Source organism: Pelobates fuscus, chromosome 13 (assembly GCF_036172605.1).
Source record: "Pelobates fuscus isolate aPelFus1 chromosome 13, aPelFus1.pri, whole genome shotgun sequence".
Lineage (NCBI taxonomy): Eukaryota > Metazoa > Chordata > Amphibia > Anura > Pelobatidae > Pelobates > Pelobates fuscus.
Window position 1 is genome coordinate 32,892,503 of NC_086329.1, and position 144,179 is coordinate 33,036,681.

Consider the following 144,179-nt stretch of genomic DNA (forward strand, 5'->3'; position numbering starts at 1 on the left):
TTACTCCCCCCATCCCTCTTCTTCTTACTCCCCCCATCCCTCTTCTTCTTACTCCCCCCATCCCTCTTCTTCTTACTCCCCCCATCCCTCTTCTTCTTACTCCCCCATCCCTCTTCTTCTTACTCCCCCATCCCTCTTCTTCTTACTCCCCCCATCCCTCTTCTTCTTACTCCCCATCCCTCTTCTTCTTACTCCCCATCCCTCTTCTTCTTACTCCCCCACCCCTCTTCACTCCCCCTCCACTTGTCTCCTTCTTACTCCCCCTCCACTTTTCTTCTTTCCCCCCCCTTCCCTTGTTTTCTTCTTACGCCCCCATCTTCCCTCTTCAACTTACCCCACCTCCCCTCGTTCTTCTTACCCCCTCCCCTCCCCCAGTTCTCCTCCTAACCTCACCTCCCGTTACTCCCCCCACCCCTCTTCTTCTTACTCCCCCTCCTCTTCTTCTTACTCCCCCCTCCTCTTGTCGTCTTCTTACTCCCCCTCCACTTGTCTTCTTCTTCTTAACTCCCCCCTCCCCTCTTCTTCTTACTCCTCCTCCACTTGTCTTCTTCTTACCCCCCACCTGCCCTCTTCTTCTTACCCCCTCCCCTCGTTCTTCTTACCCCCTCCCCTCGTTCTTCTTACCCCCTCCCCTCGTTCTTCTTACCCCCTCCCCTCGTTCTTCTTACCAACTCCCCCCTCCCCTCTTCTTCTTACTCCCCCCTCCACTTGTCTTCTTCTTCTTACTCCCCCTCCTCCACTTGTCTTCTTCTTACTCCCCCCTCCCCTTGTTTTCTTCTTACCCCCCCACCTGCCCTCTTCTTCTTACCCCCTCCCCTCGTTCTTCTTACCCCCTCCCCAGTTCTCCCCCTCCCCTGTTACTCCCCCCCCTTTCTTCTTACTCCTACCTCCCCCCTTTCATCTTACTCCCCCTCCCCCACTCCCCCTCCCCCACTCCCCCCTCCCCTTGTTTTCTTCTTACTCCCCAATCTTCCCTCTTCTTCTTACCCCCCTACCCTCCCCCAGTTCTTCTTACCCCCCTCCCCCAGTTCTCCTCCTAACCTCACCTCCCCTGTAGCGTGGCCGAGCTCCTCTCCGGTCCGCGGTACAGGACTTTCTGTTTCCTGTACCCGGCCGGACTGACAGGAAGTGCACACTGAGTGTGCACTTCCTGTCAGTCCGGCCGGGTCGCGGACCGAAGAGGAGCTCGGCCACGCTACAGGGAAGGGGAGGTGAGGCAGTGGCCTGAGCGCTCTCTATAGAGCGCTCAGGCGGCTGCAGCATTTAAAGGGCCGGCGATGGGGGGTGCAGGGCGCCCCCTTCTATATGGTGCCCTAGGCGGCTGCCTAGTTCGCCTTATAGGAAGCGCCGGCCCTGGTTAAAGGAGTCTCTGTTACACCAGTAAAAACAGCAATTATACAATAAATAGTTGCTTGAGGCCTGGATGATCACGAATTGCATGTTCCAACCACTGAGGACCCACAGAATGCGACAGCCCCAGAATAGTGTATATTATGAGTGATTGGAGAGATGCAGCCACTTTGGGCCCAAAAATACTCTCCGAGGATTGGCAAATGCATGTAACACCGAGTGGGAAGAAGTGGGTTACTGCTGTTTGTCTTGATCACTGAGGAGTTATTCTGCACACAAATAAATCTGTATTTTCATTTTTATTTGAATATAATTTTGAAGATCTGTACGCAGTTTTGTTAAGGCAAATTTTTCACGAAAAAACATATGCACTTAAAAAAAAAAAAAAAAAAAAAAAAAAAAGTAGTAGTGATTTTCAACCTTTGGTTTCCCTTTGCATTTAATTTTCTGATGTGACAGCTGAGGGCAATGCTAGCCTATAATTTAATCTAAGTCTAGATGTTCGGCACTCCAGATGTTGTGGACTGTATTACCCATAATGTTTTTACAGCCAGAATTCTGGCAAAGCATCAGGGGAGATGTAGTCCATTAGATCTGGAGTGCCAAATGTTACCTACTGCATGGTTAATCAGGAAGGAAGAAACGTAGTCGTGGAATCTCCTTAGAATATGATTGGCTGGTATCCACAATAGTTTATTGATTAGCCTACTGTGTTTGTATGGATTTGGAGGGGTGAAATGGTAATTTTTATAGCAAAAGCCCTACTTAAAGGGACACTATAGTCACCAAAACACCTTTAGCTTAATGAAGCAGTTTTGGTGTATAGAACATGCCTCTGCCGCCTCACTGCTCAATTCTCTGCCATTTAGGAGTTAAATAACTTTATGAACCATAGTCACACCTCCCTGCATGTGACTTGCACAGCCTTCCATAAACACTTCCTGCAAGTTCTGTTTAATTTAGATTTTCTTATCCCCTGTATGTTACTAGCTTGTTTGACCCTGCAAGAGCCTCCTTTATGTGATTAAAGTTCAATTTACAGAGCAAGAGATAAAATTGTTTAACCCCTTAAGGACCAAACTTCTGGAATAAAAGGGAATCATGATATGTCACGTGTCCTTAAGGGGTTAAGGTAAATTACATCTCCCCTCCAGCCTGTTACTATGTGTAGAGTGGCCGAGCGCAGCCCAGAGCTTTCCGCCCATGGAGTCCAGCCTCCTACCCTAGTGTCTGCCGCAGGCTGTGTGGAGGGGCGGGGATATGTGATGAGGCTGGGCTGCAAGACAGGACTCCACAGAGCCAGGTAGCATGCACGCCAGGGACCAGATTTTATTAAAGACCCGGAGGCTCCTATTATGCTGCACTCTTTCTTTATTTCCCTCAGCAGCAAAGAAACATTATTGGAAAAAAACATTAGAAACAGGTCTGCCTTTCAACAGGCAATGTCCGCCTAGCAACATGATCATCCAATCAGCGACATCCTTTCCCTATAGCTGGCTGAGTGTTGATGACCATTTCCTCTTTCTTTGCTGCTTTCCCTCAGATAAGTACAACTCTCTCAGCTTCTGGCTGTGGAAATTCTGTATTTGTTTAATGATTGCATACTAATTGTGTATATTGAATACTTCTCATATTGATCGATAGTATACATGAATTTTTTTTTTATTTATACATATTTGTTCATGTTCCTTTAATTGTTGTGCCTTAATTGAAGTGTGCTGTGATAGGCACATATTACTTTAACTTGGCAGTCTTTTTTCTGTCCTTTCGCTATTCACACAGTTTTTCTTGGATATTTGTTACTCCCTAGGACTCATCAAATCCTAGGGAGGCTTTTTCTGTGAAACCGCGGATCCCGGCATTGTCTTGGTCAGCCGCGCATGAGCATCCCGTCAGGGACGCCTCCGGCGGACATCTTGCGGCTCGGCTGCTGTGTCCGCTCTCGGAATTTCGTTAACCGAGCGCGGTAAACAGCCGCAACCGCCGAGCTCTAGCTGAGCACATATTCTTCAGCCGCCTCGCGGCTAACGTTAAGCAATATAATCCTCAATTCAGCCGGAATTTTCACCGGCGGCCATTTTAAACGGCGCTTTCGCGCCCTTTTTCTCTGTGACACGCCCACTCCGTCCCCTGAATCGGAGTTGGTGTCCAGAGTTGTGGCGGACGGTTCCCCTTTCTACCTGCTCCCAAAATGTTCATTATTAATCTCAGTGAGTACTATTCACCTGCTTTGCTAGATATATCTGTTCTAAGGTCCTTTGCTGGGTTACTTAACCTTGCCAATACCACTTCTAATAAAACTGCCTATATCAATTTGCCTGTTCTTTGTTAGCAATATGCAGTCCTCTAATGACTTGCCTGGTCCCTCAGGGACACAAGCTAATCCTCACACTGTTTTGGGTATTCCCCCTGTAACTCCTGGGGATGAGGTGGATTTCCCAGCATCAGAGGAAATCCAAGCCATCATGGATACTACTGTTTCCAATTCTGTATCCAAAGCCTTGGCATCTGCCATGGACATTATGTCCTCTTCTATCTCCAAATCTTTTACCCAAGCATTACTACAGGCCCAACTCATGGTCCCTCCGTCTGCTACGTCAGTCGCGATACCATCAGTTTCTCAACCCCCACGCCTCGGCCGCAAAGCCTTAGCAAAAGTTAAGCACTCCTCCAAACTAATAATGGACAGCATAACACCTGTCATGGATGGCGCGAATATTGAACCACCGCGCAAAAGAGCCTCTAGCCGGGCAAAAACCTGATACTACTGAGTCAGAGCTCAGTTCAGATGAGGAGAGTGCACCCACCCTAGACTCAGATCAGTCTAATGACTTATCCGACTTAGATTCGGAGTACGATATGGATAAGGGGCGTAATCCCTCCAATAAAATGACTACCACTGGCATGCCCAGTTCTGATATAAACAAAGAGGGTAAAATACTTGACCCACAGGGTGAACCGTTATTCGAACCCGACGACTTACGGCACCCCCGCTCTGCGGAATGGTCACCGGCTGAGCATGTGGCGCAATACGTAACAAACTAAGGGCCGAATGCCCACGTCCCACCGTGCCAGACAGAGTCTGTAAGACACCCCAGGTGGACCCTAAAATCATACAATTCCTAAGTAAAACCAATTGGAAACCTAAGAAAGGTCTAGACTTCTCCCTCTATAATTGTCAAGATAAAGTTTTGGATATTTTAGGTCCTGCAACCAAAATTTTTGAAGCCATGGAGGAATCCTTGGCGCACGACGAAGCCTTAGATCGCCTCACTATTAGAGGTTGGATTCAAAGAGAGATATGCCTTATAGGCAATGCCAATACGGCCCTGGCTACTGAGCGCAGGAAATCTATCTTAATTAAAATAGAACCCAAACTGGTAAATATGGCCATTACTGAGCCAGGAGCCCAAGCAAAAGGGTATCTTTTTGGAGAATCTTTTGTAAAAGACCTGGGCTCTTATGTCCAGACATTCACAGCCTTGGACAAGGCACAAACAAATCTAAAAAGGGTGTTCCACCCAAAGGTTTTTGGTGGGGCCGGCAGAGCAAGGGGCCGTCTGTCCGGCAGACTCAGTAGAGGTTCGCGCCCGAACCGAGGCTCCTATATGGGGAGAACCCCCTTCCCCGACCAGAGGTCCGCTCCAACCTTCTTCCCCCAACGAGGTAGACCTTGGTTGTCGAGAGGTGCACGAGGCGCTCCTTCTGGAAGACGTCCTTATGGTAAGCTACCTTTCTCAATTTTCTTCACATGTAATGATAGGGGGCAGACTCACACATTTTTCCCATGTATGGGCCCTAATTACATCAGATGTTTGGATTCTCAGGGCAGTCCAAGGATATCTCATAGATTTTGTATCCCTGCCCACTCAGCTCTCCCCACCCAGGGAGATTGCTTTTTCCCAAATAGACACGACCCTCGTCTCCGAGGAAGTTCAAGACTTGGCACTCAAGGGTGCTATTCAAGAAATCCCAATGTATATCCCGGGGTTTGTGAGCAACTTATTTATTGTCCCCAAAAAAGGGGGCGGATCCCGCCCGGTTATCAACCTCAAACATTTAAACACCTACGTAGCCTACCATCACTTCAAGATGGAAGGCATCCATTGCCTACGGGATTTGCTCCAACCAGCGGACTGGATGGTCAAACTTGACTTAAGAGACGCTTACCTCACAGTACCCATTGCGCAGGCGCACCAAAACTTCCTGCAATTCATATGGCAGGGAAGAAAATGGCGGTTCCGCTGCCTTCCCTTCGGTCTCTCTTCCGCACCTTGGTGTTTCACCAAGCTCATGAAGCCCGTTATCGCACTCCTACGCAGTTGGGGGATTCGTCTAATCATATACTTAGACGACATCCTGCTGCTATCCCAGTCAATACCATTACTCCATACTCACCTCGGTTGGACCACAACCTTGCTACAGAATTTGGGCTTCATTATAAATTGGGAAAAGTCCATCCTAGTCCCCACTCAACAAATAGAGTTCCTAGGACTCTTGGTGGACTCAAACGCAAACATTGCATTTACCAACCTCCAAGATGAGAAATATCAAGAAAGAGATAAGACGTGTGCTTACCTTTCCGCAAATATCGCTCAAACACCTGGCCAGAGTGATTGGGCTTCGAGCGGCCTCCATACAGGCCATATTTCCGGGCCCCCTTCATTACAGAGCCCTACAACGCTTACAAGCGTCACACCTCAGGGGTGGCGCCTCATACGAGGATACTCTGACTCTAGACGCAGAAGCGAAAAAAGAACTCCAATAGTGGCTCCTACACATGGAGGCGTGGAATGGCAGAGCCATCTTCGGCTCAGCCCCAGATATAGTAATCGAGTCGGACGCGAGTTCTTACGGTTGGGGCGCACGCTGCGGAGATACCTCCACAGGCGGACGTTGGTCAGAAGCGGAATCTAGGCTCCACATAAATTTCTTGGAACTCCTAGCAGGATCCTTTGCGATTCGCAGCCTCTCCCCAGCACTGTCCCAGTGTTCAATCCTACTGAGAACATATCGGCTGTCCGTTATATCAACCACCTCGGTGGCACAAGATCCAAAGTTCTAGCGAATTTGGCTTGAGATTTTTTGCAGTTTTGTCTGCAACACAACATGACTGTCAAGGCGGAATATTTGCCGGGGTCATGCAACACTACGGCAGATTGGTACTCCCGCCACCTGCGGGACTCCAGCGACTGGCACCTCGATCCCCAAATCTTCCAACGCATTTGGGATCTGTGGGGTCCTCTGGCAATAGACTTATTTGCCTCTCGCTTGAACTCCCAACTTCCGATCTTCTTCAGTTAGAGGCCAAACCCCACGGCAGCGGCTACGAATGCATTCTCACAAGACTGGTCAACAACCAGGAACTATGCATTCCCTCCATTTGCCCTTATCCCTCGTTGCCTCCTCCACCTACAGCGCCACTTGGGCGGCATGGTTATAATAACCCCCCTATGGCCATCACAACCTTGGTTTCCTCCTCTGCTGGAGGTGGCCATAGACCATCCACGACTCCTCCCGGATGCCCAATCTCTCCTCCGGGACCCCGAGGGGAACCCCCACCCCCTGATACTTCAAGGTCTCCTCCGCCTCATGGCATGGCTGATTTCCGGGGACCCTGGTCAATCGAGGGAGTTTCGCAATCGACTCTACAAGTTCTCGAGGGCGCATGGGCACCCGGCACGAGACAGTCTTACAAGTCTGCTTGGCGCACATGGGATGGTTGGTGCGTGGCACGGGGTGTGGATCCCCTATCAACTCCTGTGACAACTGTCCTGCAATTCTTGACCTCCCTGTATGATAACGGGAAAGCATACAGAACGGTAAACCTCTACCGATCAGCTATCTCAGCCGGCCATACCGGCATTGACGGGGTTCCAATAGGACGACACCCCTTAGTATGTCGCCTCCTAAGAGGCATCCACTTCGCAAGGCCACCATTACCTCGCTATTCCTCCCTATGGGACGTCTCCCTGGTACTAACGTTCCTGACTAGGTGGCCAGACAACGAGTCTCTATCCTTAAAACAAATCTCAGCTAAACTAGTTATGCTGTTGTGTCTAGTCTCATGCAAAAGTGTGTCAGACGTTCGAGCTCTCGATGTCAATGCCCGATCCTTCACCCCAGAAGGAGTCGTCTTTGACATCTCACAGAGGACGAAATCGTCCTCCAGATCGGTCCTGTATCCAGCGTTTCCCGCGACACCGATCCTCTGCCCAGTAGCATGTCTTAGGGCGTACGAAGCTCGTACTGCATCCCTCTGGATTGGGTCGAACCCCCAACTCTTCATCTCCTTCCATAAACCGCATGCTCCGGTATCCTCTCCTACCTTGGCCCGCTGGGTCAAATGGATCATGTCCTTGGCAGGTATTGATCCCTCCATATTCTCGCCTCATTCAGTTCGCGGTGCCATGGCCTCCAAAGCCTCAATGGCGGGTTGTCGCCTGGAAGATATACCGAAGGCGGCTGATTGGTCCGCAGAATCTACTTTCCGTAATTTCTATTTCAAACCAATCCAGCATTTCGCAGAAGCCGTGATATCACAGCTTTAAAATAGCATAATAGGAGCCTCCGGGTCTTTAATAAAATTCAAGGATTTTACAATTATCATGACGGAAAGTCATGATTTTATTAAAGACACGGAGGCGAGTATTATCCCACCCACCCACCCTCGGACGGCTCAGTGGTGGGTCGAGGTAAGTTTTCAAAGACAAAGACCTCTCCAAGGTAAGTTCAGTTTGACGGTAGTGATGGTATCACATATCTACATCGCTCTAGAGCAATATATAATGATGGGACTTTATTACCACTGTTGTCCTCAGATTGGTAGTTGCCTCTTACTACTGTTATGAAAGTTTATCACTGTTTACTCAGACATTTAGACCTATATATATGCGGACAACCCATAACTTTCAAGAAATTACCATATTTCTCTTGTTTCTTTAGCGTGACCTGGCTAAAAGACCTCTTGGAATCACATGCTTTGTTACGAATCGTTTGGTTTACTCTGGTTTCCTGTTCCGAGTTTGAGTTTCTTCGGGAGTCGCAAGAAAGAAAGAGGAAATGGTCATCAACACTCAGCCAGCTATAGGGAAAGGATGTCGCTGATTGGATGATCATGTTGCTAGGCGGACATTGCCTGTTGGAAGGCAGACCTGTTTCTAATGTTTTTTTTCAATAATGTTTCTTTGCTGCTGAGGGAAATAAAGAAAGAGTGCAGCATAATACTCGCCTCCGTGTCTTTAATAAAAAAAATGACTTTCCGTCATGATAATTGTAAAATCCTTGAATTATAGATGTGAGTATGTAATTGTGAATGTCTTTGTATGCATGTATGTCTCCCTATGAATGTATGTCTCTGCCTGTGTTTGTATGACAGTGACAGTGTGTGGCTTTTATGACTGTGTGCCTGTGGCTTGGGAGGAAAGACACACAAAGGGATCTGGAGGGGAGACACACAAAATGGACTGAGGGGAACAAGAGCCATACAGAGGGACTGTGGTGGAGGAGACAAAGAGAGGGGCTGGAATAAGAAAGAGACCGAGAAAGGGGCTGGAGGGGGGAAGTAAGATACAATCCCATTTGTATGTAAAAAAAAAAACACACTAAAGGCAGAATAAAATACACTAGAGCAAAAAAGGTTACGAAATTCAAAGGGGGGGTTACAAGACAAACAGGTGAAGATGCATCTTCTAAAAATCCTTGAACTGGCCCTGGTAAAACCGGAGAGGCATGATATATACACTGAAACTGCTTCATTAAGCCAAAGTTGTTTAGGTGACTATAGTGTTCCTTTAATTTCTGCCTGCTGTTTCACTACTGCAGTACAGTACCAGCTATTTTACAGCTGCACTATCACCGTCTGGGGACTTTGCTAAATTCTCAAAGACAGCTGATTGCGACATCTGCGCTGGGGTCCGGCAGGTAAAGGTGAGATTTACTTACTTGAACTTATTAAGGACATGGCCATCTTGATGCGGTGGATCCTCTTCAGACGTCACTGCTGTAGTCTCCAACGTGCGAGAGTGACAGCTGTTGGGATTGACACTTAGACAAAGCCCTGAACCTACGAAAGTCAGGTCTAGGAGAAATACTAAGACCAAACAGTCCCTTACTTTGTCTCTGTATATCTCCTAACTTGATTGGAATTTCTGTAATTCTATTTTTATATTTCTATTTTTTGTTACAATGCTGCCACCCATCCCCTGTGTTCCCTATTAAGGGTTAATAAGTATATAGGGTTGTATATATATATATATATAAAAAAAAAAAATGCCACTGTCTCAGAGATATCTTTGCCAGAAGCTCAAGGAAGCAAGGTGAAGGGTCAGTTTTAGGACCAGCTTAGGGGGGTCTGCCTTGACTTTGGCAGGTAGGCATTCCCTCCAATGGCCATTGGAGAAATTAAATTACCTCCATTTGTCTAAATATACATAGGGATCAAGGAGAGAGCGCAGGTAACTTTTTTTTTTGTTTGGATTCTATTTTTATGATTTTGTTTTTGGCAGGGGGGTAACAGGGCCACTTTATAGTGCGGACAATATGCCGTCAAAACAAAAATGTTATTCTAATGACCCTCCATTGCAGCCCATGTGCAGAGCCATGCTGAAGTGCTCTTGGATGGGGAAAATGACTTGTTTGTTTTGCGCAGCACAAGCAAATTGTGTCACATTCTTGAGTTGTAGTTGCTGGTGACTTGTCTCTGGTGTCTTTAATAGAGCGATACCAGACGACAAAAGTGGGACAGGGCTGGTAAAAGTTGTTGTGCATGTGGGTGGTGGTGTATTTACTTCAAGGCTAACAGGGCATTTGCCTTATGCAGCGCTTTCTGGGGGGTGGGAGGGGATGTTTTACACCCCAGAAAGATGCCATGGGGGCCCAAGAGCTGGCGGACCAGCCACCTAAGGGTTCCCCAAAATGGGCAGCAAGTAAGTGCTGATCTCTGTGCTCTTGTTGCTCTGTTCACTCGCGCACCCTGCTGTGACTTTGGGAGCCGGAATGATGTCCTATTCCGGTTCCCAGAATTACAGCATGGTGTGCGAGGGAGCAGAGCAAAAAGATTATAGCTCCCTCACCGCCTCTGTTGCACGCACGCCCAGCTGCCCGATTGGACCCCAGGGAAAGAATCCACTCCAGCTTTCCCAAAGGAAAACTAAAAGTTAAAAAAAAAAAAAAATTTTTTTTTAAAAGATGCGTATGTCTGTGAGTGTCGGTGAATGTGCGTGTCAAGTCAGTGAGGAGGGGTGTGTGTGTGTGTGTGTGAGAGTGGTTGTGTCAGTGGGTCTGTCATTGAATTCCCATGGAAAGAATCCACTACAGCTCTCCTAAAGATAGGGAGGCTGGGTTGACAAATTAAAATAAAAAATTATTTATGAGTGTATGAGAAAATGTGTGTGAGTGTATGTGCATCTGAGTGTGTGTGTGCGCGCGCCAATGACTGTATCGGTCAGTGCATGTATCAGTGAGGAAGTGTCAGTCAAAGTGCGTGTTGGTCTTAAACAGGAAGGGGTTGTTATGCCTAGGGTAGCACACTGCATGTGTTTGGAGGTTGCCTGTGGCGTTTTGTGTGATTGGAGTTTGTGATGTACTATGAGATTGGGGGTGTTTGCCATGTGTGGACAGGGACAGGGACAGTAGTGTGTGTGTGTGGCTAGGGGATGCATTTGCTGTGTCATGTATATGTAAGGAGGTAGGGGCTCTAATAAATTATTTAATTTAATGATATAAAAACATTTTTGTATTCCTTGCTCTCTGTCACATTATGCTACGGAAGGGAGACATACCAATACCTGCTCCAATGTGGTGGGTATTAGTCTACACCTCAACCACGGGCAGACTATGACTATCATTACCTATTGCCATTCAGTTTAACAACAAGGCTGCCTTGTTCCCTACCTTGGCATTAGATATCATTGTTGTGAAACTAAACTCCCTACCATGAAGGGATAGAGCTGCTTCTTTGTGCCAATGCTATCAGCCTTGGCCCAAAGCCACTACAGCCAGTGTGCCTGGATGGCCATTCCAGGGTTATTGGTAAGAGACTGTTTTGGCTTTCACGGTTTAGATAAGATTTTTTTTTTTTTGTTTCCCAATTTCTGTAGCTTTTTACATTTCAGCAGATAGAACCTTTCATAAGTAGTGGACATTAAAAGAGCACACCAAGAACCAAAATCACTGTTGTCAAATATGGAAGAAATAGCCAATTATACTCATATTGTGTCCCATTGCAATGTCCTTTGCACTTTTGAAATTATTTAGTGAACTAAGAATTGAAGAGAATAAAAAAAAAATGAACAGCAAAATTGAGATTAAAAAGATTTAGCCATCGGTACAACTGGACTATTTTTTTTTCTTTCCAATTATGCCATCTAGAATTCAATTTGGTAGGTTAGCAAATGACACCATAATTCAGGAAATCTGGAAATCCCCATTTGTCTATATTGGTCAAAATAGTACAATTACCTTTCCCTTTGAAGTACCAGTTTATTGAATAATCCTATTTGCTTTTAGGACCTGATCGTAATCTCTTAAAAGAAAGGCTTAAAATACTGCTTTGCAATTCTTCCGGCCATTTTATTAATCCTTGGATTACTTAACATGGGCATCCACGTACACCAGACTTCCATATAATTTATATTATGGAATGATTGCTGCAATAGTCTGGGCAATTAGCAAAGGCAGGGACCAATTTACAATCCCAGGTGACTTTCAGTTATAAAGACAACAGGTGCCCCTAATCTATACATCATAAAAAAGGTGACTAGTTTAAGATTTTATAGGCTTTACTGATAACTCGTTATCGGAACCATGATTGTGAAATTAAAGAGCAGTTAAATATTTATAGATGAGGCCCAGATTTTCTATTTCTTTGATTTCAGTGCATATTAAGAATTTTAATAATTGTGCAAAGTAAACATATTACAAAAAAGTTATCCACTAGACTATATAAAAGCACCAATAAAATCGACTTCAAATTATAATAAAAACTATCTAGAATACTCTGTCATTATAGCCCCTACCCTGCTGTTCCACCCCAACATGTAAAAATAAAACAAACAGATAATTTACCTTAGTTTCCAAGGACAAGTTCTCCCTCAGCGTATATCAATCCCCCTCGCATGGAGGACAGACACACGGGGAGAATTGTGCTGTGCGTGCTGGTGTCAGATGCATTTTTGTTTTTGCACAGAATTAACATTAATAACTAGTAAACTCAAACTCTGGGCTGGGTAATGACTAGTTAAAGCTCCAGCAGTAAAGAGAATTAATCCCCATATGTGCAGTATTTCAAAGTAAAAAAAATCTGAACAAGACTCCAAGCACCATGACCACTTTAAATCAACATGACCACACTGTGCCGGTCTTGCCGTGGCTGGCATTGCCTCCAAGGCAGAGATAATCAATCTTGATGATCTCACCCAAGCCAATGCTTTGGAGGCTATTGCACATGTGCTGATCAGCATTTCCACATAGAAATGCATCTCTATGGATAACATACAGCGTCTCAATGCAGAGCGTGGAATCACCTCTATTGGCCGTTTGAGTGACTGTCACTAGAAGGGTTACTATAGTAATTCACACACGGAGGATACTGCACTCACCTTTAGGAATCCAGGTGCTTATCTGGTTGGCAAAACCCAGTTTAGTAGATAAAATAAATTAGGTCCAGGTACTCAGGATTGCTGCAGGAAGGCAGGTTTATTGGAACAAAAAGTGCAACGTTTCAGTCTACACAGAGGCCTTTATAATTTGGAAATCTGTTGCAAAGCTCTTGGAAAAGAAATGAGACCAACGTATTTATTTTAAAAGAACGTCACAAACAGTACAGTATTCCTAAGTTTCACTTCTGATACTCACAAAATTAGAGATTTACAATGAATATAAATTTACATCAAACTTTTAAAATCATCCTACACAGATATTAGGCATCATGACTCCATCCTTACAGAAAATAAAGGCCACTGTTTAGGCCAAAACGTTGCACTTTTTGTTCCAATAAACCTGCCTTCCTGCAGCAATCCTGAGTGCATGAACCCAATTTATTTTAGATGTGTTACTAGGCATCAATGTAAACACTGAAAGGCAGTGTTTAAATTGAAAAACCTGCAGGGACAGGATATAGACACCAGAACCATTACATTAAGCTGCAGTGGTTGTGCTAACTATAGTGTCCCTTTAAGAATTGTATTTTTGTATTTTAAAATCAATAGATGTTTAAATAAGCGCTGGACCTGAATGGCCGCAATCTTACAGAGCTCCTGACAATCAACGATAAATCACTACTAATCGGCAGCCCCAAAGTGCCATCGATGGGTACACTCACTCACACAGGCACACATTTAGGTAGAGCCGCATACTGATGCCTTTCCTGTTCCCACAAACGGGCAAGAAAACCCAGAGGAGAACCGGGGCCTACCTCGAGGCGCAGACCGCACAAGAACTGATTGCACGGGCGACAGGAATCCCATACGACACCCGCTTGCTGTACGGTCCCACTACACCAGACACCCACAACATGGGGAGAAGGTCCCAGAAACCTACCTCTGGCACCGGCAGGGACACCCAAGACATCGGGGCCTTGTTACAGCGCCCGACGAGGCCCAAGATGGCGACCTCGCCGGACCGCGAGCGGAACCCCCCAGACACAGAGGGACTCCCCGCAGAAATACCGGAGCCCTCCAGGGCGCAGACGACCGCGGAAACACCAGCGGGCAGAGACAAACAAAGCCCGGCCACTAAACAGGACATTACCGACCTGCTGCAAGAAATGAGGCAACTACATGCCGCAGACTTTAACCTGCTCCAGACTGAAATACAGTCGGTGACTGCGCGTACGCAGGCCTCAGAGGAAAATCTACAAGACCTGCAGCTAAAGGTACAGGGGCTCACGGAACAAATCAACCAACTCCAAACCTCCCAGACCGCCCTCAATACAAGAGTGGATGTGTCAGAGGACCGCAATAGAAGAGTTAACATCAAACTCAGGGGGATCCCCGACAATATAGATTCCACTGAGCTACCCCACACTACCTTCGACGCCTCACAGCCACGATCCTGCCACACTCCTAAGTGAAAAAACTGGTACTGGATGGCTTTCGTATCCGAAAGCCTAGATTAGCACCCCCTAACACCTCACAAGATGTCATCATACAATGCCACTCTGCAACAGACAAAATCAGGCTTCTTACTGCTATCCGGGGTAAAACCCCACTCTTCTTTGAATCCTCCAACCTCACCTTTTACCAAGATGTGACACGGAACACCTTATTATGGCGCAAGTCCTTAGGCCACATCACTAGCCAACTGCGCGCAGCTAACATAGCCTATAGATGGACTTTGCCAAGGTCTCTCATGGTAATTAAAGACGGCACCACAACCAGCCTCACCTCGCTACAGAATGCTGAACTATTCCTGCAGAACCTAGGGAACCTATTGCCACACAACCCAGGCAACAGACAACCCCTGCCGCGACACATACTTGGGACCCGGGGAGAACAGCACTTTTCGTTCCCAGGGGTGCGGAGAGGCCGGGAGCCCCGACATGAACTGTCTACCGATCCAAGCATCTAACACTTTCTCCTGTTTTGCTTGCTCTACCGTTATGATTACTATGATTATTATAATTTAGTTAAAATTTTTATAATTTTATTGTTACACCTTAATTGCTGTTAAAAGCACACCAAGGACTCTAAAACAACTCACACTAGGCATATCGCAGCTAGACACAAGGACCCCGCACAGGGGCACCTCCAGGCTCTAGCGCAGGCTCACACTACACGAGGAACTACAACCACATTCTTCTCTCCGCCCCCCCCCTTGGGTTAGGGGGCACCAACATAAGGGACCAACCTAGGCAGGACACCTGCACTAAAATGTAAACCACTACTGGCAAGCACATCACTGTGCACCCATAGGGAAAGGGACCTGCAAACCTCACACTGACTATCACATTCCCTCAGAAGACAACCCAAGATGTCCCTCTACAGCTCACCAAACATACGGACGAAAATAGTTATACGAAGGCGCATTAGAGCAATCTTTCTTCTCATGTGACATGCTCAACAAACTAAATTTTAAGGGGGTCTTAAAGTCCATCTCCTCAAACTTACCTTTCTCTTCCTCTTTCAGAATCTGTTCTTTTCTGATCTAATTCTCTTGAAACCATAAGACAAAAGTAGGGCCAAGACTTTGTCAAGATGGTTAAGCGCAAGAAGAAAGCATAAGACAAAGGGTGGAACTTAATGCAAGCTCCAACCATTGTCAATCTGAGGAACAATACATACGAAAAAGAAGCCCAATGTTTTATAGTCACAGGGTGCCCCACTTTGTCTAATAATTGTATCTCAAAAATCCCTCGGATTCACAAATCGACTCAAATGTATTAATTGCATAAGCAGATGAAAAATAAAAAAATAAAATAAACAGTACTGGATGGTGCAAACTCTCGGGCTAAACAAACATGCAAGTTAAGAGCGGAAAGTAAATGGAGAAGGTCGTGGTACCCTGGGAGATTTTTGTAGATTTCTTTAAAGAATGCTAAATCCTCTAAACCCCATTGGATAAGTATTCAATGGGATTGCCAAGGTTCAGAAATAAATCACATGCCAAAATCTGTGCACCTATATACACTTAATACACACTAGCTTCTTAAAAATGCCTACTTCATAATAATTCCACCAGGGGAGACTGAGATTGTTCCCACAAAGCATGTCTGCTCACTTTAACATGCCAGTTGAATGCTAGCATTCAAAACCTGTATGGAATCTTTTGATACGGTCATTTTCTTCTCTGTATATTCCCTGAGCAAACACGGTCTTATTATTAGTTTGCATTGTCCATCAGGCACAAAACTTTACTTATATGGATACATTTACAGGTCCATGTTAACGTTTCCAAGAAAGAATTCTCAGGGCGAGCTTAAGAAATTGCACATAATCAATGAAGTTTACACAACAGTGATGTATTTTCTAAACTGGGAGTCACGTGGCAGCCCAAGTCATTCATTTTACACGTCAGTAAATTATATTATATTCACGCCTTTGATTGTGTATGGTAAAGGTATTAAGAATAGAAATAGGACAGTTCCATTTTGATGAGAAACACTATGTGTACAGCAATTTTTGACTTTCAGGTCTCTGCACTTTGAATCTTCACCAATATCTTCTGAACATAAAAAGTGCCTGTGAGATAATGGCAGTGTTGGAAATAAATTACTATAAACCACCTATCATTTATTTCTACAAAACACAGAACTGAGAGTTTGCATACTGCGATTCAATACAAAAAACAAAACAGTGGATGACTACTCCCATACCACTTTGCAAACTATCTTTTGATTGCAGTTGTCCCATTTTCTACCCCAGATGTGAATGCGAAAAGGGTTACTTCCCTCCTGTTACTGTTACCGCAATACACATATGTATGATGTAAGCAAGTTACCTCTTGGGTGAATGCTGTGCATTACCTTATTCACAAAATGGTGAAAGACATTTACAGCCATATAGACAAAAACAGAAAAATTGATAACCTGCGCCTAAAACCTGTAAGTCTTTAGGTGGAATCAAAAACAGGGTCTTGTTTGATGACGAATCTCTCAAAAAGAAAAAAAAAGGATTTCACCTAACGATTTAAAGGTTTTAGGCACGGGTTATCAATTTTTCTGTTTTTGTCTATTTTGTGTTGTCACAAGGTTGGGGATAACTTGTGTGATAATCTGCAGCCTTAACCCATTCCTTAAGTACATAGCGAGCACCTACACCTCGTATTCATTTACAGCCATATATACACCTTATAGCCAGGTTTTAGAAGGCTTTAAGCAAGTTAAAAATGGGCACTATTATCACTATTTTGGGATTTCTTTTTTCTTATACTGTATTGATTTAAATCAAGATACACGAGCATACTAGGTATTTATTTTATTTCTTCTTGTTTACACGCTTTTTTTTGTTTCACAAAATGGTAAATGTAGCTGTCCATCAACTGATATATGTGGTATGGCTGGTTTTAGCTTATTTAGCAGGTCTATTCATCATACCTGATCAGTGGAACTATTGCTGAGGCCTGAACTACATATTCTACTATCAACAGCTGGATAGAGGTTTATGGGACATACTCTGATATCACAGAACAGAAAGAGAGGCTCTTGCCATATGCCGATGTATTTGTTGTAGAAATCTTAAATATTTGTTTTCCATTTTAACTTTGCACAATGTAATAAAATAATGTAAGGCCACTCTCAGTCGGAACTGTCCCCTTTAACTATTTAGAACTTAGATTGGAACATATCTTGTACAAGCGCCATTTTCCATTAAACCTTTTAGGCAGGAGAAAAAGTCAATGTCCTAAAAAGAGGAAGAATCAGGCACTGTATAACTTCCATCATAGAACGGTTTGATAGTCATGTACATTACAATCAATTGAATTATGTAACGCTATGTTACAAATAACTTTATATTACACAAATTCCTTCTAAGGTAGCAAAGGGTCATTGTATAGCTTTGTGGCACATGAAGGAGCTTTATAAATATGGAGTAGCTTATTGATCACCAGTACAAAATTAATTCATACAAGGGGAAATACAGAAGCATAGAGATTTCAAAGTATTTGAAATGTTTTACAAGTAAAACCATGAGTATAGCATACCCCTTTAGTATGGCCTAGAGATTTGTCAAGCACACGGCTGACCGTTCCATGAATAAAGCTAGAATGTTCTTGATTAAGCCCATAAAAATACACCATGTATAGGTTTTCCAACTTGCTAACATGACACTGAAATTAGTGTTTTATTGTATTCTCTATAGAGGATGTGTGGAAAAAACAAAAATTGTAACTACAAAAAGGATAAAGAAAAAAACAACAGTTTACCAAATGTATTATTGTTAGTTTAAGCAATGTGTAAGTAATAAAAAGTGATGCTTATGTATTTGCCTTCTGCGGACTATAAGTTGTACACAGGACCATTTTGTACAAAGTGTGAAGTCTAATTTTTTATTACTTATTACCATAAAACAAAGTACAATGTATGTACAATATTAAAATGAAGCCATACTGAAGCCACACTAAAAGACACTCTTCGTAGTACGGTCGACATTCCTCAGATACAGGTAAAAGTCTGAAAAACACGTGAAAGTGTCAAGACACAAACTTTATTAAGAAAAACAATCACCAAAACTCCTAAGTTTCTGTTTTGTCTCCATATAATAAAGTTATATTAGTTTGGAATAGCCTACACACACATTTTATTTGGGAATATTAATAGACAAATATGGTTACTCAATTTTGAATATGGAATTGGACTTTGTAAATGTGCCATGGTTTACAATCAAAAGAACATTTTTCAACAGGAAAAATGTATTACAGAAAAGAAAAGTCCACGGCAGTTCCCTTATTTGGTGAATGTTTATCTTTCATAAAGTACAGAAATAAAATTTAGACAATAGAAGTTTTTTTTTTTGTCTGCTGCGCATTACACAGTCAACCAAACATTAATACACAAGTCTGTGTTGGGTAAAAAGGGCGAGCGATGTTTTTCTCCAGCAAAACGTTGCCCAAAACAAGAAGGAACACCACAAATCAAAAAGAAAAAGGTAAAAACTAATTCAGGGACAAAAACAGCAAAAGATGGAGGTTCAAACAATGGTATACCACATATACATAAAAAGTACACATGCCCATTGGAGACATGGTGTCACTCATTTTTTTAAATTGGTAAAGTGTTAATTCTAAAGGGATTTCCCTACTGCTAAAGTCTACTTTACTGCTTTGTGATTACTAAAAAACAAAACAAAAAAAACAAAACAAAGAAATATATATATATATACTGGCCACCCTGAGGGAAAAAAACAAATTATATATAAACGCAAAAATACAAAACCCCCAAAACAAAATAAACAGCACTAATGTTCAGCCAAATTTTGTTACTCACAAAACACGACTGAATATGCACGAAATCTTGATGAAAATAGAGCAGCATCTGAAATTGAACAGCAACATTGACATATTTACATATTACCTGTGAGGTCTGCTTACGTGTGCCTCTATAATAGAAATATAGAAAATATGGGCGCATTCAATGGATCACACAGCCGCCTTCACATGAGACCATTTTTGCCCATATTCAATATTCAACCAATATATAAAATATTCAAATAAGCAGTCCCTCTAAAAATATACACCTTTATAAGATGCCCGCAGCTGACACAGAAAGTCTGTATGTAAAGCACGCGTGCTTTTACCAGCTATGAAACCAGAAGTATTCCCTAAACAAAAGGCAAAGCTTCAAAGCTCAGGAAATCGCCAGCAGTGAAACAGTATTTTATTTCAAGAATACATTTTTGAACACTTTTGTTTTCCTTTGAGTTGTAGTTTGAGTTACCCAAAGGCAACAGACTGTTTAGTGCACTTTTTTTTTTTTTTTAGAAGGTACTGTAATACTTTGATAGTTACGACTGACGAAAATATGGCTTTCAATACACGGAAATTACTCAACTTTATATGAGCTGATCCAAAGCAAACCAATATACAGAACTCTGAACAGAAAACTATTTGGGATGGTCAGAAAACTTACTCAATAAAATCTGTACAGCACATGCAAGTAAAGCCTAGTTTGATTCCCCTAATTGCAAATTACCAGACACTCAGTTGTGAGACAAAAAAAAGGTTAGTACTTTAATACCTGGTTCTCTTTAAAGCACCAATTAATTTTTGCTTTTGCATGTCTGTCATTAATGATGGAAGTCACAGCACTGATACTATGCATTGGTAGACCTCTTGAAGTAGATGCTTAATTGGTGCTTGTGGTTTCACCAGCCTTAACCCAAATGTCCTGCATACAGAGACAGGTATTTTACCATTGTTTGAACGACTAATCTTGAGCTGTACACTGTGTTAAGTTATTGCCTACAGAACTGGGTCGAAGAAAGCGTTGATGCATCTAATAGATTGGTATGGCACAAAAAAGTTAATGGTTTCGTTTTCTACTGTGTAACTGCTTCAGGAAAAAAAAATTAAAAAAAAAATATCCACAAAATAAGATTTGTCATAGTCTAATGCCCATCATGTGTTATTAATTCATCAGCTCTGCAATGAGATTCCAAGGCTTTCATGGTATAGATGTCCTGAGGCAATTCGGACTTGCGTCGCACAAGAGGTCGTTCCTTCTTTAGATCTTTAAGAGCCTGAAACATGAAGGGAAAAATTAGAAATACAGCTGGAGATTCTCAGGACGTTAACAATAAGCATTTAATGAAACAAAACCCCTTAAAGGGACACTAAATTCACCAGAACAACTACAACTTATTGTGTTTCAGAGTTTTCATGATCTCAGCCAAATAGACAGATCAGAGCCAGACTAGAATAAAAGTAAGATTTTGCTATATTTATGGGTGGCAAGGGGGCGAGATGGTGGTTTTAACGCTATAGGGCAGGGGTAGGCAACCTTCGGCAATTCAGATGTTGTGGACTACATCCCCCACAATGCTCTTACACCAATAATGCTGGCAAAGCATCATGGGAGGTATAGTCCAAAACATCTGCAGTGCCAAAGGTTGCCTATGTCTGCTATAGGGTCAGGAATACATGTTTGTGTTCCTGACCCTTTAGTGTTCATTTAACTGCTTCAGTAAAAAATCCTGATATTTTTGATGTATGTATTATTTACTTAGAATAACTTTGTTCAAAATATGGATGTCCAACCTTGGTGTTAGTGTTGCAGAATGGTCTGGCAGGGAAATATTGGAAAGTTTAAGCTACATCAAAAACATGTCTGGAGTCCCTTGCTTTAGAAGTCACTTGTATTTTAATATGTGTACACATACAGCTACATTTATATTGGGTCTGGCTAGTAAACAGTACAAAGGAATAAAATAATTACTATATCACTTGAAGATCTGTAGGCACATTGGTCACGGTCTGCGTGGAATGGTACAATTACTACAAACTTCCAACATGCACACACAATATTCTAGCAGCTAGATTTTTTTAAAATGTATAGCTTGACATTTTTATCATACCTTATGTATACTATGGTTTTGTGAATTCGCTATACCATTACTCAACTTTTTAAAAATCTACAGATTTCAAAAGTTACAGGTGCACCGCCACTTTTCACGCAAAACGTAAAGCATTCAAAATCAAGTACTGAAAATGTTACTGATAGCTATTAAAAGTAGGATGGAATATAATATACAAACACCACACAAACAATCTGCAATTTTGGTGTTTTCTGTTCACTCATTAGCTTAACGTTTGTCTATGCAGTGAGGATTTTGCTACAAAGACTGAATGATTATGCATTTACCAGCTAGCGCCTGGCACCTTTTCCATGCATCATTTTGCCTCATTTTTCCCTATTACAGCACTAAGACTGTCTGAAGAAGCGATGGAAGCCAAGAATGTGCAGGAAGAGCGGAAATGTTGCAAGATAATGGCTTTCACACATACATTAGTAGCTTTAAATTATATTCATTACAGGTTTAATTAACAATTCATTTATTTATGCTTTTTATTTTTTTAATCCCTATAACTATGGTGTGAGAACAATACTATTCTATCTGCAAACACATATGGAGGTTGTAGATCTCTGATAATACACCATATTTCTATGTCTGACATGACAATTCTTATAAAGAGCACCCTCGCATTGTAACAGTCTGCAGGGATTCATAGGATGTTTAATTTCCCATAACAGCTAATTGTTATTTTTATTATATACATTTTAAGACTGAAAACATTTTGTTGTAAAAACTTCAGTGTAATTTATCTAGATTCAACATAGGTATACAGTATCACATTGATTTGTGCAGTTTATTCACACAATAAATAGTATTTATTTACACTATGAAATTACAGCTGTGGTAGTGATTATGTAATAAACAAATATCGAAAGGTATTGTGGCAAACAATTATTTTGTTAACCTCATAACATACCAATTTCATCTTAAAAGGAAATTATTTAACTAAACTTCATATGTTGTCTATTTTGTGGGACCTTCCGCTGTCATGCCATATAAAGCTATAAACTTATAGGTTAGGTTTTCCCAACCCGAAACTAGGTCAAAAGGACACATCGGCAAGGGCATACCCCTCAGCAGGGGGGAAACTATTGCATATCAAGATTGTTAATTAAGTAAATTGATTACTCAATTGATTTAAAAATATATGGACTTTTGCTTGGGTGACAGTCAAACTCTAAAATACAACTGGCATGTTTCTAGGATTTAAAAAATAAAAAAAAAAATACAACCTTTGTAATTAAATGCCTACTCCAAACACAGTAACAACCTAAGCTATTTACATAGGTTTTAATGTAAGGAAGTCACATTTCAAACACACATACTATAAAGCCTACATCGCTCATTAAGATAAGTCACATGAGGAAGGTATTAGTAAGACAATAGTAGTCATAGACCAGGAAACACTGGGAAGGCTAGATTGGCTGGCAAGTTCTCAGGTAATCACTTAGTCTGGGTGTCAGAGTGCATTCTAGGGTTGTGCAACATTTTTTTTGCATATTTTAATGCATAATTATATGCAACAAAAACACTCTTGAAGGTCAAATCCAGTCGAGTATATCATTAAAAGACAGCAAGTGTGTAGTGTAAAAAACACAACATTTTTTTTAGACATGGCACATATTTATCCCTGCAAAACTGGGTACATAAAATTAACAAATATAGCTTTTCAAGGATCTTATGACTTAACATGTGATTAAGAGGAGTCTAAAGACAGCAGTGCCCTGTCTTTTTTTTTTTTTTTTTTAACGGAGAAACGGATAAGTACACTTCTAAATATACAAGTAACACATGCTATTTATTCTGCGTCACATAAAATATGGATACCTGAGATGCCTCCTCTTTCACTGTCTTTTTCAGCATCTGTACATCTTCTAGTAAAGGCCCATCTGTTTCCATTGCAACAGGACTGCTCAGAGCAGAGGAGTCATTATGTATAGGGTACTAAAATACAAAGTATTAAACAGTCATCCATAATACATGAAAAACAGATAACCTAAACCTGATTTGTTGTTTACACAACAGGGGCAGAAACTTACTAATTCTTTGTGGCTGATAACTATATTTGTTATAGCTTTATAAAAGCAATGGATGGATCAGATTAGTAAGGGCTAATGTGATTTTTGTCAACATGTAGACTGACCACATCTTTATCTCAAAGCTGCCTTGTAATTTCAACAAGCGTTTTAGCCCTCTCAGTACACAAGAGGTTAACATAAGAAAACAGAATCAGAGGTTGCACGCCTGCCCTGTAAGCCATCATAAGCATTATACGTGTGATCATGCACATTATATCATGCTTGTTGGTATCACAAGGGCTGAATTACAGTAAGGAGCCTGTCTTGTCAATGGAAGCGGTTTAATTGGATTGTTTTTCTTCTTCAATTTTTATATAGATGGGGGCCCATAAATCTAAACACTCGAGTTAACATTATTACGGTTGTTCCTTTAATGACAAGCTGCCACATTATCTGCAGCGCTGGTTCATTTTATTAACACGTGTTAAAAGTTGTGTATCGTTTTGAGGTGCCTGGACAGACTCATTAGCTATTTTTTGACACTTTAAAAGATAGCAGTGCTACTGATTAAATTCAGCACTTCATAGAACCAGCATGTGATAAACTGCAAACGGAAATCCACGGAGACATGATATATAAATCAAATCCTGTTAACTATAAATTCAAGAAATCAGCTTGCCAAGTTGTTCCTTAGAAACAGGAAAAAAAAATAAAAAAAAATAGTCTTATTCATGACGTGTAGCATCAGCACCAAACACACAAAAAAAAAAATTTAAGTGTGGTGCTGATGCTACACGTCATGAATAAGACTATTTTTTTATTGTATTTTTTGTGTTAGCCATCAATGGTGCAAAAATCTCTTGTATAGTAGGCGAACTGATGCAAGACTTCTCCTTATACAAAATGCAGCAGAATGGGTTTTCAATAAAATGCCCTTACTTTTATAATGTGTGCGGCAGAAAACACCACGATCGCATAAGCTCACTGATAACAAAACTGGTTGTCTGGGCTAAATATTCTTAAGGTTTGGCGATGAGCCAAAACAAGTAACACCGTAAACAAAATCTAAATCCACAACTATTTTGGTTATAGAATGTCAATATATATGCCACCCCTCTTTCTCATAGAGCTGAATGGATTTATTCAGTTTTAGAATCCAGCTGGCATGACAGCAATTATTGTACTGCACGTGTATGAACAGCCAATAACTTGATACTGTGTAGAAGATTATTATTATTATTTTGCAATAGACACCAACATGGCAACTCATGGGTAGGCTGCACCAGCAAAGGCTGGAATGGCTATGGTAGTGCCCTGCTTTTGTAAAACCACTTAAAAACTGTTAAAGTGCTCACTCAGGCTACTGGCACTCAAAAGGTAAATGATTTAATATGGTCTACATCAATATTTCTTGTTGTTTTGGTGTTGGATATTCACATGTACGTACCTGGGGGTTAGATTTGGCTAAGTTTTCAATTTTAACCCATGCTTCTTCCCTTTCTTTCAGCTTTAGCTTTTCCCTGAAAATGGACAAAAAAAAACCCCAAAACATTTCAAAAACAAATACACAACCATATCAAGGTACAAGACATGTATCTGTTCCCTAAATACAAAAAAAAAAGAAAGAAAACAGTGTGCAACAGGAAAATGTAAATTTTTACATTTTAAAATGATTTACAGAAAACCCCATTAAATAAGTGTCACAATACAGACGCTGTGCAGTGGAAAGTTAGATTACGGTGTCTTTGGAGACATTTTATCTTTTGTCTATGTTTATGTAATGATACCATACAATAGAGATCAATTCTTGCAATATTCCACACTCTACAATGAAGAGAGAAAAACATCCCATCAATAACTGCTTACGTAAAAGACTAATCAATTATGACAGATCACACACAGAACCTTCACAATATAAATGCATTTGCCTGGCAAGCAACTGAGACAAATTTAATGCATCAAATGTTGTGAGCAACGTAGAATAATGTTAGCCTTTACTTGAGGGAGAAATTAAAAAAAAAAAAAAATTAAAGTAGTTATTCGTTCCACATTTATCTGGTTATACCAGGGAATAAGAAATTAAATGTTAAGATCAAATGTTCGACTAAGAAAAGAGCACAATTAATGAACATATGCTTGCCTGATCTGGTGCTTTCACAGCAGCAAGTAAAAATCCTTCTATTTTGCTAAAACAAACTGACCTAAAAAGGTCTGACCAGAAAAAGTCCAGCCATTGTTAATATAATGAGAACGGTTTGCAAGACATTTATGTAACCTGGACGCCAAGGAGAGTGGACTGGAATGCACATGCGTGAACAATGACGACTACAATACAAACCATTGTCTGGAAATCTATTCATAACTAGGAATATACGTAAGGCAAGAGGTCACGGATGTAGACTGGCAGAAAGGTGACAGTCTAAGGCAAAGTTATTGTTTTTTTTACAGCAAGAACAATAAAGAATTTTCTGCCTGAAAAGGTGGTTTTATCAGAGTCTGCACGGAAGTTTAAACAGCAACTGGATGAATACTAACAATTACACATTATGTCAAGAAGAACTTTTTTCCAGTTTTTAGCAAAACTGGGTTTATTGCCTTCTTTTGGATCAACAGCAAAAACGGATGACCTTGATGGGCCTGTGTAACTGTGAAACTCAATGAATGGATTGATTCAGGTCTTCACTGTGACATTTTGCTCAGTGCAAAGTCGGGTATTTACAGAAATCCAGTCACTTGAATGAAATTATCGGAGTTTTAGGAAATGCATTTGCAAAAGGTGTCCTGGCTAATGGCCTAAAACAGTACAGTGCAGAACAAGTTATTTTTTGTTTGCTCCCTAGGATTTTAAATGCATATCAAAAACACATTACTAATGTGAGAATCAAAAGTGCATTTCAAATGCAAAACGGGAGAAATCCTCTGCTAAGCTTCCAGTTTGGTACTGGAAAAGAAGAAATTCAGCCTTGATGCTCTTGCAGTAATCCTGCAAAGCAGCAGTTCAAGGCAGCCATATTAATCCTTCAGGAATGAGTTAGACCAGGGATGACAGTTACCGGGTGAGTGATAAGGTAGGTGCATGGCTTTCAGAGTGCATTAAGAAGACCATTATTCTGTTCTTGGAGAGGTTCTGGGGTGCATGACTCCCTAGCACTGTATGCTTTCAAGGAATCAGACCAACTACAAGCTTTAAATAGCAGATAAATCTAATATTACCAAAATCACTGTTGACTCTCATGATCAACAGATTTATAGGATTGACACCCACAAATGTACAACTTGCTACTACAGCGGTCATGGTTATAATAGTCACAATCAGACTGCTGGGAAGTTTAAATGATGATCATACTTAACCCCTTCAGGACGGAGTCAATAGTGCACGTTCTGATCAAAACAAAACGTAAACAAAAACTGGAATTTGCGCTATGTGTCTGTTCACCCGTAGTTCCCCTCTTTCAAATTATATGCACCCACACTTATTATATATCATTTTGTTCAGGAGAAACAGGACTTTAATCTATCATTAACTATTCATATATGGAACATCATTTATTATGAATAAAAGTAAAAAAAATGTGAGAAAATAAGATTTTTTTTTACATTTGCATTTCCGTCTGACATTTTAACTGTGAATGTCATAATACTGTTAGGTTTTACTGCAAAAAAAATGCACATATTTGTAATCAGCGATGTCTCACGAGTACAACAGTACCCCCCATTAACAGGTTTTATGTTGTTTTGGAAAGTTACAGGGTCAAATATAGAACATTACATTTTCAAATTGAAATTTGCCAGATTGGTAATGTTACCTTTGAGACGGTGTGGTAGCCCAGGAATGAGAATTACCCCCATAATGGCATACCATTTGAAAAAGTAGACAAGCCAAGGTATTGAAAGTGGGGTATGTTTAGTCTTTTTTAGTAGCCACTTAGTCACAAACACTGGCCAAAGTTAGCGTTCATATTTGTTTTTGTGTGAAAAAAGCAAAAAACGAATATTTGGCCAGTGTTTGTGACTAAGTGGCTACTAAGAAAGACTGGACATACCCCACTTGCAATACCTCGGGTTGTCTACTTTTGCAAATGGTATGCCATCATGGGGGTAATTCTCATTCCTGGGCTACCATACGCTCTCAAAGGCAACATAACCAATCTGGCAAATTTCAATGTGAAAAAAATTAAATGCAAGCCTTATATGTGACTCTCTAACGTTCCAAAACACCATAAAACCTGTACATGGGGGGTACTGTTATTCTCGGGAGACTTCACTAAACACAAATATTAGTGTTTTAAAACAGTAAAACATATTACAACAATAATATAGACCATAAAAGTGCAGTTCGCTTGTAAAAAATGCAAAAAACGTCACTTTTACTTAAAATATCATCGTTGTAATACAATTTACCAGTTTGAAACATGAATATTTGAGTTCAGCGAAGTCTCCCGGGTAAAACAGTACCCCCTATGTACAGGTTTTATGGTGTCTTGGAGAGTTACAGGGTCAAATATAGTGCTTGCAAATTAAATTCTCTGCACTTTCTCCCTGTGTTGTCATGCATGTCAATCAAATTTTAATTAATCAAATCACATAATTACGTTAAAAGATTATTTAAATATACATGTAGAATTTTAATATATATGCATTTATAGGTATTTAAATTCTACGTGTATACTGATGTAATCTTTTATGTAATTATATGTATTTATCTATATATATATATTTGCGGTTATTTGCATTTTATATATAGATAGATATATATAGAATGTCATTCTAAGTGTATTTTGTTACCGATATATATATATTAATAACAAAATACAGTTAGAATGAAATTACATATGCATATATAATTTATATTAAATTTTGTTTCAATATTTTATTTATTTATTTTATTATTTAATTTATTTATTATTTTAATTATACGTATTTATATATAATATATATATGTAGATCTATTATATATATAATATATATACATATTATATATATGTAATGTCATTCTAAGTGTATTTTAATATTAATATATATACTTATATTAATATTAAAATACACTTTGTATGACGTTACATATATATAATATGTATATATATTATATATATAATATATATACATATTATATATATATAAAAATGCATTTATTTTATTTTTACACATGTCTAATTATTTTTTTTAATTCTTCCCACCAGCAGGGGGACTGTCTGATATTTCAAACAGTCCCCCTGCTGGCATATCCACAGCCAGCTATAGGGGGCCATGTGATCGCTCTTTGAGAGCGATCACATGGCCCCCGGGGGCCTCATTTGCCGTGGGAGGGCTGCCTGGGCTGTGAGGCAGTCCTCCCGAAGCGGATCGCGGCGGAGGTAAGTATAACTTACCTCCTGGGGCTGCAAGCCGTTACGGCGTGCTATGCCGTCATAACGGCGTTAAAGCCCACTTAACCCGTGACGGCATAGCACGCCGTAACGGCGTTAAGGGGTTAAAGGAACACTATAGGGTCAGGAATACACCCGTGTGTTCTTGACCCTATAATGGTAAAAACAATATTTGGGTCTCTGGCCCCCTCTCGAGCTTCTTAAGCTGGGGAGATCTTAAACAGAGGAACATGACTCCCTTTCATGAAACTACCATGACAGGGAGTCAAAAAACAAGCTACCATGAAAGAAGGAAGGGAAAATATATAGAAAAAAAAAAAAAATCTATGACTATCGAGCACCTTAAAGCTTCTGCAGCTGACATTTGAGAAGTCAATGTGTGAGTGGATATCAGGCTCCTGGATTCAGAGCCCTTAATGGAGTGACTTGATAGCACTGGACACCATACATAAACTGGCATATATATTATTGAACAGGGACATCTTTGAAGAAACACAAACCAGGAAAGGGACATAGGTTTGCTCCATTATAAAGCCATCCTACAAATTCAGGTCTCCCTGCACTCCTTGCAAAACTCCTAATTTCTGGAAGAAAAAGATTATAGGTGGATAAAAAAAATAAATAAATAACCAAACAAGAAAAGCAGAACCCCCCACGCAAAAAACAAAAAAAAAAGCAACAACACTTTTTTGTATCAGTTGGATTAGAACAGCAGGACCCCCTGCATTAAACACAGGGAGGAAGCCATAAATGCTGCCTCAATAAAATGGAGGCGGAGCCAACATCTGGAAGGAGAAAAATTGGCAGCCTCATGCTGTGAAAGCAAAAGAAATCCCAGCTAGCCGTTGCTAAACAACCCTAATTGCCAGGTGCTGAATAATCAAAACTGTACCATTCCAAGCACACTGGTAGACTGCCAGCTCTGGGAGCAGAGAGCAAAACAGACCTTAAAGGCAGAAAGCCACTACTGAAGGCCTAAAGGCAGGAGAAATCATTACGGTTCTCTAAACTGGAAATGAGGCCGGAACGCACAGTGCATTTTGTCTCTCTGACAAGTTGCTACTTCACCCGAAATAGGAATCATAATCCAAATATGCTGAAAAACAAAGGATGACCTAATAGCGCTTAAACCTCTGATGAAAGGAAAATAATTTATACTTAAATGTAAATACATTTCCTAAATTAAAGAGGTAAATCACTCTCGGGGAGAGGGGGGTGCCCCAAACCTTCCAATCCAACTACATTTGGGTCATGATGGGAGCTACAAATGCAATGATTCTGTGTATGGATATACTGGATCTGGTAAAGAGATTTCCCTTCGCTAGTTTAATGAACCACATTGAAACCATCAGCCTCCTTCAACTGTATTCATAAACGAAGCAGGGGACAGTTGTGCAACTAACTTGCAACTAACTACGAGCTGAAACCTAGCTCTCTGCTAGGACACAAAATCAGAAACTTGTCAAGGAAAGGTTTTATTTCGGTTCTCTCTCTCTACGTGAGAAGAAATAAATATTCCAGGAGTTAGGGGTAACGTGCTGCCACTTTATCAGGACAAACTTCTGTAATTCAAGCTGTTTTTTTTTTTTTTTTTTTTTTTAAAACACTAGGTAATAATTTCAGGGTAACTGGGTTAAGAAAGTTTCCAACAGTAACCCACATTACTGCACTGTCATTCTGAAAGCAGATGCTTTTTGGTCTTGGTTGCTTGTGCCCGAAACATCAGCAAGTGCTAGATTATTAACTCAAGTCAGAAACGTTTGTCTACTCATTTTTATTAAAGGAATACTATAGTGCAGAAATCTCTGTTTACTTCCTTTGTTCCGTAGAGATTAAAGATTTAAAACTTACCTTTTCTTCCACGGCGATCTCGCCGCGTCTGGTTCTGCCACCATAGCAGAGATAATCAATCTTCATAATCTGAGCCAATCTAATGCTTTCCCTTAGGAAAGCATTGGGAGGCGCTTGTGCATGTGTGGCAAAACCCTGAATCAATGCATTTCTATGGGGAATTTTGAGCACCTCCATGCAGGACGTGAAGACGCTGAATGCAAGTGCTGCACACTCTGCAGCACTGGACTAGAAAGCATCTGTGTGAAAAGTCACTAGTGGCCATCTGTGTGAAAGTCACTTGAGGTGTTACTAGGCAGCAATGCAAACCCTGTCCTTTTCTCTGAAAATGCAGTGTTTAGAGGGCTGATACTGCAGGGACATGCTTTAGACACCAAAACCTCTACATTAAGCTGTAGTGGTTCTGGTGACTATAACGTCCCTTTAAGACAAATACATATTTAAGTTGGGTGAGTGGGTGATATAACAAATAAATAAAAATAAACTACTACAAAGATATGAAGGTAAGTAGCAGAGGTGTCCAATCCAACAAAATCTCTCACTGCAGGACAATTTACATCATTATTTTCTACTTTTAAAACAATCTTACTTCTGCTTTTCTGCTTTAAACTGTTGAGTGCAGTCATCAAATAGTTTTTGGTTCATTTCCATAAAGAGCTTTAGAGCATTGTATATCAATCCATGTATAGTCCTAGAGTAGAAAGAAAAACATGCATTAATACTCACCCAGGCATGTAAAACTTAAAGAGGATAATTATACCCTGATGAACTAGATGAAATCGATCAAGGGTCTCACTTACGGTCAGCTACTTTAGAGGACAGAGATGTTCATTATTATCATACATATACAATTTTACTGTACAATAGGAGAACAGTATGTATAAATTCAAACAGACAAGTATGACTTACAAAAACAAGAGACGGTAAGTGTAAAAATATCAAGACAAAATAAAATGCACCTATACAGTGAAACAAACTTGGAAGAGGTTGCATTTTTTTTCTAAAGTAACGAAACAATGTGTAAATCAAAGACATTTTCTGAAAAATCAAACTATATGCAAGGTCATAACTGGCAAATATTTAAGGGAATCAAAACCAGCAGTAGTAATTTCATGAGAGAAAAAACAGGTCATCTGTAGGACATGGCTTGCACTAGTTTTTCAATTTAGAGGTAAGAAGGAAAATTATGTATGCATTGCTTAGGTCTACACTCTATAATCAACTTTAAAAAAATATTGTTTGCATGCACATGTACTGAAGTGACTTTCTATATATATTTAGTAACACTAACATTTATTATTTTTATTTTATATTTTTGCAGTGAATATGATTTGTACATACAAGCCTGAGGTATCCCAAAGGCAATCCTCATGCACGATATCATGCAATATAATTGGGGTATTAACGTTATTGTGCACCATTTTTTATTATAACAAGATTAACATGGGATGACTAGTACACAGACATGTTGGTTGTGCTTGTGCAGTTATGAGATCAGCGTGTGGGAGTCGACATGACTGACTAAAGGTGAAGCAAAGCAATATTGGTAGCATGCTGGAAGCCATAGGTAACTCAATGGCTTATGTCCCCTAATGGGCTTTAAGCAGATTGCGTATATAGGCTTAGTGGGTTAAAACGCAGACAATAGGATCTTAGCTATTATTATGGGGAGCAGACAAAGTCATGGGGGGTATGTTTACAATCATCCTATACCAGCTGCTGGTATATCAGAGTCCACGGATCAACAGGAACACTTCGGACCCTGGGTCCCCGGTGAGAGTTGGCATATCTGCTGAGAAACCGGGAGTAGGGCTTTCCACTGCATCTCCTGCTTGTAGATAGGCTTGACTTTAGATTTTATTCTGGCAGGATTCAGGCTCAGCTCTTGTGGGGTGCAGCGCTGGACTATGTGGGTCAGCTGCTTGGGTGTCGATGTGCGTCTGCTTGCGTGTTGCCATCAGTTTGAGACCCTTGCATTTTTCGCCTTGGGTAAATGGCGTGCACTTTGGTTGGAGGCTGGGCTGGTTTTGCCGCTGGGTGAGCCATGGTACCAGCAGGTTGGCCATACTGTGTGTCGCTTTTAGGGGGCCCCTTCACCAGCCGTTGTCAGACTCCTGGACGAGTGTTGACTTTAATTGCGGAGGTTCGTTGTTGAATCTTCAGACAGAAGCGCTGGAAGATGTCCTCAAGCCTCTTCAGAGAGTCTGTAGTGGAGATATACAGTCTCCTCTGCATGTTGCTCTTGCCATGTGTTTGCAAAGGATTGGCACCTGCCATTTTGGACCGATGGGTCCAAGGCAGTGCAAACTGGATAGTAGGGAGAGTGTGGGTAACGGGATAACCCCCCGCCGGTCTATGGGGGTGGAGGGGAGGGGGGAGTGTGAGAGGTAGGAATGCCACAAGACCAGATCCCGGCACGAAACACAAGGGTACCGGCCCCCTCAGCCCCATGCCAGGAAGGCCACAGCAAGGATCCCGGGTTTTTCTTGTGAGAGACGCTCGTGTGAGGTGTCGGTCGGCGTGCCCAGGTTCCCCTGACCTTTGGTACATGTTTAGGTTAGTCTGCCAGGTTGCAAGTCTGGCTCGCTTGGAGGTCAGGCTCCGCCCCCCACACTAACATTTTAAAATAAAATTCCATTCCAACTTCACTTCCAATCATTTCATGTGAATCTCAATCAGATTCTTAATAAATAGGGAGCATGTTACAGCTGTAGTACAAAAGGGGCTGCACATCAATGTGCGGCATTAGATATCACAATCCAAACCAAACCCAACCTGTCCTCTATTATGAATAAAATGTAGAGTAGGCTAAATTGAGAGGCCTCTGGCGTGCTTCTTTATGCTGACTGAAACAAGGTTCACGTGCTGTGCTATCGCGGCAGACAAATTTATTTTAACATTTATGCCAGTTCTATTCTAGGGACACTATAGTCACCTGAACAACATTAGCTTAATGAAGCAGTTTTGGTGTATAGAACATTCCCCCTTCAGCCCCACTGCTCAATCCTCTGCCATTTAGGAGTTAAATCCCTTTGTTTATGAACCCTAGTCACACCTCCCTGCATGTGACTTGCACAGCCTTCCATAAACACTTCCTGTAAAGAGAGCCCTATTTAGGCTTTCTTTATTGCAAGTTCTGTTTAATTAAGATTTTCTTATTCCCTGCTATGTTAATAGCTTGCTAGACCCTACAAGAGCCTCCTGTATGTGATTAAAGTTCAATTTAGAGATTGAGATACAATTATTTAAGGTAAATTACATCTGTTTGAAAGTGAAACCATTTTTTTTTCATGCAGGCTCTGTCAACCATAGCCAGGGGAGGTGTGGCTAGGGCTGCATAAACAGAAACAAAGTGATTTAACTCCTAAATGACAGTGAATTGAGCAGTGGAATTGCAGGGGAATGATCTATACACTAAAACTGCTTTATTTAGCTAAAGTAATTTAGGTGACTGTAGTGTTCCTTTAAAGATTTGTCAAATCTACACAGGACTGAAACACAAGCAATCATAAAAAGACACTCTTCAGAGTTACTTACTTGTTCCAATGCGTCTTTGAATTCCGGTACAATGATGGAAACATAATAGGCAAGATTTTAGCTGCATTGTCACTGATTAAACTCATGATATACTCATTATTCCAATAATATAGTGCTCGTTCCGCCACCTGAATAAACAATGACAATATTAATTTCTTATGTGTTTTAGAGACACATCTTTAACTTATTCAATCATCTTTGTAGAAAGCAGAAATTAGATTGGAATGTCCCTAATCTTATCATTAATTGCTTATATATCTGTACTATTATACAAATACATTACACACAATTGTTACACAGAAAGGTACCTGAAAATGTGGGCTTGATACACATTTGGCTAGCTGTCTGAAAAGGGGCTCCATTATTTTCACAAACTCAGAAGGCTCTATGACATCTAAAATCTCTTCTAGCTCATTTAAAAACATGACTTCCTTTGGACTATGTGTTTTCGGCCAGTATTTCAGCAACGCCATGACCACCTGCAAAAATGTCAATTGAAATCTTTATGTAAAGCAGAACTTAATCTTCTTGGTGCAATGAGTATGAGCATTATTTTGTGCAAAAATTGGCCAGTCAAAACAAACAATTTTACATAATGAAAACAATTCCAATTATATTACAATTAAGTTATAAATGCATAATTACTAACACCATTTGCAGTGCGTAGTAAGTATAATTAATAAAAAAAAAAAGAAAGAAAAAAAGAGACTTGTTTGTATTATTAGATATGTCCTCTCACTTAAGTCTGCATTAAATTTAAAAGAATACATTCATAATTTTCTATAAGTGGTGTATTAAGAATATAAAACTTACTGGTTCAGTTAAGGTGCTGTCCTTCTCTAAAAACTGTACTACACAGTACGCCAACTAAAAGGAAAGCAGAAAATACAATTACTGAAATCTCAAACTATTGCATTACGTCTAATTAGAATGCAGCAAAAACTTTGGAGTCTTTCGGAATTTTGATGAAAAGGCTTATGAAACCATCTGTTGTCTTCATTTTAAGACAACGTATTGAGACGGCTTAAGCATAGTCTAGGGTAGAAATAGGACAAAGAGGCATGTCTATGTAAAATAACGAAATGCAGAGACCAAAACGGGGAACTGCTAGTTTAGAGCAGTGGTTGTCAAGTGCAAATTTCAACCGTCAGCAGATGTGGGCCATCTTCCCGAGCTACAGTAGGAGAGTGTGAAGCATGCCACACATGGACAAATACTTTTTTGTTGCTTCAACATTTATTCTAACAATTGGGTTTTGGTATTTTTTATAGCTAAAGCTTCTTACTTGCTATAACAGTCACATACATAATTTTAGCCAATGTCATGAAATCATGCTGTACCTGCGGATGGTAGACACTGAGTGATTTCACTTTGTGTAGCGGTAACAACACCTTCAGTAAGAAAATTTTGTGCTCTTCTTTTAATGGTAACGCAAAACCATTTATTATACTGAAATGAGAGAATGCAGGCCATTTACATCCAAACATCCCGCATACGATATATATAATTACTATAACAGCACACATTTCTAAGGACAGATACATTCATCAAAATATACATTTGATTCATGACCCAAATCTGACCTGGTTATTTTTACAAAACACTTTGCTTTGTAGGATGTAAATCCCTAGAGATCCAAATAAGATATCATGCCATTGAGAATGAATGAATGGACACATTTGTTTATACTGTGTCCATGTGTAAACACACTGTAAATTGCCCTCTCTAAAACCGTTTTTTTCAGTGCGTCTAGGTTAAACGCGTCTAAGTTAAACACTGCTAAGAACTCAAAGTACTAAGTTAAGCAATTCATGACTTAGCTGATGTCAGAAAAATATTTTTAGATTGGCTGCTCCTTTAAAAATAGATCATTTTGCAGAACAATATGTGCTGAATAAATCGTTATTGCTGAAAAAGAACCAAAAAATATTCTGACAGACATAAAGGCTGCACATAAACGACCATAAACCCCATTAGCATGTACTGTATAGCCATGGGAAGAAAACAAAACAAAACAATGGAGCATATATATTAATTACTGATGCACACATTTCTCATCTATGCAGTTTTTAAGAGTCTCTAGTAAGTAGCAGCGGAAAGAGGCAAGATACATTATTTCAACCTTAACAGCCATATAAATACTATACAGGAACAGTTAAAGGGACACTATAGTCACCTGAACAACTTCAGCGTAATGAGGTTGTTCAGGTGAGAACTATAGCTCCCTGCAGCCTCTCATGTAAACACTGTATTTTCTGAGAAAATAGAGTGTTTACATTGAAAGCTAGGAACACCTCTAGTTGCAGTCACTCAGAGTGAACCAGAGAGACTTCCGAGTTGATGGAGGCATAATATGCCTCAATCCACTCAGATCTGCTGTCAGCAGAGCACAGGGCAGCAATGTGCACAGCATGCTGTGATTCAGTATCTCCTCCCTCTGCAAGCAGACACTGAACTTTCCTCATTGATTCAATTCATCTCTATGAGGAGATGCTGATTGGCCAGGGCTGTGTCTGAATCATGCTGGCTCTGCCCCTGATCTGCCTCCTTGTCAGTCTCAGCCAATCCTATGGGGAAGCACTGTGATTCGATCAGGCTACCACATGTCAGCAGACTGCTTGTTTTTCTGAGTCTAACAGCATGCAGATTTACAGCTTCAGGCTTGACTACAGTAAGATTTTTACCATATTTAAGGAGGCATGATGGGCCCAAGGGGGCTAGATGGTGGTGTTAACACTATAGGGTCAGGAATACATGTTAGTGTTCCTTTAATTTTATGAAGGGCTGTGAGTGCTACATTGGTTTCATAGCTATGCTACCTGGAGATAGAGCTTCCTTTCAGTTGGTCTGTGATGACAATCTAGGCACATTCGATTTCCATAAACATTTCTAAGACTCTCCACTTGCATATTTCTATAAAGGCATATCACTGAACTATAGCGAACAGCCACATGAGAACGTGCATTGCAATTCCTATCTCGTGTTCCAAGCAAAGTTACCGTGCCAAGAACGCCCTAATGCCATCCCATGGTAAGTAGCAAAACTGTTTAATGAGGTTTGACAACATACCACATGGCATCCACAGCCCCTGATTCTAGTCTTCTCCTTTAGGCAAACATGGTTAGCGCTTTGAAGCAAAGAAGGGCCATGAAGGAGAAAGCTCACTGGCTGAGAGCATCAGCAAAAAAAAGTACCAATAAGTGCTATTATATGAATATAAATTTCCAAATTGCATTAACAGGACAGGATTACAAATGAAAGGGCAACAAATAATGCATTGGGCCAACAAATGTATAGATACAATTAGATTTTTGGGGGAAATGTTATAAATTGGCAAAACTCCCAAAGCAGAATATGGTCCTAACAAGGCTTATAAAGTGCATGCCAGAAAGAGGGCAGAAAAACAAAAAAAAAAACATACCTTCCAAGAATTTCCAATAGCTCTGCTATGCCATTGTGATGCTCTGTTTCATAAATAAACCTGAAATTAGACAAATGTATTACATATTCTAAGGCTTGATAATGAAAATATACAAAACACATAGAATAAAAACAAACACTTTATAGGAGTTATGTTTAGGAGAACATGTTAAGGTGAGTGCAGCATTTTTGTTTTATTCATATTAATGCCCCAAAACGTTTGAAACCCTCCCAGTTACAGGTGTCTTGTGGCAGGCGTCTTGTGGCAGGCGTCTTGAATTAGCAAAAATGCTTCATTTATGAAAGCATGTAATCCTAGAAGTCTCAGATTCAATGAACACTCCAAGCTGTAGTAGTGATGGTACCAGGAGTACCCTTGTATCGTTCCAGTATAATCTGTCAAACCATTTTAGACCATTTCAGTGACTTACCTGGGTGGCCTAGGCATCTGCCCTGCATTCAGTCTTCTCCATCAGGAGATGATAGAAGGCTGGCTTTATTAAAGACACGATAAGAACCCAGAACCAGAGAAACTGCAATGTTTACATTGCAGTAGGGATTGACCGATTATCGGTTTTACCGATATTATGGCCCGATATTCGGTATTTTGGGCAATATCGGTATCAGTCAATAGCTCCTCCCGCTCCCATTTTTAAATCTCGCAGCTGCAGGGCGTTGCCACGGGTTACCATGGCAACTCTCCGCGCGGCACTAAGGGCCGCTAGATTTACACAGGGAGATGAACGAGCTGCTTGCTGCCGGGCCCCCACTACTTAACAAGCCACCGGACCAACAGAGAATACTATAAAGCATATAAATATTACAAATAAAATTGGTAACAAGTGCGGAGGCGACATATTTTCTGAAAATTCAAAGAGATAAGAGCAGCATAGTTTCAGTGAGATTCCAGGCAGGGTATAAATTTGCTAGCATTCTCAGCAAATCTTGCTTTGTGCTTTGTTTTGTATTTTGTCAAATGAGTACTACATTTAAATGGACACAAATTACATGCCTTCAGAAACACACACACACACCACCACACACTACACAAACACACACTACACAAACACACACTACACAAACACACACTACACAAACACACACTACACAAACACACACTCTGCATCCACTATACACACACACACACACACTACACAAACACACACTCTGCATCCACTATACACACACACACTACACAAACACACACTCTGCATCCACTATACACACACACACACACTACACAAACACACACTCTGCATCCACTATACACACACTACACAAACACACACTCTGCATCCACTATACACACTACACAAACACACACTCTGCATCCACTATACACACTACACAAACACACACTCTGCATCCACTATACACACTACACAAACACACACTCTGCATCCACTATACACACTACACAAACACACACTCTGCATCCACTATACACACTACACAAACACACACTCTGCATCCACTATACACACTACACAAACACACACTCTGCATCCACTATACACACTACACAAACACACACTCTGCATCCACTATACACACTACACAAACACACACTCTGCATCCACTATACACACTACACAAACACACACTCTGCATCCACTATACACACTACACAAACACACTCTGCATCCACTATACACACTACACAAACACACACTGCATCCACTATACACACACGACACAAACACACACTGCATCCACTATACAGACTACACACACACTGCATCCACTATACACACTACACAAACACACACTGCATCCACTATACAGACTACACACACACTGCATCCACTATACACACTACACAAACACACACTGCATCCACTATACAGACTACACAAACACACACTGCATCCACTATACACTACACAAACACACACTGCATCCACTATACAGACTACACAAACACACACTGCATCCACTATACACTACACAAACACACACTGCATCCACTATACACTACACAAACACACACTGCATCCACTATACACTACACAAACACACACTGCATCCACTATACACACTACACAAACACACACAGCTCCCCTGTCTAAACACACTGCATTCACTACATGTGGCATGTATATTTTGTGCATTTACCTTAATAAATTTATTTTAAAAAAAAAATTTTTTTAAAGAGAGCTGAAGCACACCGAAGAACAGAGGTTCACCATCTTTCTGTCAACACATTTGCATAAGAAAATTTCCAAGGCACACCTACAAATTTGTTTTTTTAACTTTATCAGCAATTTATAAATGTCACATTTACCTAAAACCTTACTACAGAGATATTGACGCTTCTAGACAAATTGATGTATTGATTTTAATAAATTGCCTTATAAGAATCCCACTTTTATTGATGACCCTTATAAAACACAGATTTTAAGGACTGTATTAATTATTACAGCTTTGAAGTCATTGTATTCATGGCAAATTCTGGAAAGGCTTGAGATAAACATCAAAGCACACTGGTTGAAGCACACTGGTTGAAGACTACTGCCAGATAGCTCACCTTCAAACACAACCTCTAACCTCAGGCCACTCCTTCTGTTTTGAACTCTCACTCTGCAGCTTCCTATCCTACATTCAACATTTTCCTACCAGTACTATAAGACGTACCATCAACCTGTTAAATCATAGAAACCAATCTAATACCATAATACCCTTCCCACCACCCCCAAAACAAAAAATCCTTTAAAGGAAAACAAACATGTATTCCTAACGTTATGTCCTGCCACCCATTTACACTAAACTACTCACATCAGAACATACAATAAAATAAATCTCCCTCATGTATGTAATATTAACACGGACCAAAGTAAGTTAACCTGCAAAAACAAAACACTTTGCATACGTCTTTCTAAGTCCTTCCCCTCACAAACTATAAATAACGGAGCAGTATAGAAGATAAGCCCCTCAATTATTTGTGACCGTGGACAAACATGACAATTCTCTTTAATAGAACTTGGAAATAAATAGATAAAAACTGAAGGTGGGGAATAACAAACCTATAAAATATATTATTGATTTGTTTCCTGATGTACGCTCGAAGCCCTAAGAACTTTCCGTAGATTCTGTGAAGAGTTGTTTTCAGAAAATCTCTTTCACGTGGGTCTTCACTGTCAAAGAGCTCCAACAACTAGACAAAAAGGCAGAAAAAGACATTCTTCAGCACATAAATTACAAAAAGCGTACAAATTGCAAAATAGTTTAATAAAGTGGGTGTATTTACCTGCAAGACAAATTTCTGATCAATATATTTTTTTGCTACATTGGGTTGGAAATCAGGAGACTCGAGGAACCGCAAGAAAAATTCATAAACAAGCTGCAAAGAAATAAAAGAACAGTTACATCTATAATTCATGACCAAATTAAGATGAAACTAAATACTTGGTTAGAAGGAAACTAAATAAAGAGAGAAAGCAAAATAACCATTTTGTTCATTTTAAATGAAGACTTAACTATTAGATAATATAGCTAACAAAATCAGGGTTTCATGCCATTCCTAAAATCCTAGCAGAACTGAACCATCCGCCCCATTTACTTAATGGTTTTACAAAGCCCCGTGAACACGTATGCTACCACAGGCTCACAGTGACACTAAGGAGGTGGCAGGCGCCCCTGCCACTTCCATTAGCTCAGTGGAGCTAGTGGAAGGAGGAAGTGAACCTCCAAGGCCAGGGTTGCACTTAATAGGCACTTTTTTAAAAGTCCTATTAAAATGGATACTGCTGAACTATAAAGCATTTTGGCATTATGGGTATGTCGTGGTCCTTTAACCCTTCGATAAACAATAAAATATAAAAATGTTGTAGTAAAAATAATAATAAAAAGCTACCAGCTTAGACAGGAGCTTTTATCGAAAAAGCTGCAGAGAGCTAGCAGAAATGGTCAACAACTTGTTTGTATATCTAGAACTCCCTGTAGGTAGCTGCAAACCAAGGTAAGCATGTTTTTATTTTAAATTAGGCTCCTGTAAATAGTGTACAAGTGCATAAGTATATACCTGCAGGTGCGGCCATGCTGCCTCCAATGTAGGTTCGTCCTCCTCAGGATCAAACTCTGCTCCTGTCGGATTTGATGATGGCGGTAAGGTTCGAAACATATTGACAGCAAACTAGAAAGGAAGAGAAGATTTTTAAAAATAAACAAAACGTTGCAAGTCTGTTTCTTATATACTTCGTCAATTTCAAGGGTGCTATTTCTTTTTCTAAATAACATTTATACTGTGATGGCATATTCTCCAGCATTTTACTATTATACAGCAGGTAAATAACAGCAAGAAACTGACAAGCAAAATTATGCTAAAGAATACAAGAGGGAGATATGGGAGTTGTTCAACAATCTATGATCTCACAACTTAAGTCCTTTCATTGTACGTCACCTCAGATTGTTTCTTTAGTAAACACTTACTTGCACAATAGCAACAATCACTTGCTGCGGCTGACCCCGCCTCCATGACAGAGATCGTCAATCTTGAGGACCTCAGCAAATTCAATGATTTCCCATCACGTGTGAAAAAACACAGCGCTGCTCCAATCAGCATCTCCTCACTGAATCAATGCAACTTTACGGGGAGCGTTCAGCACCTCTATGCAGGATGTAGGTACTGTGCAGCACTGAGATGTGAAGCACCTCTAATGGCCGACTGAGTGACTGCCACTTGAGGTGTTATGAGGCAGTATTGTAAACAACACCTCTTCATTGAAAAGGCAGCATTTACATTGAAGAGCCTGCAGGGACATGCTATCGACACCAGACACACTACATTAAAGGGACTCTATAGTACCAGGAAAACAAAGCAGTTTTCCTGGCACTATGGAATCCTACACTGCCACTCCTACACAAGCATTATTTAATGTTTTCCAATGGAGGAAAATCTGATGTTGGAGGTTCTCATTCAGAGCGTAAAGAACCATTTCAAACCAGGAAGCCCTCTAGTTTCTCAATAACTGCAATAATTACTATTGCAGTGTTAAGGGACATGGGACATTGCACCCCGACCACTTCAATGAGCTTAAGTGGTCTGGGTGCCTACAGAGTCCCTTTAAGCTGCAAATGTTTTAGTGATTATAGTGTTCCTTTAATCATGAACAGATAACTCCACTTTAAAAAAAAATCAAAAAAAAAATCACTAGTTAAACATTCTGTACAATCAACCAAAAAACTGGCATACTACGGCCTATTTAGTTTAAAAGAATACATCTTGGGTTATAACTAGTTAGTGGCTTCAGACACACGGTGTTCAAATAAAAATAAATAAATCATAATTCTCTATGGCACCAAAAGCTTAGCACCTTTGCAAACCACTTGGGTAATGCAAAAGCTTGGATAAAAATAGGCAGAGATTGCTGGGCTTATCAATCCACATATATGAATGGCTTTAACCCCTTAAGGACACATGACATGTGTGACATGTCATGATTCCCTTTTATTCCAGAAGTTTGGTCTTTAAGGGGTTAAATGTACAATGCAAAAACTATTTCTTTATTATATGAACTGCTGCAGAGGGCTTGTATTTTTTTTTTTTTTTACCTGTGAGGTACCCTGATTTTTGTCAAAACTTGATTTTGAGAAAATCGTGAGAAGGCACCTCAACATTCAGTGCACCATAACCATTACAGAGGCCGATAGTCCTTACAGAGGTTATAGTGTTCGTTTAAAAAAAAATATCTATATGAATTTTTAATGTAAAACAGCAAGATGAAAAATGCCCCTCTGAAAAATCAGAGAACAGGATAAATAATATAAAAATGTTGGGTACATGGTTTTGTGTACGTAAAGTAAAAGGTATAAAGGGGAAAAATTTGAAAATTTTAAAACACCAATAAGACTTAGGACAGTCATTTAAAACTTACCATGTGAACCACTTCGGGATAAATTGGTTCTGTGATCACATTGCGATTGTGTGTTATGTACTCTACCATCTCACTGAGAGCAGCTCGTTTTACTTCCTTCCATTTGAGGTCACTTAGGGGATCAGAAACAAAGTCGAAAAGTACGCAACACTGGCGTAACTTCTGCACAAACAGCTTTTCTTGTTCTGCCAGCGGCACATCTGGAAATAAAATAAAGAATATCCAATATAAAATTTACAAATAAATAGTTTAAGACCATAGATAGGCTGCTTTAAAGTGAACATTTATGGTTAGCTGGCTTCTGCTTTAATAATTCTAAATCAAATCTGGCTCTCTTTTTTTTTTTTTAAATGTTCATTATCATTCAGATGTTCTAAACGTTTAGTATACAATTTCAGTAGAGAGAGAGCCATTACTGTCCCGAGTACACCAGCTTCTCTCATAATTGATTTTTCCATTTACAAATCAGGAAGAAAAAAAAAATCCTACTGCAACTCACAAATATCGCATAGTGCCTGATCCATAATATAGGCAGACATCGTGTAGGTGACATTAGGCTGGCTACTGCCCAGCATAGCTAAATGTCATTGCACAAAACCATCCTATGTTCTCAAGATATAATCATATTGCAGAATGTTAAACCCTTCACATACTACGTTGCAACCAAAAGCAAACTTTTGAGCAACCGTCTACAGTCTAGCAAATCTCATGGCCTCCTCAATCACAAGATCTACATCACTAAAATTTGCAAAGAAAAGTGGACATTCATACTACACCTAATAGCACGACAGTACTACAAGATGCACTGAAGATATTGTTAAATTCAGGTCCTATGTTTTTGGCATTAAAGCAATGTTATAACAGAACTTGTCCTTAAGGCACGTAGGCCTCTATTTACCAAGCTTTCTGAATGATCCAATAATGCTAGAAAAACTTTTCAAATTGTTTATCTACAGATGTCACCATTAAAGTCTCTGGAAATTTTTGTATATGAAATCATTTAAAAATGTTTCTAACAATATTGAATCACATGGAAAGTTTATTAAATGGAGGCAACTGCATTGCCAAGAAACTGTTCAATTAATAATATTTTGTACAAAAGGCACACAACAACTAGTGCTTGCCTAGAGAAGTAAAATTAATTATAGCTTGTGATTTTGAGCGGTATTAAAAGGAAAATGCTTTTTTTTTATCATTCCTCTAAATAAAAAAAATATTGGTGAGGTTTATCTAGGCAAAACAAGTGCTATACTGGGGGCAAAGCACTAAATAAGGAGCAATTACCATGAAAGCAAATAGAATGTCTCAACGTTATGAATTAAAAAAAAAACATGGTTTGACTTCATCAATCTCCTCCTAAATAGATTCGTAGCCTGCGAGTGCATCATTGCATCACTTTTGTCTCTTTTGTCACAAGCTAGATATATCTGACTAATCCATGTAACTGAAAAGCTAGAGTTGAACGTGCACTCTGGGACCATTTCACCCTTGAAATAGTCACGCACTTGGATCACTGGCAGGCCAAGTGATTCACTGAAAAGAGGTATTAACTGATATGTAGTTTAAAAAATAAAAAATAAAGACACCCCACACTATTAAGATACATCACGTGTAGTGATGTCGCGAACATAAAATTTTCCGTTCGCGAACGACGAACGCGAACTTCCGCAAATGCTCGCGAACGGGCGAACCACCATAGACTTCAATGGGCAGGCGAATTTTAAAACCCACAAGGACTCTTTCTGGCCACAATAGTGATGGAAAAGTTGTTTCAAGGGGACTAACACCTGGACTGTGGCATGCCGGAGGGGGATCTATGGCAAAACTCCCATGGAAAATTACATAGTTGATGCAGAGTCTGGTTTTAATCCATAAAGGGCATAAATCACCTAACATTCCTAAATTGTTTGGAATAACGTGCTTTAAAACATCAGGTATGATGTTGTATCGATCAGGTAGTGTAAGGGTTACGCCCGCTTCACAATGACAGACCAAACTCCCCGTTTAACGCACCGCAAACAACCGCAAACAGTCCATTTGCACAACCGCAAACTCCCCATTTGCACAAGGTTGGATACCAAGCTAGCCATGTCCCGTTCCTTGTCCTCACTGATGTCATTGAGGTCTTTTCCTCCATCCAGCCACGTACAACACCAAGGGTCCCCGAAAGGTGACAACAAGCCCCCTGTATTTTTTTTTTTTTAAATGTACACTACTGTTACACCAGATATGAGTTGCACTGGTGTGACACTGTGCCCTGGCAGGCTCTGAAACGCACACGTGTGAAGGAAACGGAATGCTATTATTTCACAGTCAAATTTCTAGTTTTTTGTTTTTTTAATGCACACTACTGTTACACCAGATATGAGTTGCACTGGTGTGACACTGTGCCCTGGCAGGCCCTGAAACGCACACGTGTGAAGGAAAAGTTTTTGTTTGTTTTTTTAAATGCAAGCTATTGTGACACCAGATATGAGTGGTGGCACTGGGCAAGTGGGCACAGTATACGCTGTGAGCCTGACACACACACTGGCAGGCAGGCAACTGCAATTAGATTACACAGAAAAAAAACAACAACAAGCAGACTGATGTTCTAGCCCTAAAATGGGCTTTTTGGGGTGCTGTCCTTACAGCAGAGATCAGATGAGTCCTTCAGGACTGTAGTGGACACTGAATACACTAGCCTAGCTATCGATTTCCCTATTAAATCAGCAGCAGCTACACTGTCCCTCCTCTCACCAAGAATGCAGCTTCCGGGGGCGGGGCCTAGCTGTCATGGAGGAAAGACGCACTTCGTGTGAGCTCCGTCAATATCTCACTTTAAGCAGCTATCAACAAGCGAATTTCACCCCAGAAGGGGATGACCCAGCAATTTTGCTCCTACCTGACCGACCCAACATGCTTAATAGCGGTCAGCAACTCGAGAGAGTCTTGCTTACCTACGCGTGGCAAGTGTGGCCTGGTGCTCACCGGGCGGGAGAGGCGGCCGATCTCCCGATCCTGGGATGCCCAGGAGTAACTACTTTCCAGCAGGAGCTCCGTTACCCCCCCCTCGGACCGGTGGGGGTTATCCCGGTCCACCCCTGAGAGGCTGTCTGGAGCTAATGGACGCACAGAACACAGCCGCCCAGGCTGACGTACTCATCTGCGACTCTCCCAATATGGCGGCAGCCGTGTGTCCTCCTGGTACCAGCAAAGCATGGCAGGATATGGAGTCTAAGCTGGACAGACTCTTTAATCAATTTTGGAAGCAAATAACAAGCAGGAAGCCCCAACAAGCTCCACCACAGCCCAAACAAGCTCCACCACAGCTAAGCGAAGCAGTCCCCATTAAAATCCACCAACGCAAAAGGCTTCGATGACGGGACGGAGGCACAAACAGAAATGCAGAGCCTGCCCCACGTCAAGCACTCGCCTCCACCTTAAGCCACCACAATCCCGCACCGGACGTGAAGCACCACCGGGACAGACCCGGCCACCCGACAAAACAAGCTTCCACCACCTCAAGCTGCGAACCCGGCACTCTGCCAGAGACTTGCCTTTGTTGTTCCAGGTATCAGGGACTCCCAGGGTCTGCACCTGGCGCCCAGAAGGGATCGGATTAGCACAAGCAGTAAACAGCAGCCTGCCAAGCATGTCCCACTATAGCCGATCCTCCACACCATGCCTTTGATCACATGAACTGCTCTCTGCACATTAACTAATCGTAAAGTAGCAAGCGTTTAAACATGTCATTATTTCACCTCCTAAAGAGTTTATTGTCGTAGTTCCTTACATGCCTTTACCTTAACCGTTCATGTATTATGTTATTCACTAGTCTCATCTCATGAAGCGACTCACACTTGATTTATAACTAGTGGTGGAGCTGCGGATATAAATACACAGTTGATAACGTGCAAGCTACACCCTAAACTTTCATAAATCATAAAGTGACAGTTAAAAACAAATGAATACAAAAAATATATATTCAAATTATATTATATATAAATTATATATTTTTATATTTATCCTGCTTATCATTACCTTTTCTGAGGTATTTTATGAGATCTTTTGCCGAGTAGATTGCACCAATCTTAGTGTTTTGTCACTTTCACTTATCCACACAAGTCACTTTTTTTATTTCACTCCTAGTTTATCTTTTCGGCAATCGCCTCATTGATACACTTTCAACATACTGGAAATCCTCCGTTTGAATATATATTTTTTGTATTCATTTGTTTTTAACTGTCACTTTATGATCTCGTATAAGAGATCTCTTAACTCTTCATAAACATACTTCTTTATGCACGGGCTTCCCTGTTTGTATATTTCCTAAACACAGAGTTTACACTCCATTGCCTAGTAACCACGCTGCATGTTTCACGGAGTTTACACTCCATCTCTTAGCAACCATGACGCACGTACGGACGAACGTCCCAGGAGTCACGTGAGGTGGTGGAACACTTCCGGGTTCGGGTAGCTGCACACACGAGATTGGTGAGTTGCTAATCTTTATTTTGTATTTAAACTTTGCCATTCCACATACTGTTTGATCTTGAAAAAGACCCTAAGAGGTCGAAACGTCGATTTGATGCGTTACACTTTGATGTAAACCTTTTGTCACATTAAAAACACAGAAAAAGAAGTCCTTCTGAGTGCTCCGATTAATCTTTGATTATATATTTTGGACGTGGGTAGCACCAAAGGCAAGAACAAGTTATAGCTACTTAAGGGTGAGTGATTGATTATTTATATATATATATATATATATATATATATATATATATATATATATATATATATATATATATATATATATATATATATATATATATATATATATATATATATATATATATATATATATATATATATATATATCTCTCAAGAGGACCCCCAGGTATCTTTCGATATCGGATCCCCCTCTGTCAGCCTGCGCCATAGTAAAGGCCCCAAACTGACAGGAGAACTATGAGAGTGCAGCTCATTGTCCTAAAAATGCCACAGTAGAGTTTCCACAAGGAGATTTCCCCTCCCGAGCTAGGCACAGAACTGTCCCTATGTCATGCTTTACAGAGACCTCTGCACTGGGCGAGCTAGGAAATCCCTCTGCTGAGGTCAGTACTGGCATCAGCAGAGGGAACTCCTTTAAAGATAGGATTCAGGATGGACTAATGGGTAGGAAAAGGGGTTATATTAGGGACAATAAAATGGGCAGGATTAGGGGAAAATGTATACAATGTAGAATATTGTACTTTAAAGCAACCGTAGAATACAAATATAAAAGGTGTATGAATCATTGGGACATGTGTGCTCAATAAATTTCTTCTAAATACAGCAGGTGAGGAAAAACCTCCCACAAATTAACACATTTCACCAAGGTTTGTGATATAATGGTTGCATGAAAAGTGTCAAAAAGCACTTGGTTACATAGCTGTGGGATGTACGGTCTACAAATATATACTTTAGCAGTTATGGAATCTGTGACTACAATTTAAGTTGTAACCTCAGCATGCCAATTTCCCAACGTTTTAATTTTTAAAACCACAATTCACTCCTTGCAGAATTAGTTTTATAACTACTAAAAATCAAATTAATTGAAATCGTAGACATATTGGGCATTTTAACAATCAGGAATAATTGGTGAATCTATTTTAGGTTAAGTGTCTTTAATTGCACTTTGTGTGTAGAAATGGTCTATTTTTGTCTTCAATCTCCTTCCATTTTTTTTTACATTTTATTTCTATTTAATATAGAGTTATGTACACATATAGTAATTCAAAAGAAAGTCTTATTCCCCCTCCCTTAAATTGTTTTATATATGTATAGGTGCACTTAAAAAGATAGGGGGAAATAGTAAAATGCATGGCAAAATTGCCTAAAGACCGTTGTCACAAACACATTGCAGCTCAAAAAAAACCAAAAAAAAACGCGGTCCTTTAAGAGGTTAATACGGTTTATGCGGCTCTAGAGACCAAATCCAGCAGATCTACTGTTAAATTACCCCCCCCACCCCGCCCCCCCACCCCATCATCTCTTACAGGAAGCTGCTAGAGCAATGGTAAATGCATGTATGGAAATATACTATGCTGTCAGTTAAATATGCAATAGATTCCCCTACTGTTTTCTCACACATAGCAAGAATACACTGTAGATGCAGTGACAACTGCTGGCAAACGAGGTTGCCAGGAGCCGAGGAGAGAAAATGGTGGCATCAATGTAACCGTTCTGGTACAGACTGCATGTCAAACAAATACATTTCCCGACATCTTTTACTGCATGCAGATATGACAGTTTCTGCTTAACACACTATAGCACTCATAAATATCTGGCTTTACAAACATCCTTCACAGCAAGTGAGATTGACATTAATTCTACTAACGAATGTAAATAATGTCTGGCAAAGGACAACAGTCTTGGAAGTTTTATAAGAAATTTATTTATTTACAACAATAGGTGCCCCTTGTAAATTCATTTTAAAACTAGATTGCATGGGCGTACTGCCGTACGCTGCCAATGCATTTATTTTTCCTCGGTTGTACAATAAAGTGCCAACGCTCCAACAATTACTTTTTTTATAATGAGTGTGCTGGGTCATCTTAATATTGTATTAAAATCCTCTATGGGTTTTGACTACCACTACATCTTTTGTTTATTATCTCTTTAAGATTCAATTTAACTTTCTTTGGCGTGAGCACACTGTACTGCGTGTTAAAGGAAATAGTTAATTTACTGAACCTATGATGTCAGAGGAAGCATATCAGTAAGTGCTCTGGAAGAGGTTCCATGAGAAAGCTGATCTGAGCACTACAGCCCTATTTAGAACTGGTAGTGAAGAGGGATTTATTTAAATTTTGCAGGCTTTTTTTTTTTATTTATAAATAACATGGGAATTGCGATTGACATCAAATCACAAACTCCTTGAAAATGTACTTGAAATTTTGGGAAATAGGAGTGTGCAGGTCTCTGAGCACTAATGATGGACTCACGCTGTACTTCCAGGAACACTACACCTTAGTATCCCCTGATTAGGGACACCAGCAAACTAAAGCGGGACATGACCCCCAACATCTGCTCCTGCCAAAAGCAGGACTGTTGGGAGACCTGCATGTTAGTTTGGTGACACAAATACATATTTGCACATGTCAGCAGCCATTTTGAGAACTGCTTTAGAGATTACCTACTGTGTGAAAAAAACATTAAGGCCTCACGTTGGAATAAAGAGAGCTGCAAGAAAGGGAAGGAGTAAGTGAAATGGAGCCGTAGGCACTAGTAGATGAAGCCTTTTTGACAGATGGGTGGGGATTGTAGGTATTTAAGATGGCCTGGGATTAACGTGGATAGACGGCCTGGCTTATGGATGTGGATGGCAGAGCTTATGGATAGATGGGGTCAAGGCTAATGGATGTGTGGCTAGAAATATGGGTGTAAAATGGCTGGGGATAAATGTGGATTGATGGCTAGTGAGTCATGTTGAGAAACTGAACCCTGTTCATGTAGACCCACTCTTGCCTCCTCCTCTGTTGAAGATGTTGCTGGGTAATGTGTTATTCACTTTTGAGGCCTCTGCTGAGCTATAAATCTTCTCTCCTCACCTTTTACTACAGCTCTGATACGTAGGAGATTGCATGGGGATTTACTCAACTTTTATTTTGCAAAGCGAAAACTCAACCTTTGCTCAAATTTTCAGACCAAATAATGAGCAAACAATCATAGTAAATAATTTTTTTGAGTAAAAAGCACAGCAAGGAAAAACCTACAAAAATGTACATACCATTCACGGAGCAAAAATGATATGATGTTTGATCATAATGTGATTTTTAATTCAAGATGTAAATGTCCATAATTTGCCTCACTGAGTGTTTGTCCTTCGTTGTGTCTCTTTAATTAGTGACGCTTATAAAGAGATATGCTATGCAGGAAAGCAATGAATTTACAATGTCATGTCTTTATTTCATCCCAAATAAAAGGTGAGCTTTGGCAGCAGTTAGAGATTTTAAATGTTATTTTTTTAAATAAAGTATTTTTATTTTCTTTTGTAATTACATTTCCCGACAGTTTGTACCCATACCATACAGGCTTGTGTATAAATATAACTGGCATTAGACTATAAGGGGAGGGAAAAAACCCAAGGAGTTTATCAAAGTAAACAATACATAGCCAAACTCAATTACAGCCTTCGTCACGGTTGCCAGGAAACCATTGATGGCTAAGAGCTCTCCAACTGGAAAGGTGCTAAATGACAGAAGCCCATGAACACAGAATCGTAGGACTCTGCTGGAACAGACTTGAAAATCTCATTCACGATTTCACTGGTTTTATTACTGTTGTGCTACTGCAGGGGTTAATACTGGAAGTGTGCAGTAAATTGTGCCTATTCTGAGTCTTTGAGCAGATGTGCAAGAAGGAGACATAGTAGCAGAAAGAAACACACTCCAAGAGTCTTGGCCATTAAGCAGATCTGTCAGTATATGTTTGTCAAAATTTTAGGTTGCTGAAATTCAAGTGCATCCAAAGGTTAGCGTAAAACAAAATAGTTGCTGTAAGTGTTCAAAATTGCTGGATAAGGTTATAGAAATATTCTGTGTCTGGGAAACATGAGATGTGTTTGGAAATAAACCTGCATTATGTATCAACTCAAGATTTGTGTGCTTCTACCTCATGGATCTTCCATATATGCCATGGCGTTGGGGCAGATCAAGCATTTCTTAGGTGGACGCTTTTGCACAAATCTCAGTAGTTAAAGATCTGTCTGCTTTAACAGCTGCTCTCCATAGGGTCCCTTGGTTTTGACAACAGGATATGACTAAGAACAGGTCAGAACAAACATGGCAGGAAGAAGATTTAACAAGAATAGGCACACACATCAGTCGGGATCAGGTTGAGTTGTCACTGAGATAAAAAGTAGAAGCGGCCAGCAGGCAAGTCAGGATTCATTACACAATAACAGGAACTATGGCAAAAATAACTTCCACAGATACACAGGAGAGCTCATGAACACCAGTGTCAACGAAACAATAAGGTCACGGCAGCAGGATTTCATTAGGAACAAGACGATACAGGAGCAACAGAACAAGAATGAAATTTAAGAAACAGAGCCAGAAAACTAACAAAGAAACCAAGGGATCTGGTCACTTGCTGGAAGGGCAACGGTTATAAGCAAACCAACAATATGACAAAGCCTGGGGATCATACAGGCAATCTGTTTAAACACAAATGTAACACCATAGTAGCAAACAGTCAATAAAGATATTGAAACACCAGAATTGAGACAAAATAGCGGTGCTCAATATGGCGACAATGGTTTAAATGGAATGACACCTAAAGCAGCTTTTACAGAGTTAAAAGGGACACTCCGGGCACCAAAACAACTAATGCATTTTAGTAAGCAGCTTTTAATTAACAACCTGGCTGCACACAGTCAAACTACAAACAGGTAGTGACATCCTTACTATATGCCTCCCTGTGTGTCCCAATGCAGGTGGTTTTGTTATTTAGATTCTTCAGTACTGTCAGGGACTGAGCTGTGTACCTTTGATAAGGAAGTCTTTTCCTGAAGTGAGGGTGTGTGACTAAAGAGGCAGGCTAATGGTGCAGCATTCTGTAAACCCCACATTTTATGAAGATCTACCGTATTTTTCGCTCCATAAGACGCACTTTTTTCCCCCTCAAAAGTGAGGGTAAATGTCTGTGCGTCTTATGGAGCGAATATGAAGCTTTACTTACCTGTCTTGCAGCGTTGGCCGGCAGCACAGGGCGCACCGCGGTAGTGGAACTTGAATTTCATGTTCCGGTTTCCGGCGGGACTGAAAGGAAGTGTGCACAAGCTGAGTGCGCACTTCCTTTCAGTCCCGCCGGAAACCGGAACATGAAATTCAAGTTCCACTACCGCGGTGCGCCCTGTGCTGCCGGCCAACGCTACAAGACAGGTAAGTAATTATGGGACAAGGGGAGGGGGACAGTATGGGAGAGAAGAATATGGGGAGGGGGATGAAGTCTATGGGGAGGGGGGGGGATGAAGTCTATGGGGAGGGGGGGAGATGAAGTCTATGGGGAGGGGGGAGATGAAGTCTATGGGGAGGGGGGAGATGAAGTCTATGGGGAGGGGGGGGAGATGAAGTCTATGGGGAGGGGGGGGAGATGAAGTCTATGGGGAGGGGGGAGATGAAGTCTATGGGGAGGGGGGGAGATGAAGTCTATGGGGAGGGGGGGGAGATGAAGTCTATGGGGGGAAGATGAAGTCTATGGGGGGGAGATGAAGTCTATGGGGGGGAGATGAAGTCTATGGGGAGGGGGGGAGATGAAGTCTATGAGGGGGGGGAGATGAAGTCTATGGGGAGGGGGAGATGAAGTCTATGGGGAGGGGGTGGATGAAGTCTATGGGGAGGGGGTGGATGAAGTCTATGGGGAGGGGGTGGATGAAGTCTATGGGGAGGGGGTGGATGAAGTCTATGGGGAGGGGGTGGATGAAGTCTATGGGGAGGGGGTGGATGAAGTCTATGGGGAGGGGGTGGATGAAGTCTATGGGGAGGGGGTGGATGAAGTCTATGGGGAGGGGGTGGGTGAAGTCTATGGGGAGGGGGTGGGTGAAGTCTATGGGGAGGGGGTGGGTGAAGTCTATGGGGAGGGGGTGGGTGAAGTCTATGGGGAGGGGGTGGGTGAAGACTATGGGAGAGAGGAGAAGACTATGGGAGGGGGGGACACTAGGGGACAGGGGAGAAAAAAAATATTCTGTACAAACTGTCCCATAGTAAGAAACACTATGGGACAGTTTGTTCAGAATATTTTTTTTCTGGGTTTCTTCCTCTAAAAACTAGGTGCGTCTTATGGTGAGGTGCGTCTTATGGAGCGAAAAATACGGTATATAAAGATTTGACCATGTTATAAAAAATAAATTAAAAAAAACAGCATATTAATGAGGCCAAAACATATCAAATTATAGTAGTAATTGTGCCTGGAGTGTCCCTTTAAAGCAGGGGTGGGAAACCTTCGGCCCTCGAGATGTTTTGGAGTACATCTCCCATTATCCTAGCAAAGCATCAAGGGAGATGTAGTCCACATCTGGAGGGCGAAGGTTCCCCAACCTCTCCTTTAAAGGAATATAGTGTTAGGAACACAAACATGTATTTCTACATACGTGAGGCAAATGCTCTCAATGAGAGTCATCGGATTGAACGCTGTCAGGAAGACACAGCAATATTTTCAGATGCAAAGTTAAAAAGACAGGTACTGCACTGAGACCACTTTGAGAGTAATTTTAATCACTTAACTGGTAGAATTGCAGTATATTTATTTTCTTAAATAAGTCGGCTCCATCCTACAATTTACATAGGGTGTAGTACTGTATATGGATTATAGAAAAAAAAAGTTTAACCTTATTCTCTTTGATCTAAAGGTGGTGGCTACATTGTGAAAGGACATAGAACTGTCCATTTTATTCTCTACATTCATACTGTAAAGACTATATAGATGACAGTCTACTGACAACCTACAATGCAGCTGTCATTGAAAAATATATACTGAAACTCAAAATGCATTACTAGTAAGTATGTTTATTTAAAGAGAAACTTTCATGTTCGAGATTTGAGGACCTCAAAATTAGCTAAAATGGGGTGGATTATTTTTTGTTTTGTTTATTTATTTATTTTTATTATGTAGGAAAATATGCAGAGCAGCAAAATGAGGTTATAATGTATGCTTTATTATTTTTCAGCTCTGCATCCCTTTTAACTTAAACCAATGCTGAATCAATTAATCTCTATGGGGAATGTTCAGCGCTTCCAAGCAGACTGTGGAGACACTGAATGCCAGTGTTGCACACTGTGCAGCACCGACTCGGAAGGACCCTCTAGTGGCCGTCTGAGTGACTGCCACTGGAGGTGTCCCTAGGCAGCAATGTAAACATGGATTTTTCTCTAAAAAGGCAGGGATAGGCAATAGACACCAGAACCACTACATTAAGCTGTAGTTGTTCTAGTGACTATAGCGTCTCTTTAAAAAAGGTAACTTGGCTTGAGAACACCTATAAAATCATATAACACTAAAATATGCTGAAACACTGTTAGCTACGATTGCCTGTGCTCTCAGTCTGCCAGAGCCTACTAGTACTTGAACCCCAGTAGTGGGTCTGGCAGTGGGCAGGAACCCACATATCATCATTAGATGTGGACAAACGTGCAGTTCTAGGGGTAACACAGATTATATTTTAAGGTTTTTACATAATGCATGCATTAAAATGTCAACATTCAAAGATTGTATTTACAATTCCCTGGAAATTATACTTACACAAATTTGATAGAATTTCTAAGTATTTTCTGGAATATGCATACATTTAATTACTTACAACTGAATAAAATACTCTTTTCAATGAATTAAAGGGTTACTCTAAGCGTGAGGACCATTTCAATGATTTGATTTGAAGCGGTCATTGTGCGGTGTTTAAGTTTGAAAGGTGGCAATAAAGCATTTAAGTACTTAGTGGTCAGAATAGTAACTCCAGCCCTGAAGTGTTACTGGCTGGCAAATTAAATTTCTGTGCAGATTGGGCATCTATTGTCTACACGCAAAGCATGTTCAAGATATGTTGTGTTATGCTCTCTGCGTCCACATCGCCACTCTATGAGCATCTGATTGGCCACCGGCCAGCATTAATAATAAAGTTAGAGAGGATAAAACAGGGGTGGGCCAATAAAACTGCAACGCAAAATTCTGTGGCCTAAAAAGTTATATTTCAGGCAGTTACGAGAGTAATTTGAAAATCTAATTTAATAAATCCAGCTTAATTCTTTTAAAAAACTGCATTGTTCAAAAGAATTAAAAAAAAAAAAAAAAAAGTATTTTGTAAACAATACATCCCTTTTAACATGAACAGAGTTAAACTCTTAGGCAGGAAAAAATAAATAAAACAAAAAACTCACAAACACCCGCCTGGCTTTATATCTCTACTCCATTGTTATGGGAAATAGAAAGATCTGACCAAGGAAATTAACATTGTAGGCCTACATTAAAGGGATGGATAAACAACTGAGGAATGTTTCCAAATCATCTATTTTTGTCTACACTTTACAATTTCCTTGTCAATTTTCCACAAGTACTGGTTTAGCGAATAAAACCTATAGTGTGTGATTACAGTATATGAGACTGGAATTCTGGTCAGCTGACCTCACCCAATGAACACTTAGGCCACAAGTACAAAAAAAAGGAAAAGCTGCACCCAATTAGCTAAAAGTCATTAAAGAAGCACTTCAGGTATCCCCACATTTAAAATATAGGTCATTGGTATGCTGGGTTTATTTAAACTGATGCTGCCCAACCCACATCTTCCCCTTTTTGTACCAAACAGCTATGATGTTATGACATCTCTATGAGGACAACCCCTTGATACTTCTGCTTTGACAGTAAGGCACTTATGGAGTAACCTCAGCAAGTTTAGTGAACAGGACTACCTGAATAATTTATTGGCATCTTGAGAACTCATTGCAAACGCTTCAAAGACTTCAGGTTGGCGTCAAACTCAAATATAAGTTTAGGTTTTTAATTTTTTGTTGCGATCTATATAAATGTAGTATAAAGGCATCAACCCTACCCTGAAGTTTCTCTTTAATAGGAAACAGTTGCTTAAAGGAACACTACAGGCTTGCCTTGCCTCTCTCCTCTCCCCCCCTTCAAGTTAATAAAACTCACCTTTTTTCCAGTGCAGCGCGGCCCCGGCCTCACCCCCTTGGTGACATCAGATTTGGCGATTTTTAGTTGAGCATTGGATTGGCTAAAATTGTCAAAAGGCGGAGCAAAACGCAGTTTTGGCCAATCAACACTTCCTCATAGAGATGCATTGATTTGATGCATCTCTGAGGAAAATTCAGTGCCCCCATGCAAAGCGTGGAGACGATGAACGGCACTGCTGCCTACTATGCAGCACTGAGTCAGGAAGCTCCTTCGCTGGCCAATTGAGTGGCCACTTGGAGGTGTCCCTAGGGTCAATGTAAACACTGCCTTTTCTCTGAAAAGGCAGTGTTTGCATGAAAATGCCTGCACATAATGATTATACTCACCAGAACAACTACATTAAGCTGTTGTTGTTCTGGTGACTAGTGTCCCTTTAAAGGGACAATTTAAGCACCAAAATCACTGCACGTTAATGAAGTGGTTTTGGTGCATGTATGCTGTCTTTTATCTCACAAATGTAAACATCGCTATTTTTCAGTAATGCGAAAGCACAATTTTTTTTTAACTCTTACAGCGTGATCGTGTTTGAGCAGTGCCTTCTTCACCTAGTCTGTTAATATTCTGTATAAAATAGGACTTTCTTGTGGTCAATTATTGCCAAATGCTTCAGAATATGTTGTTGCTATATACATTTTTACTACTACTAATAATAATAATAATGTTTCCAATTCAACTGAAGACAAAAATAAATAGCTAGACAGGTTCACTTACTTTCCGGACAGTGCACATTACAGGCTCATTACATCAACGTGTATTGTGCCTTAGCTATTTTTAGCTTCTATCTACGATTCTACAGCATTAGGAAAGAGGTCTCTAGTTTTTGTATTCCCCATATCCAGAACGGAGATGTATTCAAAAGTATTCTTCTCTCAAGCATAACCGTTCTTTAATAAACATGTATATTGTGGTAGCAGCAATCTAATTATGATGGGTGACTTCTGTTCTGTTTCTAACATCCACTAATCATGATTGAATTAAATTACACTCTGCCTGACCACAGACACAGTTAGCAGACATCCAGGGCTATACACCAAGGCAGAACACCTGTAATTTTTGTGTACGAGTTTCTACTTTCAAACCAAATCAACAATGTTTGAGGTCTATTTTTATAAATCATTTTACAGTAAAGGGGGAGGAATCCCTATTAAACTAGACAAGGACACTAGAGTGTAGGAATACATACTTTTATTCCTAACATGTTCGTGTTCCTTTAAAAGAACACTCAAGGCTGCTGAAACACCCCTTTTATAATAAACATTTAAGATTAAAAATAAACTTGAAAATTCCAGATACCTCCCTGAATATTTTGTTGATGTAAATGTTCACCTTCTTCAGTGCCTTATGTAGTATGATGTATATCGGCAGTCATGAGAAAACAAATGAAACTGCTTTTATTATTGTAAATCCACTTAGAGAGCATTGGGAGAGACCGTGTACAATTACATCCAGAGTGTGTCCATATATGATCTTGCAAATCACTGCAGTCATTATGTACAAAATAAAGAGAGACAGAGTTCCTTGCACCATAAATGTATGGAGCATAGGGTGTGGTTATGGTGTATGGAGTGTCCATTTTTAGCAGAACAACCCACACATTTTAGTCAAACCAAACATTCACAAAAATGTTACTTGTTTTTAGAAAAGAAGAAAGAAATGTATAGAAGTTAAACAAGCATATACATGCACAAAAAATGGCCATGAGCCTCCCATTACTGCCAGAAGTAACAGCACAGTCAGAGAGACAGTTAGTTGGTCGTCAATCATGTGTGCTCGGTATGTAGTCAAGGCATGTTAAACAGAACTTTATTTGCTACCAGTCAAGTCTGGACTTGGAAACTAAACTTAAAATGTGTGTTTTAAAAATACGAACTTTTCATTAAACATGATTTATCTCTACCAATGCACACAAAAAAACAAAACAAAAAACACAACCCATCTGTAATGCTGGAAACCCATTTACCAGCAAATCCTTTTCATACAAGGATCACTCTTACCAGAACATTAAAATGGGACACACTTGCCTTGGGTATTGCAGGCTGCAAATATCTTCTGTTGTGTACTGTGTGCTGGAAACCCACCCCTCCCTGCTACAATGTAGCCATGTAGTTTTACCTTCAAGCCTTCTGTGCAGTGTGAGAAGGGGGAGCCACATTTTAAGGTTCCCCTGCAGGGAAAGAGGGACAGAATATAGCCTTGTGTTGGTTTATTTAGAAAAAAAAAATTCCAACTCCAACAAACCAGGCGGTGCAAACTACACAATTGAAGACTAGGTGGTCTGCATAATGCCTAGTCAAGTGAGATCACATTGTGCAAGTACTGAACAGATACCATACTTTATTCATTGTAGATGTACCTTACTCAGCATAAAATATATTGGAATCTACATAATTTTGGTAATCTGAATTACTGCAGCTCTGCCTTTTTAAAAATGCAATAATTTCAGGCACATTTAACTATACTTTGATTTAGGATGGAGAAAGAACCTCACTGTCTTGTTGCATGTTAATTATTCTCATTTCTGCATCAGACAATGTCTGAATATACCTACTTCTATCAAATGAGAAGCGTTAAAAAGGTGTGGACAAATCATAAACTTATTTCAAAAGGTATTTCATGCTTACTTATGCCCTCTATTTAATAAATATGTGTGTGAGGAATGAATAAGAAAATTACATTTATAAATCCACATTTCTATCCTGCTTCTAGGCCCTTTTTATTCTTATAAGCCCCTTGTCTATTATGGTTATAAGCTCTGTCTTTTGCAACTAGCAGTCAACATAGAGAAAACATAAAAACAAAAAAAAACAAAGAAACATTAAACAATGTTTCTGCCCCTCCCCCTTATTTGCATGTGTGCAGCAGAATTAACATGAACCAGTCTAGAACTCAAAATACTAAAATTTAGTGAATTGAGCTAAATCACTTCAAACTGTTGATGTTTAGTGTCCCCTTATGGAAAGTGCACAAAATATGGGAACCTGTAAGTGTGTGTACAAAATAAAACAGAGGAGTCACCTCCACAAAGGTCTTCAGAAGTGATGGGCAACACGCATCTCTGTAGGCTAGACAACAAAAAAAATTAGGTGTGCTGTAATTCCAGCGAGTTCCCTACAGGACAGGTTATGCTGCCAACATACTGGAAACCAATGTAGCATTCAAAGTCTTCAGATATGTCAAATTAATACTTTTAAATACTAAACTTCATGAGCACGTGTGCAACTGACCGCCACTATAGGTATTCTGACCAACAAACGTAAACATTATCTCTCACAAACGGCATTGCATACTTTTGTTAGACTGCAGGGACAGAGTCTATGGACCAAAACTTCCATATTAAGATGTAGTGTTTTGGCATTTAGTGTTTTCCTTCAATCTTGATAAAAAGAAAACAAAAAACAGAACAAACAAAAAACAAGTTGTTTGCCTGATGCCACTGCTTGTCGAATGAGTGTGTTGCCCCCCACTTCTGTACATATTTGCTTGCACTATAATTGATAATTTCAGATAATTCATTTTAATATAGGGCCAAAGTAGTTCCCTTAAAGATTTAAATACTCTTTCAGTGTGTGTATGTGTATGTGTGTGTATATATATATATATATATATATATACACACATATATATACATACATACATACACACATACATATCAATATATATATATATTTATCCTGCACAAACATGTACTAAGGCGAGTTGAAAAATAGCACACCCAGCTTATATGCCTGCAGTGATTCCATAAAGGCAGACTACAACAAGTTTAGTTGAAGAAAAAAAAAAAATTAAAAAAAACACTTTTTAAAAAAAATTCAACAACCATGTGTTATTTTAAGATTACCAAATTACATTGTCTGCATTTACACCTGGATATATGTGTACAAAGACTTAAAAACAACTATGGTGACAAAGAAACATCTTAACGAGAAACTGATTAGCCTTTACTTCTCTTACAAAGTGCAAAATCCTTTAAATCCTTTAGGTTTAGCAAGCTACAGTTATCTAATACATTTTAAAATAGCACTCAGATGATTGCAACAGATAACAGCACAGCTACCACTTTCATTATTTGTATTAACTGAAAAAAAAACCATCTTACTTGAGAATGGAACCTGTTGCCAGTAACACAATTTGTAAATATTTAAATATCGTATTTATATGTAAGAAAAAGAATAAGAAAAATATTAATAAAGTAAGAATGCACCTACAAAATGCACTATTCTAGTCAAAGTTGACTCAATGCTTAACAAAACTGAAGGGAAGAATATACTTTAACCCCTTAAGGACACATGACATGTGTGACATGTCATGATTCCCTTTTATTCCAGAAGTTTGGTCCTTAAGGGGTTAAAACAAAGTTTTTTGTGATCTTGTTTCCCCATAAACATGTCACACAAATGAGTGCTTATTCATATATCCTTGACACAACAAGGTTAACATTTTAATATACCGTACACAAAATTAATGCAAGCTGGATGTGGCCCCTTATGATATGTGCATGATAAATCTAATGTAAAGAGCTGGGATTTTCCACGAAGGATCATTACATATAACACATGACCTCTGACTCCAGAATCTATATACCGTAATTACAATTTCAGGGTTATGTGGGGAGGAGGTCAAAATCATGGGGCTTCTGCAGGTAAAACATGAAAATAGGAAAGACTAAAGTCATTCCACCACCAAGACCAATGGTCTTGAGTAGTACAGACCAAAGTAGGTAAAGTTTAGTTTGAGCAACACAATTTTTGTTGTCTTCCACTGGGAAGAAGGAAAACTGGTTACATTGAGGAAAAACATCTAAGTACATTAATATTTATTTAAGGCAGATCAAACTTGCTCAATTAAACAGAATTGATAATTGGGATGCAGAATATATACTTTTTCCTCCCACATATAGTATATTTTTTATATATATATGTTTTGTCAAATCCTCATTGTATTCTAGGCAGAACTCTAAATAGTGCAATCCTCCCTTTATTAAATATGACAACATATAAAAGATCACTCAGAGGGGGAAAAAAATGGTGACTAAACAAATGTTCTACCCAAAGGACACCAAAGAAAGTGTCACCTAAATATAGAAAAATCAATAGAGTGGTTTCAGCACTGTAAATAAAACCTAATAATGTACAATTTAATTATCAAGGCACTAAAGACAAAAAGAAAATAAATGTGCAGCGACATGTTGATCTTTTACAGACACAAGAAAGTAAATACATAAAAAGCAGCATATAAAAAGCTAAAACACCAGCCTCCGCAGGCACTGCCTTACACCCAGGAACCTACATAGTGATTTCACATCCTTTGACATAAGCAGAGCTCTGAAGGGGGGGAGGGGGAGGGGAGGGGATGGGATGGGAAGCAGACAGAAGAAAGCAGAAAAGCCAGATTCACTGCAAGGATCTAGTAACACATAAAATATGTAGAAAATGCTCCCGCTTTCTTTTCTTTCATTCACAAACCTCTCTGGACGACAAAGGGTTAATCTGGCCAACACTACTTCCTCTGGCAATCCAGTGACCATACTGTTCGTGTATTAATAAAGCATTACATGCTACAATTACGTTAAAGAAAAGAATACAAAAAAAATGCAACTCACCTCGGATGTACAGAAGAGCTGCAGGCTGAAAAGGTCCATTAGAATTAGCTGCGTCTACTACCATCCTGCTGCCTGTGTTATTACATGTCAACATTAAAAGAAGGGGGGGGAAAGCCAGCGTACTCCTTGAGGAAGAGATTCAGACCTCCATTTTATTTATAAAAAAAGGGAAAGGAAACAGGCAGCTCTCTGCAGCTGGAGGGAACTGGCTAGTTAGTGATGTCAGTAAACAGGAGGCACGCGATTGGCTAGATGCAGGGACTGAAAATGACACTAAAAACTACAAATAGAAAAGGGTTTCTGATTGGCTGCCACTCTGCATTAGGCTCGAACACTTATCGGCTTTATGTGCAGACTCCATTCAACTGTAACTTTTAATCCCTGACACTCAGAAAGTCTAGGAGCATAAACACTTTACTGGAGGGAGCAAGTTACAAGTGGAATGTTGTGAAAACATACAAAAAATGTATATGTATATAAAAACAAAACAAACCAGGTAAAACTAAGAGTAACTCAGATTTGGTAACCCAGAAGGAAACAGACCTCAGCAGAACTACATTTAAACAGGAAATTACAATGCTCACAGCCCACAACAAAGTAATTCCAGGCACCGGTCATCTCTGTGTGTATTAAGAAAACAGAAAGATATTGTGCTAGGAAAAAACCCAAAACACAAATATAGTATATGATGAATTGCTGAAAGTTCGTAGATGTGAATTAACCCCATTAAGGACCAAACTTCTGGAATAAAAGGGAATCATGACATGTCACACATGTCATGTGTCCTTAAGGGGTTAACAGATTAAATTAGTATTTTCTAATACTTTTTTTTTTCTCTCTTTTTTTTTTAATTGGACTAAGAATTTTGGAACATATGCAGACTAAATAACGGTTCAGGCACTCCGGGATAACAAAAAAAATAGCCGCTTTATTGGTGCAAAAACCGCAATGTTTCGACCCTACATGGTCTTTATCAAACTTGATAAAGAGCCTGTAGGGTCGAAACGTTGCTGTTTTTGCACTAATAAACCGGCTATTTTTTGTTATTCCAGACTGTCTGAACCATTATTTATTCTGCATATCTCGGAAGGGAGGCCTGGCCAGCCTTGCTTTCAGAGCACCTGGGTTACTTGGTGAGTGCAGTGTCCAGTACAACTCTACTAAGAATTTTGGAACAACAAGCTTTCTGGATAAAGTATTTCTGAACAACAAAACAAATAAACTGAATTCAGAATTGAGCTGTAATACGGTGCTAAAGCAACAAGGGTACAGATAATACACAGGTCTGATACCAAATAGATTCTATTCTTACAGAGGGTCCTAAATATTCTGTTTTGAGGGTCACTGAGTGGAGGTGGTCAGGAGACAAAAAAAGAGCAGGAGTTGACACTAGAAAATGGGTGAGGAAAAGGTTAAAGACAGATTAGGAATGAATTTACAAATTAAAGAACCCAGAATATGCATGAAGGCATATATACCACATACATATATACATTTATACATACACACACACACACACACACACCAATTGCATACACCTACATTTGTGCACAGACCTACATACACACACACAAATACATATATACATTCACAAACACATTATATAAATATACATACACACAAACATACAAAGTACATAAACCAACATACACACATGTAAGTGTGGTAAAGCGTATGTCTATTATACCTGAATATATAGTAACCTGTATAAACAGGTAATTGGAATGCATCTTCACATATGGATACAGAGGGGTAAGATATTGATATGGGGGTGGGGGTGTCATGTAAAATTGGATAGGAAATTCAAACCAACATTTGTGTGTGATATAGATGGATAGAGTGTGTGTGTGTATATATATATATATATATATATATATATATATATATATATACACATATACATATACACACACACACACACACACACACTATTTTGCATTTGTTTTTGCTAAAGTTGTACAGAAAATATGAGCAAAATCTGGAAAAACAAACGTAATGAATATTTTATTCATTACACGAAAGTCTTTTTTTTTTTTTTTTTTAAACTCTCCAGTTGTTTAATTATAAGTGGAGAACCACTCTTTGGAGTTAAACAGTTTGTGAACAATTTAACCCCTAATAGTAAGCTAGTGCCAGTAGAACGTCCTGACATCATAACTTAATTTTAAGTTGTTATGGTGCCCCTGTGTTTAAGGGGAAAGTGCAGTGGAACACATGTCAAAAGTGCCATAAAGTCCTTTGTAGATATGGTGTACATAATCAGACAGAAATTTCTGGAAAATCTCAGTCATAAGTATATTTTTTTTATACATATACCGCATTAAAAAGAGTAACTTCGGGGGGGGGGGGGAAATGAGCAAGTCGCACTTCACTGCAGCTCTGAACGTCAGATTTGAAAAAAGGAAACTACCGTGCCAAAATTAACCTCTGGGACCCGACAATCAGATCCACAGAGAGCCCTACACTATGGGGAAAAAAAAACTAAGAAGAGCAGAGCAGATCCCGGATCGGGGTCAAAAGATATTGTCACTTTTATGCGCCCGTCTCAGCGGCAAAAGGTACATACCACATTTCAGCAGCCTAAAGACCTAGGCGACTCTGCACCCGCCACGAAAGCGGATATCAAAGCATTAATGCTTAACATCAAGGCGATGTTCGACGCAGATATGACGCTTGTCCGTGGGGAAATCTCCACGCTTTCAGGCCGCATGGTCTCCATTGAGGAGTCCCTCGGGGGCACAAGGATGGCACAGGCGGCAACAGACACAGGTCTGGGACTCTTACAAAAGCAGTGTGCAACACTGACAGCGCAACTAGCGGGAATGGAGGACAAAACTAAAGTCAGAAACCTATGGATCAGGGGAGTGCCCGAATCTGTTGTGAACCAGGAGCTGCCACACTATTGCAGGAGGCTACTAGTGACCTCATTGATCCCCAAGCAAGCAAAGCAAGCAGGGATTGACTCCTGCTTTCGCATCCCCAAAGCACCCAAGGCACCCGAGGAGGCACCAAGGGATGTGCTGCTTTGTCAGGCACTCTGACCGGGGGGCCCACATGGTAGCTACGAGAGGCTCTCCCACAGTTACATTTGAGGGAGCAAGCCTGACTTTCTATAGAGACTTATCACGGCATACTCTTACCTGGCGCAGATACCTCCGCCACATCACCTCGCTGCTGAGGGAACATGCTATCCCCTATAAGTGGGGACCCCACCACTTAACAACGGAACACGCAGGCAAGACGATCCACCTGACACACAGCACCGAAGCACCCAAGTTTCTCCAGTCCCTGGGACTCCCAACACCGGCAGCAGCAAAAGGATCCAGCCCAATATGGAACGTCGACGAAATAACCTCGTTTATACCCAGAGAAGCAACGTCGAGGACAACAGATTCCCTAACACAGGATAAGTGATCGTAAACGCAAGTGCACATTCAACCTGTCAAACAGGTGCCCTAATCCGGGACTATACACGGGACACTGCAAGTAAACTACGCTTGCCGGGACTTCACTCTTATTTTGCAGGCAATGTAGCTTATGAAGTTTAGTTATTAAGTTTCGTTATTGTTTTCACATATTTTAAGTTCCTAAATGTCTCAGGGTAGCAGACATACTAATGACACTGTCTCTGCAAGCAGATGACTAGCGATGTTGGCTAAGCAGACCTCCCCCCCCCCTCAAGCCAGTGTGGGGTCCCTTACCTCTACCCATAGGCTGCCCACTAAAGGAGCGATGATAAACCACACACCCAGTCCGATACGAAGGGACCCACACCAAACCATTGGAAGGCCAAAGGCCGACACACCCGCACTCCCCCCACCTTCCATACACGTGCCTAGGCTAAGTCCGCAACCCTAACGCTTCTGAGCAGGGCGCATAACGCTATTCACTAGCCCCCTCCAAGATACTACATGGTTCCACTGTCCCTAGCACGAGGGAGTGAAGCAGAGATTACCTTATAAAAATCGGGTGGACTAGCACCTGTGCAACTATATATGTTATCTGTTGGTTACATGGAATGGATTTAATACATGTTATCCTTTATGCACATGTTGTAAAACGAATTTAATACTTGCATACCCACAAAAATAAAGAATTTATATATATAAAAAAAAAAAAAAAAGTGTAACTTCCAATTCCGACTATCCCTTTAAAAGTAGTTAACAGTTTGGCCCGATTCTCGATAAATGATCAATCAGCCCGCCCCCCAACAAATACCCTTCCTACTCAAAGCATGCGTGTACATTTTTTTTGGAGATCTAACTATGTATTTACACCAATCTCTTTTTCCCATTCTGTACCCCTTCCTATGTTTTTGTACAGTATAGAAACAAAATATTAAGTATGTAAACTATTCTCTCCCTATCCACCTACATTCATATAGACCTCGCAGAAGATTACAGAAAATTAAATTAACAAGGTAATATCTTGATTGACAATAAGATGGTACAAGTCATCATCAAATATTAAGAGGTACCAGGAAGATATGGGCATTGTACAGCGCTACAGAATTTGCTGGCGCTATATAAATAATAATGGGCACTTCATTTTAACAAAAGAAAACATCCCCAAAACCCGAAGCCATACCCTCTCTTTAACTCGCTCACGAGACAGGATGAGAGTCTCAATTGTGATGGACCGCTTTCCCTCCAAATCGACATATAGATTAGATACCAAGTTTCATGTTCAAACAAGTCCGCATACAGTGAATTAATATAGCTGTGGAAGGTCTGTAAAACCTTTGTTTTCTCATCTTTCTGTGACATTGACTCTATCCAATTCATTTGGAAGGCATGAAAAAGTTTAAACTATCACGAAATTTATTGTTGGGGCGTCAGCCAAAATCCAGTTCTGTGAAATAGATGTCCTGGCAATAGCCAAGGCCATGTGGATAAATTCATTATGGGATTTTATAGTACCCAATACCCTTTATCGGAGTTAAAGAATTTGCAAGATTTGTCATGGAAGCCAAATGAGTTTTAATATCTCCCCAAAACTGGCTTGCCTCAGGACAGAACCAAACACCGCTGTACCCACCCGTCCCATGCATAATTAGAAATTCCCTGATTTCTGGTCAAAATAGTCTCTCCTATTCAACATGTCTATGCTTGCCCACTATTTTCATATGACTTCACCTCCAATTTTTTCTCTACTTGGACTCATCTAATATACTTAAGTCCAATAAAGTTGTTATGGTGATGTAGTGTTCCTTTAAAGAACTCAATACCTACATGTCAAGAAATGCTCATGAAAATCATTAATTTTAGACTGCAATGGTTAAAACTGGAAATAAACGCCAACTCTGCTACATTTGCAGCTTGACCATAGTGCCATGAAATTCTTTCAGATACCAATTCGATGAATAACACAGTGTCACTATAGAGTATAATATTTTATGCAAATATATAAAACGAACAGTTATCAAAGAAATTTTAACCTAGATATCAGGAGATATACAAGTACATATTTAAAAGTAACTGCTTAAGATCGATCCCTTTACTAGTTAGAAAAAAAATAAAAGGAGAATGACAACCAAACTTAAATTGGAACTCAGTTAAAGCGTACAGGGATCGGACTCTGAAAGATAAAGGCTACACAAAAACTAGAATTGCCAGTTCAGTTAAATACAAGGATTAATATATTGCACACATGGCAAGTAAAGTGCACAAGAATCCACAGAGTCCCCCCCCACCCCCTCACAGGAACTCAGAGCTACACCAAGTCACCTAGACCGGACTGCCAAATAAAGCAGCTATGCTTGCCAAATGATAGTGCTTTATGATAGATGTTTGGGATATTGGCTGGTGTGCAACAGCCACATTTACAGAGACAGCGAGGAACAATCTAATCATATGAACTTGGGGAAAGGGGAGGTGTGAGGAGAGACGGAACGCAGCTGAAAGTTTGCTGGACAGCAAAATGACAAAGAAAAAGACACCAACAACCTTTCTAGAGAACATTTTCTCTGGAGAACAGCAGGACCGCACTGACTGCCTGCCCTCTCTTCTGTTTGTGGCAGTGCTGGGAGGAAGTGATGTCAGATTATGATTATATAGATAGATGAGGATGAGAGAGGGGGGGAGAGAGAGAGAGAGAGAGAGAGAGAGAGAGAGATAAAAAAAAAATTAATTATATATATATATATATATATATATATATATATATATATATATATATATATATATATATATATATACACACAGGTAAATATATATATAAACCATATATACAAACATCATTGTACTGAACACTGAATTACATTAGTACGAAATCTGGTCCTCTTTATCTGGAAATTTTAATAGATTTGGCCCATTTCACTTATGTGATTAACAGACTGCAGAAATGGTGGTTGCACAGAGAAGTAGTTTAAACAGGTTTCTAAATCCGCATGCTTGGTAGTGCGAGAAACACGCATTCAAGTCTATCGTGTTTGTGTAAATGCTTTCCAATGAAAACTTTGAAGTGTAGGGCTTAAGAATGCACATGCCCAGTCCTAGCGCAAAGTATGGTGCCAAATAAGTGTGGTTTAAAATGTTTTAATAATGGCCAAGAATAAAAATAAATAAATAAATAAATAAATAAACAAACAAAAAATGGACATATGGAATAGTAATAATTTGCCCTAACGGTCAGGACAAAAAGTATTTTATTTATTTTTTATTAAAGGGGAAGGAACCAACTTGGGTTCAAATTTTGTCAGGAACAAACATGTTAGGCAGGTCCTCTCCTCACAAGATGCAGAGCAACGGTGCACAAATTATATCAAACATTAATCATGTGATCTAATCGTAGCAAAATGGCTCCATCAAGTCCACCCCCAACTTGTGAAAAAAGGTTCTGCTCAAATTTTTTTCCAGTGCAGAGTCTCACTCGGTAATGCTGCCCGCTCCTACAAGATTGACATCCTGGAGGCACACAATACTTTCCTATGATCTACATTTGATTATGTTCAACATCCTTATCAACATTGCACGTCACGACAGAGTGAAATTCAGTCATTGCAGAGAAAGCAGCCATAGGTGTGTTTAACCATGCAATGTAGACATCGCAATTTCTACAAAAAAAAGTACAGGGCCACTGCACCCAGACCACTACTTTGAAAATAAGTTGTCTTGGTGCCTTTAGTGGGGTTTTAATACTCTTGATTGTAAGCTCATTTGTTTTTGTTTTTTTACACATTTAACAGTTTTGTTGACATTACCAGCTGTTTTGCATCACCTTTGTAAACTTGTAAGGCAGCAAAATATATTGGTGGTATATGAATAATCGTGTTTGCAGTGCCTTTCAACTAGTCGACCATCAATCTTCTCCCATTAGGATCAGCAACAGTGAAGCTTTAGGCTAAATCGCATCTGTCAGCTCAGCAAAGCAGCCACGATTACCGTACTATGAATCTGAGAGATGGTATAAACCAGGCTTTCCCAAACTCAGACCCTCCAGATGTTGCTGAACTACAACTCCCATGATTCTATGAATGAAATAGATAGGCTGAGAATCATGGGAGTTGTAGTTCAGCAACATTTGGAAGGCCGGAGTTTGGGGAAGCCTGGCATAAACTTTAGGTAAGGTGAGGTCAGTGCATTCTAGATCAAATAAAAAACCCAGGGCACAATTTCAGAAAAATTTGGATTTTTAATTAACACACTTCATGACAGAACATTTTATTTTTCAAACTTTTCTTTTTTTCAGCTCTGTTACCTTAGTAAACAATTTCTTAGTAGGTCATAAAGGTTAAACCTTTATGAAACATGTGATTAGGGCATTGGAATTTCATTGATATTCCAAATGCAATAAAAGATATAAAGCAAAGTACCGGTAGGTATTAGTCTGATGTAAAGTAAAGGCTGAATTTGACCAAATGCAGAGCTTTACCCATCAAATTGAGTGAATTTACACAGCAAGCGGTGGCTGTAGGAAAGAGACCTTTACTTGCGCAGTGAGTTGGCCTATTAACAATCCTGCCGTGTCATCCACAAACATCTTTTGAGCATGCAGGATTGACGCAGGCCACTGTTGGATGAAGTGCCAGGAGTTGGTTAAGGAATATGGCAATGCCATAACTAGAGAGCATCAGGTACATAGAACCACCATTAGGTTGATCCCCAGCCGCTGTACACAAAGCAGACATGTCAAATGCAAAAAACACACAACAAAACAGAACATCTTTAACATGAAAATGGCCAATCCGCACAATTTCAACCCTGCCCCAACTGCTCAATTCACTCTGCAGTCAAGTAATTCTTGGTTAATATCTCACTGTATTGCTGCATTTTCACCCAGTTTGTGGTTTCAGTAAACAAAAAGGATTGTTCACTTTGCTTTGATGATTTAGGATACAACGCGCAAGCAGGAAAACCCTTTGAAAGAAAGAAAAAAGAAAAAAAAAAGTCTACATGATACAATGGAACCATTCCTTTTGGGTGCCACATACCCAGCCGAGCTTTGTCTTTACAATTTCTCTTTTTATACCTGGATTAAAAAAAAAAAAAACAAGCAGAGGAGCTAGTAGTGATAGTGAGGGCATATCCAAGTCTTCCCACTGTCTATTCCGATCAGGAATGCAGGGGTGGTGCTCAATACTACTAATTGACCAATTCAATGGCAACAGAGAAACGAGACCTGGTGCTAAGGAGGTGTCCGTGCTGATCAGGCATGAATCAGGCTCTCTCTGCCTGCTGTGATAGTAGAGACAGCTTTATCCTCTACTTATACAGAATATTAAATAACAGTGCTTTGAATCAGGATGCCATCATGCCAGCCAGGGCTCACACACGACAAGGGCGGGTAGTATATTCTTTTTAGCGTCTGTGCCAGCTGTGTATTAGTCTCTGCAAAGATGGACCACTTCCCCAGTAACAACTACAATGCCACTCTTAGGTTATGGAAATGAAGTCCGATCAGAAATGAATTGCCCTTCCATGCTCTTACCATGAAAAATGTTAAGACAATTTAGATCTTGATTACACATCTTTTTAGTTGATTATATAGGATTTTAATGTTTTGCAGCAAAAACATATAAAGTCCTAAAACTACAAGAAATAGCACCACTTATGGATGAACTCCAAGTAATCCATTTGACATTTTGGTGTCAGATAGGAATCATATTGCCATAATATCCTTAGCATCACGGAATTACATGGTCTGTTTTCTGTGAGCACCTTACACTGAGTCTTATGGCAGGTATCTCACCTCACCAATGATCCTTGCAACGGCTAGTAACTAATGTGTTGGCTCTCTGTAGAACGTGACCAATAGGTATGACAGGTTATGATTGCATTGGTGCATTAAGTCTTGTTTGCCACAAGTAAATGTAATAACATTTAGGTTATTGCCAAAACACATGTGTGACGAGAGTGGGCAACTCACCATAGGTTAAGCCATTATCCTTTCTCTGTGAGAATCTTAATTTTATTAAACATCGAAAGACTTTATACACACACACACTTTTTTTTTTTTTTTTTTAATATAATTTTTATTAGAGAATTTCTCTCTTTTTTTTTTTTTTTTTACATATACAACAATATACTGGTCTCACATTTTATCCAGCAAACAGCACAAAATCGCATAACAATCCATTAAATTTTCCATCATCGAGATTTATCCTGTGTTCAGCTACAACTCAGCATACATCATACATCACATACAAACGAAGTTACAAACATAAAAAGGGAACAACAAAAAAAAAAAAAAAAAAAAAAAAACCCCACCAAATCTAGAGCACCGGATCAATTAATTTGAATATTTGTATATTCGCTTTTGTATATTATATTGTATTATATTGTCACTAATCAATATTCATCGCTTTCCCTATGCCAACTACTAAATTTCGAGTAATAGTATAATCACGAAAGACTATTAGAGGAGCAAAATTTTGTCTTATATTTATCCAGCCAGTCCCCATACCATTGTTTTTTCTTCGAATTCTCATTGCTGATCATCTCGTGTTCCATAGATATTTGGAACAGGACCTGATCAATCAATAGTCGTTTGTTATAGGGCTTAGATGATTTCCATTGTCTCGCTATGATGATTTTGACAGCGACTAAACAATGAATCGCAAAACAAATGTCTTTATTAGGATCAAATGACAAGTTTAGATGTAAAAGAGCAGAAGCGGCATTCTCCATAATTCTATTAGTGGTCACCGTCGTAAAAATATTAAAGGCCCAAGACCATAGATTTTTGACAGCTGGGCAGGCCCACCAAATATGTATATAAGTACCTGGGTACGTACCGCATCTCCAGCAAGTTGGATCGGAATTATGGAACATTCTCGCCAATCTTGCCGGAGTATAATACCATCTATAGAGGACTTTAAAGTGGCATTCAGACAAGTTCAGACAGTGAATATATTTATTCACCAGACTCAAAGAGACATTCCAGTCATCCAAAGAAATTTGCAGTTCTAGTTCTTGTTCCCACGTCTTAATCAAGCTGTGGGGAGACTCCTTAAGAGCTTCCAACATTGCCGCTGCAGCGGACATAATCCTGTTAATAGATTGGAAATTGAATATGACTTCTAACTTTTTGGAAAAAATGGACGATGATTTAATCACATTTTTATGAATAAAGTTTTTTATGCGGAGATAAGTAAAAATTTCTCTGCGCGGGATATGCAGAGTATCCATAATATTCTGGAAGGGTAGTATGTTATCTCCCTGCATAATTTCTGCAATTCTTATTTTATCCGCTCGGACCCAATTCTTTAACGAAAAATCTTGTATAAGTAATTGCATTATATCCAAGGCACATGTCTTAGGTATCATATTTATTAGGCCTAGTTTTTTTTTTATTAGTATCCACTCTTCTAATATTTGAGATAGTATCGCTGAGTTATTTATAGACGAGTTTATTAAGTTTTTACTTGTAACTGTCCACATCAAATAGTGTAGTTTGTCTACATAGGCCACTTCGGCCTCCATAATATACCATGGTTCCAAGACCTGTTTAGGGTCCTGAAGGAAATATATATGCCTGATAATGCTAGCATGATAACTATAAACAATACTAGGGAAATGTAGGCCACCATTTGTCAATTTTTTGGTTAAAATCTTTTGGGCAATTCTTGGTTTTTTACTATTCCAAATAAAATTATTGAAGTATGTTTGGATCATTGCCAACCAAGATCTAGGGACCCCAAGCGGAATCATTGTAAATAAATATAGCCATCTGGGCAAAATATATGAATTTATAATATTAATTTTTCCTTGCCAGGAATTTTCTAGGTTTCTCCATTTTCTAAGTTTGTGATTCATATTTCTCATAAGAATCGAAATATTCCTCTCCATTATTTCTGACACTTTAGATGTTATAACTAGTCCCAGATAATTTATTTGTGAATCAGTCCATATAAATTTATAGCTAAGGGCTAAACTATTTACTATCTCCTTATTCAGATTCATAAACATTGCCGTGGATTTATTTATATTTAGCTTAAAATTTGAGATTGCCGAGTATCTGTCAATTTCAAACATTAGAAATTTTAAAGACGACTCCGGAGCCGATAGCGTGAGTAACGCGTCGTCCGCATAGAGAGATATTTTAGCGTTCAGCGAGTTGATTTGTACACCTTTTATCAATGCGTTATTCCTAATGTTAATGGCCAATGGCTCAATAGACAAGATATACAACAGAGGAGAGAGAGGGCATCCCTGTCGCGTGCCATTTTTGAGTGCAAACCACCCTGCTGTAATGTTCGGACCCACAGTTCTGGCAGAGGGAGAAGAATAGAGGGCCAAAATGGCGTTGTGTATCCATCCCGTAAAGCCAAAAGCATTAAGGGCTTCACTAAGATAACCCCACCCGACCCTGTCAAATGCTTTCTCGGCATCTAATGACAGGGCCAGGAGGGGAAGCTTGTTTCTATTGGCCCAGTCTATAATGTCAATTATTCTCCTAGTATTGTTGGACGCTAACCTACCGGGAACAAATCCAATTTGATCAGGGTGGATCAGTGACGAAATGATTTTCTTAATTCTTTCGGCAATTATTGCCGCATATAGCTTCATGTCAGTGTTAATTAACGCTATGGGTCTATAGTTACTGGGATCAGAACTCAATTTATTTTGTTTCAGTATTGGAATAATGTTCGCCTGCAACAATTCAGATGGAAAAGTTTTATTTAGGGCTATTTGATTAAACATTTCTGTTAAGGGATTAATTAACAAAGGCTGCATCTGTCTATAATACACATTCGAAAAACCGTCTGGTCCCGGAGTTTTATTAGTAGGGAGTCTATTTATTTGCAATTTGACTTCCTCCACCGAAATGCTCCTATTTAGAATTATTAACTCTTGAGATGTAACTTTAGGAATCTGGGTACCAGCTAGATAATTTTGAATATCGTTTAAATTAGGAGACAATTTAAGATTATATAGATCTTCATAAAATTGATTAAATCTCTCCCCAATTGCCGAGGGTGTCGAATATATCTTTTGTCCGTCAGTCAGTTGTTCGACTCTATTTTTTGAGTATTGATTTTGCAGTCTTTTTGTCAAATTTTTATTTGCCCTGTTTCCCGTATAATTGTTTAATTTTAGTTTGTGAATATTTAATTTAATTTTTTGTTCAACCTTAGAATTGATCTGTTTTTTTAAAGTGTTTAACTTGGTTTTTAATAGTATGGATGGGTTTTGTTTATTTAGTTTAGATAAATTATAGAACTCAATATATAAATCAGTCAGGGTCTTGCCATTAAGGACCCTCATTTTATGGGCTAATTTGATTAAATAGCCACGCATAACAGCTTTATGTGTACACCAATTGTTTGCCGGTGATGTATCCGAAGGACTATTTTCTGACCAGAAATTTTTTAGTAATTGACTTAATTCTTCTTTAAATCATTAAGGAGAGCATCATTTAGTCTCCATGTAGTACGGGCCATAGGGGGTTTATTTCCAAGGTCCATTAATATGAGGCTGTGGTCTGACCATAGACTCTCTTTAATTTCAATTGAGTTACACAAAGATATCGTGTTTGCATCCAGGAGACAAAAATCAATGCGTGCAAACGTACCATGCACACACGATTGATGAGAATAATCTTTATCAGTAGGATGTAGTAATCTCCAAATATCATGGATATTATACTGTTGAGAGATGTTATAGAGTCTTTTGGCCTGCTTAATAGTTCTTTTATCACAAGGATTTCCAAAAAGATGCGTCTTATCCATTTTAGGATCCCATATACAATTAAAATCGCCCGCTATGATTAAATGTCCCTTAGATACTTTATCAACTCGATCCATGATGTTCGCAAATTTAGTCATAGGATCAACGTTCGGGAGATAGACATTGACAAAAGTATAGGTCAATTTATCGATAGTACAGACAATAATTATGAATCTCGCTTCTGGGTCTAGTTCGATATATTCAATTTCCAAGTCTAAATTACAGTTGAACACAACTGCAACTCCCCTTTTTTTATTATCTCTTAATGAAGCATGAATAATATTATGATATTTATGCCCTCCCCATCTCTGTTTGGTATCTTTGAGCCAGTGAGTTTCTTGTATGAATGCCACCTGTACATTGTGCTCATTAAGAGTGTTATACAGTCTTCTCCTTTTTTTGTTAGTATTCATACCCTGCACATTCAGAGATAGGAACCTAAGCATCTAGAGTTATCGGGAGTTCAACATATGCTCGAATATTCAAAATCCCGACCTCTGGAGGCAGAAAAGCGTTAATATGCTTAATATACTTAATTGTGATAGCTATATCAAAGGTATCGTGTGCTCTCAAAAAAAGAAACAAACAAAACAAAAAACACACAAAACTAACAAAAAAAAAAACACCCCTAAAAAAACAACAAGAAACACATACTTCGCTGAATCTCTGCGAATAAAATCGCAGTAGATCCAGCGTCAACAAACCACATAAAACAAAATTGAGAAGAACAAAGTTCTTTCTTCTCTTTTTTAGACCGTAAATTTCTGATTGTAATAGAAATCAACGGAAACACTGCAGTAGTACTGCACCAAGAGGGGCAACCCATCAAAAGGCAGGAAGAGGGGAGAAAAAAAAAAAAAAAAAAAAAAAAAATCCAGCCTCTAGGGATCATGTAGTTTATAGGGAGATGAAGATAGCAGAATAACCTCATCCCGAATCCCATAAAGAAGATTCCTTTAGTTTCGATTAGTTTCACGGGACATGAGCGAAATACTTATCGGCTTATAATATACAGCCCTTTACATTGCTTCCGGGTAGCATAGTATATGGGTACTGTATTCTGTATTGTCTATTTATGCCCGCCGCTCAGGAGTCATTAGGCAGGACCTTGCAGAATTTGTCAAATAGAATAAATAAATAGGCAGATAGAACATAAATAAATAACCACCACATTTCATCAGACATTGCATTATCTAAAGTGTCCCCACAACTAGACCATAGCCATTACTTGAGTCTTCCCGCCACTGAATCATAACACATAGGGTCTAGCATATCACCCTTCTAGACCGTAGCCATTGCTCTACTTATTTTACAATAGTGCTGTTGGATATATTATATTATAGTCCTCACCACACACAGCGATACCCATTAGTAATGAACTGTGAGATCCTTAACTGTCAGTGTGTGCTTATATTATATTTTATCAGAATATCTGTATATATTGCACGTATCCTTATTAAACCACAATGTACACCTTATGTGGACCCATCGCTAAATCAACCATAATAATTAACTTATTCTATGATATCTCCATTTCACATACTATGTCATATTTAACACCGTGCCAAGAAATCAAGCGTTCTACAACTACAAGTTATCTCAAACCCCTATGACATTATATTTACATCCTCTCCGTAAGTCTCCACCCACACCTATCCCAAATTCTCTATAGTGTTGTTAAATTAACTATAATAGTGATTATGTAATATTTCTCATTTGGCAAATCTTAACTCTACATCAGCCCCTTAGTATATTTATCACATCAATTTAAATCGTCCAAGTGGACTAAATTATTTTATATATAAGTGCATTGCCTGTATTATCCTATATTAGCCGCCCGATACTATGTCATCTTTATCCCCGTGCAGAAATATCAAACATTTTGCATCTACAGAGTTATATCATACCCCTATATCATTATATTTACATCCAGTCCAATTCAGTCCATAAGTCTGCACACAGACCTGTGCCAGATTCCTTGTAGTGATGTTGAGTTAACTAGACTAATAATTCTATCATTTTTCTCAATTGACACATCTTAAGCCTAAGTGAGGCCCGTTGTATATTTATCACATCATTTAAATCATCCCAGTGAACTAAATTGTTTTGTGTAAGTGCCTTTACATGTATTATCCTATAATCAACCCATATAAAATTATAATTTGAAAAACCTCTAAATATCAATCATTATTCTATTTTATCGCTCTGACTGTACATAATCCCTAAATAGTATATGTATTCATCTTTCTTTCCTTTCCTTTTTATTTCCCTTTTTCTTTCCCATATGCTCTATAGTGGTGTGGTTTAGGCTATTTAGACATTGAGCAATGTCTGGTGACTGATGTACATTATAAGGAAACCAAAAACATACAAGGATTACAACACACCCCCAGTGTGGAATTTATCTGTCATTAACCCCCTACTTTAAAACCATACTAGAAGGTTAAATTATTCTCTTATTAATTAACTATTCTCTTAATCCTCATAATTGATCCCCCCCCTCCCTCCGAGCCCACCCAGGTCTTGTATCCGCTATGGTAGTTTCTTGCCCCTCAACCATTCAAGTAAATCAGAATTTGAGTCAAAAGTCTCTCTTTTGTCTTCGTATGTGAGAGATAACTTGCATGGATATAGCCACCTATATCTTATGTTATGAGCTCGGAGAATTTGAGTTGCAGCGCTAAATAGTTTCCTATTTTGACGTGTTTCAAACGATAAGTCCCGAAAGACCTGAATATTTTTGAAATGGCCAGAATTTATTTGCCCTGTTCTAGCAGTGTTTAGAATTGATTCTTTAAATTCATAGGAAGAGAAACAGGCAATGATGTCCCTTGGTAAGTCTTTCTGAATAGATTGGGGCTTAAGTATCCTATGGCAGCTCTCTATTGTTTGCTCCTGTGGATCACACTTAATTCCCAGTGTTGCAACAAAATCCATCAGAATTTGCTTAGTGTCTTCTTGTCTGTCATTTTCCGGTATATTCCTAAAGCGTAAGTTCTTTCTCCGACTTCGATCTTCCAAATCAGCTAGTTTATATTCAAGGGCCAAGATCTTACTTTGGGCCTTCTTGTTGTCCTCTGTGAGAGATTTAAGTTGATAATCGGTAGCTTTAAATTGATCCTCCATCCTCTGAATATTGGCCGAAAGGAGATTTATCTCTTGCTTAAATTCTGTCTTAATTGCTGCTGCAGTCACAGCCAGTTCGTTCTTTATTTCTTCCAGATGCAGTCTTAAAGTATTGCGTAGTATGGTAGGGGTAATTTGATCTTTTTCAGTAGTGATTAACCCCTCAGCTTCAGATGCCTCAAAAATAGAGTCATTATCATTATCTTTCGATTTCGTTTTTTTTTGATGTTGGGGGGAAAAATAAGTGTTCAATGATTTGTCTTGTGAGACCTCTTTCTTATCCTTTTTTGATAAGGATTTGTTATCGTTGGATTTCTTTGAAGCCATATTCAATTATATTGTATTGCCACTGCCTCAATTAGTGAGAGGTGGATAGGCAAGAAAAATGAAAAGCTAAATACGATTAAAGGATATTCAAGGTATAGAATATATAAATGTGTATATACCCCACAGGCTGCAACAGTGATATAAGCCCCAGCGGCGTTGGTTAGGATATCACACCAAGTTATAGCAAGGCATCAAAGGCATCCTCGTGCAAATTCACAGGTTACCTTCAGTTGAGTTTATTATCTATAGATCTCCCAACCAGCAAACGAACTCCAGCGGAAACAAACCACCGTATGCGTGGTGAGTCCAGGGGAAGGGGGGCTGTATATCCAGCTTAGAGTGATCCGTGAAGGCTGGCACGGGAATGGAGACGCCTCACACGAAAGCGGCCGCCTCAGAACCCGCCATCACCCTCGCCGGCAGGAGCCCCTCCTCTTCCGTCATGACGACACTGCACGTCGGGCACGTGATCGCGTCGACACGTCAGCACGTCATAGCGTCCGGTATCCACTGACCTTTATACACACACACTTATACACATACATACATCTCTGAATGAATACACACATTCGAACACCGCCTTCTATTAGCCAATACATGGCTCTACACTTCATAGAATCTGGCATCCAACCAGTCACATATAGTTTGTAACCAATTTAATTAAAAAAAACTAATATATGAGTTACATTCTGGCCATATGCCAAAAACAAACAGTAAACAATAATACTGTAAGCAAGGAAACATGTTTTGTGTAAACAAAGCATATCTTGCCTGGGACTTGAATAGCTGAGAATTGACACAAAATTGCAAACAGTAATAAATGTTCTACATTTATAAAAAAAAAAAAAAAAAAAAAAAAAAAAACCCACATAAAATGTAAGCTAAATAATTGTAAAAAACAGACGTAAATACTTCTAGGCCCAAGCTATAGGTTTCCTATTAAGGGTTTATAAGCATTTAGGGATATATATATATATATATATATATATATATATATATATATATATATATATATATATATATATATATATAAACCTCTCTGTCTCATTAAAGATATCTTTGCCAGAGGCTCAAGGAAGCAAGGTGAATAGACAGACAGTGTAGGACCCATTCAAGATGTTTGCCTTGACGTGGCAGGTGGGCATCCCCTCTCATGGCCAATGGAGTATCTAACCTCCCATTGTTTAAATAAGCATAGGGATTTGGGAAGAGTGCAGGTAACTTTTTTTCTTTGGTTTTAACTATATGTATTGGGGCTGATGTGTACTATGGTCATTGCTGCCGCCCAGGAGTCATGGGAGTTTAAAGGAACACTATAGTCACCTAAATTACTTTAGCTAAATAAAGCAGTTTTAGTGTAGAGATCATTCCCCTGCAATTTCACTGCTCAGTTCACTGTCATTTAGGAGTTAAATCACTTTGTTTCGGTTTATGCAGCCCTAGCCACACCTCCCCGGCTATGATTGACAGAGCCTGCATGAAAAAAAAAAACTGGTTTCACTTTCAAACAGATGTAATTTACCTTAAATAATTGTATCTCAATCTCTAAATTGAACTTCACGTTGAAATCACATACAGGAGGCTCTTGCATGGTCTAGCAAGCTATTAACATAGCTGTAGCAGTACTTACCCTCTCCAGGGGCCGGCCGGGGTCCTCTCTTCTCGCCGCGCGCGGTCCTGCTCCTGCACGAGCCGCGCGCGGCTCATCCAACGACGAGATCAGTCAGGCGGGCAGTGACCGCGAGAAGCGGTCACGTGTCCCGCCTGACACTAAGAGCGCTCCGCGCGTCGCGGGAGCGCTCTTAAAGGGACAGTGGGAGACAAAATTAGAATCAGTCTCCCATTGGCCCCTGTCATGCCACGTTCCCCATACACTCACGTTTTGGGGGCGTGGATATGACAGGGGCCAATCAAAGTGAACATTAGGGTATTTATACTCACCTGTTTCCTTTGCACCTTGCCCTATCGTGGTTTCTGTCCAGTTCCCTTTAGTGCTTGTATCGTTCAGTTGGTTTTTTGGTGCTTGACCTTGACTTTGTTCCTGACTCCGCTCTCTCTTTATCCTTGCTTGTTTATCCGCTGGTTTGTCTTCTGTGTACCAGTCCTCGGCTTGTTCTACTTTACGCTGTCTCTCCGTTCCCTTGACCTCGGCTTGTTCTGGACTGTCTTTTCTTGTACTCGTCTAGTCCGGCCATTCTAAGGTCCGGTAAGACGAATCCTGGTTTCTTGTCTCTTGACTATCTGGACTATTCCTGCGTGTTGGGGTATATTACCGTGACAATAGCATAGGGGATAAGAAAATCTTAATTAAACAGAACTTGCAATAAAGAAAGCCTAAATAGGGCTCTCTTTACAGGAAGTGTTTATGGAAGGCTGTGCAAGTCACATGCAGGGAGGTGTGACTAGGGTTCATAAACAAAGGGATTTAACTCCTAAATGGCAGAGGATTGAGCAGTGAGGCTGCAGGGGCATGTTCTATAAACCAAAACTGCTTCATTAAGCTAAAGTTGTTCAGGTGACTATAGTGTCCCTTTAAGCGCAGGACTTTTTTTTTTTGTATTTGTGTTTACTTTTGTATCACACAGCTATGTTACAATGCTGCTGCCTAACCCATGTGTTCCCTATTAAGGGTTAATAAGCATTTAGGGGTTTATAGAAAAATACCTCTCTCTCTCTCCCTCATTAAAGAGATCTTTGTCAGAGGCTTAAAGAAGCAAGGGGAATAGTCACTGTAGGACCCACCTAAGAGGTTTGTCTTGATGTGACAGGTGAGCATTTTAGCGGAACTGCAATGCTGAGACTGAATATCTCCACTGTAATCCTCTGCAGCTGGAAGGAAAGTGCTGGTTACTAGATAAAGCCCATTCCCCCAGTAACTAGACGACACACAGTTCTGGGAATCAACTGATTTTATATTGGACACACACGTCTTTTATGCCCAGACCCCTACATGGTGTCTCCTATACAAACATACAGGGCTTTTCCTCCAAAGATCCTCTGTGCCTGAGAAAAAACTAACTCCGTTATCTCTCAGGTACAGAAAAATCTACAATATTTGAAAACACCCCAAAAATAAATTTTAATACTTCAGAACCCCACGAAAGTCACATCACCGAATAGCTTGGATCTGAGTGCACATTTTGCCAAAATATTACCGTATATACTAGAGTATAAGTAGAGTTTTTCAGCACATTTTTTGTGCTGAAAACCCCCAACTCGACTTATACTCGAGTCAATGTCTGTATTATGGCAATTTACAAGGGGCTGTGTAGGAGAGGGGGTGACAGAGAGCGTTTACTTACCGTATTTATCGGCGTATAACACGCACTTTTTTCCCCTAAAAATAGGGGGGAAATCGTGGGTGCGTGTTATATGCCGATATCCAATAATTACTTACATGTCTTGAAGCGTGGGCCGGTATTCAGCGCGCACCGCGGTACTGGAACTAAAATTTCAGGTTCCGGTTTCCGGCGGGACTGAAAGGAAGTGTGCACTCTTGTGCACACTTCCTTTCAGTCCCGCCGGAAACCGGAACCTGAAATTGAAGTTCCTGTACCGCGGTGCGCGCTGTGAAGCCGGGCCACGCTTGAAGACAGGTAAGTAATTATGGGACAAGGGAAAGTACACTAGGGGACACTATGGGAGGGGAGGGGGGAGAATACTATGGGAGGGGAGGGGGGGAGAATACTATGGGAGGGGGGAGAATACTATGGGAGGGGAGGGGAGGGGGGAGAATACTATGGGATGGGAGGGGGGGAGAATACTATGGGAGGGAAGGGAAGGGAAGGGGGGGGGGAGAATACTATGGGATGGGAGGGGGGAGAATACTATGGGAGGGAAGGGGAGGGGGGAGAATACTATGGGAGGGGAGGGGGGAGAATACTATGGAGGGGGGGAGAATACTATGGGAGGGGGTGGAGAATACTATGGAAAGGGGGGGAGAATACTATGGAAAGGGGAGAGAATACTATGGAAGGGGGGGGGGACACTATGGGAGGGGGGGAAATTTCCTGGAATTTCCTTCTAAAAATGAGGTGCGTGTTATACGCCGGTGCGTGTTATACGCCGGTGCGTGTTATACGCCGATAAATACGGTACCTCTCCTGCAGCTCCGGTCAGCTCCCTTCTCCTCTGCGCCGGTCCGGTCAGCTCCCTCTGCAAGTCTCGCGAGAGCCGCGGGGTCATAGCGCACCCGCGAGACTTACAGTGGGAGCTGACCGGACCGGAGGAGAAGGGAGCTGACAGGAGCTGCAGGAGAGGTAAGTAAACGCTCCCTGCCAGCCCCCCTCCACTGAACTGCCAATGCCACTGGACCACCAGGGAGTCAGAGCGCCCCTGCCTGCCATGTATCAAGCAGGGAGGGGCGACAAAAAAAAATAAATAAAAATAATATTTAAAAAATAAAATAAATAATATAACAAAAACAAATTTAAATTATAATTAATAATAAAAATGCCCACCCCCCACCAAGGCTCTGCAACACATACACAAACACACTGCACTCATTATATACACACACTGTAAATATTCAATTAATATAATTTTTTTAGGATCTAATTTTATTTAGAAATTTACCAGTAGCTGCTGCATTTCCCACCCTAGTCTTCTACTCGAGTCAATACGTTTTCCCAGTTTTTTGGGGTAAAATTAGGGGCCTCGGCTTATTCTCTAGTATATACGGTACTCCGATTCCTTCGTTCGTTTAGGAATGCCATTCGAATTAAGTTTTGACCAGTCGGCCACGGGGTGATGCTCCAAAACAGTTCCAGAGAAAACAAGGTAACGACCAGTAATCTTTTGGGGGTTCTCGCACGAACACTGATGAACCCATCCCCTGGCTGTTAAAATAGGAATGCTCACCCTGTTCGGTAGTTTCTGCCCCCCCAAACGCAGTTCTCCTAACTGTTCGGGAAAGTATACAGGCAGCAGTACCATCTTGACCGGGGTTCGAGAGAATGTGTAGCCGAAAGTCGTTCCACGCACTCGACGACCAAGTACTGCTGCCTGCGTTCAGGGGACAAAATGGCTGATCAGCGTCCACCAAGGGAAAGTACTCAAGTACTCCTTTATTGCGGTTAGCAGCCAGAGGTGGTTGGTGTTCTAATTCAATAACGGGGGGACCACACACACGTTCTGTTCAGTTCCCGGATACAGGTTTGTTCGTACAAACTCAATATGAGTTACAGGCAACCCCAGGGACTGATGCCAGGTCTGCCACAGGCATCCCCTCATGGCCATTGAAGTAACTAAATAACCTCCATTTGTTTAATAAGGAATAGGGATTTCAGCAGAGCGCAGGTAACTTTTTTCCTTTGGTTTTTACTAAAGGAAATATTTGCAAGTCCAGGGATTATTAAGCTATCTACAATATGCAATTGAAAAAAAAAATTTGAGGAGCACAGATAAGGCGAAAACAAAAGTGTAACATCGCTATTTTCATCCATTTAAATGCAAGGCCAATGATCACTCACAAAGAGGAATGGTTTTTGGATCCTCCATTATACTGCCATGCATGCAAAATATAAAAGGTTTGGAAGTAAAAAACCACAGTGCTATCTGAACAACTACTCTTATGACATTGCCGGCCGGTGGTGTGTTCCAGCCCTACTCATTCTTCTAGAGCAACTTTATTCTTTGAGGGCACTTAACTGATAGCCATTCAAATACTATTTCAAAGAGAACTGTATGCTATAAAACCAGTTAGATCATAAGTGTGACAATAACATCTGCACCATTTATAACATCTCACATGAGCAGCACAGTCATTTGTCCCTTGATTTTTCCCTGTCCTTGGAGAAAACAATTGGAGATACTTATAGAGTGCTGTTAGTGGAGTGACCACAAGGAGTCACTGATTTTTCCAGCATGGTAGAAATCAGTCCTTTTTGAAGGTCTTAGAATATATACACTTTATGGTTTAGAAATCACATATCACACAGTCATCTGAAAGGGAATCAGTAAACCCACGCAGAACATGAGTCCGTACTTGCAATGAGAGCTATGCATTGAATAGTATGTGTGTTCACTACAACATCAATGCTTGGTATTGCAGAGAGAATAGTGAAAATATATTTTCCTTGGATTGCTGTGTTTGAATGTTTCTAAAAGGTTTTTTTTTTTTTTTTTTATCTGCTCCATGCACATTATTGTAGGAGCATATGTATGTGGACATACTCTTCAGTCTAAACATGGTCTAAAATTACTCTCACACAGATAAAGAGAAGTTGATGTAAAATGTGAAGTGACCATCATACAGAACACGAAAGAAGCCCAGTTAGCAAATCATTTTATGTAATTACAAAAGAAAAAAAAAAAGCTGTTGTCCCAAGTGCCAGTTCCGGTCACAATAAATGTACATCCTCATGCGGAATATTTGACAATCTACCCTGAGGACCAAAGGCTAACTTCATTTTTAAAATATATCTTAATTCACACAATTGCATCTCATAGATTTACTTGCATATCAGAGCAGGGTTATACATATAAAGAGTCCTTTTCCACCCAATATTACTTTGGAAATATTAAAATGTTGTCTAGTTGCTACACTACATTATTAGGGGCTGTGTCAATCAGCAACAGAAAGTGCTAAATATTTATTTGCAAGGGGGGAAAAATACGTACAAAACAGATTGTAGCTTTCAATTAGCAAAGTATCCTACTGTCATCCTGCAGGGATGCAGTATCTCACTGAGATTGCAAATTAGAATAAGGTTTAATGACAGACTCGATTGTGCAGCTTTACTCGGCCTTGCAACACAATCAAGAAAATCACACAAATACAGTCCCCCACCCATAAAATACGAAAATAGAGGTGAGAATATAACTATATATATTCTCCCCGTTTCCAGCACTCAGGTTCCCAGGTCTTGTGTTTGCCCCGGTGCGACGTCCAGCCAAATAAACGTAAAGATGAGTGCACTCTGGGGTCTTCGTAGAAATAAAGTGAATGCTTTTTGTTCAGCACAATGCAAATCTCAACGTTTCAGTCCTAGAGAACTTTTATCAAGACAAAGAGCTAAGTGAGAGATAACAGTTATATACACACACACTGATTTAATTGGATGGTGAACAAACAAAAAATTTTTATATATATATATATATATATATATATATATATAATTGTATATTCTACATCTTCGCAGCCCTGTCATATACAGGGTAAAGACATTGCTTTGGGCAGTTCTTTAACAGTGATGTACATGCACATTCACATACACAAATTTACTGATTAATTTGGAGTCTGTGTGAAGAAATCCAGTATACAATAAGTTGAAAAATATATATAAATGCATGACAAATATATATTAATTGATAAAATAAGAGAAACTTCACTTTAAAGTTTGCTTCTGTAATTCCATGAACATGCAACATTGTTTGAGAACCCCTCGCAGACAAAGCTCCACCAATCAGAAACATCTCCAATCTGGTCCATACTATCTGGAGTTCTATCCCTAAAAATCCCAGTCCAGCAGTTTATTGGATACCTAGTTCTGGCCCCCAGTACAATATTCACTCTACACATCACTGGAACCAATCAAGAAGCTATTAGCAGACAAACCCTACCAAGCATATTGAGCGCCCCATTCAGTCAGTCAATGAGGCTGCGCAGTATTCGTCTGAGCAGCCAATGGCTCATGCACACAACCACAGCTGAGGCTCTCTTAGACAGCAAACATAGGAAGATGAGGTTCATGCAGTGTTTGCATACCATACAAGTATATGAGTAGACAAAATAGAAAGTATATATTTAACCTTTGGCATAACAAGATTGGCTAGGCTTATAGCTAAAGCATTTGGTGCAAATGTACTGCTATAATGTACTGCTGGAAGTCATGAGAAGGGAACCTCGTTGCTCCACAAACTATGCAATGAGCAAGAAGGCTCTATAAAGAAAATGAATAGGCACCTGCAGCCATCTTCTATGCATTTACCTTCATCCACCTTGTGAATTTGACATTTAGAACACCAAATCTGTGTGTAACACCATGAAAATTCAACCAATTTGCCTCACCTCTAATACGTGGTCGTGTCTGTGGAAAAAACAATTTATCATTCCCTTATCACCTTGCTTACTGGAATAAGTAGTGCAGAAAAAGTGTAACAACGGACTCCCCCCCCCAAAGTGATACAATGTCCAAGGTGACGTCACCTCAGGATGCCTCTGGTGTCCTCAGACATAAGACATGCTATGAGATTCCCCATGGGGGAATCTAAAATACAGCTGATTAAAATGAATACGGAATACTGTACGTAAAAAATAAAATGGCATAAACCATAGCCAACTATCTGAGTTTGCCACAACCCCACGTGTGGCAGTTGCACCTTATTAAAAATTCATAAATAAAAATTAAAACATCTTTATTTGGTTTTCCATTATGCAATCAAGGAAATGCCTTTAAACAACCTCTTGTCCAGGACTTGGAAAAAAAAAACAAAAACAAAAAAAAAACTTTAATTGGCAAGATGATTTTGTCTTATTGACATCTATTGCCTTTCACTTTTATACGACTGAAACTGGTTTTGTGCTTTTGTAAATCACTGAATGATGATTAATACACACAGATCCAAACCTCGGGCCCTATTTTATTATAAGCAGTATCATGTACTAGAATTATTTTTAGCTTGTAGCGGATACTCCCTTTTCCAAGGTGTTACTGTACAAATCGGCTAAAGGTTTTGAAAAGCAGGTTTGCCCTTAGTGAGAAATTGTAGGGTGATGTGTGATATGTAAACCTAAAACAGTTTGGAGTGCTTCTGTAAGCAGCTGATAATCTGCTATATAAATGTAACTCTTGGCATGCAGAACTAAACAATTCAAGCCAACCAATGGCAAAACCAGTCGTGAATTTATCTTCAAGCAGCGAGTATTAAAGAAGTGGTCATCCCTAAGAAATGTTAAATATTCTTAATTAAAAACTAAACATGGATTTTGAGATTTTCAGTCTTTGTTGAGAAAATTTAAGTGATACTATATTCACCAAAACAACTTTAGCTTAATGAAGCAGTTTGGGTGTACAGATCATGCCCCTGCAGTCTCACTGCTCAATTCTCTGCCATTTAGGAGTTAAACCAGTTTGTTTATGCAGCCCTAGCCACACACCTCCCTCGATGTAACCGCCCACAATAACAGCAGTCTTCATTTTAGCGAACACTTGGATTATACGATTTCTGATTATTCCAGACATTTTGAACCTGGTCCCTACTTTACTTCCCCTCTTCCCCGCCCCATTTACATCAGGTGACCACTGACGTTGACAGTGGATTTTTGGCGTTTTCGAAAAATACTAAATGCAAGCATGAATATTCAAGGGATGACCCATCTTCCAGAATCACACAAAAGTTCAAATCCTGAGTAATTATGGGTGCATAACATTTAAATCTAAACGTATCTGAAACCAGTAGACCCTTCAGGAGTGTTTCCAAAAATCTAGCGCACAAACTATCATTCACCAATCCACAGTGTAGGAAAGCGAATATGCAGTTGAATAATCCAACTGGTTGAATACTTAAGGGAAAGTAGTTGGTGCAAGGGTCTACACTTCCAGTTGCAAACACAGAATTCCATAATGCATGGCACATATCATTTGGGGACAGCTGTGGTACATCTGCAAACAGCCATTCCACACAGCCATCTTTGTAGCTTCACCAGTAATGGAGTATTATACATAGCGTACTGACTACATCAAGTAAAATAGCTGTACATGCATTCGAAAGTCACTCAATTAGAATATATTCATACATCCTTTTTGTAGTTCAGTGAATTCATAATTATGACTGTGGGGCTTTACAATTATTTAATTATACACTCATTTGACCTTTATTTTCACATAGAACATTTCTTTCAGAGCTAGTATTTCTATTGGATTAAGTTCCTAGCTAGAGTGTAAACTAAAGGAACAACATATTTAATTATTATCAAACAAGGCACATGGATTAGGAGAACAAAGACATATAGGTAAAGGGTGCAGATTAAATTATGTATCCTAAAAATGTCAACTTGATAACATATGGGTATAAATAACTGGAAAATAATCAGATTGTTTAAAGGATCACTAAAGTCACTAACCACTTCATCTCACAGTGGTCTGGGTGCAGTGGTTCTGTAGGTGTAACCCTTCAAGGTAAAACAATGTTGGTTTGCAGAAACTGCAATATTTACATTGAAGGTTTAAAACACACCTGTAGTGGGGGTCTTCCTGACAGTCACTAGAGGTAGGGTGCCCAATAGGTAGATCAACAAATTTAACATTATAGCTTCCATGATGCTTTGTCATTGTAAAAGGCATTCAAAGAATCATGGGAGTTGTAGTCCTACAATAGGGGTGCCCAAAATGAAGACCCTCAGATGATGTAGAACTACAACTCCTATAATACTTTGCATGCCTTTAGAATTACAAAGCATGAAAGTTGTATTTTTAAAACCTCTGGGGATCTACCTTTTGGGCACCCCTGCACTAGAAGCTCTTCCACTGCAATGACCAAATAAAAGAGTCCCTTTAACTTTCCTCAGAGATTTATTGATTCAAGATGCTAGAGGAGATGTTAATTGTCCAGGACTGTTTGGCGTGTGCTTTCTCTGCCCCATAGCTGCCTCCTCGACAGTCTCAGCGAATCCAATGCTTTCCTATGGGAAAGTATTGTGATTGGCTGAGAAAATAACTTCTGATGTCAGCCAAGCAGACAGATCAGGGGCAGAGCCAGCAGCAGCAGACTGGAGTAAATGTAAGACTGTATTATATTTAGGGGGGCAAGGGGACTAGATTGTGTTTTTAACACTATAGTGTCAGTGTCAGGATTACATGTTTGTGTTCCATACCCTATAGTGTTCCTTTAAGGGCCACAAGGATGTAATAGAGCTATGACATTTTTCATCAGATGAGACCAAATCCCTGTTGAAGCTGTAATGATTCAAAGACACCCGAGTCCTCAGTCTTTCCGCTAGTGCCAAATTCAGTTCAAATGCAAGCTGATTAAACCTACAAAACCCATGTGTTTATATAGTCTTTACATAGGACTGAGCACTAATGTACACACTACTGGCAGCAGAATGAACGTACAAATCTATGAAAGTGTTCTCCCCATGATTTGTTCTAACTCGCTTAAGCATTTTGCTCTTCACCAGATGGACATTTTTATTTATACCTATATTCCACCATGTATATCTTTTTTCCCTCCCTCACTTCAATCCAAGCACCTCCAACTCTTTTTCTTGGATGCGTTTGAGTAGTCATAATTGAAGGCCCAGTTACTACTGGAAAAGATAATCATAGTACACACCGACCATTCAAGTAATTGTGACAAATGAGAAACATATTTCCCTCTTTAGTGGCGTTTCCGTGAATCTGTACAGAATTTATAAGTGTTTACGTGAACATCTGCTGTGCTAAAGACATAAATAAACTCTGATCAATGGGTGGCCCTATTAGGTGGAAGGTTACAGATATCTCAAAGCACTAATTAGTCTCATATATACGGTACTTTGCCATCAGGAGCGCTAAAGCTTGGCTTTCAACTTTAAATCCAAGAATTCAACGGTTTACATCAAGTAGGAGAGCTCACAGCAAATTCAAGGCAACCCTTTGGTGGCCTGGAAACGATATCTCCCAAGAGCAATGAACATATAATGGATCATAAAAATAAAACTTGTTGTTTTAGAAGATGTTAATGCATTAATTTCTTAAAATCCAGTATCCATGGCACTGCCATCATAAGTTGCGACACTAAAATTCTGTACCTATCTTCACGAAAAATCATCTATCCCTTTGGAGAGCTTGCCGTCTGCCATAGTTAGTGTAGGAACGAAAAATCCTTGCAACTACAGTGCATGTTAGATTCTTTTCAGTACTTTTACACTGAAAAAAAGATAAAAAATGAAGCAATGATTGCGTGTAAAAAAAAAAAAATAGTCAAGCTCTACTAGGGCCATAAATTCACTACTTTAGCCTATATTTTGCAATCTGATTTTGTCTGCCAGGTATTGAAACAGATTTTTCTTTAAGTAATATCTGCTAATTGTTCTGCTAACGCAATGTGTGCCATGACCAGATGCACACTAAGCACTTTAATCATGTTTTTTCATCAGCAGTTTGAGTTTAAGGTTGGATAACATGGGGCAACGCGCACACTATGGATCGAGGTAGAATATCTTTTTAGTGCTGGATCCTAATTTTTATTGAAACAAAGGAAAAATACATCACAATATAAACTGAAATACAAAAGATTCATGAAGATGCATATAGATGCACTCTATATACAGAGTAGAAATGCCTAATTTTTCATTGTTAAGGATGTCAAGTAAATTATCTCAACAGTTAACACAAAACAGCAGTAAAATACCATAAATCCTCAGGGTTCCACTGGTTATATTGTCACAGTAGGGTAGTGCTGGGCTATCCTTCACTGGCAAGGGGGTGGGACAAGGATAGAGGACGTGGTTTAAGAAATCAGAGCAGAGGAAATGGCGGCTTCCCTCACACCAAAATCACCATGCAACCCAAGGAAAACCTAAAAACTGCCGTGCTAAACTTACACCATAGTCAAGAGCACGCTTTGGAATTAAGTCTCGAGAGCCCCCAAGAGTACAAGGGGACAGCAATCGTGCTTGTGCCCATAAAAGCATTAAGTCAACTAGTAAGCTGAAAATTAGAGATTCTTTCAGAGGCTTGCCGAAACGCAACCACTCAATGTGGCAGTCAGGCCCTGCCCCCTGGATCCTCAAGTTTTGATACAACAAATTCATGCATCAATGTTTTTAACTGGCTTCCAGTTATGGCTGGTATTCGTTCAGCATTTTGGGAGTCTTTTTTTACATTATATTGAATATTAATATTAGTGCTTCTTATTCACCTTACATTACTGTTCTCATCATTAGGATTTAAAGCACATATTTTGAATTACAGTATTCTCTCCTCCCTCCCTCCCCCCCCCCCCCTCAGCTTAGCAACAGAGTGCTCAAGTACAGCAAGACATTATGACTAAAGAAAAGAAAGTTCCACTCCAGATTATACACCACTAAGTATCACAGATCTCACATACCTAAAATGCTAACCATAGTTACAATCTGTGATAAACAGTGTTAATCCCTAAATATGTGCACTGAAAAAAGGCTCGCAAAAAAAAAAAAAAAAAATTCTGCATGCAAAAATTGGATGGTTCTGTTTATTAAAACATTTAATATTTCAGAATACAAAACATGTAATACATTTTTAATATACAGATACAGATATAGTGCACAAGTCTGAGTTTACCAAATTCTTAAAGGTCACATCGGTTTCCCCCGACTGCTTGCTCTTCCTTACTATACATAAAAACCATGTAGACTTTATACCACCAATCAAGATGGTGGTTAAGAACCGCACGTTACCCAACATTTTAAAATTCAAATGCTTTTCTGAGAGATTTTTTTCTATTTTAAATACCCAAACACAAACACACAGACCCACAAAATAAATGTATAGATACAATAGCAGCATATAACCATATAGTGTAAATTATAGCGCAGCTTAATAGCATAACTGATGTATTTATATTATTTTAGATACTCAATTTCGCTCTATTACAACAGAAAAACATTATTTGTATGCACTTCCCAAGGAAAGGAAATTCATTGAACTGAAAAGATGGATTGGATGTGAAGATTGGGAAAGCTGGATGTGCAACTTTAAAACGGTTGATACGGAGCATCAGGCAATGACAGTGAAGATGGGGGGTGATATACCAAACAAGCTAAAATCTAGCAACAATAATGCAATAAAAAGTGTGCCATATATACTCACGAATGATTACTTCAGAGCTAGGAGGTGTACCAGGAGGTACACTATTGTTTGTAAAGGAATACGCCTACTCCAACCTCCGCTTATTTATTGGCTTAATGAACTGTTTGGCAACAATAGATTTGACATCACTGTCTCCATACTTGCATGACTTTTTTTAGCAGCATGCACAATTCTGAATATATTTCCCACCAAGGTAAATAAGGTAACCTTTATTTCACCAAAAGTCAAGGAACATACCTTTCTATGTTGTTAAATGGCTTTTCCTCTTATTTGGGATTTTAGACTTTGTTATCTTGGCGTTTACCAATATATTTAAAGGGAAACTCCAGTGCCAGGAAAACAATCCATTTTCCTGGCACTGGAGGTACCCTCTCCCTCCCACCCCCCAATCCCCAGTTGCTGAAGGGGTGAAAACCCCTTCAGTCACTTACCTGAGGCAGCGACGATGCCCCTCGTCGCTGTCTCCTCCTCCGCTCCTCCCTCTGATTCCGTCGACCAGTGGGCGAGACTGATCCCGCTCACCGGCCGAGGAGACCTAATGCTCATGCGCGGCAATGCCGCGCATGCACATAAGCGCTCCCCATAGGAAAGCATTGAAAAAGATTTTCAATACTTTCCTATGGGGAAATGAGCGACGATGGAGGTCCTCACACAGCGTGAGGACGTCCAGCGACGCTCTAGCAAGGAAAGTCCTTGCTAGAAATCGGGAATTGACTTCTAGTGGCTGTCTAGTAGACAGCTACTAGAGGTGGAGTTAACCCTGCAAGGTAATTATTGCAGTATATAAAAAAATTGCAATAATTACACTTGCAGGGTTAGGAGTAGTGGGAGTTGGCACCCAGACCACTCCAATGAGCAGAAGTGGTCTGGGTGCCTGGAGTGTCCCTTTAAGTCTCATGCTTGAGCCATACCTACTGCATGATGATTACCCATTTTAAATAAACTATAGTCAGAGCACATGTTTACATACTGTGCTCACTTATTCAAAATTGTATTTTCCTCAACTACAAACAGAACTGTTTAGTTATAAACATTCTTTTAAGCTGTATTTTTTCCATTTGTTCTTATCCATATCAGCAGGGCACTTTTGATAATTTTTTTTTGTCTTTTGACACAATATGGCCGTGTTGAAAAACCATAAAAACTTTTTATTCTGATATTCCACACTCCCGTAACCAATGAAACATAAAAACAAGTACACGCAAAAGAGAGCATGCTGGCTTTTGTCATCTTTCAAAAACTTGGTGATTATTTCATTGGAGTACAAAATATGTTGTGTGTGGAGGAAGTAATCTTAAACGGCAAACCAGACACCATAACCACTGAAGCAGAGAGTCTGTGGGTACTGTAACAGTCTTGTTTTATCCCCAAGCAGGTTTTAAGCAGTTTTTTAAAAACCAAAATGGGAGAGCTCTCTGGGTACAGAGGAGAGCCTGGTTTATATGCCTTAGAAATAGATCTACGATATTTTAGTACGTCCCTAAATATTTAGTTGTATTATTTTTAGTTTTTTTTTTTTTTTTTTTTAAATCTGTTTTACATAATAATTAAATGTTTTATAAGAATAAAATATTATTTCTCTAAGGGAAGGGATGAAGAAAAAAAATATATTAGAAAATTGAGACTAAAATATACAGATTATTTAAAAAGAGACACTGTAGGCACCCAGACCACTTCAGCCCATTGGGAGCAGGGTTAAATCCTCTGGTAGACAGCCACTAGAGGGACTTCCGGGTTCTTCAAAGACTTTGTTGTCTTAACGACACTGGACGTCCTCACGCTATGCATGAGGACCTCCAGCGTCACCGGAACACTCATAGAAAAGCACAGCCGCGCATGCGCATAAGGTCTCCCCCGCCAACGGACATCAGCAGAGGAGGAGCGAGGGACATCGGCGCTGGATTCAGGTAAGTGACAGTAGGGGTTTTAACTCCAACGATGTCGGATGGGGGGCAGGAGGGAGGGAGGCACTCCAGGATTCTACAGTGCCAGGAAAATGGGGTTGTTTTCCTAGCACTAGAGAATCCCTTTAAGAGCATGAATTCTGCAATTTTATATTGGGTCAACCATAGATAACATGACATTTGCCTATATTCAAAATGCTGCAGTATACTGTTAAGAAGGAGATTAAAATTGTACAATGTACAACCAAGATAGTCAAAACAGAAATGTCAAATAGCACCAGAAACTCACATTAAATAAGCAACTGGGGATTACATGCAACAACCCAAAAATCATATTATGTACCCCCTTGCCAAAAGGTGTACTCTAGTCTATGACCAATTAGATATGCTTGCAGGTTACTTGCACTTTCAATAAAAATGTTCTAGCATGCAGTTCTGTTAAATGGTTAATCCAAGTATCAAAATCACTAAAGTCTGCTGGAGTGGTTATAATGCTAGGAGTACCCTGGCATAGCTCCCCTAAGATGGGGGTAAATAGTTTGCCCCCTTACCTGGGTCCTGCTGAAAGACGTGCATTTGGCTTTGAGAGAGCTGCAGAAGCCAGATGCCAATCCAGCCAGTCACTCATTCATTGACTGAGCCGCTGTGCAAAGACTGTGACCCCCTGTGCATAGAATATGCACATAATTGGCTTTAGCCAGGCTGGAACTCTCTTTCTAGTCTGGTTAATGACGCTGTTGGAAAAGTATTTCTATTTCTTTCAGGTAGCCTTTATATCTGTGTATATAAAGCATTCCCTGAGCTGCACATAAAAGGTTCAAGCAACAGAACTAAAGGAAGAAGAAAAAAAAAGGCAAACCTACCTTTTAGAGCTGGCAGTTTCTGCAGTTCTCGATTATTGCTCACATTAAACCTTGAGGAACTCTGTCGTTTCTCTTTCTTTACAACAGCTTGAGGAGTAGGTACTTTTATTTTGGATACTTGAGCTGGTGGGGGGGTACTATTTGCTTTTTTGTTGGATACCTAAAAATGAAGTAAACAATTATACATACATATCTCAATAGAGAAAAAAGTGCTTGTGAATAATTAGTTTTCTGTGAATTTAAGAGACATGGAACCCTCCTTTTACATTACATTGACATTGTATAGACATCAGTGTTGAGCTTTAGGTGAGTGAGAACAAAAAACAAAAAAACAACCACTTTTCTAAATTGTGTTTATATTTAGAGAGTTGCAGGTTATGGTCCAACTCCATAATAACATGTGCTGCTAAAATGAGCCACAAAATTAGTATCATGACAGTTTACATACACTTCTCATTGAGCTGCATTGGGAAGTCTGTGATGATTATGTTATTTATATAGAGCAAACAAATTCTGCAGTGCTTTATAGTGGATGGACGAACAAACATGTAGTTGTAACAAGACAAGTTTGGTGGTTCAGGGCCCTGCTCAATGAGCTTACATGCTAGAGGTAGAGGGGTAAAGTGACACAAAAGGGAAGGATAGTATTAGACTAATGACAGTTGAAGAATCAGCCACTGTATGTTACCGTATATACTCTAGTATAAGCCGAATTTTTCAGCACATTTTTTACAGACATTTTTTACAATACAGACAGTGACTCGGCTTATACTCGAGTCACTGTCTGTATTATAGCAATTTACATTGCCATAATACAGACTGGGGGCTGGTAGAGAGCGCTTACCTTTCCTGCAGCTCCTGTCAGCTCCCTTCTCCTCCGCGCTGGTCCGTTCAGCACCTCTGTCAGCTCCCAGTGTAAGTCTTGCGAGAGCAGCGGGGTCATAGTGCGGCTCTCGCGAGACTTACGCGGTGAGCTGACAGGGGAGCTGACCGGACCGGCGCGGAGGAGAAGGGAGCTGACAGGAGCTGCAGGAGAGGTAAGAGCTTCCTGCCAGCCCCCCTCCACTGAACTGCCAATGCCACTGGACCACCAGGGAGTGAGAGCCCCCATCCCTGCCATGTATCAAGCAGGGAGGGGGGACAAAAAAAAATAAAATAATATTTTTTTATTAAAATAATTAAAAATATATATATAATAATAAAATTGCCCACCCCCCACCAAGGCTCTGCAACACACACTGCATTCATTATATACACACACACTGTAAATAAATATTCAATTAATATAATTTTTTTAGGATCTAATTTTATTTAGAAATTTACCAGTAGCTGCTGCATTTCCCACCCTAGTCTTATACTCGAGTCAATACGTTTTCCCAGTTTTTGGGGGTAAAATTAGGGGCCTCGGCTTATATTCGGGTCGGCTTATACTTGAGTATATACGGTAATCCGAACACGCCTTTACCTGTTATTTGTGAGCAGGGCAATGATATATAGCATTTCTGATTCTCACCAAGAGTTTAATTATTGCGAGATACTACCAAACACTAACACCGGAATTAATCCCCCACTTTCTTAAGACACTTAACGGCCTGACCCAGGGCGACCCCGCTACCGCCCCCGATGCTGAATGCGTCGATCACTATTATCCCCAAGCCCGGCAAAGACCCCACGCAATGTGGGAGCTACAGGCCCAACTCATTAATAAACCTTGATGTAAAATTAATGGCAAAAATGATCGCTAACCGGCTTAAACCCCTATTGTCAGACTTAATACATCCTGACCAGGCCGGCTTTGTGCCGGGCCGCGAAGCCAGGGACAACACCACAAAAATATTAAACGTCATCCACGGGGCAACAGTAAAGGACACACCAACACAGCATATGGCGATAGACGCTGAAAAGGCCTTTGACAGGGTGGACTGGTCTTATCTGTTCATGGTCCTGGAGGTCCTGGGGACCGGTCCGAGACTGAGGAACTGGATACAAACCTTATACAGGGGACCGTCCGCCCATGTCAGGGTCAATGGCCATTTATCCACACCCTTTCAGATAAATAACGGTACGCGTCAGGGATGCCCCCTTTCACCCCTCTTATTTGTCATAGCTATGGAACCCTTTTTAACGGCTATCAGAAACAACACTAATATACGAGGGTACAGGTACCCTGGAGGTGAGACGAAGGTTGCAGCATTTGCGGACGACATCCTCTTCACGATCACTGACCCAATCAAAACCCTCCCGCAGATACAAACTGACATAGGACTCTTCGGGGCCCTCTCTAATTTTAAAATAAATGCCGACAAATGCGAAATCCTGGGGATTTCCGTGAGGCCGGCCCTACAGGCACTCATACAACACACTCACGCCTTCCCGTGGACCCGGACCGGGCTAACCTACCTGGGAATAAAACTAACCGCACCGTCCAAAGGCCTATACAAACTCAACTACCTCCCCCTCCTAAACAGCATCAAGCAAGACCTCCACAAATGGGACCTCCCCCACTTCTCCCTCATAGGTCGGATTAACATCTTGAAGATGATGGTCCTACCGAAAATACTTTACCTATTTCAGGCTCTGCCAATTCCACTCCCTAGGGACTTTTTCAAACAAATGCGAACCCTGTTCCTACACTATACCTGGGGCAACAAGCCGGCTAGAATAGCCTACTCCACACTGACATCCACCATAGATAGCGGTGGCCTGGGTCTTCCCCACATATACAAATATTACGTTGCGGTATTGTTCACCCGTATAAAGGAATGGACAAACACTAGTAGGAAAAAATCATGGTACGACCTAGAACAGAGCTTTGTACAGCCCCCCCCCCCCCCCCCCTCCATACACTACCGTGGCAAACTTGTCCACTTACAGGACTCTCACCAACTCACCATCCACTCACACACAATATCCTAACAACATGGAGACGTTACAAAAACACGTGGGGTCTATCCCCAGGACTCTCGAGATATTTCCCCCTGGCAGACAACCCAGACTTCCAGCGAGGACAGGGCAGCCCCATCCTATTGAGACTCACGGGATCGCCAAACCCAGGCATTGCTGAGGTACTGGAAGCCAGTAATCCACCTACATTAAAGGCTCTTCCCAGGCGAAATAGGCAGGATACGCTCCTCGACATAATGGGCAGAACACAACTTAAAACTTCTTAAACAGGTCGGTCATCCCCTTCTGGCGCCCGAGGGAGGACACCCCCTTTGAAACCATGTGTACCCCAGAAGTTGCTCCAAAACGTCCCCTATCAAAAATTTACCGTATTCTTCAAACTGCTGACAGGGAGCATACTCCGCTTCTATTCCAACAGAAATGGATGAGAGATCTCCACATTCACATGTCGGATAGGGACTGGGCAGACATTATGAGAACAGGGATCAAAACCCCTGTTAGTGTGGCCCGTAAAGAGACCTTCTACAAAAGAGTCACTAGATGGTACAGGACCCCAGCTACACTGCACACATTCTGGCCCTCCGTTAGTGATAAATGCTGGAGATGCTCTGGGGGTTTGGGTGACATAGAACACATCTGGTGGAGCTGTCCAGCCATAAAGCCATACTGGCAGGTTATACTAGCTGATAGAGCAAACATTCTCACATTGAGACCAGGCCTCACCCCATCTCAGGTTTTACTAGGGTGGCCCCGCTCCTTCCAGGATCCTCATAAACAACAACTCCTACACACACTACTTGGGGAAGCCAACGCCCTTGTGCCAACACACTGGCGGCGACCCAGCATACCATGTAGGGAACAATGGATAAGACGGGTTGAGTGCACAAGGGAAATGGAAGAAATACATTGGTCAATATTGGGAAGACGGAACAAATACCTTAAAATATGAGGGCCGTGGCTTGAATTCTGGAATCGCTCCCCAGGAGATGATCGGAACTCAACCATCCTAGCTAAGTGATTGACCATCCGTACGTAGACAAAGACTATTACAATCTAGCACTATAGGAGAATCTACTAGAAATTATTCAGAGGTTACCAGGCAGAACAATTACCCCCTATCTCCATTCCTTTGTTACCTCTACTCTCCCCCTAGACTACCCCACTTCAGGTTACGTCTGCCATAGTCATACAACCCCTCAAAGGAAAGAGCTGCGCTATGGACGCCTACCTCCCTAACATTTTATCCGTTACACCAAAACCTCATGGTGCAGACTCGTCCCAAAGCTGGATTAAACGTACGGGGAAAAGTACAGTATCTAACTATGTGCATATGTATTGTTATACCCTTTTATGTAATACCTGAATGTCCCCTCTTCTCTTCTGTACCCCATACTCTTTATGCTTTTGAAAATAAAGAAAAATGTATTTAAAATAAAAAAAAGTTTAATTATTATTCACTGTGTAAACAATGTATATACACTGATCCGCCACAACATTGAAAACCACCTGCCTAATATTGTGTAGGTCTCCCTTGTGCTGCCAGAACAGCTTTGATGCATCAAGGCACGGACTCCACAAGACCTCTGAATGTGTCCTGTGAAATCTGGCACCAATAAATGAGCAGCAGATCCTTTAAATCCTGAGAGTTGTGAGGTGGCACCTCAACAGATGGGATCTGTTATTTCACCACATCCCACAAATGCTTAAAATCGGATTGAGAGCTTAGAAACTTGGTGGGCAAGGCAGCACCTTGAATTCTTTGCCTTGTTTCTCAAACCAATCCTGAAAAATGTTTGCAGAGTGCTGAAAGAGGCCACTGTGATCAGGGAACACCATTGCCATGAAGGTTTGTACGTGGACTACAACAAGCTATAGTTAGGTAGCACGTGTCAAAGTAACATCCACATGAATGCCAGCATACAAGGTTTCCTGGCAGAGCATTGCCCAGAGCATAACACTGCCTCCACTGACCTGCCTTCTTCCCATAGGGCATCATCCTGCTACCATTTTTCCCCAGGTAAACAACGCACATACACCCAACCATCCACCTCTCTATAAGAAAAAGAGTCATCAGACCAGGCTACCTTCTTACATTGATTCATAGTCCAGCTCTAAAGCTCAAGGTCCTAGTGAAGGTGCTTTTGGAAGTGGACATGGGTCATCTTACATGTACTGACCGGTTTGCCGCTGCGCAGCCACATACACAGCAAACTGCAATGTGTTTTCTGACCTTTCTAATCACTTGTCTATCATCGCCAGCATTAAAGCTACAGTAGCTCTTCTGTGTGATTGGAAGAGACGGGCTATTGTTCGCTTCCCATGTGCATCAATGAGGCTTGGTTGCCCATGACCCCCCATGCACCACTTTTTCGATAGGTAATAATCATTGTATACTGGGAAGACAACAATTCAATTTTGGAGATGCTCTAACCCAATCGTCTAGCCATCACTATTTGGCCCTTGTCAAAGTCTCTCAGATCTTTTCACTTGCCCATTTTCCCAGCTTCCAGCACATGAAATTCAATAACTGACTGTCCACTTGCTGTCTGTAAGTGGTTTTAATAACGTAGTCAATCAGTGTATAGTTGAATCTTTCCAAATTCTGTTTCCCATACACTTACCTATGTAAGGAAAAAAATAAAATAAAAAATCTACTACACTACGCTTAGATCTTTGCAAAGTAACAAAAAATGTATACCAAACCATTTACATAAGGAATATTATAAGAAAAATGATTTTAAAACTGCAAAGACCTAAGAGCACATAGTATTTTGGGGGGTTTATACAATATAAATACAATTTTAAAAAAAATCTATGTTATTACTGATTCAGGTGCTCAAATATTACCTCATGTTCAGGATTATCTTGACCTTCCTTTCCACTTTTGACAACTTTTCCAGCTTTTGGAGGTTCCTGGAAAGTAATAATAGTCAAATGTAATTTATGGTAGTATTTTTTTTAACTTTTTTTTTTAGGCTGAATAGCACTTTGATAAATAAGACAATTTGATTACTGAACCCATTCTGTGTGAAGTGCAGGACAAATTAAGGGATCATTTCTGAGAATTTGTGTGTGTGAGACCAAAGTTAAAAACAAAGTTGTGTCTATAAAAGAGCAGCTTTTAATAAAGGTCTAACATAAGCAGATCGGTCAGTACAAAAAAACATTCACATAAAAGGGCACTTTAAGCACCAAAACCACTACATCTTATTGAAGGGATTATGATGACCTCCCAACATCTAAGACCTTTTCACCTCTTCTGAGACAGAGGGACTTTCATGATATGCTGTGAGCACAGGGCTAACTCGCCCTAGCATTCGTAGCACACCATCACCACTCAACGTTGGAAGGATATGACTAATCTTAGTCACAGTAGTCAAAGTAAAAGGAAATAACCTAGAATGAATGAAAATATGGCAAGTGTTAAAGTGACACACTCTGGGAACAAACAACCTTGGCTTTGTACATTTAATAGCTTTTGGACTAATTTAATTTTTGCATGCTCAGTTTTTTTTTTTAATCTTTTTTGTAAGTCAATCCTTGTCCATAAAGCATACATGTTGGCATCTAACAGTGATCTAACATCAGTGTTAAAAGTGGTGGCAAGGGATGAACAACAGCACATGCACAGTGGTTGCTGTACTGGATAGTAGGAGAACTGCCTACTTGTGGAAGAGTTCTCCTGCTCTCCACTGTCAGTCAATTCTTTGCTAGATAAGTTTAAGTTGATTATACCAAAAAATTGACTGGAGGCAGAGGCGCCCACTTTTTTTTTTTTTTTAAATCAATTCCTTAAAGGAGCGCTGTAGTGCCAGGAAAACATACTTGTTTTCCTGGCACTATAATGCCCTGAGGGTGCCCCCACCCTCAGGGTTCCACTACCGATGGGCTGGATGTAGAGGAAGGGGTTAAATTTACCTATTTTTCCAGCGCCGGACGGGGAACTCGTCCTCCTCCTTCTCGTCATCGGCTGAATGTGCATGCGCGGCGCATTCAGCCAGTCCATAGGAAAGCATTATCAATGCTTTCCTATGGACGCTGGCATCTTCTCACTGTGAAAATCACAGTGAGAAGCGCGGAAGCGCCTCTAGCGGCTGTCAATGAGACAGCCACTAGAGGCTGGATTTACCCTATTATAAACATAGCAGTTTCTCTGAAACTGCTATCTTTATAGAAGAAAGGGTTAAACCTAGCTGGACCTGGCACCCAGACCACTTCATTAAGCTGAAGTGGTCTGGGTGCCTATAGTGGTCCTTTAATCTAAACATTTGCTACCACAAATATAGGATGAAATGTTATGCACTTTTAACTTAAAAATATGTGCTTGTATTTCACTCCTTACAATGTATTCTATTACTTCTAAAAATAAATAGAAAATCATAGCAATGACACAATTTAAATTAACACTATAGGTTCAGGAACTTCAATTTAAAAAGTCTTAAAGGGACACTATAGTCACCTGAACAACTTTAGCTTAATGAATCAGTTTTGGTGTATAAAACATGCCCCTGCAGCCTCACTGCTCAATCCTCTGATTACATCTGAAAGGTTAAAATCTGGGGGACCTGGCACCTAGACCACTTCATTGAGCTGAAGTGGTCTGGGTGACTATAGTGGTCCTTTAATGGTTTTCATGTATTTTCCTTCACTGCTTTTTTTTTTAATTCAGAGTTTATATTGCTTGTTATAATTTGTATAGAAGGTTTGTACTTGCATAATGCTAGCTTAGATCTGCTGTTTGAGTTCATTACTTGACACAGGACTAGATTACATTAGTTACAAGTTATTTTCTGTCCAAGTTTGGTGTGTTACTTAAATAAAAAAAGTGTTTTGCCCAAGAATTTTCATTCTGGTTCATCCCTAGTTAAAAGAAACACTAAGCTTCACAACCACTAAAGCCTGCAGAGTGAAGTGTCCTGGCAACTGGTAATTCATCAAACCATTTTAGATCAGTTTAAAAACTTAGGCGGGTCTTCAGATGCTGCAACACACTAGGCTTCTCCTATCGGAAAGATATTCCTCGTTGGCCGAAGGCTGACACTCTCAGACAATGAGAATGGCCGTGTTCAATGGAGATAACTGGATTCTCCTTGCAGGAGTACAGTGCAGACAATGGTAGGGCCCTCGGTAAGTTGTCAATCTGTTCTAAAATGTTTTGACACATTACTCTGGGCTGTAGTGGTTAGTGTGCTCCTTTAAAATTAATAAACAGTGCTGACCTGAAAATAATAGTAGTTAAATCTATGTCAACCCAAAACAGGATTACCCTTGCACAACTTATCAATATATTTAAACGTCCAAGTCTGCCCCAAAATTCCATAATTTGTTTTGAATTGACCAGAACACATGGATAAGTACACTACTAAGTGATTCCACATGAATAACTATGGAGCTTTAGGTTTTAGAATTAGAGTACCTGCAACATTAACAAGTACTGCAGACAAAATACTGAATTAAAAATATTTTAGGCTCCCTAGCAAACCAATGAAAGAGCTCAAAAAACACCCTACCAGTGTGTTTAACAAAAAAAAAAAAAACAACAGCATGCATAACATGAACGTGTTTTTTTTTTTTTTCATGAAAACAGGTTCCATGCCTCTGTTTGGTCTATTTGTCACACATGGGCCTTAAAGCACAAACCGCTGCAGATTTTGCTAGCTGTCAATTATCACTCTTCTAATGCAAGCTCTTGACTAACAAACCTGCTTCGGAATATTCTAAACGTATAATAAATATATGGCATGGGTATGTGGATTTCCCTTTCTCCATCTGCCTGTAGAATCCAAGTGACGATCTAACATCCTGGCCCCAAACCTCATAAGATGTGACAAATCCCAGAATCTGTTAAGCCATGGGTCTTCCATGTTTTATTACTATCACTTGTGTAGGCAGTTCAAATAAAATTATTTTCTTCCCTTTCTCATCATGGTACACATAAAAATTTGCCTCATTTGAAAATAAATTGCCTCTAAACATTATGCTAGCAATTGTACAGACCAAAAAATGGAAACCCTTTTTGAAAATAGAACCTACCACCGATCAATCACTTCTTTGACCTAGGCAGCTATGACGACAACTTACTGACCAAGGAGGGCAGGAGAACCCTCCTACAGGAGTATACGCTTGTTCTCCAGCACAGTAACTAGAGAGCATGTTCAGTAGTAGCCAACACTTCATTTCCTAGCTAGAGGAGTACACGATTGGGCTGGCTGATAAGACACCAATAAGCTCGAAGTGTCTCTAAGCTGTGTTCTGAGCTACATTTCCACCATCCTTTTTAATTTTAGACTGACAATGTGGCAGAGGGTCAAGCTTTTGCAGACAAGATAGCCTTGGGTGTTTTTTTTGTTTTTTAAAAAGTCAAAAGACTCCTTGTACCATGACAACTAACATAAGTTGTAGTGTGTGTGGATGGTGCTTTAAAGTGTCACTTTAAGCACTCTAATGGAATAAACTACTTTATAACACTTAATCAGTCGCCTGTAGCACAATTAGACTTGTGGAAAAAGCTCTTAGGCACTAGTCTAGTCTAAAGATTTCCCAAAACAGCTCACTACTTTAGGGAAACTTTGAGAATCCTAACTACTCAGAAAGACCTTCCTACACCATCGACAGCTCTTCCCTTTAGAAGGGCAAACATGACCTCTTGACTCTATATGCCAAGCTTATGTAATTGAATTTAATTGCATGAAACTGCAGCGGAAACGCGTGGTGCTTAATTATATAAAATGGTGTTTTTATTGAAGTGCTACCTGGGAATATGTTAGACTAAACTCACGAGCAGGGCATTCCATGCCTTGTGTTCCTCTAGACTTCTTCAGGCCTAATAGTAATATTTTCACATTTCACAGTGCTGAATTATAAATGATAATACACACGTGCATTGTGTAGCCACCTAGTACCATAGGAATGTAGTATTTAGCCCCCACCCCATTTCCCTACGGGTACTGTGTGTGTGGCCCCTTGTTGCAGCGTAAACAACCTCCCTGACAAATCTTCAAGCTATCTGAGAGACTCTCCATGGATGTGAAATCTGCTAGGAGTATTGGGGATCAGCTCTCAGGGAGTCTCTTCCTCGAGGGATGTGAGTGAGATATGCTAGGAGGATTGGGGTCCAGCACTCAGTAAGTGGGGTGTGAGTGAGGATTGGGGCCCAGCACTCAGTGAGTGGTCAGGCTCCAGCACTCAGTGAGTGGTCAGGCTCCAGCACTCAGTGAGTGGTCAGGCTCCAGCACTCAGTGAGTGGTCAGGCTCCAGCACTCAGTGAGTGGTCAGGCTCCAGCACTCAGTGAGTGGTCAGGCTCCAGCACTCAGTGAGTGGTCAGGCTCCAGCACTCAGTGAGTGGTCAGGCTCCAGCACTCAGTGAGTGGTCAGGCTCCAGCACTCAGTGAGTGGTCAGGCTCCAGCACTCAGTGAGTGGTCAGGCTCCAGCACTCAGTGAGTGGTCAGGCTCCAGCACTCAGTGAGTGGTCAGGCTCCAGCACTCAGTGAGTGGTCAGGCTCCAGCACTCAGTGAGTGGTCAGGCTCCAGCACTCAGTGAGTGGTCAGGCTCCAGCACTCAGTGAGTGGTCAGGCTCCAGCACTCAGTGAGTGGTCAGGCTCCAGCACTCAGTGAGTGGTCAGGCTCCAGCACTCAGTGAGTGGTCAGGCTCCAGCACTCAGTGAGTGGTCAGGCTCCAGCACTCAGTGAGTGGTCAGGCTCCAGCACTCAGTGAGTGGTCAGGCTCCAGCACTCAGTGAGTGGTCAGGCTCCAGCACTCAGTGAGTGTTCAGACTCCAGCACTCAGTGAGTGTTCAGACTCCAGCACTCAGTGAGTGTTCAGACTCCAGCACTCAGTGAGTGGGAGTGTGAGTGAGTGTTCAGACTCTGTCCCCCTCAGCTGACACTTTTCTCAGTAACTTGGTGACTAGGCCCAGAAGCGCCGGCTAAAGTTTGCTCAGTGCCCCACCTCCCTCCAGGCCGGCCCGGCCGCCTCCCTCCCTGCACTCCGGGCCGGGGGAGCTGGGAGGGAGGAGGCGGGAAGGCTGGCTGACTGGGGCGCGGGTCGCACTCACTTTCTCCTTCTTGGTTTTATTCGGCATGGCGGCGCTCCGTGCTCCCCCCCTGTCTCCTCCTCCTCCGGGTTGTCAGCGGCGGCGGCAGCTCCTCGGACTCCGGTGACAGTCACCCCTCCCCCGCCCGACTCACTTCACTCACTGCCTGACTGACTGGCTGGCTGCTCTCCCCTCCTCACTCTCCCAGGCTGCAGCCGCAGCGCCTCACCTCCGGACACGTCCTCTCCCATTGGCTGGCCGGCGTCACGTGCTCCAACGTCTCCATGCCCAGCGCCTGTCCTCCGTCACCGTGTACCCGTCACTTCGGCCACGCCCCTGCTCGCTCGCTCGCTCGATGGAGGCAATTCACGCGAGAGCACGGGGAGTGGGCGGGGCCGTGCTGTAAGTAGTTCACTGCCTACGCTGCAGGTGCTCAGTCCTGCTGCCCGGGCTAGAGAGGCAGGAGCTTCTACAGGGAGCTGCTGTCACCTGGCCGGGGATTATTCAAGTTCAATTCAGGTTAAAACAGCCGAACATGGAGCTGTACTGGAGATTTTTTTTATTTCAATTCTGCTTTTTTGACCTAATTTTTTTTTTTAGAAATTCATGTGGTATTCTCACTAATTCATACTTTACAGGATTATTCACTACAGTGAGAATTCATGGAACATTTTATATCTTTAGACCAGAGTTCTCAAAACGAAAGCAAAAGCTGACGCACAGGATCCATCACTAATGTGAGACTTGCTGGGAATTCAAAGTGAATTCGTTCAAATTTAATGTCAAAATGACTAAATCTGAAAACGAGAGACTTGGAGAAATATTTTCTAGTTCCGCTATTTTGGGCTAAATTTAGAAATTAACTTTAAAGGACCACTATAGTGCCAGGAAAACACAGTGCCTATAGTGGTCCTTTAAATTCTCGTAAATTTTCACTTTAGTTAAGAAAAAAAAAAAAAAAAAAACCTCAGTTTTTTCCAATTGGTCTGTTTGAAATGAAATTTAACATTAAACACTTTAAATTCTCACTTTATTAAATACCCCTGTACGTAAATAACCTTGTAAATGAGCTGTAAATTCTTCCTAGATAGAGCAAAAAGAACCGCACTCCAGGGACTTCGTTGAAAGTTAAAGTGAAACGTAACTTTTATTTAATCCATTAAAAGTCGACGTTTCAGCTACCACATGGCGCTTTCATCAGGATAGACGACAAAAGCTAAATGTGTCCTGATGATAGCACCATGTGGGAGCTGAAACGTCGATTTTTAATGGATTAAATAAAAGTTACGTTTAACTTTGAACGAAGTCCCTGGAGTGCGGTTCTTTTTGCTCTGTCTACATGATTTGCCAGACCAGCTCTGGGCATTACTGAAGGTGACCAGGAGTGCAAGCCTTTGCAGTTTATATATATATATATATATATATTTTTTTTTTTTTAAAGCTTTCCCTCCCCAGCTCAGAGCGCACACTTGCGATCTGAGCTGCGTGAAACAGCCTTACCAAATGCTTCTTGAGAAAAGCATTATATTAACCCTTTAAACATAACAGTGTTCTGTAGTGGTTATGGTGCCATTAATGCATTGGCACTCCCCACATTCTAGCTCCACTGAGTTGCGCAGGGCTGCTCTAATTGACTGACAGTATCGCCAGCAGGCCTGGAGGATGTAATAAAGGCAGAGAGCAGAACCCAACAGAATTCAAACTGCTTTGATGCAACTTGACTACCTGTACTTACATTGGGGGGCCCACATGGCACCATAACTACTACACTGCATTACAGTGTTTATGGTGCTTGGAGTGTTCCTTTAACAGCATTACCTCTCTGGTTTATTTGATAAAAGTGCACATTTCTACAGAAATTTCCACTTTTATAAATCCCCTTAGTAATACCTGGATGTTACGCAGACTTCACTGCTTCTCAGAGAATGATCAGTTCTTTTGCGATCTAGAATCAAATCAAAAAGAAATAGAGCATCAAACATCTTTCACAAAAAATGCAGCTATGGTTATATTTTTTAAAGGTCCATTGTAAAATACATATTTTAAACTATTTAGTAGATATACCCTCAAGGAAAACATTCATGTATTTTCTTTTGCATGCTTTCCTTTAGTGTATATATGAAAAAAAAATACTTTGCTATAGCTGCAGATCTAGTGTCTGCAGCTATTGTAAGCCTGTGGTGGAATCTCGGTAAAAATAAATTTAGTAGGCCGAGATTACCACGTGGCATGTGTACGTGCATATGCTGACGTATCGGTCGGTTGGTTGCACATGGCAAGATACGATCAGTAGTGTACAGAGCATGTGCGAGAATACAGGATGTAGTATTCCCCTCCTCCATTGTGCTGGACAGGCCATGCGGTCAAGCAGGAAGTTAATTCTTATTTGTATTGATTGGTCAAGAGAATGTGCGGGTGGAGCTTAATATGGGAGGAGTTATATGCCTATATAAGGAGCCTGCACTATTGTCCGGGGCTCAGAACTTGTATTTTGGTGACATTAGTCCCTCTGAGTCCCGATCGGTGATCCAATAAAGAATCTCTTCCTTCCTGAAGAAACCTGTGTCCATCTCTCTGTGCTTGGCTTCCGTCAGTTTCTCCAGTATCAAGCCCACCCTTTCTTGCCCTGCACTGGCAGATTGACCAATCAGAGACTTCTTATTAAGAAGTCAAAGAAACATCTCCAACTGTGAAAGCAGGGGGAGGTGTTTCAAAAGAAATTTATTCAAATTCATATTACTATTGAAGCTGCAATCTTTTATCTGTTTGTAGTGTTCCTTTAAAAGTTGTAATCAATGAAAACAAATTTAAAAAATCATCTTTAACAACAGACTTTAAACATGCATAGCTCTCTTTGTGTCACATGACAACAGGACAGAATCAATCAAACCTGTAGAAAATCTAAACGTAGAAGAATTCTACGGGATTCAATTATTTCTGGGACCGGTTTGGTCATTCGAAGGCAATGAACATGATCCTCCTAATTCTATGTTTAGTGCTCACAGTGTTTATTAAGCAGGTGATACATCACCTATAAATAAAAATCAGGTCACTGCTCTTATTTGGAGCGGCTTACGCATTCTTGTCGTTTTCTGCGTGGATATATGTAGCGAAGAACATCTTCTCTTGATTTCTTTTCTCACTCTGACACCCTTAACTTCTTCTGCTATATTCTGAGTTTTAATAAAGGGAAGGAGACAGTAGATGTTGGCCAGTAGATAGCCGGCGATTTAGAAAATATATAATACAGTACAGATTGGAAGCGGTTGGTTCTAAGAATGCTGTACAGCATGTAACTAGGTTTTATAAAGATCAATCAAACTAGATTTCTACTTTTATATGTTCTCAGTGTGTAACCTGTGTCTTGCCTCCTGATGGCACTCTCCGTGTACTGAACATTTAAAGGGCAAAATATATGCTTTATATCTTCATTTAAAGGAACAACACTACAAGCATCAAAACCGCTAAGTTGTTCCCCCCTTGCGCACGCAACGTAAGTGGTGTCGGAGCTCTCATTGTGAAACACAATTGTGCATCACAATAATTAGAGAAAAGTGTCTAGTGTAAAATACCCACGTACGATAAATAAGTTCCTGACGATTCTAGTGAAGAAGATCAAGTTTATAGACAGATAACTGTTCAAAAAGGTACCATGAAAGACCAACCAAAAAGTTATAGCACCGAGTATCAGTGCAGCAAGTTAGCAATTTAGCTGTAAAAACAATTTTCAATAGAAACATACAACAGCTTGAGAAAAATATGTAAGTTTCGCAAACTGTTTTGTGTAAGGGCAGTCACTGATTGGCTGAGAGCGGCAGCTAACTGCTCTTAGCCAATCAGCAGCGCTACTGCCTGCGGCAGTCCTAGGCTTCTGTTTTGAAGCTTTTCAGAAAGCGGATGTTGGAGGATGCCTACTGATCCACTGTTGGAGTGGTGGCTTTAAGGGTAAAACCGTTTCTGATTGTTTTATACCCTAACGGTAAGACCTCTTTTCACCATAACAACTTAATTTGAATGCAGTTGTTATGGATCCTGACGGTTCCTATTAAGCCATTAACCCTCTTTATCCAAGATACTATCATGAGAGTACACATGTAGCAATTGTATAACTGACAATAAGGCTATAATTGGTTTGTAATTACTACTTATCTAATATAGGATAATCATACTTAGAGGGTTACTAGAACCCTTTTCTATAGCTTTATAATGCCCTATTGGGCACTACTACTGTCTATTAAGGCATGTACACCCTAACATCCAAACTTAAGGCACAAAGTGTCCTATGCTAAAGAAAGACAACAGAGTACTGGCCTTATAGCAGCCTGGCTAAATGTGGGAGATCAGGATACTCAAAGACAAAGCCAAGTCGATAACCAGAAAATACACTTTTAGGCAACTGAGAATATGATAGGGCAAGGAGGACTGGTCAGACTCGCCTTAAGTAGCCCCAGAACAGTTGCTATTACCTTGCGTCAATTATGATGCCAAAAGGTTCTCGACCGATGTGCCTGAATGCATACAAAATGGCACGGCGTCAAAAGTGACGAGAGCATCAGTGCGTATGTAAGGAGAACATCAGAATGACACTCGATGTCAACATGAGCATTACGGTGTGCAGAAGGAGCAGGGATCATGACACTGTTGCTCTCATGTAATGAACTTTAGCTCAGGAGATCTAACTGGCTTTTGGCTCTCAACACCAGAAGATGGAGGCAGAGAGCGGTGCATGGCAGGCTCCAGGTAAGAAGACTGTTTTGAGGTGTGTAGGTGGCAGGGCACTTTTGCCACCATAACTACTAAAGTGCATTGTAGTGGTTTTGGTGCTTGGAGTGTTCTATTAAAATGAGACATAATCCCAAAGGGGGAACACTGGGATCACAAACTAACGTGCTGCATGTCTAGGTAGGACTCCAGAGACCTATTAAACTGCATAATAGGCTGTATATAGGTCAGAGGTGATTTTGTCAAATTCGATTTTTTATTTTTTTGTCCCTTGAAGTTGATTTAAATTGTTGATGTATTGTACACCATTTCTGTATCCGTGCCATACATTTTCTCTGCTGAGTACTACGGAGCGTGACATCACAACACAGCTGTGAAAGCTTGTCTCGTTGCAAATTAAAAAGCATTCCAACAGGTATTTCGACTTATTATTGTTTTAATTCCATACCACAGCACACAGGAAGGCAGTAAATTAATACCAGCTTTTATTTGAGGGCATTACATCCTGCTTTAGGACATAGAGCTTTTTAAGCATCATCCCTTTATTTTGGGGGGAACCTAAATTACCTTGAGAATTAATGGATCGGGTGCTGTTTTGAACAGATTTGTGTCATTACAACATAGGTTGTTACAAACAACAAAGGAGTTAACATAAGATCCATAGATAATTCTAGATGTTTTCAAAAAATGTTTTTAATATATATTTCTTTTTTTTATTCTGATTAACAAAAGATGTTCGAACTGTGTAGAGAACCACTTTTTTAACTGTAAAAAAAAAAAAAGGGTCTCTCAGGGATAGGCAACCTTCGGTAATCCAGATGTTATGGACTACATCCCCCATAATGCTCTTGCACCCTTAAAGCTGGCAAAGCATCATGGAAAGTGTAGTCCAAAACATCTGGAGTGCCGAAGGTTGCCTATGCCTGGCTAGGTATAGAATTAGATACAATAGGATTAGAGACAATAAGATTAACATAAAGAAGAAGATTAAAATATTGAAAAAAAGAAAAAGAAAAATTTACACCAGCCCTGCCAAGCATCACAATCAAGACCTATAGGTTATTTTGTTAAAATATTATTCAAACATCTGTACAGTTCTGCAGCATATGAGATTATGATTACAGATACACTTAATGTAGTGATTCTGGTGTCTATAGTCTGTCCCTGAAGGCATTTTAATGTAAACATTGCCTTTTCAGAGAAATTACATTGCGGCCTAGTAAAAACCTCTAGTGGCAGTCACTCAGACGGCCACCAGGGGTGCTTCCTGGGTCAGTAGACATTCAACATATCCATGCACTGCATGGATTCGCCATACATTCCTCATAGAAATGCGCGATAGCCTCCAAATACTTTCCTATGGGAATGCATTGAATTGGCTGAGATCATACATTTTAATTATCTCAGCCAATGAGGTGGAGTGGGGGCGTTGTCAGCACCAGCTGTCCCGCAAAGTGCTGGAATAAAGGTGAGGTTCTTTTTAAAACTTATTTAATGGGCCAAGGGAGGGGCTGGACACCTAAAATGTTTTTTTTTAACACTGTAGTGTCAGGAATACACAATTGTGTTCCTTTAATGGGCATTATTAAGGACTCCTGTAGAGGTTCTATTGCTCAGGGTTTAGTGGCATATTCTCCTGGTTTAAGTCACATTATTTAGGAATGGTTTGACAAACTGGAATTCTTTTACTGAAACACATTTATAATACTTCAAGCACCTAACAATACAAACAGGTTTGTATTCTTAACTCTACAGTGTTCCTTTAACCCCTTAAGGACCAAACTTCTGGAATAAAAGGGAATCATGACATGTCACACATGTCATGTGTCCTTAAGGGGTTAAACTACATGTCCCATACCTTCTATGGGGATATGGAATACAAAATAATACAGACCAGAATGAGAGGCTCCTGGTTGGTGAAGCCAGTTCCTGGTTTGGGAGAGGACTAAATGCTGCATGCTGTGCTTTTAGGAATGTTAAAGATGACCGTTTTTTACTTTTATTGTTACTTGTTTTTTTTCAATTGCTGTCACTTTAGCATAGGAAAGAGATTTTTTTTTTTTTACATAACTACATGATCTAAATTGTATAGATTCACTGTGCAATGTAGCCATTTTTAGCTTTCATGTTTATTTTTAATAGTTGTATTCTATTAATACAAGAGGTGGGACTCCGAGTATAGCAAGGAGGCCATCAATTTCCCAGGGTGTGACCAGTCACACCAAATCTGACACCCACATCCGACACCTGCCAAAAAAACAAGATCTGTGAATAAAGCAGGGCTATGCCTCTGTGTAATCGTTTTGATCTTATTATATTCTGCACTGTGATTCCTTACAAAAAAATGAATTTTGTCAATCTCAATTACCCTTGGACGTTAGTTTTTGTTCTAGATTGTTCTTGTAGGATTAGTGTTTTTTGTTTTATTTTATAATTCACTGCATTTATATTGGCTATAATGTAAACCCTTCCTATAATAAAGAAAAACAAATATCATAACCTCCCCCCCTCCCTTTTCTATAAGGTTTCACACAGGTAATACATTTATTAAATTATGCAAAAATCAAAAAATCTAAAAATTGTAAGCAAACTAATAAGAGCGCTCTGGCTGAGCCTTGTAAGGGCTTTCCTACCTCGCAGATCACTTTGAGCTGAGCCCCCGTAAGGCTCAAATAGAATATGTTTAATTGCATTGTGGTTTTTATTTTTAACGTCTTTTATTTATTTACATATATATATATATATAATTTATTTATTTTTTTACAATTTTTTACTTACAAAGTTATAACAGGACAGTCAACAATTTTTTTGGGGAGGGTGGACAATGGCAAGTACACCCCCTTGTATGTTTATATAGGCTAAATTTAGCCAAATTCACTGTTTAATGAATAACCCCCCCATATATATTTATTTTTCACAGGAAATGCATACTTTGTGCATGCAAATTATGTCATATCACTATGCAGTGTTTCAGTCAGAGCTGCATTTATCCCATAGCGGTTCCTATGTTTTCTATTTTATGATGTTGAATGCTGCGTACATTTCAACAAAGCTCCCCCCCCCCAAAAAAAGGGATAGATGACAAATCACTGTTTAGTAGATATACCCCAATGAAAACAAATGTAATCATCCATTTTTGTAATTGTAGGTAGATCTTAGAAACAGCTTTCAAAAGCTGCAGATGTCTTGTCTGTTGCCTTTGCAAGTCCTCCCCTTCTAACTCCGCCCAGACTTTATGTGGCTGTCCAATCACAGACTTCCCAATGCAGCCCAATGCAAGTTAGGTGCTCTGGGCAATTGCTGCTTCTTGAATTTAGCCCCACTGAGCTAACCAAACCAGGAAGTAACCTGCATATTGTCTGATTGAAAGCCAGGGGGGTGTAACAAGGTTACTTACTAAAAGTGCCCATTTCTATTGAACTCTGTACTTTTTGAAAAATAAAACAGAGAGGACACACTCTTCACACGTAAAGTATTTCAGCAAGCTAAAGTGCTTTAGGGGTCCGGAGTTTAGGGGTCTGAAGCTTTTTTTATTTTTTAGAGAGTCTTACTTGTCCACAAGTCTTTCACCTCTCGTAGCAAAATCTAACTTTCAGGTTATTATCTAAGACGTTAATTGTCGTGAATTCAAAGGTCCAAATTCACTTTTTAAAATGTATACTTCAGTGAAAAACTCTGTCTATTACCAGTTGCATTTTGCTTTAAAGGGACACTATAGTCACCCAGACCACTTCAGCTCAATGAAGTGGTCTGGGTGCCAGGTCCCTCAGGTTTTAACCCTTCAGATGCAGATAAACTGCTATGTTTACATTTGGGGTTAATCCAGCCTCTGTCTTCCGGACAGCCACTAGAGGCGCATCTGCGACGCTGGAGGCACATTTCGCCTCCATCTCGCAGAGCGTCCATAGGAAAGCATTGAGAAACGGATGTGGGAGCTGACGTCGGTGGGGGAGAAGGGGTCACCAGCACCGAGGGAGCCCGGCACTGGAATAAGGTAAGCTGCTGAAAGGGTTTTACCCCTTCACTGCCACGGGAGGGGGACCCTGAGGCTGGGGGCACCCTCAGGGCATTATAGTGTCAGGAAAACCGCTTTGATTTTAAAATAGCCTTCTCTAGTGAACTTCTAATGTAAAATTCTATTGATTGTTTCTAATTACAGTGCGTATTATTATAAGGACTATTATAGAATGACGTTTCCTTGTCTTGAGGATCATTTGATTTGTGCTCATAGTTGCACACAAACACATATGGTTTCTTTGATGTGGCATGTGGAGCTCCGAGGCTTATACACTAGAGCAGGAAAAATATGCTAGCTCAATATTTTTGCAAGAGGACCAGGCCAGCTCTCAAACAGTTAAGAAAGGAATCATTCATTTAACCACACCCTGCAGTTTTCATGGGAGAGCATAGGTTGGACTGAAACATTGACATTTTAACTCTTTCATTGCTAAACGTCTAACAAAAAATTAGAAAACATACACACAGTCAAAATGACAAAGAGGGACAAAGGTCCAATATTGTGAAAAGGTAGCAAAATAAATATGTAATAGGTGCTATTTTTTTTATTTTTTTTTTATCACAATCTTAAATTTGACTTTTAGTACAGAATACAATAAGAAAAAAAAAGATAAAGAAGAAAAAGTGTACAGAGGGACATGAACGGACGGGTTAAGTCGATTAACAGGCACTATCGCTATCCTGCACTCCCAATGTGTAGAAACATGCAAAGTATAGTGATGCACGCAAATATTGCAAAAAATAAATTTAAAAAACTGTTAGACTCATAACGACGCACAAAAAAAGATTTAATTACGAACCGCAATCAGAAGATAATTTCAAAAGAAAACAGAAAATATTTAGCTGATAAATGAGAGCACAAATACAGACAGTAGTTTTTCTTCAAGTATAGGTGACCATGCCACGTCAATTGAGACCTGTGCGAGCTATGTTGGGGTATGGAGCCCATTTGCGACAGCATAGCATGCTCGCCCCTAACGCTGTCCCTTGGTGTTAGTTTACAACATGGTGTTTGAAGGATCTTCATCATTCTTGCCCTCAAATGTTCTTGTATACAAATAAAGTCCCTTTGAATTACTTGGAGGGAATCTATAGGCATAATTTATAAGAGGAATGGAACATTTTAGCTATGAAAAAAAAGGTTAACGAATGTAAACCTCTTTAGTTTGGAAAAACATCACCTCAGAAGGGATATGATAACATTATACAAATATATACGGGGCCAATACAAACCATTGTGTGAAAATCTATTCACAAACAGGGCTATACATAGGACACAGGGTTATGAGTTTAGACTGGAAGAAAGAAGATTTAGTCTAAGGCAAATGAAAGGTTTTCAAGAACAATAACGATGTGGAATTCTGTGCCTGGAGGAGTAGTTTTATCAGAATCTGTACAGACGTTTAAACTAGATGCACACTTGCAAAAACATAATATTCAATTATATAATTTTTCAACTGTAGGGTAATAGCTTCTTGATCCAAGGAGATATCTGACTGCCATTCTGGGGTCAAGATGGGTTTCCCCCCCCCCCCTAGTTTGTTGCAAAATTGGAAGTACTTCAAACTGGTTTTTTTTTTGCCTTCTTTTGGATCAACAGCAAAAAACAAATGTGAGGAAGGCTGAACTTGATGGACACGAGTCTCTTTTCAGCCTATGTAAACTATAGTGTTAGTAATACAAACACTATAAAGCCCTCTGGTCCCCCCCATCGCGCCATTCCCCCGGCAATTAAAGGGTTACAAAAACCTTTAGTCACTTACAAGATTCAAGCACCAATGTCCCTTGGCACTGGATGAAGCATCGCCTTCTCTGATGTCATCTAACAGGGGTTAATGCACATGTGCAGAGCACAAGGACATCCCGCGTTAGGCGACCAAAAGTCAGTTAGCCCCAAGGAAGTGTGTCTAGTGGTTGTCTGATTGACAGCCACTAGAGGCGGTGTTAATCCTGCAATGTAATTATTGTAGTTTCTTAAAAACTAACATGGTGGGTTAATAACACACCTGTCACCAATTAGCACTTGGTTATCTGTAATCTTCCACCTGTGGGGTTATCAAAATCTTTTTTTTTTTTTTTTTCTTGTTAACCTTTCGAATTATCAGGCTCAATATCACAGCTGAAATCACAGTTGAGGCCCAGTTCTAATAATATAAAGTTTTCCTACTTTGGATGTGTTATTGTGATGTAATTCCAGTAAAATACAAGTTTAGCAGGCTAAGATTGCCACAAGGCATATGTATGTATATGTGTTTGTAGTATCAGTTAGTTAATTACACGTAGCTAAGATACTGTTATCACTGTACTGACCAGGTGCAGGAATGTAAGAACTGGAATTACGCGTCCCTCTCCTTTGTATCAGATGAGCCACGTGGTTAGACCGGATGGATGAGTTTAGACTCTATTTATTAAATAGGTTAAGGGTATGTGTGGGTGTAGTTAATTGTGGGAGGAGCTACAGTGCTATATAAGGAATGTACTCTATGTATTCAGTACTCAGACTTTGCTGTATTTTGGTGACGCTAGTCCCTCTGAGTCCCGATCGGTGATCCAATAAAGAATCTCTTCCTTCCTGAAGAAACCTGTGTCCATCTCTCTGTGCTTGGCTTCCGTCAGTTTCTCCGGTATCATTTGGTGCATTGGCCGGGAAGCTCATCGTTCAACGGTAGCTGAGAGGCAGAGGCGTGAGACGGTCTATCTTTGCCCACGTTCTCTACGGCTGCACCCCTGAACTTCTGCGTGGACCTCCCTTCGTCTCGGCGCCACTGGTCTGTTGTCCAGGAGATCATCGGCCTCTACGTGAGAAGTGCTGGGGTGTCCCCGTCGATGAGTGTGAACTCAGGTTCAGGAACGAGGAGGTAAGACAACTGCTGTTTTAGACGGCAGGACCCACTAGGGGTATACCGATTGTGCGGTAGGCCCAAAGGGGTTTTGAATCTGTGTATCTGCCCCCTCTGTCGGAGGGAAGGAGCGAAGGCGCACCGCTCGATCGAACGCTCTTTAGTCAGACCGTTTGATTTGGTTAGTCAGGCGGGGTCCTGGTGTAAATAGCCCTAGCCGGACACCGGTGTCTTGTCTAGACTAGCGTTCTAGGGTGTATATTACGTTCGCTAGGTCGGAGGGACCGGGAGACTAAGCGGCGCCTGTGTAAATTCGGTTCGCTAGTTCTCATCCTATCTGGGCTAAGTGGGAAGGCGTGTAAATTTGGAACCCACTAGACTTTTGATAGTGCGACTAAGAGGCGCCTGTGTAAATTCGGTTCTCTAGCTCGCTATATATGTGGTGATTGGGCAGTGTGGCTAACCAAAACGGGTGTATATAGTTTTAGGTAGTCCATTCAAGGTACTGGCCAATAGTTTAGTTGGGAATTGTAAATGTGTTAACGATTGTTTTAGTAAAGTGTATATCTTGTTAGATAGCGCGAGCTCAGCCGTCTAGCGAGAGTGTTAATAGTGTGTTGCTGTATTATAGTGCACGGTACCATAACCCTGTATATTTACTGACATTATATAATAAGTACTAATCATTGTCGTCCATTGCATGTTTAACACCATAACCACTAATAATTGTATTGTGACCTTAACTTGTGCTTTGACCTATGCTAACCGTACTGTAACCGCTATTTGTAAAAGACGATGTTACTGGGGTGTGTTATAGACGGGTAATTCGTATATAGAGAATTATAGCGTGGGTGACTGTATAGTTACGCCAAAGGGCATAATATTGATTATATAGTGACTGGTGTAACAGCTGTGTGTGTACGGGAATTCCCTGAGTGTTTATTGTTATTGTGTACGTTTCACTTGGTAACCGTACCACGTGGTGCTGTTGCCAGAGGAAACGGGTGTGACTGTTGAATAGTACGCGTGTATAGTATTCGTTGTCGACGACGTTCCATTGTTAAATATGGGTGCGTCGCAGTCAACGATTCCGGATCCCTTAGGATGTATGGTTAAGAATTTTAAAAAGGGATTCAAAGTTTGTGATTTTGGGGTTAAGATGTCCCCTGTACGTTTGGTCACTTTGTGCACTAGGGAGTGGCCTACTTTGGTTGCGGCATGGCCGCCACGTGGCAGTTTGGATCCAACTCTGGTACAGCGCTTACACGTGGCTGTATCAGGTAGGCCTGAACTTTACGGCCAGTTTCCTTATATTGATTGTTGGAGACAGGCCGTAAATGACTCGCCAAAATGGCTCCGGACATGCCACGAGGAACAGTGTCGCCTCATGGTAGCTAGGACTTGTTCGTCCACTAGGGCTGGTGTTAGGCCCATTTTGGACACGCCCCCTGAGTCCGAGATCCCTTTGCCGCCCCCTTACTTTCCGGTAAGAGGAAGTGACGCAAATACAGGAAGTCCTGTAACCCTTCCCTCATTACCCTCATCCACTTCCGCTTCCTCCTCCAGTACAGGATCCACCCCCCCTCGTACTAAATCTCCCCTTCCGGAACCAGAATCCACCCCCATTAGAAACGAATATCCTGATTTGGCGCCACTTCAGACTTCCGGTCAAGCTTCATCTAGCTCGGCTCGAAGTGTTTTATTTACGACCTTTTCCCAAAACCGACCTCCCACATCCCCATACCCTATCTCTCCCCGACCGGAACCCATGACTGACGCCTCTCTACGTAGCCCCATACAGACCCGACAGTTGACCGGTGCCCAACAATTGAGACACTATCAGATGCCTCTTCGTCTGAATCCCGGGTCAGCCTATATTAATGCCGCAGGTCAAATGGCACAAGCTGACCCTGTCTTCGTATATGTTCCCTTCACTACAACCGATCTTTTAAACTGGAAGACCCACAATTCCTCGTATACTGAGAAACCACAAGCCATGACTGATCTGTTCACCTCAATAGTACAGACACATAATCCGACATGGGCTGATTGCCAGCAGTTATTAATGACTTTATTTAACAATGAGGAAAGGACAAGAATAAATCAAGCAGCCATTAAAGCATTAGAGGATAGAGCCCGTGCTTTGAACCAAGCTAATCCAGCAGCATGGGCCGCAACACATTATCCCAACACTGATCCCGATTGGAACGTAAATGGTGCTGATATGGTTCAACTCAGAGCCTATAGAGACGCTATAATTGCTGGCATGAAAGCCGGAGGAAAGAAGGCTATTAATATGTCAAAGACAGTTGAGGTGATTCAGAAAAGCGATGAAGCGCCCAGTGTCTTTTATGACCGATTATTGGAGGCGTACCGCTTGTACACCCCCTTTAATCCGGAAGACGCAGACAATTCCCGAATGGTGAACTCCGCCTTTGTCAGCCAAGCTTACGGAGATATTAAGCGCAAGCTACAAAAGTTAGAAGGGTTTGCAGGTATGTCAATCTCCCAACTAATGGAGGTAGCTAATAAGGTCTATATGAATAGGGAAACAGAAAGCAAGAAAGAGGAAGAGCGCAAGATGCGTAAAAAGGCTGATATGCTAGCGGTAGCGATCGCAGGCGTAGATAAACGGGGCCCAGATAGAGGCAATAATAGATGGAGTAGGGAGCCTTTGAGTAGGGATCAATGCGCGTATTGCAAGGAAGAAGGGCATTGGAGGAACGAATGTCCGCAAAGAGAGCAGTACGAGAGAGACCAACCCAGGGCAGGCTACGGAAACTTTAGAGGTAGAGCGAGAGGTAGAGGAGGCCCCGGAGGGAGTAATGGTTATAGAGGGAGTAATGGGAACAGAGGAAGTGTTAGGGAAGACAGATATATTCCAGCAGCGCAAAGGTCCCGCGATAGAGAAGGTAGGGACTTCGTAGGATTGGCTGACACGGTCATGGAGGACTATTGATACCGACCGGGCTCCATCCCCCTTGGTCGAGCGGAGCCTATGGTCGATGTATCAATAGGGGGGAAAAGGAGTGCGTTCATGATCGACACTGGTGCTGAACATTCAGTGGTGACTAATCTAGTTGCTCCTCCATCTGGAAGGACTATTACTGTGATAGGAGCAACTGGAAGAAGTGCTGAAAAACCGGTTCTTAAAAGTCGACTCTGTACATTGGGAGGCCACGTAGTAAAACACCAATTCCTTTATATGCCTGAATGTCCAGTCCAATTGCTGGGACGTGATATGCTATCAAAATTACAAGCGCAGATTACGTTCCTACCAAATGGAACAACATCCTTAAAGTTTAATGGACCTTCAGGTATTATGACTTTATCCGTACCAAAGGAAGAAGAGTGGCGACTTTATACAGTGTTGACTAGCCAAAACCCTAGGAGTGATGAGACATTGTTTAACATACCAGGAGTTTGGGCAGAGAACAACCCACCAGGACTGGCCCGCAATATTCCACCAATAAAAATTGAACTGAAACATGGGGTTTATCCAGTGAGCCTAAGACAATATCACATTCCGCAGAAGGCTAAGAAGAACATCCAATCCTATCTGGATAAGTTCATACGGTATGGTATCCTAAAATTCTGTACTTCCCCCTGGAACACCCCATTGCTGCCTGTTCAAAAGCCCGGCACAGATGAGTATCGACCTGTGCAGGACTTAAGAGCAGTCAATGATGCGGTTGTTAGCATACATCCAGTTGTACCCAATCCATATAACCTGCTTGCTTTAATTCCGGGCGGGGCTACTTACTTCACAGTCTTAGATCTCAAAGATGCCTTCTTTTGCCTCCGAATTGCCGCAGAAAGCCAATGTATTTTCGCTTTCCAATGGGAGAACGCTGTAACGGGCTCAAAACGCCAAATGACTTGGACAAGACTGCCCCAAGGGTTTAAAAATTCACCTACCCTATTTGGTTCAGCTCTAAGTCAAGATCTACTGGATTTCGAGTCTATCCCAGGAGAATGTGTATTGTTACAATATGTAGATGACTTGTTGATAGCAGCAGTTACAAAAGAAAAATGTCAGCAAGCAACGCACGATCTACTACATATTCTCTGGAAGGCAGGATACAAGGTGTCCAGGAAGAAGGCTCAGTTGTGTTTGCCAACTGTCAAGTATCTGGGATTCCATATCTCTGAAGGTCAAAGGATTATGGGGCCAGAGAGAAAAGAAGCTGTCTGCCAAATACCAATACCCAAGAATAGAAGACAAGTGCGAGAATTCTTGGGGGCAGCAGGCTTCTGTAGGATATGGATTCCCAGCTATGCGATACTGGCAAAACCTCTGTACGCAGCTATCAAAGGTACAGAGCACGACCCCTTCTTATGGACCCAAGAACAGCAAACGGCATTTGAAGATGTGAAGAAGGCTTTGATGAGTGCCCCAGCATTAGGTCTACCTGATCACACACGACCATTCTACTTATATGTACACGAGCAAAGAAGAATGGCTGTGGGAGTATTGACACAGTACTTGGGATCATGGCAAAGACCTGTTGCCTACATGTCTAAGCAACTGGATGCAGTGGCCAGCGGACTTCCACCTTGTCTAAGAGCCGTAGCTGCAGCCGCCCTGCTAGTAGCTGAAGCCGATAAACTCACTCTGGGTCAAGAACTTTATGTACGAGTCCCACATGCAGTACAGACGTTGTTGGATTACAAAGGAAATCATTGGTTTAGTAACAGCCGTATGACCAAGTATCAAGCAATGTTGTGTGAAAACCCAAGAGTGCATTTAGAGACTGTAAACACCTTAAATCCAGCTACCCTTTTGCCGCAACCTACTGAAAGTCAACATGATTGTTTGGAAGTAATGGATGAAGTATTTTCAAGTAGACCAGATCTTCGTGATTTTCCCATCCAGAACCCCGATGTTCAATATTACACCGACGGCAGTAGTTATGTGAAAGAAGGGATCCGCTATGCAGGATATGCAGTAACAACCATAGACAAGGTGATAGAAGCTCGGCCACTGGCGAAAGGAACATCAGCACAAAAGGCAGAATTGATAGCACTGACACGAGCGTTACAATTGGCTGAAGGTTTAAGAGTGAATATCTATACGGACTCTAAGTATGCGTTTTTAACCACTCATGCCCACGGAGCTTTGTATAAAGAAAGAGGACTACTGAATTCAGAAGGCAAAGAAATCAAGTACGCAGCTGAAATCCTACAACTATTGGAAGCAGTGTGGGAGCCGAAAGAAGTCGGTATCATACATTGTCGAGCGCATCTGAGAGGAGATGGTGATGTAACCAAGGGAAATCGGATGGCAGATAGTGCAGCTAAGCGTGCTGCTGAATCAGGAAGACAGGAGTATGTGGGGCATATAGCTGCTCTTATACCAACTCCACTGTCCCAATGGACTCCAGTTTATACAGCTCAAGAAGAGGAGTGGTTAAAGACTGAACCGGGAAAGTATTTGGAGAACAAGTGGTATCAGCTAGAAGATGGAAGAATAGTCATACCAGCATCACTAGCGGTAGAAATTGTCCAAAATTATCACAACGGGACACATTCTGGGAGAGACAGTACTGAAGAATCTCTCAGGAAACATTTCTACATACCAAGATTGTCCAACTTGACTCAGGCCATTGTACGCAGATGTGTAACGTGTGCTAAGAATAATGCAAGACAAGGACCAGTAAAGCCACCAGGAGTTCAGTTTATGGGGGGACTCCCCATGTCCGATCTACAAATAGACTTTACAGTAATGCCTAAATCGGGTGGACATCGTTACCTGTTGGTAATTGTGTGCACCTATTCAGGCTGGGTAGAAGCATGTCCTACTCGTACAGAGAAAGCAGGAGAAGTTGTAAGATTCCTGCTACGAGAAATAATACCCCGATATGGACTACCCTGTTCTATAGGATCGGACAATGGTCCAGCTTTTGTTCACCAGTGCCTACAACAACTGACTCATATGCTTGGTATAAAGTGGAGGCTTCATACTGCATATAGACCCCAGAGTTCTGGTAAGGTAGAGAGAATGAATAGAACTATAAAGAACCAGTTGGCTAAAATGTGTCAGGAAACCCAACTTAAGTGGAACGTTCTCTTACCCATAGCTTTATTGCGAATCCGCAGTACCCCTACCAGAAGGATGGGCCTCTCTCCTTTTGAAATCATGTATGGGCGACCACCTCCCGTACTTGGTAACTTAAGGGGGGACTTGAGTCAGTTGGGAGAAGGAATTACCCGGCAGCAGGTTGTAGAGTTGGGTAAGACTATGGAGGAGGTACAGAAATGGGTACAAGATAGATTACCTGTGAATATTTATCCCCCTGTTCATAGTTATCATCCAGGAGATCAAGTGTGGATTAAAGAGTGGAATACTGTACCGTTAGGGCCCAAGTGGAGAGGTCCTTATGTTGTTCTTTTGTCTACCCCTACAGCAATAAAAGTAGCAGAAGTGACTCCGTGGATACATCACTCCAGGGTTAAACCAGCAGCAGTCGATTCTTGGCAAGTTACAGCAGATCCAGAGAATCCCTGCAAGATCCGGTTAAAACGCACTACTCAGTCGGAGTAACGAGGAATTATTGTGGATTACAAATTTTATTGTTACAGGTGTGAGTGAGAAGGCCATAATAAAGCCTGTCCGCTTACCAACACATAGTGTATAAGCCAGGAAAGTCTCGAAGGGACACCTGTGAAGACGAGCAGAACTCCATTCCCTGCAGCCCTCACATCCTGGAAGCTGAGGTTCCATCGCACGGACGAAGACTGAGGATGACGGCGAAAGATGTGCTTTTGATTGTGTTTATTTATATGTGTTTTTATATTCAGGAAGGTAGAGGTACCGACACTCCTAGCTGTGAGGTATGCATTAAGACTACGAGAACAGGTAACCATATTTCCCAAACCCTAATTTGGCATTCACAATACGAATGTAAAGGAGAGGTATCAAGATGTAGATACCTAAATATAGACTATAGTGTGTGCCATTTAGGAGTAGGAGAACCTAAGTGCTTCAGTCCAGAGTATCAACCTCGTACAATTTGGTTGACTCTCAGGAATGGAGATCCTAAGGGGACCCTAATTAATAAGACGGTGTTAGAATCCGTACATTCTTCGGGTGTTCTGCTATTTGATGCGTGTAAAGCGATATCGAGTGGTAGAAAGCCGTGGAATGTATGTGGGGATCTTAGATGGGAGAGGACGTATGGGTCTAATGATAAATATATTTGTCCCAGTAGTAAAAATAAATATGTGAGTCCTAGATGCCCAAATAAAGACTATAACTTTTGTCCATATTGGTCTTGTGTGGGGTGGGCGACTTGGGGACAGACAGTAGATAAAGACATGATAGTGACTAAGTTGCCGACTAGCCCTTATTGTAAGTCTATGGAATGCAACCCAGTCCATATACTTATTAATAACCCCGACAAGTTCCTAGATAAGTATGGAAATTTATTTGGGTTTCAAATATACGGGACGGGTTTAGATCCTGGGACATTATTGTTTATAGGAATAGAGACTGATACGGTATCCTCCCAGACTCATCAAGTATACCATTCCTTTTACGAAGAGATGAGTATAGATAATAAGATCCCCCATAATGCTAAAAACCTGTTCATCGATTTAGCTGAAAGTATTGCCGGTAGTCTTAATGTTACCAACTGCTATGTGTGTGGAGGTACTAACATGGGAGACCAATGGCCTTGGGAAGCAAAGGAGGTAATGTCCGGTTCTGAGGCAGTTGACCAACTAATATCTACACAAGCCGATTATCATTTGAGTGTTAGAGGTAAATCTGAGTGGAGATTAAAGACCTCCATCATAGGTTATGTTTGCATAGCAAGGAAAGGAATAATGTATAATACTTCTGTAGGAGAATTAACTTGTCTAGGGCAAAAAGCTTATGATGATGATACAAAGAATACAACTTGGTGGTCGGCTTCAAATGTCTCAGAACCATCTAACCCGTTTGCTAGATATGCCAATTTAAAGGATGTGTGGTTTGATCTATCCATCACATCTACTTGGAGAGCCCCAGCAAATTTGTACTGGATCTGTGGTAAGAAAGCCTATTCGGAGTTGCCACAGGACTGGGAAGGGGCATGTGTGTTGGGTATGCTCAAACCATCCTTCTTCTTGTTACCGATTGAAACAGGTGAGACTTTAGGTGTTAAAGTGTATGATGTGAATCATAGGAAGAAAAGGGGACCCATAGAGATAGGTACCTGGGAAGATAACGAATGGCCTCCCCAGCGTATCATAGATTATTATGGGCCAGCCACGTGGGCTGAGGATGGTACCTTTGGTTATAGAACCCCAATTTATATGCTCAACCGTATTATAAGATTACAGGCGGTGGTTGAGATTATTACTAATGAGACCTCACAAGCACTCAATCTTCTAGCGAAGCATAACACCAGGATGAGGACAGCAGTGTACCAAAATAGATTAGCCTTGGATTACCTTTTGGCAGTAGAGGGAGGTGTATGTGGGAAGTTTAACCTGAGCAATTGCTGTCTTCAAATAGATGACGAAGGGCAAGCAATAGCTGAGCTTACTAGCCATATGGTTAAACTAGTGCATGTGCCTACTCAGGTATGGAAAGGGTACAATCCAAGTAGTTGGTTTGGTAGCTGGTATGAGTGGTTTGGAGGGCTTAAGGCAGTGGTAGGTGGAGTCCTACTGATTTTACTGTTGTGTCTACTCCTACCGTGTCTTATACCCTTAGTAGTTAGGTCTGTGCAAAGCCTGATAGGAAGTATAGCAGAGAGGAAGGCTGCTGCACAGATAATGGCGATATATAAGTATAAGGCTCTAGATCAGGGAGAACCAATGCAAGAAGATGAATGTTGAAGATTCACATCATAAGATAAGTCTGGTCTGGTTCATGGTAACCTGAGGTATATGCAAACCAAGGTTAAGTGATGCCTCAAGTAATTGTGAAATATCAGAGGCATCAAAGGGGGGAATGTGATGTAATTCCAGTAAAATACAAGTTTAGCAGGCTAAGATTGCCACAAGGCATATGTATGTATATGTGTTTGTAGTATCAGTTAGTTAATTACACGTAGCTAAGATACTGTTATCACTGTACTGACCAGGTGCAGGAATGTAAGAACTGGAATTACGCGTCCCTCTCCTTTGTATCAGATGAGCCACGTGGTTAGACCGGATGGATGAGTTTAGACTCTATTTATTAAATAGGTTAAGGGTATGTGTGGGTGTAGTTAATTGTGGGAGGAGCTACAGTGCTATATAAGGAATGTACTCTATGTATTCAGTACTCAGACTTTGCTGTATTTTGGTGACGCTAGTCCCTCTGAGTCCCGATCGGTGATCCAATAAAGAATCTCTTCCTTCCTGAAGAAACCTGTGTCCATCTCTCTGTGCTTGGCTTCCGTCAGTTTCTCCGGTATCATTATCAGCAGAAAAAGCATTAGTAAAATTAGGATTGCAATTGTTTTTATAAGTGTCACATGATACTAACCGAAAGTCAGAAAAAGTTATCGATCAGTTACAAATGCAGGATTATAAGCCTTTGTTCTTATCCTATCTTGCATTTATGTTTTCGGGATATTGTAGTCAGTTGTGATTCTGTAAATGTTTAATTAAATTGTAATTTTCTAATCGCAGAAAAAAACAAAAAAGTCTATCCGTTCTGCTAGGATGGATGAGTGCCAAAGGTCTTAACCTAGAAAAACACAGATAAATACAGTGGGGGGACACAGTCTGATGGCTACAACATTGTAAGAAGATCAGCCCACCAGCATAAAATACAGAAACACAATTATGTAAGTCAGAGGCTGCATGTTCATGTGGTGCGGAACGTCATCTTAAGATTTCTTGTTGTCTCATTCATTATCAAGTGATTACCGTAACTCCTAAGTGTCCTTATTTAGGAGGGACAGTCCTTATTTTGGTCCCAAATCCCTTAGTCCCTCTTTTCTATCCTAATGTCCATCTTTTCTTGGAGCTCCACAGCAATAAAGTGTTTAGAAATCAGTCTGTGTAAATAAGATAGAGTGTTCTTGTTCCAAATTACTTTTTTTTTTTTTTGCATAAATTGATTTTAGTCCCCTAAAATTTCTCAGATTAACCAATCCCGTGGCCACACTTCCACTCACACTGCTAAAATTAAGGTGCCGTCTTTGTGCATTTGAATTGTTAAGAGGTATGCATTACTAATCATGGTTAGAACCTCACTACCCCCTGCCATTGGCTAGCATTAGGGACCTGATTCTTTCAGAAGATAGCCCAGAGTTAGTGTTTGTATTGTGTCCTAACTACTGGACGACTGAATTCTGATGAGCTTGGCCAATTCAGCCCCGAATTACAACCTTGAGCAGGTAGCCCATAATGCTATGGCCAGATCACTAAGAGGTTAAACCAGCATGTTTTTGTGATGTGGCCCCCTCCTTACTCATGGATTTGGATGTGCGTCAAATGGCAAAACCACTTTGAAGTTGTATTGCTGATTTTTTAATGCTCTGTGCCTTAGTTTCTCTACCCGTGGCACACAATCCCTGGGGGCATGGGTATGCGCACCAAAGGCAGGAGCTATGCCCATAGTTGCAAACTGTCCTGTTTTTGCCAAGTCTGCCAGTAGACCCTATAATCGACACTATGATAAGTAGGCGGAGATTCATTTGGTGGGTTGGTCAGAGTGAGAGGGGCTTTGGTTCAGTGGAAGTGGTAAATGTTCAAGTAAGTAATTCATAGCTGTGCTGCAAGGGGTCCCTGGAATTTTTTAAAAAATGTTGGCAACTAATAAATGCCAAAAGTTGGTTGGCTGGGGGAGAATAGAGGCGGAGTGTCAGTGAATGTGTGTGTCTGTCAGTGAATGTGTCAGTGTCAGTGAGTGTGTCTGTCAGAGTATGTCAAATCAGTAAGAGCATTTCTGTGTCAATGTCCTCTGTGTGTAAATGTATGTGTCAGTGTCCTCTATGTGTAAATGTGTGTATGTCATATTCCTTGGTGTGTAAATGTGTGTGTGTGAGAGTTCTCTGTGTGTAAACGTGTGGGAGTGTGTATCAGATTCCTCTGTGTGAAAATGTGTGCAATTGTGTGTGTGTCATTTCTTCTGTATGTTTGTGTCAGTGTCCACTAGGAGTAAATGTGTGTGTGTCAGGGTCCTCTGGGTGTAAATGTGTGTGTGTGTGTGTGTGTGTATGTATCAGTGTCCTTTTTGTACATGTGTTTGTGTGTCAGTTTCCTCTGTGTGTAAGTCTGCGTATCAGTTTCCTACGTGTGTGCCAGGGTCCTCTGTGTGTAACTATTAAATGTGTACTATATTTTCACTTTGTGACTGTTACACTTCATACTCTCCACCTTACATACACAATATTCACATTATTCCATATTTATTTAAAAATATTATTTACTACCTTTAATCAAGCTTGTTCTCCAATATGGGAATTAATTTAAATATCCGTGTCTAAACGTTTCAATTGTAATTTAAATCAACGGAAATTACTTTCTCGAGATAGGGGTACTTAGGATTTTTGTTTGACCTGCATGGGAAACACTACACTAGGTAACCAGAGTTCCATGTACAGTATTCCAAACCAGTGCAAAACCAGCAGAATGACAAGTGTGCCCTCTAGTGGTAAATGATATAAACATCGAACATCTTTGCATTAATATTTCTCATCTGTTACTTGCAAAGCATGGGGAATGTGTATTTTTTATACAAAATAAAGTACAATATGAAAACTCTTCCTTTACTGATTCTAATGACAGTATTGCGTATCTGTATGGAGTCTATAATGTTACCATTCAAAGTAAAATATCAACACGTGCCGGTTCTCCGACAGAGTCTCTTTTTGACTGTAGTGGAATTTGTTTGAAATTCTAACTCATTCAAATGATTTACATGATACCAAGTAGAGACTGCTTTGTCTCATGTAAGCTCCGATCCTTGGCAGTCCTTGAGAATGGAGTTTCTCTTGCGACATCCTCCCATTTCCTATCAGCTGTGGGTTGCAATGACGGATGGGAACAGGTATCATTCCATATTATATACTGGGAGATTCATTCATGGAGAACCTAAAATCTCAGCAGACCTTCCATAGATCCCAGTTTGCACTCTTCTGTGAGCAAATGTCAAGTAGTCACAGAGGCTCCTAGTAGAGTCACCAAGAAGCAAATTGGTACATCTCCCTAACAATTCCCGCAAGGCAAAGCCATCGCCATACAAGTTGACATGTCTTTGTAAAAAGAAAAATTAAAAAATGCTACTTTAAAAAAAATATAACTTCTGTACAAAATCAGGAAAAAAATACCAGCTCTAGAAATAACCAGATATACGGTATACAAAACCAATCTATTTTCGTGATGGGAAATGTAATGTGGAGATTTAAATTGTGACCAGGAAACTGGCAGACCACTTAGGTACACACCTATGATGGTGCATTTATTGTGAGATTAAAATTTTACCAGTTAAATGCCGGCCAACATGTTTGAGTTGAAAACACATCGGAAACTCAGCTTTGTTGGACATATAATCTATCCTGGGTACCATGGACTAAATTTCTCTACTTTGTTGTCAGTTCACCAAAACTCAGTGTTTAGTGATTAACACCTCCACCCTGTGAAAGTCTCTCTGTACAGATACAGATGAGTGAACTGTATAGGATTTTATTTATAAGGTGACCATGACAATCGATATTGGATAGACAATTTAAAAGCATTACAGAAACAGAATCTATCAATGCCGGGTTTTACATTATAATAACTAGTGACAAGCATTCCAATTCGACTCTCACACTTTAGGTTGTAGCAAAGTTTTTAATTGCCTAGTAGGCCATCAATAGGCCAAGCAGCCCCGGTTTCTTAAATGGATGTGAATGTCAGAGTTATACTAAAGAGCGAAGGGATGGGAATTTAACGTGAATTTTACATTTTAGCCAAATTAAACCATAGATGTGGAGAATCTTCCAGTTTTGCTATGACGGCCTAAAATTTGTAATTCACTTTGAATTCTCAACTAACTACATTTCAAGTATTATTATCTGATTTCAAAATAGTAGTGAATAAAAGTACAAATGGCAAAATGGAGGCTGAAATATCCAATTCGACTATAGTCATAGCTTGACTGTTTTAGCATAAATATTGCAATTCGTATTTTAGTTATTTTGTTTTCACAACTATTTGGAAATGAGTGAATAATGCTGTAAATGCCATTAGGAATCTATCTATCTATCTATCTATCTATCTATCTATTATTTATTTATTAAATATTTTACCAGGAAAGATACATTTGAAAGTGTGCGGGAAGTCGTTCCACAATTGCGGTGCTCTGTAGGAAAAGGAGGATCGGGCTGCTTTCTTTTTGTATTGCGGTAGACTAAATAAAGTGTTGGTACTGGATCGGAGGTTATAGGATGTGGGAACAGCCGGGGAGAGCATTCTGCTCAGGTAGGGTGGGAGCTTTTCAGAAAAGCTCTTAAACACTATCTATCTATCTATCTATCTGAGACAGATTAATTTGCATTAAAGGTTCGGAGTAACGAATTCAGAATCCATTGGTTTTCATCCTCATTCTTTGATATGCACATGTCTAGAAACATTCTGTTGATTGTTTCCTCGTATATACGTTATTCAGCCTATACTTATCTGATATAACCTGTATCAAAGTGTCTAATACTATACCTTTATTTTTAAAAATGTTCAGCTCATCTTGACATGTCGTGTTTCAATGTCACGTATATTGTTAACGACAATGTATACGCTATATGTCATTGTTATACTGTGTATGTTCCACTGCTCGTCAAAATAAAGAATGTAAAAAAATAAATAAAAAAAGTTAAGAATAATAACTTGTTCATCTACCCCATAATACTCACGTCTCGTAGAATTTCAGCATATATATATATATATATATTTTTAAAAGTAAAAGACTGATTGAAAAAAGAGATTTGGACACGCAAATGTGGTAGAATTGCAAGATACTTATTTTGTGGTAAAACATACCGAAGAGAAATGTTTTATTTTTGTGTGATGGCTGGACCACCAGGACAGATCAGTGGCTAGTCTCCGTAGCATAATCAATGACGATGGTTTCCATATGCTATAATGAATTCATCTGCTAGAATCCACTGTAGCCATTTCAATAGTATTTCCTCTCGTCTTTGTCCTGTCTGCGTTTTATAGTCAAGTCAAAGGAAGTAGAACATTTTTACTGGGCTTGTTTTGGATAAATGTACCTATCGTACCAAACCACGGAATCTGGAAAAGTAAGCAAGATACCATGGAGGTATTGGCGAGCAAAGCCGTCGTGTTTTTTTTTTTTTTTTAAAGCAATATCTTACTTGTTACATAATTCTGTCCATATTCTGAGATAGCTGTACACATTTTCTGAGCCTACTTAAACCTCTCGTTTCGTGAACGGGGTTGATAGCAAATCCTATTTTTGCGATATACAAGGTAAAGAAAAATTATGTACAAAACATTTCTTCATAAGAATAGAAAGTAATCTTTATTAATATCGTTATAAATGACATTCATATATTAAAATAATACAATAATAAGCAGTGCAAACAAATGACACAGGACCATCTTAGATAGTTCAATCCCTCCAGTACACTAAACTTCAAATTATAGAAAAGGGGTAGTCAACCTTCATCAGGCCAGATGTTGTGGACTACATCTCCTAAAAATGCTCTTTAAGTCATAATGCTGGCAAAGCATCCGGGTAGATTTAGTCCACAACATCTGGAGTGCAGAAGGTTGTCCCCCGCTCTGTTTTAGTGAATTGAATATTGAATTGTTAGAACAAAATAGCTAATTTAAGAAATTTCTCAAATTATAGTCAGAGCTTGACTACTTTATCGTAAATTTACAATGCCGTTTTCATTTAGAGTGTAATGAACAAGTCACTTCACAGCGGTTCCCTGAGAATCATATGCTTAAAAGGACACTATAGTGACCAAAACAGCTTTAGTTTAATGAGGCAGTACAGGTGTATAGATCAAGCCTCTGAAGTATCACTGCTCAATTATCTGCCATTCAGTTGTTTCTGTTTATGCAGCCCTAACCACACCTCCCCTGGCTGAGACTCACACAATGTAAATGAAAACAGAATGATTTAGAAGTTTCATCTCTTGCTCTGTAAATTGAACTTTAACACAGAAGGCTCCTGCAGGGTTTAGCAAGCTATTAACAGAGTAGGAAAAAAAATCTAAATTAAACAGAATGTGCAATAAAGGAAGGTTAAACATTATATGTTTCTTTACAGGAAGTGTTTAGGAAGGCTGTTTAAGTCACATGCAGGGAGGTGTGGCTAGGGCTGCGTAAACAAAGTGATTTAACTCCTAAATGGCAGAGAAGTAAGCAGTGACACTGCAGGGGCATGTTCTATACACCAAAACTGCTTCATTAAGCTAAAGTTGTTTGGTGACTATAGTGTCCCTTTAAAGTAGTTTAATGTAAACTTTTGGGAATCAATGCAGCTACTTAAATAAGATTTCCCATAATTCTACTTAATTTTAGAATTTCAGTAACCGAAGACAATGGTCACATAACTCCAATAAGCCTACAATATATTCTGTAATTTTTGTGCTTGGTTTAGTTTTAACAGCTGCCGGCAAATTTCTGATGATGTGGCCTTCACTGTAAACAATGGGTGCTTTGAAGTTTAATAATGCAAACATTTCCACACTATTTAGGCTAATATAACCAATTTCCTGTACCTCCTCTGGCTGTGGGCGACACAACCTGCATGAAAAAAAATCAAGCAGATGTAACTTGCTTTAAACGATTTTAATCTTCTGCTCTGTAGATTGAATTTTAATTACATACAGGAGACTTCTGCATTATATAGCAAGCTATTAGCAGTGCAAGAGATAAGAAATTCAACATTAAACAGAATTTGCAATAAAGGTAGTGTAAACATTAGATGACTCTTTACAGTAAGTGTTTAGGAAGGCTGTGTAAGTCACATGCAGGGGGGTGTGACTAGAGTTCATAAACAAAGTGATTTAACTCCTAAATGGTCGATAATTGAGCAGTGAGTGTGCAGGGGCATGATCTGTACACCAAAACTGATTCATTAAGCTAAAGCTGTTTTGGTGACTATAGTGTCCCTTTAACTTTATGATATATTTGCTGGTAGTATGTAGATGTCATTCTCATACATTATTCTTAGACACTATCAGTAAATAGGTAAGTAGTAAATAGGTACCTACCTCATATATTATATTTTAGTTAGTCTAGATTAAATTATAATTTAGCTCAGTATATAGATACAAATATGATACATTATAAACTCCCATGAAAGGCCACATATTTACTATCTCAACACTGATACTAGCCTCATGCGTTACACCATATGACAAGGTACTATAAACACTGCTTCATTAATTGCTCACTCTAATGTCACAAGCAGGAATTTTAATACTGAGACAAAACATTTTTTTTTTTTAAATTGCGGCAATACTTTACAGAATTAGACTGCTGTACTACTGAGACGTGAGAGTGTCTAACTGAAGAATGCGGACAGGGCTATTCACTAAACTGGGAGTTTGGGGGAATTCACACCTCAGGATCCTAACCGTACACAGGAGGGACAAATCATGACCATGGTAGAGTTGTAAAATCTCAACAACTTCTTAAGAGTAGGGTATTCTCCTTCTGTCCTGATCTTATGATGAAAGCATCTGGCAATATGGTGTGGCTACCTTTACAAGAGTATGTCTCAAGTCTCTCTCATTGTGATGGTAGGTGTCTTGTCTGATTACGACTGCTTTATGCCAAGCCCCCTAAAGTTTCTTGTGATGTCAAAAACCTACCCTTCCAGGTTCACAGACAAAACTTTGTTTCTTACTTTCTTTACCAATGCGTATACATTCATGCATTCCATTAAGAACACAGTGAAAATGTTTACATTCTGAAGGTTATTTGGGGAATGTGCATTCCGAGAAATACCAGATAGTTTGTTACAAATACCCTTTAGTAGGGCAACTGAACATTTTTATTTAAATTTAGTTTTTTACCTATGTTTACATGCATGTTTAGACCTCCCAATCTTTGCTGAATCTGCAAAATAAATGATACTGTACAGTTTATTACATTTAACCACTCAGTAGTTCAGGAAGAATGAAGGATGCATTAAAACTCAGAATTTTGTACATTTACATGATTTTGATTTTTTTTTAGATATCCTTGATTGGCAACGTACATTCAGTAATTATTTTTCTTTTGTTTGTCCTAATTTGAAATAATCCCATCCATCCTGGTAGAGAAAGGGTTAAATTTTAAGAGAGAGACAGAAGCAGAAACCCTTGCAGAACTGGTTGGGCTGCAATTCTTTATGACAACTTATTAAATTCTGACGTTACGCCTGCTAGTTCATCAGAAGTAACGTTCGTCTACACCATTCAACTTTTTTTTTTTTTTTTTAACGAATGCACCTTAGGCCAAACTTAATGTCATCAAGAAAAAAAATGAAAGTGAATTTGTCACCTTGCTAACAAGTAGGACAAGCCACCGGATGATAAATGTGTCACCTGAAAAACCCTATTAAAAAGAAAGAAAAATAATGCGATTGTGAGGAATTAGCATTGGAAAATGAATACATTTTAAGACAATTTTTTTTTTAAATCAGTCATTTTGCCTCCAAAATTGTAGTTCCTTTGTAAATGTTCAAACGTATTATTAATATTTTAAATAAACAATTCAGTGTGCTGTGCTCACATCTTTGCAAAGGTCATACAATGCTTCCTATCCAGATTCCTAGGGGATGGCCTTTACATTCACAAAATTGTGCTGACTAATTAGAACACGTAGTAATCAGGGACAACACACAGCATGGTCTCCCCTTTACTAATGGTGGGGCAGGAAATACCCAACGCCCTGGAGCTTATACGGTGCCCAAAAGGTGTTTTAAAACTACAGTTTCCATGATGCTTTGTCATTCTAAAGCATGGTTCGTCAACCTGGTCCCTACCGCCCACTAGTGGGCGTTTCAGGATTCCAGGTGGGCGGTAGGGATTTCCAGGTTGATCGGGCGGGCGGGTGCGAGCCGGCGGTACCCGTGCGACTGGGTACCGCCGTGACCATTTGCGGCTCCGGCCCGCCCGGTAAACCGCCGGGGCCGCCTTCCAAAGTGTCCATCGGGTGGCCCACGCTGTCAGGGCCACCCGATGGATGCGGATTGTAAGGGGGCCCGGTCAGCGCTGGGCGCTTTAACAGCGCGACCGGGCCCCCTGTGATGACATCAGAGCTGGGAGGAAGTGATTCCCCGGTCACTCCTCCCAGCTAAAACTGAGAGCCGCGCGGGAGGAACACCAGGGAGTCAGAGTGGGAACTCTGACTCCCATCCACCTGAGCCACCACTGGACCCCAGGGAAAGTCACCCTCCTGCACCTTAAAGGTAGGAAACAGGAGGGTGACTTAAATATAATGTGTGTGTGTGTGTCTTTGTAGGTATGTCGTGTGTGTGTGTGTGTGTCTGTCTGTATGTGTCTTTGTATGTATGTCTTGTGTGTGTGTATGTGTCTGTGTATATATGTGTGTGTGTGTCTGTATGTGTCTTTGTATGTATGTCTTGTGTGTGTGTATGTGTCTGTCTGTATGTATGTGTGTCTTGTCTTTGTATGTATGTGTCATTGTATGTGTGTCTTGTGTCTGCATGTGTGTGTGTCTATGTATGTCTGCATGTGTGTGTGCATGTCTGTGTGTGTCTGTTTGTATGTGTGCCTGTCTGTTTGTATGTATGTGTCTTGTGTGTCTGTATGTGTGCCTGTCTGTATGTATGTCTTGTGTGTGTCGTATGTGTCTTGTGTGTGTGTATGTGTCTGTCTGTATGTATGCGTGTCTTGTCTTTGTATGTATGTCTCATTGTATGTGTGTCTGCATGTGTGTGTGTCTATGTATGTCTTATGTGTGTGTGCATGTCTGTTTGTATGTGTGCCTGTCTGTTTGTATGTATATGCTGCAAGACTAAATATTTGATATCTGGTTCGATTTTCGTAAGGAACAAACGAAGGTCTCTTTCAGTGATATTCAGACGACTTCTCTGTTTGCGCATAATATGATTTCTCATTTGTGCGTCAGCTCATCTCCTCTCCCTCCTCAATTCCCCTCCCTACCTTTTTTCCCCTTTTTTCTATTTTTTAACCGTCCTTATAGCAATGCCCAGTAGGAAGGCTGAGCTAGGTAGCCCACTTACTATAGTCCACTATAACATACAGACACACACACACAGGACACACACACAGGACACACATACAAAGACACAGACAGGCACACATACAAAGACACAGACAGGCACACATACGTGTGTGTGTGTGTATGTGTGCCTGTCTGTGTCTTTGTATGTGTGCCTGTCTGTGTCTTTGTATGTGTGTCTTTTTTGTGTGTCTGTATGTTATAGTGGACTATAGTAAGTGGGCTACCTAGCTCAGCCTTCCTACTGGGCATTGCTATAAGGACGGTTAAAAAATAGAAAAAAGGGGAAAAAAAGGTGGGGAGGGGAATTGAGGAGGGAGAGGAGATGAGCTGACGCACAAATGAGAAATCATATTATGCGCAAACAGAGAAGTCGTCTGAATATCACTGAAAGAGACCTTCGTTTGTTCCTTACGAAAATCGAACCAGAAATCAAATATTTAGTCTCGCAGCATCAACCTCATGGATCTCATTAATCACTAGTAAAGGTAATTTCAATTTACTTTATTGTTTTCTCATTAAACGTTATAAAGTTAAAAACCTTATAAACCTGCATTAAGTAGAAATAAAAAGATAAATGTACGTACATTTATTTTTTTTTAAAAACACCCTCCTTTCTTAAAAATTTTCTGCATTTGCGCGAAAACTGGTGGGCGGTAAGGAAATTTTTTCAACCAAAAAGATGCATTAGTGGGCGGTAGGTAGAAAAAGGTTGACTACCACTGTTCTAAAGGTATACAGTGCATCATGGAAGTTGTAGTTTTACAACATATGGGGATCTACCTCTTAGGCAGCTCTGCCCTTGACCAAATACTGTGCCTCCCACAATAAAGAATCAGTGGACACCCAGTCGCTTTTTTGTAAGATACAGAGGTCCCATCGTCCCCGTTCACTAGGTCCAAGTAGTCACCACATCACATGATTCCCAGAGGCGCATTTAAAGCATAGCACGGAAACCTATAATACACCCTAACTAAACTTTCAGACTCCGGGTCTCTCCTCTTTCTGGCCTTTATGATTATCACACCGCCACACATACTATTGGCTAAAACGCTTATTTTACTATCCACGAATTGAACGAGAGTACTCGCCTTGTACATGTCTTGATTAAGCAATAAATTGAGAGAATTAAAAAAGTATTCTCCACGGAGGTCCATTGAGGAGATGTGGATACTCTGTGACGTGGTACTCTTAGATGCTTTTCTGCCTGCCCACAGGTTGCATGTACTTCTCCACTCCATTGTATATACTACGTTCTACTCGCCTTGTTCTTCTCCAACTTTTATGACTCTAATATTGTTTATGTTAATAATGTGATCAATTCTCCCTGTATTCTGTACTACGCTCAACTTTCACATCCACTCTCTTTCTTCTGTATCTCAATATAATTTAAAGGAACACTATAGCACTATGCAAAACTATTCCTGGCACTATAGTGCCCCTGTCCCTAGTTTAATACAGGTGCCCCCCACCCCCCCTCTTTGCCATAAATTTAATAAAAGAAAGTATGTTTTACTAATTCTTATCCAGCTCACCTTGCCACCTCCCGCAACATCATGGAGGAGGCATGGCATCCTCCACCGTGGTACAATTAAATTTTCCTCTTAGAGCAGCACTGGGGCAAGCATTCAAGCATTGTGTTCAGTGCTTTCCTATTGGTTTTTGAATCACGTGTTCGAGTTTAGCTTTGTCAGTGCAGTGAAAGTGTCTATAGTGGCTGTTGGTAGCGCCAGAGTTAAATAGGGTTAAGGTAAAGGGACGGGATACAGTTAGGGGAAGAGACACGCCATAAAGTTGCTAATTTTGTATCTTCCTCTTCATCTCTGTCACTGCCTGTTTTTTGCATTTGTTGCATATTGAAAACAAACATAGGAAATGTGAAGATGCATGTTTTTTATTTTCTATTTTTTTTTTCCCCAGTTTTTATTTTTCCCATTTTTTATTCCCAGTGTGAGTGTCATCTTATGATTCTTGTGCGTAAATACAAGCCTGATGTGTCTCTGGGCTCACAGATTTGTGGATGCAAAAATAAAAAAGGATAATACAATCAAAATGCAAATTTGAATAACTTAATATATTTATCATTTATAAATGGGATTTTATTTCCTATACAGTGACACCTAGTCATGTTTAGCATGGCATGTGTACTTGAAGAATTCTGTTCCATCTTGACAAAACACGAACGGAGTGCTCTCGCTTCTTGAAACAAATTAAAATTAACCAGATGTCCCATTTTATTTTAGCCTTATATCTTCCAGAAACACAAAACCTGTGTTAAAACCCGCAGTCACACTGACATCAACCTAGTTCTTCCACCATAGTGTGACAGACCTGTTTTCTCACATAACAGCTTTTATCAGCTTTTAGTTCATAATGAAATACAACTTTCAAATACTTATTGCCGCTGCTATAGTCATAAACCAGAGAATTTATGGGATCAAATCAGAACTTTGAAAAATACCATAGAGCGTTATTGGAGCACTGTGATTGGTTGATCACCTCCCTGTCTGGGCAGCACTAACTGCTGTAATTCTTAAGCTTGGGAATGTATTGCAAAAGCAGTGACTTCGAATGTGGTGATCTAATTGTGTTGGATTGGTTATTTTTTTGATATTAAATTGATATGGATACAGTGCATTAAAAAACAATAACAAAAACAGGTCAATGGTCAAGTGCCCTATTAAAAATTGTTAGAAATACTTCAGAACTGGATGATTTAAAATAATAACCATAAGCGTACAGCCCTTCTTCGTGTCGGATGCGTCTGAGGATAAATCGACCATGACTTGAATTGAAAGACTGCTGTGCTTGACAACTCACTTACCTTTTCACGATTATGAAAAAAATATTTCTGTGAATCCCCTGTGGAATATTTGATATCAAGATCAAAAACAAAAAAAGGAATTTTCACCAAGTCATTTTACATAAATCCTTTCTCTTTCTGCTAAGTACTTTTTCAGATTCTGTTCGGAGAGGTGGTTTAGACAGACATAGGAAGCTTTGTCTGCTTACTATCCGAATACTGCAGGTGATTAACGGAACGCCGCTGTGGGTTTAAAGGGCGTTCCCTCTGCCCCCCTCCCCCCTCACTCGAGCCACCCCTCCCCGGTAAATAAAGGGTTAAAACCCCTTTACTTATTTACCTTATCCCAGCACTGATGTCCCTCGGTGCTGGGTCAAAGCTACGCCCATTCCTCCGTCTTGCGATGAGTAGGGTCTAATGCGCATTGGCAGCAAATGCCGCGGCCCATTAGACCTTCCCATAGGAAAGCATTTAATCAATGCTTTCCTATGAGGAAAATATGACACTGGAGGTCCTCATGCAGAGTGTGAGAACGTTTAGCATCAGATAACGGACCAAAAGTCTGTTTGGATTCCGGAAGCGCCCCCAGTTGCTGAGGGCCACTGAGGGCAGACTTAAAGCTTCAATGTAAACATCGCAGTTCTCTGGAACCGCAATGTTTAACATTGCAGCATTAGGTGCAAAAGGGACATAGCACCCAGATCACTTCAATGAGATGAAGTGGTCCGGGTGCCTACAGATACAAAACAGAATTATAAAGTATATCACGACTAGTAATTTTTGAGTTTTTGATTCCAGATAACATATAAATAAACCGTGGTTAGTTTTGTAAGTAACAATCCAAGCAGAAAAAGTACGCCTGACATTAAAGATTGTTAAACAAAAGAAAAAAAATACTTTCTGAATAAGAAGATTTTTTTTACACTATGGCAGATGTATTGTTTTTCGATTTTGCATGGTATGTCTTTATCCTATTCACTGTAATCAGTTAAACTTTAAGGGGTCAAAAGATAGATAAGTAAGAAAAAATGTTTTATATCTTCACGTGTCCCAGAATAAACATTTATAAACTCACTATAAACTTGGTCAGCTTGCATTGTTGGGGACGCCTCTCAGCTAGCAGGTTTTCCTCAGCCTTACCCCACCCCCTTACTCACCCATCTCAGTTTCCGACCAGTCCACTAATGACAGAAAAAGGGGATCATCGTCCAGCAGCAGGAGAGAGAAATCCAGCATCGAAGCCTGCTCTGCATGATCACACTGATCAGATTTCTTCTCTCTTTTCCCTGTCAGAATATGGCAAGTTTAAGACATCTTAAAAAATGCACATGTGTAAATTTTCCAGGCACGCCCAATGCGCTTTTCCAGCATTCCTAGGGATAGCACACTGATTAGTTAGGTGTGGAAAGCATAAGAACGATGATACAGGTAAATATCAAAAACAAATCATATTTACCCGTTTTTAATTTATCCCGCAGAGTGAGACAACGGTCTCATTCGAAGCTTAAGCTAGTCACTTTAAATATATAGGCACCACTCAGTAAAAGGGGATCATCTGTTTCCAATGAATAAATTGCAAATTGTGGCAGAATTTACTTGCACTATCGCCAATGAAGATTTCGATGATAAAGTGTTGTGACTTCCACCCGATCCTCAAGGCACACTAACAGTGCAGGACTTGGACATTTCCCAGTTCTGTTCAAATGGGGATAATGTCAAAACCTGGTGTGCTTTCTGGCCTAGGTTGGGAACCAATGGACTATCGAGCATCGGATCATGTGATTTGAAATAAGCATGCGCGTGGCAATAAATGTATTATTGTTGCAATGGATGATCAGGGATTGGACAAGTTTTCTGATTTCAGCAGTCAGTGGAAGATGATCAAATCCCGGGAAAAAAGAAACAAACTTAAATATTGGGATCATAATAGATTATTTTTTTCTATGTATTATAAAATGTATAAATGTGTATAATGGATAAAGGTAAACCTAAGCTGCAGTGTATCTTTTAAAGGACCACTATAGTGCCAGGAAAACAAACCTGAGGGTGCCCCCACCCTCAGGGTCCCACTTCCGCTCGGCTGAAGGGGGAGGAAGGGGTTAAAATCTTACTCTCTCGGCGCTGGGGACTCTCCTCCTTCTTCGGTCGTCATCGGCTGAATGCGCATGCTTGGCAAGAGCTGCGCGCGCATTCAGCCAGTCCATAGGAAAGCATTCTCAATGCTTTCCTATGGACGCTGGCGTCTTCTCACTGTGAAAATCACTGTGAGAAGCGCGGAAGCGCCTCTAGCGGCTGTCAACGAGACAGCCACTAGAGGCTGGATTTACCCTAAAGTAAACAGCAGGCAGGGTTAACCCTAGGTGGACCTGGCACCCAGACCACTTCATTGACCTGATATGGTCTGGGTGCCTATAGTGGTCCTTTAATAAAGGAAGATCACCTGATTATCCTTAATTAATTACTGTATATTATTGCCAAACTATGTTTTCACTATGCTGAATACTGGAATACTAATCTCACTATCCTTAATCATGATGAGCCATTTAAAAAAAAAAAAAAAACATTGTAATTTTTAAAGCCAATCATCTTGATCCACCCATCCGGTGAGGTGGCACCTATTCAGACTCTGGGCATTTGTGATTTGCAGTGATATCCTGTTATGACAAGCTCAGTTCTTAGAAGTATGCAGTCTAGGTAAGAGTGCCAAAAGACTTGCTATGTGTGCATATATGATTCAATGTGTTGGTTTCTTGGAAGCATTTTTTCTTTTTCATTCTTGAAACATGTGGCTCTTATGTTGCTGGAAGGCAAGATCGTAAGGTGAAATACGTAAAGTATGAATCATTTTTACACCGTCTACATCTCACGTTTATTTGTTGACGACTTAGCTAAGACTTTGGCTAGTCACACTCAGATAATTAATTTTAAGCTCCCATGTGCCATTAAATGGACACTATAGTCACCAGAGCAATGACAGCTTATTGTATTTGTTCTGGTGAGTATAGTCAGTGCCTGCAGGCCTTTTAATGTAAACACTGTCTTTTCAGAGAAAATACAGTTTTTACATTACAGCCTAGGGATACCTCCAGTGGCCACTCTTCAGATGGCTACTAGAGGGGCTTCCACTATGCAACGTCTCCACCCTCTGCATGGAGACACTGAACTTTCCATAAAGAGATGCATTGATTCAATGCATCTCTACGAGGAGATGCTGATTGGCCAGGACCTAGAAACTTATGGGAAAGCATTGTGATTGGCTGAGATCTTCACTTCTGATGAAGTCAGCTCTAATGATGGTGCCACAGGTGGAGTTATACCTCCGGCAGGAAATCTATATATCTCTGTATCTCACTATGAAACTTGGCAGATACAGATTCCAAGCACTATGATTACTTCAAAACACCGGTGGTTATGGTCCTTGTAGTAACCCTTTAATACCTGAGCACAAACAAGGTCTACTTAAACAGGATAAGTGAGATTATTGAACACTTTGGGGTCATTTTCAATCTTGATGGTAAATAGCAGGTCTAAGTTGACGCTATTAACAAAGTTGGTAATGACTACTTTTTACTGGCAGGTCTGCAACCATGAAACACATGCTGAGAAAATTCTCACCATCCCAACCGCACGTTCTTGGTAAAAATGGCTAGACTTGAGCACGTGTACTACACCACGTGAATGTCTTTAGCAGGACATAACAGTGTATACAATGTGTTAAACCGTAATCGTGTCACAATTGAATATTTATTAATACCTACTTTAGAGTTACAAGGTAATGCCATATAATTGAAAGGAAATGTATTCAATGCATTTGTCAATGTATGTA

At 40.4% G+C, this 144,179-nt stretch overlaps 1 protein-coding gene across 4 annotated transcripts; it reads right to left on the reverse strand.

Moving 5' to 3' along the window:
* Nucleotides 1-19,641: 19,641 nt before the first annotated feature.
* Nucleotides 19,642-107,145, reverse strand: PPP2R5C (protein phosphatase 2 regulatory subunit B'gamma). Of its 4 annotated transcripts, none has more exons than XM_063440009.1 (16): nucleotides 107,061-107,144; nucleotides 101,643-101,708; nucleotides 95,892-96,051; nucleotides 43,425-43,624; nucleotides 41,573-41,683; nucleotides 40,799-40,891; nucleotides 40,575-40,705; nucleotides 37,553-37,612; nucleotides 35,472-35,580; nucleotides 34,945-34,998; nucleotides 34,440-34,610; nucleotides 34,132-34,259; nucleotides 31,184-31,285; nucleotides 24,825-24,897; nucleotides 23,187-23,303; nucleotides 19,642-20,525 (listed from the first exon to the last, which is right to left on the reverse strand). In XM_063440009.1, the coding sequence occupies exons 1-16, from the start codon at nucleotides 107,115-107,117 to the stop codon at nucleotides 20,394-20,396; spliced, it is 1,764 nt and encodes a 587-aa protein (XP_063296079.1). In that variant the 5' UTR covers nucleotides 107,118-107,144; the 3' UTR covers nucleotides 19,642-20,393. The 4 variants fall into 4 exon arrangements, with proteins under 4 accessions (XP_063296079.1, XP_063296080.1, XP_063296082.1 ...); XM_063440010.1 differs by lacking the exon at nucleotides 107,061-107,144 and adding an exon at nucleotides 106,853-106,972; XM_063440011.1 differs by having other exon boundaries at nucleotides 20,432-20,525; nucleotides 23,187-23,268; nucleotides 107,061-107,145.
* Nucleotides 107,146-144,179: the final 37,034 nt, after the last annotated feature.

Excerpts from the sequence above, each read along its gene's own strand:
- PPP2R5C (XM_063440009.1), bottom strand. The coding sequence starts at position 107,117 with ATGGAGACGTTGGAGCACGTGACGCCGGCCAGCCAATGGGAGAGGACG. Across the intron at positions 41,684-43,424 it reads ATCCCGAAGTGGTTCACATG|TTTGCTGTCAATATGTTTCG; the intron begins GTAAGTTTTAAA and ends CTTCCTTTCTAG. Across the intron at positions 34,999-35,471 it reads TCAGTGTCTACCATCCGCAG|TTGGCGTACTGTGTAGTACA; the intron begins GTACAGCATGAT and ends CTTTCCTTTTAG.